The sequence below is a fragment of the Gopherus flavomarginatus genome, chromosome 10 (assembly GCF_025201925.1).
Source record: "Gopherus flavomarginatus isolate rGopFla2 chromosome 10, rGopFla2.mat.asm, whole genome shotgun sequence".
NCBI lineage: Eukaryota > Metazoa > Chordata > Testudines > Testudinidae > Gopherus > Gopherus flavomarginatus.
The window spans coordinates 69,795,650-69,939,828 of NC_066626.1; the positions used below are offsets into that span (position 1 = coordinate 69,795,650).

General features: G+C 42.8%; 1 protein-coding gene across 8 annotated transcripts; it reads left to right on the plus strand.

The window, feature by feature from the left end:
- The first annotated feature begins 3,543 nt into the window (after positions 1-3,543).
- On the plus strand, positions 3,544-98,053 carry HEG1 (heart development protein with EGF like domains 1). 8 transcript variants are annotated; one of them, XM_050916894.1, is made up of 24 exons: positions 3,544-4,069; positions 34,108-34,452; positions 35,348-35,674; positions 39,061-39,393; positions 40,932-41,273; positions 43,023-43,364; positions 44,035-44,224; positions 46,214-46,365; positions 50,429-50,770; positions 53,091-53,432; positions 55,092-55,436; positions 55,958-56,299; positions 57,446-58,864; positions 62,109-62,225; positions 62,729-62,848; positions 65,913-66,007; positions 70,314-70,372; positions 71,014-71,174; positions 74,386-74,520; positions 89,039-89,081; positions 89,206-89,243; positions 89,789-89,876; positions 91,923-92,097; positions 93,700-98,053. In XM_050916894.1, exons 1-24 carry the CDS (start codon positions 3,706-3,708, stop codon positions 93,847-93,849), a joined length of 6,366 nt encoding a protein of 2,121 aa, XP_050772851.1. In that variant the 5' UTR covers positions 3,544-3,705; the 3' UTR covers positions 93,850-98,053. The 8 variants fall into 8 exon arrangements, with proteins under 8 accessions (XP_050772851.1, XP_050772853.1, XP_050772850.1 ...); XM_050916896.1 differs by lacking the exon at positions 46,214-46,365 and adding an exon at positions 48,204-48,355; XM_050916893.1 differs by lacking the exon at positions 46,214-46,365 and having other exon boundaries at positions 44,035-44,376.
- The last annotated feature ends 46,126 nt before the right edge of the window (positions 98,054-144,179 follow it).

Sequence of the window (144,179 nt, forward strand, 5' to 3'; positions counted from 1 at the left end):
GGTTGTCAAGGCTAGGACCATAACAGCGTTTAAAAGAGAACTGGATAAATTCATGGAGGTTAAGTCCATTAATAGCTATTAGCCAGTATGGGTAACAAAGGTTTCCCTAGCCTCTGTTTGTCAGAGAGTGGAGATGGATGGCAGGAGAGAGATCACTTGATCATTACCTGTTAGGTTCATTCCCTCTGGGGCACCTGGCATTGGCCACTGTCGGTAGACAGGATACTGGGCTAGATGGACCTTTGGTCTGACCCAGTATGGCCATTCTTATGTTCTTAAATTCTCTATATATTTCTCTCTCTCTATATATATGGCTTTGATCACTTCTCTTGTATACCTATGTTCCTGGAAACTTTTGAGTAGGGATTTATCCAACCTGACTCCAGAATTCTGGAAAGGTTCAGATCCTCATTTGAAGTTTGAGCTCAGCTCTGGTTTTAATTTAATATTTCTTTTTAGCTCTCATTTGTCTGATTTTAAAGTTATTTCAGTGTCAAATAACGGTGGTCCAGCTAAGCAATATGTATAGTAGAAGACTGAAATACTTAGTACTGACACAGTATAATTCAGTTGTTCTCCCAGAATGAGTATTTTGTGTTCATCTGTTTCTGATCTTGTTCTCAACGCGCCTGTTGAGCAAAACAGTCAGAATAATGTATTGAGATTTTTAGGCAAGCGTTTGATATTGTGCCTCCTGCCTGTTGGATTTACAATTTCAGAGAGTGCAATTATGGCAGGGAACAATGAACTAGATTAGAAATTAGGGGAGTGTTTTCTGGTGTGGTAGAGCAGTCGACTCAGTGTAATGACACTAGGGCCAAGTTCAGCTCTAGAGTAAGTTTTGTGGTCACTTTATGTCTGGGCTATATTCTACTCCAGCTATCTGCCCATGGGCATATCAAACTGCATCTCCGTGCCTCGCTTTCCCCATCTCTAAAATAGGAGTTGGCTACCTCACAGGATGTAGTGAGACCTAATGTTTGTTCTTTATAGAGACTTTCATTCAGCAACTAAAAGCAGTTTACCAAGAATCATAATTATTAGGGGCAGGAAACAAAGTGGCAGTTAAGTAAGCATTTCATGCAAAACCAGAAAATTCAGTGTGTATAAATAGGATGGGTACTTGAAAGGCTAATATTAATACTTTCACAGTCCATCCAAAAAATCTTAAAGTATTTTACAAATGTTAACTAAGCCTTAGTATAGCCCTGTCAGGTACCTTAGCTAAGTATGAATAGCCTCCTTTTACCTCACTTTGATTGTTTAAACAATACAGAATGAATGGGAAAACTGTTGAGAAATAGCTGAGAAATAAATTGATGTCCCATTTCAGCTCGTGCATTAGTAATTACCCTCCTGCTTCGTAATCATTTCATTTAGTTGCCTGGTGCCTAGTTCACTCAGGTCAAATTTGTCATGGATTAGGGTCTTTTAGGTACAATGTGAGATTTGTAGTTGTGATTGGTTTGCTTTGGTTTCTTAATACTTTAAAAACTGTCTACATTGAATCGGTTCCTGGGTTTTAACAAGAGGAAACCAAAAATTGTTGTGAGCAGAGTGGAGAAAAGGTTAATAGTTGGATGCCTTAGGGTTCTGCATTCTGCACTGGTTTAATTTCAATATATTTATCAGAGAAGTTCAGTGAAGTTATTTCTGATAATGGTGAATTGCGAAGTTGCTTTGGTAAGTCTGTTAAAAGCACAGAGGCATATGAGACAGTCCACATGGGGCGATTATGGAGCACAATGGCGGAGGTAAGGTAATGCATAATTGCAGTGGGGGAAATGTTGAAGATCATGCACCAGTGGGCACCGATCATGCATGATTCTTTGTGCCCAATGATTTGGGAGTGATTGGACTCAATGAAGAGATGTTTGTCCAGCATGCAGTAATAGTTAAAAACAAATGTAACGACAGAGTACACTTTAAAAAAGGATAGAAAACAATATCGACCATACTGTAATGAACTGGCTAGTGTCTATGTGTACCACTGCCCTCTACTGGATGGAACCAGAACTGTTCAACTGTGTGTCAGACTCGCAGGCCCTATACAGCTAACCTGGTTCTACTTTAGCTTGACTGTCCTTCAGGAGCAGGAGAGATGCAGTGGCCATAGTGTGTGCCATAGTGGCGGCTATGGTGTCGAGGTAGTTATGGATTTGTTGTGTTACTCCAGTGACAAAATACTGAACAATGGGGCACCCTGCTTTGGAGCCTTGTGTTCAGTTTTGGTTGCTGCACTTTGCGAAAGTTAAATCTGAGATTGGAAAGTTCCAGAGAAAGGCAGAGAAGAAGGTTAGAGGTCTGTCAAGATTTACATATGAGGAGAAACTACCCAGCCTATATTTGTTTAGACTTGGAAAAAGAAAACTTAGAGGGATGTAAGTGAGATATTTAGGGTTACAAATGGTATAGTAAAAATGAATCTGCTGATTCTTTATATTGGCTCTCACATTACAAGAACAAGGGGTCACTCAATGAAGTTAATGGTAGGTAATTTAAAAAAAATAAAAGGAAATCCTTCACACAGCATGCAGCCAGCCTGTGGAATTCACTACTGCAGGCGGCTGCAGAGTCAAATGCTCTCCTGGAGTTTAAAACAGGGCTGGATAACTTTACAGCCAATAAAAGAATGTGCAATTATGTATGCTAGGGGCCTGAACTTGCAAAAGGCACCTCCTGAGCAGCTTCAGTGAGAATTAAGTTTTGGGTCCTAAGACAGCAACCACATCTGATGCTTCATGGACTCAGATGAACACCATAAGGGTCAGGAGAAAAATTGTTCCTTTTTGTTTACCATTGTGCAACTGGACAGATATTCATCTGCTTCTGAAGCAGTGTTGGTCATTGCAAGGGACAAGAGACAAGATACCAGACTTGATGGACTACTGGTCTGACACTGTGTTCCACATCCTTTACTCCATGGTAACTCGCACACAAACGTTTTAGTTATATATGCATTTCTATTTATGTGCAAGCAGGGGGTAGGGATAAAATCGCCGCTGCAGCGACCAGGACCTTGTTGTTGTTTGAATGCTGCCAATGTGCTCAACAGACCCTCCTCTGGCAACAGTTTGCAATCTCAGACCGAGCTGGAGAAGCCGGGAGCCCAGGGGGAGGAACGTGTGTGTGTCCGTCCATACAGAACATATTGTTATTCTCATACGTAAATAATAACAGAAGAGAAACCGTGTGGTGTCAGATGCTTTCACAAAACCCCATCGATGTCCCTCTCCTGTGCAGCCCGGAGCCTGGTTTGACCGCGGGAGGAGAAGTCCCACGCTTGGCATCGCTGTAGCACGTTGCATTTCTCAGGACGTAGGGCAAAGCTGAGGTGCCTCTGTCCCCGCCCTCCCCGGTCTGCAAAGCCCCCGGCCCCTTCTCCCCGGGATGGGGCTGCGGAGGAGGGCTGGCCAGGGCACCGGCGGAGCCGGGGAAGCGGCTTTGGCTGGTGATGTCAACCTCTAGGAGGAGCCTGTGCCTGTGCCTGTCCTTTTACTTTCAGGCTCCATGTAATTAGCATGAGGCGGTTCGTCACTTACTAGTGTTACCCTCGGGGGCTCGACCATGAAATCCCCCCCTTCAGCCTCCCCATGGACCCGAGGAACTTTTAAGGCAGGGGCTGCTGCTTCCCCTTGATCTTCCTGCTTCCTTCCCTTCCCCCCGCCCCATAATCTAACCCGGGTTCATTAATAATCAGTATTAATGTTACTAGCCGGCCTCTGCGCCGGGCATGTGAAGCCCCCCGGCTGCATCATGCGAGCAACGTGCACTTTGCTGCTGCGCCAACTTAGCCTCCTGCTGCTGCTGCTGCAGCCCTCTGCGGGATCGGGCCCCTTCGCCTCCTCCAGCGACCCCCCTGCTCGGACCCAGCTCAGCGGAGCCACCACGCCGGCCGCGGGGCCGCAGGGTTCTTCCAGCCGGGACGTCTCTGCTGCAGCTGCTGCCGCGGCGGCGGCGGCTGCTTCCCGGCTGCCTCCCTGGGAGAGGGAGAGCTCCGTGCCCTGGGCGCCGCCAGTGTCCGGCAGCACCTGGGAGCCGGCCGCGGCAGGACACACCAGCAGCCCGGGTGAGTGAGGCACAAGAGCTGCTGCGCTGGGGAGGGTGTGGGGGTGCCCTCCCGGTCAGGCACCCACCCAGCTCGCCCCTGTGTGCCCCTGAGCCCTGGCACCCTTCGGGCTCCAGCAAAGGCGCTGCCCTGCCTGGAGAGGGCTCCCCCTTTTCCCAGCCCTTGCTCGCTGCCGTAGGGAGGGTTGGTTTTTTTGGGGGGCTGATCGGATCATCCCGCGTCCCAGCAAGGGCAGGCAGGGCTGGGCAGCACCGAAGCCAGCTGCAGAGACCCGGGGCCAATTGTGTGGCTATTTTGGGAGCAAAATCATTGCAACTCCCCACCCTCTGCAAAAATCTCCTCCAGGCCAATACATTTCCAGGGAGGAGGGGGAGAAGGAGTTGGTTTTGGTTTTTTAAATAAGCATGTCCCTATTTTATCCCACTCACCCACCCAGAAAATCCCTAATGTGTGTGTGGGCCAATGCACCTCCTTGGCCACTTCGTGGTGCTCGCTGGGGTGCAGCGTGGAAGCTTATCCAGGGGGAATGGGCTCTGATTTGTGTTATACCAGAGGGTGGGGAGAGAGGAAGCAGCAGAGGAATTGTGCTAAGAAGTGGCGAACCAGCTGCTTGGGCAGATCACTGGAATTATGTAATTGTAACTGGCTGGGGAGAGCGTGCATGGGGGGCTCGCTGCTGCGATGGGAGCACTGCGAGCAGGCTGGGGGCTTGTCCCAAGTCTGCTTCCTAGCTAGGGTGACCAGACAGCAAATGTGAAAAATCGGGACAAGGGGTGGGTGGTAATAGGAGACTGTATAAGAAAAAGACCCAAAAATTGGGACTGTCCCTATAAAATCGGGATATCTGGTCACTCTATTCCTAGAGGATTTGGGTGCACAGGCATTGGGAAGCTGTTTCTGAGTAATGGGGAGATTGGGCGCTTTTCCAACACAAAGGGCTGCAAAGGAAAGGAAAATTAATGTAGGCACTCCAGCAAAGGGTGTGTGGGCAGCACTTCACAACATCCGTCACCCTTCAGCTGGGTTTAGTCTGACCCAAAGCCTCTTGAAGTTGATGGAAAGACTCTTATTGGCTTCAGAGAGCTTTAAATTGTGCCCTTGGAAAGCTAAGGAGTTTAGCCTCTATTTGCAAAGGCTGCGGGATAACATATACATGATGAAGGTAATATTGGGTGAATCCCTTACAACATACTGGAATTGTACCACTGGAAAGGTTAAGGCCCTGGTCAGTGCAAGCATTTGTGTCATTCTGGTGACCTTAGTAGAGGATCACCTGTGATACAAAAGGAGAGAGAGAAAAGTTTGGACTATTTCTCCTCTTCAGGTTTTTAATTTTTCCAAACTTTAATTTTTCCAAACTTTTCCAAACTTTTAATTTGGTATCCTCATCAGGCTGTTTTTTTGTGGCAACATTTACATTTTATGAAAATGCAAAACAAGTGCTGATGTAAAAAAGAAAATAAATGTGCTCCTGTTAGTTAATACATATGGAATTAAAATTTACATTCCTGGCTGCTATGTAAAATCTCAGATGTAGTTTAGAGTTTCAAAAGTTTAAATACTACCTGTTGGGGGAGAATAGAATATGAAAAAAAATACCTCTGGGTTTAAGAGACGATTAAGTTAAACGGAGTATGATGCCTTTATACTTCTAAGTACAGACTACAGAAGCCTGTAACAAAATATCAAACTGAACTCTAAAGAAATATTACAAGCACAGATTCGTTTGCTTTGGTAATTATAAATTATTAGATCCCCTGAAATCACTTGAACACTGCACAGCTGTATACTAGTGTAGTAAAGGAGGGTTTGAGCAGATGAAGGCTTGTGCAAAGAATACAATCAGATTGTAATTTTCCACTATACTGACTGAATCAACTTTAAAAGATTCTACCTCTACTTTTTAAAAACAACATGGAAATGAAAATGACAAAGCTAGTAGAACCTCAGTAGGAAGTGGATAAGCTGCAGGATGGTCCTTATTCAGTAGCTGACTGTTAGAATGGCAGTTGGTTGTTGCTGCATTCCAAAGGTGCATATTTTAGCAGGTGTGACGCAATGCTTCCAGGGCAGGAAATCAGCAGGTGCAGTGAGAATTCTTCTGTATACCACCCAGATATGTTTTCTTTATTCAGATTTCCCCGTATCCTGCTTCACAATGATTACTGGCCTATCAGATCCAGATGTAGGGATTTTTCAGAATTGCAATAATTTTAAATTTTTCTTTCTTTCTTTCTTTTCTTTGCTGCACTTCTGCTATGAAGAATGGGAAGCTAGTCAAAATAGATTGTAAAATCCTCTTCTTATTAGTCATCTATCAGGTACACACTATACAGAGGTATCCACTGATCATGGTCAGTGCCTAGATTGGTGATTACACAGGCTAGTACACAGGCAAATTTTTTATAGGGAAAGTGGATATAATTTTAAACAGCATGTTTTCCCTATTTTTCAACTTGAACACATAACTCTAAGGATGATTAATATGTTTGAAAAGTTGGCATTGGATTTCTGTGTATAGTGTAAAGAACTCTAGCATGTGATAAATATAGCTTCAGTGGTTTAAAGCCAGAAGGGACCACCACTATGATTATTGACCTCGTGGTCACACAGGCCATAGAATTTCACCCAGTAATTTCTGCTGTGGAGAGAACTCCCCAATGTCACATTATGCTATTTAGAGATGTACTTTATTTATAGCGCTACAATTTCAGAACATATGGTTAAAACTACTTTGAAAAAATATTTTGATTTTCTTAACATATTCAGAAGGTGCCTTTTATCAGATGTACACATATAAAATAAAGTTTATACCTGGGTGGATCAAATAAAGCCCTATAAAGAACTATGTACAATAATGCTTGCATAACAAGAGAGGAAGACTAGCCCAACAGATAGGGCACTGGCCTCGATTTAAGAGGCCTCTCAGTTCTGTTGCATTTTCAACCACAGAGGTCTCTATGTTTCCTTAGGATAGGCATGTAACCTACTCTGTGCATCAGTTCCCTATCTGTAAAATAGAGACAATACTTCCCTACCTGACAGAGATAAAATCCATTAATGATCATCATGTGCTCAGATTTAAATGATGAGGATCATGTAAATTCCTAGAAGAAATATATTTAATTTAAGCTCAGATAGCAATCCAGCATCTTTTCATGACTGCCGACTCCTGAGTTGAGAGAGGAATGCATTTCAATCATTAAGGTTTGAAAAACTAAAACTGTCTGCCCAAGAGCTCTAAAATAAATGTGGCTTATTGTGAGCGACTGCTCAGGCATTTCACGGAGAGCCATTCTCCACAGAATTTATCATGCTGTAGTAGGCCGTGAATGATGTCGATCTTAACCTAGGAGAAATTAGGAAGACTGAGAGCAGGGTGGCTGGTGGAAACCATGGTAAACTACATAATAAATTACATTATGTCCTGACAACTGCAATCCACTAGATGTTAGGTAAGGTTCTGTGCCTGTCAGTCAAAATAATGATTCTGTATTATAGCTGTAGTCTGATGTGGCCTACTGAATCATTTGGGGTTTGAGCTACAGACACTTGAAAAGTTAGTTAGCTTTTGTCTATCCTGCCTACCTTCCACAAGCATTTCTTGTAAACTCATCACTCTGTCGCTACACAGAAACAAAGATTGCATCTTGGCAGCTTGTGGTCTGACTCTCTTTGAAGTCAGAATGCAAAGGTTCTTTCTCAGCAGAGTTAGATAAGTAGATGGTATCAGCAGAGAGGAGCTCTGCAGTGAAACTTAATCTTAAAAATTAGTGCCTGTGAAAGTGAGCAGCTGGTGGAGATAGTTCAAACTATGCATAACAGAGGCAGGCCCTATCTAAGCTGCTCTCTGCACCTCGGCCAAGGCACCTCAGTCTTGACTTTCAACTTCACCTCCATTCCCTTCAGTAGGCTGTTTGTGCCAAAACCATGCAATCATTTTGTGATGTGAATAAATTAGGACTAGGACAAATCCTTTTTGCTTGTTGTGCAATATAGAAATTGAATCTGGGTGGGCACAGATGTAGTCAGAAAAAGTAAAAAGCAACAGAGTCCCATGGCACCTTCTAGCCTAACAAATGCGTTGGACTATAAGCTTTCATGGGTGAATACCTATTTTGTCAGACTAACATTTGTTAGTCTATAAGGTGCCACAGGACGCTTTGTTGCTTTTTACAGATCCAGACTAACACGGCTACCCCTTTGATATCAGAAAAAGTAGTCGTGCTGAGAAACAGGACAAATGGTTCAAGCAATAGCTGGAGTTGTGGGACCACCTAAACTCTCTGCTATGCATTTTCTATTGGCAGTTGTTTTATCTTAATATCATACCAGGAGGGGGTGTACCTGAGAGCAAGTGGCTAGTCTGTGGGTAGAACATTGAACTGGAACTTGGGAGATTGGAGTTCAGTTCCTGACTATGCCACAGACTGCTTTACGTCCACTGGCAAGTCATTTTATTTCTCTGTTCCACTTCCCCATCTGTAAAATGGGGATACTACTACTTCCTTTTTCATATGTGTCTGTCTTGTCTACTTTGATTTGTAATATCTTTACGGCAGGGACTGCCACTTGCTCTTTGTATTTGTACAATAGGTCTTTGATCTGGGCTGTGGCCTCTTGGTGCTACCATAGTACAAATGATGATAAAGGCTAGCACTGCGCCTCTACAAGTTTCCTATCTAGACAAGGGTCCCCAGTCAAGCAAATCTTTCCCCTTATGTCTTTTCCCCTGGTCTTCTCTGCTGTCCCTCTTATGTGGCCATGGTATGTGAGACACTCGGATAGCCTGGTGATGATGGGAGCTGTGCAAATGCCTAAATAAGTAGATTCCTTCTATCCATGTCTGTGTTGTCTTTCCTTCCTTCCTTCCTCCATCACCTTTTTCATACCAGTTGCTGCCTTGCATATCTTTAGTGCTGCACATTATGAGCATTAGAAGTAACTGTGTAATATTGACTCCCTTCCTCTCCCATCTCTGAAGCATTCTGGGAGAGGCGGCAAGCTTAGGAGGGTTGGGGAGCAGGCTTTGGGATGGGGCTTGTGTCCTCAAGCTGGCTTCAAATCTCCCTCCACTCAACAGTTAGTATTGATCACATGATTCCCTCCAGTCTGTGAGCCTGATTCTCTGTTGCCTGCACCTTGTCTAATCATTTACATTGGTGCAAAGTGGACATAAAACACTGCTGTTCTGATTGCACCCACTTTGCACCGGTGTAAATGACTATTCAAGTGCATCAAGCACTGTACCTGGAAGACCTGTGCACTAATATGCTCTGCTGCCTTGCCCCCTTCCCTACTCATCCTTACATGAAATATAACTTAAATGATTTTTTTGTGCTGCAGATTTGTAGTCATAGAATATCAGAGTTGGAAGGGACCTCAGGAGGTCATCTAGTCCAATCCCCTGCTCAAAGCAGGCCTAATCCACAGGCAGATTTTTACCCAGATCCCTAAATGGCTCCCTCAAGGATTGAGCTCACAACCCTGGGTTTAGCAGGCCAATGCTCAAACCACTGAGCTATCCCTCCCCCAAGTTATATGGGTTTAGTTTTGCTTCATCAGGGGAACAAAAGAGAAGGGGAGTGAGAGCTACTTGTTCCCAGATCCTTACAGGCATTAAGGGTCTGATGGAAAGTCCACTGAAGTTAATGGATGTCTTTCCATTGACTTAAGTGGGTTTGGAATCAGTAACCTTTTATTTTAATGGCAGATTAATGAATGATGAAATGCAAATGTTTGTAATCCAGACTCACTGTGAGTATGACACCTACATTAATGTGGAATGAATCTGTCATATGCTGGGTTATTGCAATAAGCATTGCATGAATGTGAGGTGAGATACTTTATTGTAAGTGCTATTACAGAAGCTATTTCTGATGGTTTCAGTCTTGCATTGCAAACTGTTAGAGCCATCACAGGCCTCACACTCGCCTGGCAGTCCAGCACACTCCCTATGATCATTCCAGCCACTCAGTAACCACCACTTAAGTTTAAAACAGGTAATGTAATGAGCTGCAATTTTTCTTGTGGCTGGAAAAACAGTGCTGAAGATTTATTCTCACAGCGCATTAATTGACGCTGGATTAGGAGAAATGCCCATGTGACGTACTCCTGCCATTGTAACGTGCCCTGGATGAGTGCCTCTGTGAATGTGATTTACGTAAGTATCAGAAGAGTTAACAGTACTGATCGGATAAGGATGACGATGGCATTTTTGCCCAACATACTCAGTGTCTGGAACAGTTTGTTTCTTTCCCCCAGCCTCCTGGATCAGTCATTTAAATCTAGAACTCAAACCCACACTCTCCAATGCTGCTTAAGATCTCAGGCAGTTTGCACCCTGGCACTTGCTGGTACCACCCTCTACCTTCCTTGTCTATTGCACTCCTTTTTGTAACAACTGGACTCTTCACAAACGTTAATGGATCTTGATAACACCATCCCTGCTTAACCAGTGAGGAAGTAAGGCACAGAAGGATTAAGTGATTTGTGGAATTCTGTGGCCAAACTGAGCCTAAAATCCAAGTTTCATGAATCCTAGCCTTAAGCAGAGTCAGGGCCTTAACTTTCTAGTCCTCACATTTTCTTGCTGTAACACTTCCACTGTTGTCCCTGATGTGTATTGTGGGGCAGTTACTTGAGTATCTTGTCAAATTAAATTGTACTGTGAGAAGATGGGAGTTCACTTTGTGTGTGATCTTGAAACTGACTTGTTTTTCATGAGGTGCAGCAGAAAATCGCTCTGCGTGAAATGACTTTTGTTTGACTGTGGTTTCAGCATACAACTTGAAAAGGACTTGTTCAGAGGTTGTGGTTCTGGCTTGCTGCTGTCGGGCAGAAGTCTTACATTTTCAGACTGCTTCTTCAGAACTGTGATATTTCAAGTCATTCTTGGAAAGAGATTTCTTCACGCCACTGGAAAACAATGGTAGATAGAGCAGGTCAAGAGTTCTTTGACGGATCGTTTTTTCACCAGAAAACGCCGAATCTTTTAAACTGGGGTTGTTGGTTTTTTTTGGTTGAGACTATACAGGTTTCAATGAAACATTCATCAGGAAAGGGTTTCGCAAGGCCTGGATGGATTTCTGCTTAAAACAAGAGAGAGAGACTCTACCAAGAATAGCCAATAGCCCCAGGTTTAAGTCTCTGGAGACCCACATCCCAGATAAGTGCACTAAGCACCACGCTATTGGCTATTCTTGGGTGGGTCTCCCTCTCTTTCGTTTTTGCAAAAAAATCTTGAAAGGTCTTGGTGTTGTCCCAAAGCGGAGTGCGAATATTTATGAAATCACAAAAACCATTTCCTGCCCAGCTCTATTGCTGGCCCCTAGTTCTGACCCATTGTGAATCACCATGTATTGGAAAGTATAAACACAGTGTCCAGTCAATTGTGTGTGAGCATTAGCTGTTTCCTTGGAAGGCTAGGGTTAGTTGGCAGATTTTACTGGCAAAGTGGTACGATCTTCAGTCTGTGTGACGCAGGAGGTCAAATTGTAAAGGTCCCTTTTGGCCTTAAAGTCTGTGAATAAAACTGGAAGTCATAATGGCGTGAGAGATCTGAAAATTGTGTTCAGGACCATTGATCATATGAGCATGTAAAGGCTGAAGGACTGAGGCTTTAACAGTACTTTACTTGACAATAATAATTTTATTTATTAAACGCTCACAGTCGGGATTTGCGGGGCGGCACTTTCACAGTGTAGTAAAAACGCGCGTGAAATACAATAAAAACACAATTTAAGAACCCCAGACTGCTTTCTTATAAAGGCAAGCAAACAAACAAAAAAACCCACTTGTGCAGCAATAATGTGACTGTACCCTGGAAAAGCTATTCCTGGGCTTTCTATTATTTTCCTTCTAAGAACTTTCAGATTTTCCTTCTTCCCCAACTTCTCTGAAATCCCAGCAAGAGCCCTGCTTAAAGGCCATGCTACCAGAATTGCAAACATTCTCGCCAAGTTAAGTATATAGATTTCAAAAATGAGGATAAATAAAAGTTTGCGGGGGTGTATAAGACAGAGTGTCGGATGGCAAAGCAGCCTCCATCCTTTCTGCCCCAGAGCCTTTCAGCTTTCTCCACTTTTCCTTTTCACAACTTTGACATAAAAGTGGAGCTTGCCAAATGAGCACTCACTCCGGGATTTTCAAAAAGGCACAGCGCTGATCTAACTCTGTTCCCAGCACACAGTGCTAAGTCCTTTTGAAAAGCCCAGGCTTGCTGTATTTTCATCTGAGTGGGCAGCAGAAAGTTCTAAAACGCTCAGGGATTTCTGTTTTGTTTTCTTAGAGTAAGGGTAATGATGTTATATAGATTCCCAGGCCAGAAGGCCCATTGTGGCCTCCTAGTCTGACCTCCTGTGTAACGCAGGCCATAGAACTTCCCCAAAATATTCCTGTGTTTTCTTGGGAGGGTGTGTGTGTTAAGGTGGCATTTTGGAAGCTCACAAGGTCTTTTCCCCCGCTCCCGTTTGAAGTAAGGTATCTTTCTACCTGGAAACCCCCCCCACAGACCTATTGTCACACACACACACACACACACACACACACACACACACACACACACACACACACACACACACACACACACACACTAGCACCTTGTTAATTCAAACTGTATTAATCCTCTCACTCCATAGCCCACACTGAGTTTCTGTAAAAAGGCAGGGGACTGGTTCCTGCTAAGGCTGAATTGTTACTCTTTGGTGGAGCAAAGCAGCCTTAAAGGCAACTTAGCCAGCTACCCGAGGATTCTCCAGACCAATGTCTTTATTCAGAACTACTCACCAGATGAGAGTAATTCTTAGCCCGCAGATTGTGTGCAAGCAGCTTGTTGTTGTAAGCATTTGATATCCCAAATGAGGGCTCTGTTGTTTACATTTGATTTGACTTGTAGGTCCTATGGTATGTTTTCTCTTTCCTGATTGGCTGATTGACAGTTTCTTGTGGGAATACTCACAATTACTAACCTCCTTGGTTAGGTGCTTTGAGATCTACTGATGAAGAGTGCTATATAGGAGCTAGGTATTTTTTTAATTACCTGTTCAAAAGTCTCTCTTTGTGGACATTTTGCAATTGTTACTTCAAATGCGCTATTTCCATGAATGTTAGTAAACTCGTTGGCAAGAATATTCATGGGGAGCAGATGTAAGAGGGGCACAAACCCAGTCTAAGTGAACATATTGACAGTTCAAGTGCATATTTGTGGGAAATTGTTCTGTAACAGCCAGAGGGGTTACAGAACAGAGGTTTCCCTCTCTTTGCGTAGATGTAATAGGTGTGTGTACAGATGTATGTCTATATTTTAAGGCATCACAGCCCATACATATCATAATATCCTGCTGCTGCTACATGAGACACTGCTTTCTTATTGTACTTTGCTTATGCAGAGTTTACATTTATCCTTTCAGACTGAAATCATAATTAGAGTCAGAGGATGAGGAGAGAACTTTTCCACCCAAAAGGGAAATGATGCTGAGTTGCTGAGTGGCCAGCCCAAGTAATAATATAATCTTAGAAAAATGCAGCTCCCTCGAGGAAAGGAAGCTTTGCAAACTTCAGTTTCTCCGAGCTGTTAACATAGCAGTTGCCTGCATTTCTGTAACATTGCTGTCAAACCTAATCTACTGAAGTGCCAAGGAAATCACAGAATATTGGGGAGCAAAGAGAAAAACAGTGTAATGGTCTATCCCTATGTAAAGTAAAAATTCTTTTAAGACAGGTGCATTGTTTGGTTTTTAATGCAGATTCCTAGGATATAAGGTCAATTTCCCCCCTCATTATTATCATTGACAATTAGGTTGTTTTATGTTTCTCCTGTTTGCACTGAACTATGATGTCAGAGATTTTAAAGGCAGAAGGGACCATTAAAACAATCATCTGTTTGACCTCTTGCACAACATGGGCTATAGATAATTTTCACTTCTGCTATGAGGGCTTTGAAGCCAGGGCCTTTGGCATTATAGTCAAGAGTCATACACCTAGGCCTCTATATCAGCTGATTTATTAGTGCCTGTTTCCCTTTTATAGATGGTAACAAAGATGTCCCCTCTCTTATAGAATCATAGACTTTAAGGTCAGAAGGGACCATTATGATCATCTAGTCTGACCTCCTGCACAATGCAGGCCACAGAATCTCACTCACCCACTCCTGTATCAAACCTGTGTCTGAGCCACTGAGGTCCTCAAATCATGGTTTAAAGACTTAAAGGAGCAGAGAACCTTCCAGCAAGTGACCCGTGCCCCATGCTGCAGAGGAAGGCGAAACCAGCCCAGGGCTTCTGCCAATCTGCCCTGGAGGAAAATTCCTTCCCGACCCCAAATATGGTGATCAGCTAAACCCTGAGTGGATGATATGCATATTTGTTTATATATTCTTCCGAATTTTTTGCCTCCAGTATCAGAAGTAACAATTATTACACACAAAGCTTGAATATGTTTATCTATGTAGGGTGAATACATGATGTCTGGTAGAAAAGTTTTACTGGCATGAATATGAGGTGACCACGCTGCTTGAAAGGTCCTCTTAAATTTAGTACATGCAATAAGCTAAGAAGAAAAATATTCCAAATATACCAGAAGATTTTATACGTCTTGTTTCTTTCTTTACATATTTTGGTTTGTTTTAATTTTCTCAGTTAGTTTTAACAACTGTTCCCATAACCTTGGTTACATCATTAGTGATCCAAGCACTTTATTATATAATGTATGAATTGTTCCAAGTACCATCTTTCCTGTTGTCTGTAACCATGAATGTTTCATAAAACATAACATTTGTTACATAGATACCCTGCATTCCTTATAGTCATCAATGTCGGGTGAGCATGTGGGACTCTCTCTATCAGCAATTCTGTCTCATTCAAGATGGACTAAATCAGATCAGATTAGATTTATGGGATGCCTTTCAACGTAAGGGATCCCAAACAACCTGAGTCTTTGCTCACCCTGCCACTGACGTGCAGCCAGTTCTGGGGTGGAGAGTGGCAGCCATTCTGTATTTGCCACATGCCAGCATAGTTGTTTGACGAGAAAGTTAAAGGAATTTCTCCAGCTGAAATCAGAAGAGGGATTTGGCTCTACAGAATACCGTTCGCCACAGCACAGTTTGTAAGGATACTGGCGTTCACACACTTACTGTTGTGGAAAATCTTTTAAAGACTCAGGGCTGGATCCTCAGTGGGTGGACAGTGTTAGAGCTGCGTTGTCTTCAGTTGAGCTATGACAATTCACACAAGGTCAGATCTGGCCCCAGGATCTCAGTGCTATGCAAAAGAGCCCCATATTGGGCATCAATACTGCCTTGGAGAGAAGGGCAGCACCTACTGACACAACTTTCTGGTGTATCCGAATGATTTTTTGGAGATCTCCAAAAACATTGACGAGGTCGGACCCTGCTTAGATTGTGAGATCTGATAAGCTCACAGGTCAAGGTAATATGGCTGCTAAAATCACATGAAATTATGCTTAAATGAGGCAAACAGCATTGTCATATTAAAGTCATTTCCAACGGCTATGTTGTAAACGTATTTGCATGAAAGGTATATCAACAAACCATCAAACTGCACATTACCTGCTTTGCTCATAAATTCAAATGAGTGACCTTGATCATGAGGCATAATACGGCTCTAGTAATTTATCACTTATCTTCTTTTTTGGGAGCTGGGCATAATTGCATCCGTGTCTAGAAGGACAAAGAGGAGTGTTTCAGCGGCTGTAATTCACAAAGACATCTTCAAAAAGCTTCTTACCTTTGGCACAAGTTTTAAAAGACCTTATAAAAATGCCTCTGAATAGCTTTAGGCATCTGAACATTCATCGTTGTTTGATTCGGATTTGGTTACAGGGCTAAGCACTACATTTCAATTCTCTTTAGAATATTATTGGCTCGTTTATCAAATGCAAGCTGGTGGTGTAGTATTAGACTGGCAGACAACCCAGGAAATAAAGGCTCTTTGAAAATCAGTTTCTTAGAGCGGTAACATGATCAGAGCTCAGAATAATCATGAAGACAGTCATACGTGGGGGCGCAGAAAAAGCAAATGTGGACACATGAAAGGATCAACATAAAGAAGTAGGAAAATTCTGTACTGGAATGAAAGAACTGGAATGGCTATAATTGCACGCTTGTTGACTTGTATTTAGATACATTTCATAGAATACCGTCTGCCAGAATGTCCTGTTTTTTAATATTAAAGATCTTCAGAATTCAGCCCCAAGGATTAGTAACAAGGGCAGCGTTCATATCTCCACAAGAAACCACAATGGAGGAGTTCAGATCACATGCTGGATTAAAGCCTGAACTTGTCTGTCACTTGATTCTGAGAGAATACCAGAGCTATCGCTATGAGCTGGTGCTTGTCTGTGCACTGTGGGTGGACGTCCAGGGCTGTGGCGTGAACAGATTTCAAGCAGATACTGTGCCTGATTCTCCCATTGTTCCTGATGCAGCCATTCAGACCTATGCAGAGTGGGTGTAAACCCTGCCAAGGATCTCTCCATCCTTCTGATCTGACCCTCTCTCTGTGTTCACCCTGACTGACAGCAATGAGATTTACAGTGCGGTCCTGCCGTTCTCCATTGTCCTAGGCTTGTCTGCATTGATGGCATGATGCAGATGTGAAGCTGAACTCTAAGGTGCTGGGAACCGTAGTTCATCAGGGCGAATCTCGTCTGAGTATCCTCTTTGCTGCAGAATTAGTCCCTAGGGAGAAACGATCAGGGAGCCTGGAGAAGGCATGCAGTCTTGAGCCTTCCTGAGGCATTTAAAAAGCCAGTGAAAATTGTAGACACAAATACCTATCCCCTGTCCCCATCCCTAATGCTCACAAAGGAGGTGTGTGTACTTATCTGTGTATTTATTTGTGTACATGGTAATCACACAGATGGCCTAGTGTTAGCCGCACGTTGAAAGCTGCTCATTACATCAAGTGATTATTAGTCAGTGTTTCTTCCCCTGCATGGTAGGAGGAGAGAGGAACTAACTCAACCTTTGGAAGGGATACACCCTCCAGTGTCCCCCTCAGCACTGCCATCACTACTTCCTGCGGCAGATGGTTATAGCTTCATCTAGGAAGTGCAGTTTAGATCATCATCCTTTTCCAGGAGCAGGGGGGATGGGGGCCTTATCTGTCCTAGGGATTAATTTCTCCTTAAGCGGCTTGTCTACTCATTTGCATTTTTCTCCGATCTCCTCCCAAATCCCATCTTCTGTTGCTGGGAAGTTGGATAGCTCAGCTGTGGGAGGGTCAGTGAGGCATCGCTGGTGCTATAATAGCATGCCATTCATGAATAGTTCATTTCAGAGGCAGGGCTTGTGGGGTAAGGCTTAGCTAGTTGCTATCAGTCTCACTCTGTGTGCGATTGGTTTCCACCAGCCCCGTGGCTGGCCAGTGAGCAAGAATCCTCCAGGGCTGAATATCATAGCCCACCACGGAAATGTAGCCACTGCTGGGGTGAAATATGGCAGTTGTTAAACAGCGCACAGGACAGTGAGGGAATACTAAATCAGAGCAAGGGAAAATTGTTCAAACTAAACTTTTCTCAGCCCAAACCGTTATTTTTATTTTATTTTATTTTATTTTTGCGTTGTTTAAAAAATGTTTCAACCCAGCATGCAGCCTAAACAAAGCATTTCGTTTTGGGCTGAACAGGTGTAGTAGCTCTGGCACTATCGCTTGCTGCAGTTTTGACCAAGAGGAGTAATGTCAGGGCCGACAGCTGTGATGCAGCACCTAGATGCTGTCCTGGGGAGAGATACCGCTAATGAGAAGGCAGCTCGAGCTGGGAGGGGGCTCAGAGGCAGTTAGAAGATGATTAGAGGAGAAGGAGGTGAAAGAGGCAGCGCTGGGGTAAAAAGGAGATTTGCTGGGGAGAGGTGGGTGGACTTTGAAGGGCAGTGTGCAAGGAGCCAGCCATGAGGGACATAGATCATATGACCTGTGAGCAGTGATGAGCTCCCAAAATCCTAATAACTGGTTTCCTACCGGGTCCTCGGCGGCACTTCGGCAGTGGGGGGTCCTGGTTTTCAGCGGCATTTTGGTGGCGGGTCCTTCACTTGGAGCGAGTGAAGACATCCCCCTCCCCCCCGGTCGCCGAAGACCTGATAGGGAACTGCGCAGTGAGTACAAGCCCCACGTGCCTGTCTTCCCCACCCCCACGTCCTCCCCCGACTGCCCTCCTCAGAACCTGCAACCCCTCAACCCCCCTGCTTCTTGTCCCCTGACCACCTCCTCCTGAGACCCCCCACTCTAATTGCCCCCCAGGACCCCACCCCCTACCAAACTCACCCTGCTCCCTGTCCCCTGACTGCCCCGACCCCATCCACCACCACCCCGACAGACCCCCGGAACTCCAACACCCCTGCAACCCCCTGTTCCCCATCCCCTGCCTGCCCCCCCAGAACCTCCTCCCTCTCCAACCGCTCCCTGCCTGGCCCCTGCCTTATCCAACCCCTCCTCCCAGCCCCAGCCCAGCCCCCTTACCATGCCGCTCAAAGCAGCAGGAGCTGCAGAGCTGCCCAGAGCGCTGGCACCAGCAGCTTGGCGCTCTGGGGCTCTGCGAGGGGGGGGAGGAAGTGGGGCAGGGGCCAGGGGAGCCTCCCCAGCTGGGAACTCAGGCAGGCTGGACAGGAAAGTGGTTTGCCCACCTGCTGGCCCCTTTAATAACCGGTTCTACACCGGCTTCTAAATTTAACAACCGGTTCTTGTGAACTGGTACGAACCGGCTCCAGCTCACCACTGCCCGTGAGGCTAACGGGACACAGACAAAGGGAATAAGTTTAGGCACCTGTGGGACTGGTGTGGCCCTCGAGGTGAGGAGCTGTCATTTATGGGTGGACCTGCTGGAAAGAGTGCGATCCCTGTAGTGTTGAAGCAAAGGAGCTTCGCAATCCCGAGAGAGACGAAGGTGGGACAGCTGGGGTGAAAATGGGGAGAGGAGGCGTTGATTCCCTCATAGGGTGACACAACCTCTCATTGAAAAACGTCAGTTATTGTGATGGGAATTTACAGTATATTATTTTCCTAAGCAAGTGTTTGCTGGCACTTTCTATTATTTATATTATGTTATCATTCCTGCCAAATGCCTGGGTTTCCTTCTTAAAGTTTAACATTTGCTCAGCTCTATACTAAGCCCGATCCAAAGAGTGGGTGGATTTTCAGAAGCAGAATGTATTTATCTAGGTTGGAATCTGACCAGAACCCTGGCTTTGAAACCCTTCGTCTTTTGGAAAGTGTCACTGTAACTTTCACCGCAATGGCTGTTGACCTGAGTTTTACCTTTCATCCATAAGGCACCACAGGGCTGCAGAATCATGAAAATAAGAGAATGAGATGGGTATAGTGTAGGACAGGCACTGTGCAAGCATCCATTGCACAATTCCTCTCCCAATTTTAGCATCATTGCAACTCTAAGCCAGTTTCCCCCCATGCCAAGCCAGCAGTTCCTGTCCAATAGTGGCATGTTTGTGTCATGTACAAAAATTATACTGTTGCAGCTTCCAACCTGATAGACACTTTCTCACTCTGACCTGAATTCCCACTTCTGTGCATAGAGCAGGAAGTGATGAACCCAGTTGAAGTGGAAGCAGAGTTTTGAATGTGCTAGTTTAATTTCTATTACACAGCCTACAAACAATGTGGATGCTATGTAAAATCAGAATCATCCCGGCTGTTCTCATGGGATAGAGTAAGTTTTTTGTGGCACTAAGATGGGATTTTGAACATTCTAAAAAGTTGAAAATTTGGAAAGGGTTCCAAAAAGAGAGACAAGAATGTTAAGTCAGGGATGTAAGAAGTTCAATCAATGTAGCTTATCTTAGAGAAAATAAGATGATTTGCTCACAGTCTACAAGTAACCACCCTGGGGAATAGATTTCTGATGGTATATTGCTCTTTAATCTGGCAGAAAAATGCGTAAGAGCTAATGATAGAAGATGAAGCTAGAAAAATTGACAGAAAATAAAGTGCACATTTTTAACTGTGACAGTATTAACCGAAAAACATACCCAGAGAGGTGGTGGATTCTCTGTCACTTGACGTGTTTAAATCAAGGCTGGATGTCTTTCTAAAAGATCTGTGATAGCTCAAACAGAAGTTATGGGCTTGACGCAGAAATTATTGGGTGAGGTTCTTTGGCCTGTATTACACAGGAAGTCACATTAGATGGTCATAATGGTCGCTTCTGGCCTTAATAACTATTAATTTTCTTTACAGTTAATAAATATGCATAAGAATATGTGTTATAATGTGTCTGTGTGTCATAATATGTAGTAAGATTTGTTTTTCTTGGCTGCTGTGTGTATCACTTTGTAGATCTAACAGTGAACAGCCATATGAGCGAAGTCATCTGATTCTAGACATGGGACTGTATCCCTCCGTAGTGACTCTAAGAAAAGACAAAGCTGTATTTGTGTTAGAACCTGAAAACGAAATTCCTCTTCTGCAGAGCTTACGTTCTAAATGAGACTTTACACAACAAGGGGCTGATGATAAACACTAGGAGAACAAGGGTTGCAACACTGAAAGATGTAATGAGGTAAAAAAAATTTTTGTTTGACTTTGGATTTAAAAAGATAGCTTGGGCATTTATAGATACTCTTCATAATGGAGACCTGGGTAAAGGTTGGCACTGGAAGATCCTGACTGAGGCCTTGATCCGGCAAAGCACTTAAGAACATGAGTAATTCCATTGGGGTTATTCACATGCTTAAAGTTGAGCACATGCTTAAGTTCTTTGCTGGGGCCATGGTCTGTCAGTGGGAGGCATTTGAAGGAGAGGAGTCAGATTCCATGACACACGGGATCAGCAAGGAGATTCCAGGCACTGAACAGCTTTGTTGTAGAAGGAGCCTGGTAGAGCACAGATCTGCTTGAGTCCAATAGTCTGATTTGCAGTACACTGACTGCTGTCCTCCAGCCAAACTGATTTGTGGCTTTTGTGGGGATGAATGCTGCAGATGTTAGAACCCACAGGATCTTTAGTATGCTGTAATCCACCTCCCCTATCCTGAATCTTTGTGTTCAATTGAAACAAGGCTTTGTTGTGCTTTGATTAGCGATGGAAAAGCTGTTCCAACATCTAGGCTTTGCATGCACCAGATGGCAGGATGGCTCATTAGGGGGAAGCAAATGATAGGGTGTTCGGATCAAGTACAGTTCAAACCAAAGCAGTATACCATTCCCAGACCATGTATTGGAAGAATGTGACTGGAAAGAACTCAGGGTAGCAGCATTGCTGCAGTCCTGCTTCCCAAAGAGCGCTGAGATGTGCAATGGGAACTCAGCCACTGTCTGGAAGCAATGTGGAGAGATGCACAGAAGAATCAGTTGAGCTGTCCTTTGCTGGAGATGCATTATTAGCTCTCAGCAAACAGCTCAATCAGTGGGATAATGCTTGCTGTGTTGCTGCATGCAAAGTGATAAACACTTTTGTGAGGCTGATTAAAAGCCATTGCAAATCAGCAGTGTCTGATCACCAAAGAAGCTTTTTACTGCAGACGTGCGTCATGTTAATGTGATCCCTGTTACACAATGGGATTAAAAAGCAATGAGACACCGGTAAATAAGTGTTTAAAAATTCACTCCCAAGGGAGCATTTGCAAGTGCTGTGCTGCCCTTTTTCAGGTTTTGAAGACGAATCAGCTTCGGAGTGGGCCAGAATAAGGTGCTGAGTAGGAATGGGTTTAAAGAGCAAAGAACTGTTGGAGGACAGGTCTTGAAGTGGAATAACATTTTTGAGGGAGGAGGAGTGATGGGATGGGAGGCACATGACGTAGGGCCTGGTCCTGTACTCCTAACACAAACAAAACTCCCATGGGTGTTTTGTCTGCTCAAGGAGTACAACATTGAGTTAAGAAGAGAAAACATGGTTTTGTGGTTGGAAGTTGGGCTTGAAGTTGTGCTCTTAGCTCTGTCAGTGACTTCCTGGGTGACCTTGTGCAGACCATGTTCGTGAGTTCTAATTCTGGCTCTGGCACTTACTTCCCCTGTGGCTTTGGTCAAGTCATTTGATCTCTTTGTGCGTTCTTTTTTTGTAAAAATGAGGAAAACAGTGCTTTTCTACTGGGTGCGTGGAGGCAGGTGGGAAGTATGTGGCTAAATCATTCATTTTGTAAAGCACTGTGACATCCTTGGATGGAAGGTGTTCCAGAAGTGTCAAGTATTAATTATTTGAAGGGCTTGGGTTGTTTTTGCAGTCTAAATATGGCTGAATATTTTTAACAAAAGTTTATCTACACAAAAAGTTGTGCCACTTTAACTCTACTGGTGTAGTAAAAGCTGGAGATGCTGTTAGCCCAGTAAAAAAGTGCTTAACCAGGTATAGTTTATTCCCCCAGGTGGAAAAAAAAATCACGCCTCTAACTGAAATAGTTATACTGGTACAAAATCTCTATGTGGACCAGGCCGCAAGCAGCAAAGTTTTGGGGTTCTCATTCAAGGTATGCTTTAATCAAACACAAGTTATTGGGCTCAAAGCAGGGGACCTGTGATATATGGGAGGTCAGATGTGATGGTCTAATGATCCCTTCTGGCCTTAGGGTTCACTATCCTAGAGTTTCAATTTGAAACTTTTGAGTTCTGCACGCCTTTTCCAATTTAAGAGCCTGAATCTGTGAGTTGCAGATCAATCAAAGCTTCCTGGGATCAGTCCCTGTGTTATTATTGAAATCTGTTCCTATTGAAGGAGAGTTTTCCTATGCCTTACCATTTAAATAAGTGTGTCCAGCTGCTGGGAACTGTCTAATGGAGCAACAAGCTCTGTGATACTGTGTTTAACATTCAAAGAGTAATTAATCTTTACATACAAGCAGCAGGCTAGCTTCCTCAGAAATATTGTTCCATCAAGCCCCGTGTAAGTTTTCTAATGATTAGAAACTTTCCAGACACATTGGGTTTTATTTCTCTTTGCTTACACTTACTAGCACTGCAGAAGAGTCTGTGCTATAAGTTAACTCGTATGCTTCTAAAAGTCAGCAGTGACATTGTCCTGATGTTTTAGGGCTTAGTTCACTCCATTCAACCTGTACTGTACACACCCAGGGAACTGCTATGGGCTTTGCTCTTTTTTTCTTTTTTGCAGCCAGGATGTTTTTTCTTGCTTTTTTATTGTTCCAATGACCTAGCAGCTCCACTTCGGTGGAGTTTTGCCAGTCAACTTCCTCTTCCAGCAGTCTGACAGACTCCAGCAGCACTGCCCTCAGAAGGGAGCAAAAATTAAAATGACAACAAAACAGCTCTCTGAAGGGCTTTTCTCTTTCCTCAGCTGCTTAGGGCCTGAAGCATTGATGCTGCCTTCCAGCTAATGAAAATGTCAAGGGATCTTTTTAAAAAAAAAAAAAAAGGAGGGGGAGGAAATTGGGTGTTCGACTTCTTTGTTGTGTTTCATTATAAAAGAAAGGCCTGAAAGATTTTGAAAATAAATTGAAATCTTGCTAGTATTTATCGTTAGAAATTGAGGTCTTTTGCATGCTGTGGGTGGCTGAGGAATTATTAGGCTCACGTAGCAGAAAGTGAAACTTGATTAACGGAGAAGGGAAGGGAATTTTTGTTATTATTATTTATAGTATTTGGAAGATTTTTTTGTTTCTTTTTATTAACACTTATTTAACTAAACCACTGAGAGAGAAGCTCCCTTTCAGTAAGGAATTGGCACCCCTGTGATTTCAGTGAACGGCTGAGAAAAGTCCCCAGTAAACATCTCTGATTCCTCCAAGAAGTTCTCCAACAACAACAGTAGGGAAGGCCAGACTTGGCATTCTTAGGATTTCTAAGGTGAAAAACCAGAAAACAAAACTCCTTTAGGCTTTTTTTCAGTCTATCACAGACAAATATAAAGGACAAACCCCCTTCCTCCCCTATTTTTTTCAAGTTTCAGTGATTCAATTACAGTCTCCTTCAGGCTGTTTTTTTTGTTTGTTTGTTTTTTTCCCATGTAAAACTTGATTGCTGCACGGTGATTGCCACAGAGAAAAGATTCCCTTGCCGTTTTTGTTTGGCATGTTACGTTTTCCTGAGCAGAGGCAATGAGCGCAGTGTTTGAGTGACACCTCATGCTGTGTTTGTGTCTGACGTCATCATATTACTGGTACCATCATTAAAATGGCTCCACTGCCTATCTGACTAGTGTGTTTTCAATTTCCTAATATCCGTGGGAGGGAAAGATGGAAGGGGTTCTCAGTACATTTGTGTATTGCAGCGATAGGATAAGTGCTTATTTATTTATTTATTTATTGGTATTGTGGTAGCACCTAGGAGCTCAAATCACAGCCCAGGAGTCCGTTGTGGTAGGTGCTGTGGGTGGGCATTGCTGGCTAATTGTCCTAGTATTAGTCTCGAACAGTTATAATTATCTTCTTTGGAGGGGCCTATGCAAGATACGGGCCAAATTTCCCACTTAAGAGACTGGGAACTTCTTGAGTTTGCACCTGGTTGGTCTTTTTAGAAGTGAGAAAAGTTTCACTGCCCTCGAGGCCAGGGAAAGATTCAACCTCCAAACCCAAATTCGCTGGAGGTCTGGGCCATCCTGAAGAGGACATGCGTCTCTGTGACGCTTCCAAGCTCCAACATGTGCCAGTGACACTCCATATGCAGTGGTGCTGATGGTGGGAGTGGGGCTTAGAGTGTTTATGCTGAGCCACCTAGGGTGAGCTCACACAGGGGGTGCCCTGCAAGGTTAAGTTGGGGGATCTATACCATAAAGAGCGATTGTACACTCCTACCACTTCCAAGGGAGACTTCTGTTCGAAGACAGAGGGATTGGATAGTGTTCTGTGGAGCCATTGCTAGGTAACAGTCTGGATTTGCTGTTTTGTTTTCTCCTCTGCTTCTGAAGGCAGAGAGGGGTGGGTGGGTGAAATCGGTGCAATGGGAGAACGTTGTCTGTTGTCAGTGCATCTGTTCCTTGTCCCATAACTTGCTGGAGACACACAATAGCTCTCTTGGGGATAGAATATAGAGAGAGGTGTAGTGCGAATGCTGAACAGAAACTAAACCATGTTGGGGATATTGGACACTGAGTGATATTTAATGTGTTTCCTTGAAGATGCTGAATTTTAAAAAATAGCTGTGTATGGATAGAAAAAGGATGGCCTGCTGGAACCTGGATTTGCTGGCCTCCAGGACCCAATGCAAGCCCCAGCTGTTTTCTCATGCAGTTGCTTGATATTGGATGGGATACTAGGGATGTTCTCATGAAGGGGGGTGTCTGGAGATGATGTTTTTTGATGCTGCCTTCAAATAGCTTAATACAGGGATTATACAAAGTAGCTTAATATAGGGATTTATTTACAGTTGTGAGAGACTGGGGGACTTGCCTATTGATTCAGGCTAGTGTTAGTGGGATATTTCCTAGAGATTATATTCTTCGGTCCCTTGTCCATTTATAAATATCGATAGAAATAATGAGGAGATGAAATGTATGTTGCAGTGCCCCCCCCTTAAACTCTTCTGGTGGCTAGTGCGCACAAAGGCCCTTTTTGAAGGAATAATATCAACATGTTTATACTGAACTGACCAGTTAAAAGCATGAAAAGTTTTTTTTTATGCTTCAGATTTTTTCTCAGTGCTGTTTCAGGGCAAGGACAAGGAAGGAAACTGAAAATCCCACAGAGCCCTGGACAGTCCAGATTTAGGGCTGTAGCTTTTGTTCATACAAACTCGCTTGGCTCCCAAATGGCCTCCACCCATAATCATTACATCCGCAGCAGTATTTCAAAACATGACACAGAGCCATTTTCCTGGTGGCTGAGAAAGACACAAGCAGAAGTATGTGCCACCTAGTGAGGCTGGACAGATTCAGCAAGTAGATGGCTTGATCTGATCTTTATTGATCCTTCATGGCTTAATCTGAGTCCTAAAGTTTTCCTGCAGCCGGCAAAGAGCTTTCTGTGTTTAGATTTTTTTTTTCTCTGTCTCTCAGTCTGATGCTGAGATTATGTAGTTGAACAGATGGGAGCTTTACAATTACAGCTTCTCTTTCTCATGAGAGATCTACTTCAGTATGCTTCATCCCAGAAGGGCACAAAACATCACCTTATTCTTCACATACAATAACTTAACACAGCTGCACCGTACAATGAGCCTGTCCTTCCACTGCTAAATGTTACCTTCTCTTCTCAAATGAGCTGTGAAGGGAAGATTAAAGTCAGGCATGTGGGGGAAAGTGAGTGAACTACATGATGGAAACTGAGTTAAGGGTGGTTGTTTTGTAGAATTGGGTGACCTAGTGTATTATCTTTTATTAATTTTTGCTGGTTAATGATTAACTCCCATTTAATTTTGCTCCCTGGTTAGAGGGGATCATTTCTTCAGTTCTAGAGGCTAAATTAGGAAATCCCTTCTAGAGAAGAGCGGAGAATAGTTCTCAGTTCAGTGAACAAAACATAAATGGCTAGATCAATTTATGTTGCATGGTTTGTAGTGGTGTTAGCCCTGGCATTGTGGTCAAATTTCAGCTCAGGTGATCCCATTCTGTTTACCTTTTAATCCCAGTACCCCCTGCAATTTTAAAGGGTTACAATATTCTTCTTCACTTCCTGCCCTAAAATGTATGTCATGCAGCTGGTTAACAGCAGCTGCCTTCCACCCCAAGTTGCCTGCATTTCAGTGAATGGACTCTTGTTTTAGGGCTTGCTCCTTTTGAAAGCAGTTTGGGACTTGCTGCTGACTTCCCTGGGAACACGGTTGGGCTCTTTATAGCCTCTATAAACTAAACAAGGATAGATAGACCTATGTGGTACTGGGCTGGGTGACCTCGAGGAATAATGCTTGGGTGCTCAAGGGACTGCTGTTGGTGATTCAGTGTCTGTCTGAATCAGTATTGTACTAATGTCCTAGGGGATGAGGTGCCGTATTTCAGTTCAGATATAAAACCAAGGAGCTGATGGAAGATCTCATGCAAGGGTAAAGGTGTGATCCCTCAACATCCTGGCCAAATTCCAGTGTGGATAGTTACATTTGGCCTACCTGAATTCCCCTTGTAGTTCAGATTGGTATTGCCTGCTTCATTTCCTGTCCTAAAACTGTTCTTTAGTGTTCCACACCAGAGGTGACAGCATTTCACTGGTGAGCCAAGCAGCATGGCACAGGGGAGCAGGTGCAAGGCTGGGTCTTGGGAGACCTGCTTTTTAGTTTTGGTTCTGTCACGGATCTGACCTTAGGCAAGTCACTTGCCCCTCCCCATGTGTCTCTCAGGCCTGGCCATCTGGCTTGTAAAAGTTGTACCAATAGCACATGCTATATGGTTCTGCTCTGCCCACTCCAGCTAATGAGGCATGGCAAAGGTGAAGCCAAGCAAATTACCTGCAGTGATAGAGAGAGTCTGAGTAAAAGAGATTAGTCCACCTCTGTCAATACTGGGTGTGAATAATAGTAAAGAAGGGGGGAAGTCAAACTGTGCCGAAGTTAGGGATGATGCACAGGCAAAAGTTTCATCCCTGCCCACCTCCAGCCCACCACAGGGAGCATCGGCCATGCTGTCTAGAGTGTAGTATGGTAGACCTGATGCAACGGGAGGTGGAAATCCTATTCTCTCTACTCCCCCTTCGAGGCCTTTAAGTCACAACCTTGCCCACCATTAGTAACCATGTGCTTTGTGACAATCGGCTTGACTGATGTCCGTTGAAAACGTGATTAGCTTTTAGATTAACAACCACTTCCACAGTGGCACAGCTTACATGTGATACGAGCCTCAAGGATGAAGAGAACTTTGGGTACGTAAGCAGGGAGAGACAGGAGTTGTGATGCTGACACAAAGTAGGGCCTTGCTGGCACGGGGGAGGGAATAAAGTCCAGCTATATTATATAGAAATACTTTTAACGTGTCTGCATATGTTTGAAGACTTTCACAAGCTGGTTACAGAGCCAGGCTGAAAACAACAGACATCGGGGCTGAAAAATCTGCTGGAACGTGATCTGTTTATACTGGACATGTTATAACTGCACTGTGAATAAATAGCATACTTTTTGTGCTTACAAAGAAAAAGTAGCACTTACGATTAGATGTGTCTGGTGAGCATCATTGCTAGTGTTATAGTTCTAACTGGAAACAAAAACGCTGATGGTGCAGGTGGTGCGACAATTTAATGTTATAATTAAAATTTTTGTCTTGACAGCTGTGGCAGTGTAGAAGGAGTTTATTTTTTAAATCAAAGGCAACAGCTTAGCATGTGACAAAATCTTTAGTGACAAAACTGTACCTGAGCTATGGGACTGCTTATAGTCTAAATCTGTAAGGGATCTGAAGAGACCAGAAGGTCCTGTGTTTATTTCATTTTGCAAGACCTTTTGGTCTGGGCTGTTCTGCACAAGCTGAGGGTCATGTTTCTGCAAGGGAGTCAACAGCAGTCTAATTGTGATTGCCTTGAGCCCAGATCATACATTTCTTGCTAGGGACTGAGCAGTTATTAGAGATTTTTGTCATGTTTGATTTTTTCATTCTGGCTTCCACAGTGTGGGCCAGATTTTCAAAGGTAACTGAGTGAACTGTGCTCTCAAAACCAGGTATCTGAGCCTGCATTGGCATGCTTTCTTCCTCCTTTGTTCATGCAGCTGCACATACTTTGAGGGCAATTGAAAGTGCGATTCTCCTCTGAAAATGGCACCTTCTTACTCAATCGAGCTGCTCCCTGGCTGTATTCAGAGTTAGATCTACTGACTTGAGTGACTAAGACAAGTTTTTTACTCCTTTTTTATTCCTGTTTACCCTGCAGAGCTAAACCAGTGTAAGGAAAACAAACTGAATTATATCCTGGGAGAATGAATTGGATTCTGGTCTGACTTGCACGGCATCAACAGAGCTGTTGAGTTCCAAGAATAGTATTGGATTCTGCCCTCTCTGAAGGTGGTGGCATTGCACAGGTGTTAGTGAGGGCATAATTTGAAGACAGTGGAGCTTCACAGGTGTAGCAGGCCATTTATCACTGGTGATGTTGCAAGCAGGAAAGAACCCAGATTCCAGGGTTTGCTGGGCAAGCAGCTAGAAAAGCCACGTCTGTCTTTTTACTTTTAAACTGATGACATTTGATCAGGAGTCACTAAGAGACCATAAGTATGGAACCCCAGGCTGTGCTTTTTTACACAATTAATTTTAACAGCAGAGCTGCACTCTAGGCACCTGAATTTGGCTGGAATTATACTATTGCTCTGTGCAATCTATCTGAATGTATCACAGTATATACGGTAGCTTGCCCTTCTGATGGTTCAGTGACAAGCTAGTCAATAGTCTGGAAAGGTAAATCTTGCGTTGTCAGTATTTAGCCTCGACAGGCTTTCTCAGTGTCTGTTACTTTACATTTATTATATAGAGCAAAAACAGATGAGAGAGCTCCTCTCCGTGTTTCCCAGCAGGGTGATCTGCTGTTTCACATCTGGAAGATTTTGGGGACAGATGGATGCAGAGAAGAATTTGATGCTCCTTCCACAAACACACCCGCATTTTTGAGCCTCAGTCTGGGTATTGACTTGCAAATAAAATGCCAAGCCTGACCCCCTCTGCTTCAGAATCCCTGTATCCAAAAGAGCTGCAGCAACAAGCAGCTTGTTAAATGGGAGTAGGCTTGGCTTGTTGTGACTGTGCTGGAAACAAGAATTCTGTCTGGATATTGGCTGCAAGAATGCAACTGGGACAATTGGTGCTTATTTGCATGGGAGTAACAACTGAATGCATAGTCTGAGCGACTCTGCCAAACTATTGTTGTTGTTTGTGCTCAGCATTATGCAAACATATTATTTTTTCTATATTACCGTATCATCTAGGAGCCCTATTCATAGACCAGGCACCCATTGGGCTAAGACAAAAAGACAGTCTCTGCCTCAAGTGATTTACTATCTGTATTAGAACAAAGTGTCCACTGCAAGGTACTTACTATCTAAATCAAATACTTTCCATCTCTCTCTCTCTTCTTGGCGAGTTAACATTGAAACTGCTGTATTTAAGAGAGATCATATCAGTCAGGAAATGCAGCCATCTCTGGGGTGGCAGGCTCACTGCAATCCTGCATGACATTTCTGGGAAGATGATTAAGAATATGTACAAGAGGAAAATGAGGTTGAATAACCCCCCTGGAACTTAACCAGGTCCTGGCAATAAATGCCCCTTATGAAAAGTGCTTGGCAGGGGAATACAGAAAAGGCGAGCAGGGTTCCTTCTTAGCAGCATGATCTTTGGTGGAGTCTGGACGATCCCACTGCTTTCTCCATCATTGTCAGTTACCTTATTCTGAGGTGCCCAGTAGTCAGTAATTGGGAGTGGGATGATGACACAGGACATGCTATAGCTTTGTGGATCCCCGTGCTGCTGGATGTGGAGGTGGAGAAGCAGATTTTCATCTCCTAGATTTTTCTTCATTTAATAGAAGGCTGCAGACCTACTCCCTCACTGCTACCTACCTGTCTGAAGATGGTGAAACGGGCTAGGCAGTTTGCCACACTCCCCACACAGGAGCCAGAAGGGGTTTGGGACCTTCAGGTTGCTCTCCCAGAAAATTACTTATGGTAATCCGCAAAGAGTGAGTGATGCATTTTGTTTTGTTTTAGTTTACAATGAAGCAGACACACATTTGGTGTTTATATAGATTTGGGGGGTTACTGAAGCCTCAGGGGCTGCAAACTTAGATGAACTGAACTCACATGTTTTGGTTCATGAGATCAACATGAACTGAAATCCTCATGTTTCCTATAGCTTTATATATGTGTTTGGCAGAATTTGATTTTAATTTTGATAGTTACTATTGGATAATATTGATGTTTATTTATAAGCATTTTTTTCAATGTTTATTGGTTTCACAGTTGCAGGAAATGATGTGGAGGTCAGACAATAATTATTTAATGACAGGAGATTATGAGACTCAGAAATAAGTTAAAGCTCTATAATCGTTAAAACACAAATTGTCTACAACAGATGTCAAAATAGACAAAGTAAATATCCTTAAATCAAACTCTAATAAGTTTTCAAGCGGCTTTTTTCTTTCTTGGCCTCTCTGAAATTTTGATTATTACAGATGGAAATGTTTTTCGTCGATTTGTGTCCATGCATTGAAATCAATACTTACCAACATTTACTGATAAAAATCTGATCCTTCCAAGCCCCCACCCTTTCCCTCTCTCTGTCTCTCTCTGTGTTTGTGTGTATAAGCCTGACTTCCACAACTAAACCTCACTTCCACAGACTGCTCACTGCAGTTATCGTTAAGCACTGTGGTCAGAAGGTATTGGGCTATGGAGTAGTACTAGGCTAAAACTATGACGATAGCATATAGTCTTACTGGGGTCAGCAGTATTTGCTAATATTGTAATGTGGTGGTCCCCAAACTGTGGGGCATGTCCCCTACAGGGGCATGGAGGAACATTTTGGGGGGAAACAGGCCCACAATCGGGGCCAGGAGCCAGGGGTGGCCCGAGTCAGCCCCCACAGGGAACAGGGAGGGAGCGCCACCCAGCCCCGCTCTGCCCTGAGCTCCACTCTGACCCCAGCCCCAGGTCATGGTTCCACTCCTGGCCACAGCCCCTGTTGAGGCCCTGACGAGGGTTGCCAATCCTCCAGGTTTGTCCTGAAGTCTCCAGAAATTAAAGATTGTCATGTAACAATATCTCCAGGAATTAATCCAACCAGAGTTGGCATCCTTAGCTATGACTGCCCCAACTGCAGTTCCAGCCCCGACTGCAGCCCCGCTCCCAGCCACACCTCTGCTCCCGGCCTCGACCACAGCTCCCAGCCTCGACCGTGGGCCCAGCCATGGCCCCTGGCTCCTGGCTGAGCTGTGGGCCCACTCCCGGCTCCAGTCTCTAATTCCCGGCCGCAGCCCTCAGCTGCAGGCTCGACTGTGGGCCTGCTCCTGGCTAAGGCCCCAGCTGCAGGACCAGCCCCGCCCTTGACCGTGGCCCTGTTTCGGGGGGAGGGAGAGGGTGCAGACCAGGTAAGGGGAGTATGGACAAAAATATTTGGGGACCAGCGCTGTAATGGAACCAAGAAGCTAACTAATGAACAGCCACTTCAGTCCTTTTTTAGGGGTAGATTTGTAAAGGTATTTAGGGGCCCACAGATGCAGCTAGGTGCTTAGGTTCTTTTGCAAATCCCACGGGGTACCTAACTCCCATTGGTTTCCTGCGGGCTGTGGAGTCTCTGGGTGCAGGAGGCACAGTGCAGAGCTGGCTCAGCTTTCTCACACTGGAGTCTGGTGCAGAGAGGAGGAGTGAAAAGCGAAGATGCTCAGAACTCTTTTTGCTTCCCTATGGATGTCCCCTCCCAACCTAGTGCTGCTTGGGAACACAGCTTTTGCAGCCTGTCAGAAGTGGCCAGCAAGGAGTGGTCTGAGTCCAATCTGAATGGAATCCATACCCAGATGGGACCTATTTTCCAGTTTGGACACAGTTCTCATTAGATCACAAGCCAGTTCTCTTGAGATTTCCATTTTCCACAATGGCTGAAATCTGTTTTGGGAGATTTCTTCTACTTTGGGACAAAGTCTCTCCAGAACAACTTGTTAGGTTTTGGTGCTGGGCCTCAAACCTGGGCCTGAATGATAGCCCTGAATCAGCCTTGAGTGCCAGAAGAAATCTAATCTAGCTCTGAATGCCACCATCTCTCTGAATACAACAATACATGTTCAAAGTGACACACCAGCAATATAATGCTTGTACTAAGTTGAAAATGTTTTCAGTTATAAACTTCAAAAAGTAAGTCTGGTCAAAAAGTAAAATAGGGCAGGGTGAATGTTTTTGATATTTTCCAATAGATGACTTTTTTTTAATTGATCCTGTGATCGAAGAACAGGTTAGAATTTTCAACAAAATCTTGTCTCATTTTTTGACCTCATACAGAGTGGATGAAATTTTTGACATTTGAAAATATGACTATTTTTAATTGAAATTTCAAATTTTGATGAGGATCAGGGAAGGATGACATATTTGCTGGGAAATTTTAAAGAAAAATTACATCCCATTTTCCCATCAGCCTTACTGAATAGTTTTCACAGACTTATTTCCATTTCCCCTTGATCACTGTCTTTTTCAGACTTTGAATAGAATGCAATTGAAATTGCTGTCCACATCTAGTTGATCACTACATGTTATGTAGATTTAGCTATTGAAGCCACATTCAGAAGTAATCTTCATAAAATGATTCCACTTATCGTCAGAGAACATTAGAGGCACTGTTGTGAAAGCTACGATTCACTTCACGGTAATAACTAATTACACTTTTCCTTGATTGCACACTTTCATCTACAGACCTCAAAGGGAACAACAAAGATAGGTCAGTACTATGATTACCAGATTGTTTCACAGTTGGAAAATAGAGATTAAGGCCCTGCTATACAAGAGTTCCCAGTGTGCTTTGTTTTTGGGGTGCACAATATGGGACATGCAGTGTGACAGTTAGGGGTACTGAGTAGCCACCGCCTCTCTTAACATCAACATTAAAATAATAGCTGTGGTGGAGTGAATTGAGGATAGTGTAGGGAAACCAATGTTTTGTTTCTTATTCTACAAAAGACAGTAGCCAAAATTTTCTAAATCAGCCCTAATATTTTGGTGTCTCCCTCTTTTGTTGGCTAGATTATACCAACCTATGACTTTTCAGCTTATTATCCAGGCCGATAGAAGTTTCTAAACTCCAGTTTTTTAAACCACTGAAATTCATGCTAGATCTTCCATTACTAATAGTTGGCTTCCAAGATTAATAGTCCTGGAGGTACCAGTTCTTTTCGGGATTCCAGATTATAAGTATTCCATCAATAATTTCTTTTTAAGGAATTCATTTTTATTAATTTTAGAGTAATTTCCCAAAACTGTTCCCCAGACGAAGAGAAGAAACCAAATGCAACGTGGCTTACATTGCACGAACTCGTTGATTTCTGAATTTGACATCATGGGCTAGAATCTGCTCTGATTTACACTAGTGTAAACCCAAAGAAAGGCCATGAATTTCAGTTTAATTACTTCAGATTTCCCCCTGTGTAACAGAGATCAGAATCTGACTCTGCACACTTGGTGTTCTGCAGATAAAATTTTTAATTTTTTCACTTACCTTATGCTCCGTTTCAGTCATTGGAAGTGGCTATCAGACACTTAGAAGTTCAGATATTGAAATGAGGACTTCCAGGTCTCCTACGGACAATATGGAGACACTGACTACATTCTCCAGAAGTGGAGAGAGGACGTTGCTGTCTATAACAAACAGTGCCAAGTCTACAACTGCAACAGAAAGCACCACCTCTTATACAGAAATGATCAGTTCTGCAGATTTAACCCAGCACTCCTCTTCTGTAGAGCAGAACAGAAGAAATAGCTCCTCAAGTGACATGTATTTCACTGAGCCTGGAACGGAGACTTTGACTGTACATTCTTCTGAGATACCCACCTATTCATCTTCACAAAGTGATCCTCCAGGTGAGTTTTATCATCCATAAGAGCAGTAATCTTGGTAAACCCCACCCAATACCTTGCACCAAATGTAATAATGATTTATAAAGGAATCGTGCCCCGTTGTTGGTAACTATATTCTAGGACATTCTTGATTTCAGGGGGTGATTTTGTTTTTAAAGAAAGGTGATCTGTTTTCTTCTTGAGCTTCTTAGAAGCTGCATTTGTCATACTTGACCAACCAGTGACATGGAGAGGGAGTCCAGTATTGGTAATTTATATTAACCATACATATGTCTCTAAGTTATTGAGCTCAGCCATCCACCCTGCTGAATTTCATTACAAACATTAAGGCAACTAAAACCTTTCATGGCATTTCAGGAGTGAGTCTCATTTCACTAAGGCCCCTTTACACAGCTCTGGCAATGTAACAGGGTCATAGGGTAAATAAAAATCATTTTCTTATTTATAGGCAAAGAGCGTCTGTGTGTAACATTTTCAGTCAGTGATTTTTTTCTTAGACCCTTATCCTGAAAACACTTAACTTTCTTCATGCACATGTCCCATTGGCTGTGACCAGGAGTACAGCTGTGTACATGCTTGTGTTTTTGCAAAAGCAGCAGGGCTATGGGGTCTTTTTTTTCTACTGATTGAAAAATTCTCACATGTGCTGTATGTGTGTGATTACAGCATTCACACTTAAAAACATGCTTAATTCCATTGGATAATTAGACAATGTCACACCAGTATTTGCAGTATTCTCTGTGTGAAGTATAGGGAAGTTTAGGTAATAGTGCAAATACTGTGGCAACTTTAGCTACTTGTATAAGCCAAAATTGGCATGTTTTTAAGAGCTGCCACTGTAAGTGCTGTTAGCACAACAACAGTACAAATATTTTAATATCTCTTTATTGTATTTCAGCCATTGGAAGCAGCCAGGAGACAGCTAGCATCTGGGATATGGAAAAAAAGACTCCTAGTTTTCATACTGATAGTATGTACATTTCACCTACATTCAGAAGAGGTGGGGAGAGGACAATAGAGTTGCTAACAAACAGCATTGCTTCAACTGATTCACTGAAAAGCACCACTTCTCATACCGAAATTGCCATATCTTCAGATCTATCCCACTCCTCAGCTTCTATATCATGGACTGGAGGAAGTAATAGATCATCAACTATCGCTGCTCTCCCTGAGTCTTCAACAGGGCCTTTACTTACATATTCCCCTGTAAAGAGTGGTCTCCCAGGTGAGTTTTACAGTCCATAGGCTTTTCATTTCACAGTAAAAATATTATAAAATATTACCAAATGTCATTTTTTGAAAATATAGGATTAATAGTACTAAGCACTTAGCAATTTTTAATGAAAAGTTAGAGAGGGTTGAAGAATTCTTTGATAGCTGTAGAATATGCCTTGCAGTAAGAGATTTGCAGTAAGAGATTTAAAGAACTCAATCTACTTAGCAAAGAGAAGGTTAAGAGGTGACTTGAGCATAATTAGGTGTCTGATAGTAGACTCCTCTTTTATTTAGCAAAGGCGTAATAAGACCTACTCACTGGAAATCGAAGCCAGACAAATTCAAACTGGACATAAGTTGCAAATTTTTACCAGTCAGGGTAATTGAGCAGTAGAACAGTTTTCTGAGGGACATGAGGGATTCTCCATCACGTGAAATCTTTAAATCAAGATTGGATGTCTTACTGAAAAGATACATGCTCTAGTTCAGTCACAGGTCATTAAGCTTGATACAGGAATTAGTGGATGACATTCTATGGCTGTTGTTAGTCAGGCGGTCAGACTAAATCACCATAGTCTTCTCTGGTCTTAAAATCTGTATAGTGCTTTTCAGCCATAAATTTCATAAAGTTGCAAAAGGGTGGGTAAGTATCATTATTTAATTTTACAAATAGGAAAACAGAGATAGAGAGAGGTTAAATGATTTGACTGAGGCCACAAAGCAAGTCTAACAGAGCCAGCATTCAAACCTAGGCCTCTTGAGTCTCTCTTATTTGCTACCTGTTGGAACAAATGGCTTCCTCTGAATTGTGTCCTTTTGTCAGCAGTTCCGATTAAGGGCCACTCTAGATCTCATGAGTCAATAATATTTTTGTAACGGTCCAGTTATTCTTGGAGTTTCTGAATTGTTCCTTTGTAAGACGTTGTGGGACCTACTAATGAAAAGTGCTATAGAAGAGCCAGACCTGATTCGTAGTAGTACTTCTTGAACAACTCACTGTGATGGAGAGGGAGTTCATTACTGGTAATTTGCACTTTGTGCATTTGGGCCATATATTTAAGAAACATTCTTTGTACTCAGCCTCCCAGATTTGCTGAACTTAATTGCAAACACGCTATGTTATTTTTATTATTTATTTATGACGACTTTTAAAAAATAATTTTTACTCTATTTTATATTTTTTTGTGATTTGCTGTATTCTTCTTTTAGTGCTAGCAGTGTGATAGGCCCTCTCCAACAGATGTGGATCATGCAGTCTCAGGCCCTGATCCTGCAAGCTCATCTGTCCCCACATGACTCAGTGACTTCACTGGGGAAAAGGTCCACGTGCATGGGTCTGTTTGCAGGGGCAGGGTCTACATGGACAACATACAGACAGGGGAGGGACAAAGGAGAAAATGCAAAAGCAATGCAGTTTGAATGGTGAAGTTCAGTATGCATCTCTGTTAGTTCATTGATTGTTTTTTTTTTCCCCTTAACTGATCCTTTAATATATTTTAGCCATTATTTTATCAATGGTTCTTTGTCCAACTGGGAGAACATAGCAAGTGGGATCCCCTAAGGCAGTGATTCCCAAACTTGTTCGGCCGTTTGTGGAGGGAAAGCCCCTGGCAGGTTGGGCTGGTTTGTTTATCTGCCATGTCTGCAGGTTTGGTCGATCACAGCTCTCAGTGGCCACATTCGCTGCTCCACGCCAATGGGAGCTACTGGAAACGGTGCGGGCCGAGGGACATACTGGCCGCCACTTCCAGCAGCTCTCATTGGCCTGGAGCGACGAAGCGCGGCCACTGGGAGCCACGATCGGCCAAACCTGCAGACGCGGCAGGTAAACAAACCGGCCTGGCCCTCCAGGGGCTTTCCCTGCACAAGCGGCGGAATAAGTTGGGGAACCACTGCCCTAAGGGTCTGTCTTGGGTCCAATACAATTCAATATTTTCATTAACAACATAGATGATGGAGAGGAGAGTGTGCTTATAAAATTTGCAGATGACACCAAGCAGGGAGGGGTTGCTAGCACTTTGGAGGACAGGATTAGAATTCAGAATTATCTTGATAAACTGGAGACTTGGTCTGAAATTGACAAGATGAAATTCAATAAAGACAAGTGCAAAGTACTGCCCTTAAATTAAAACTCAAATGCACAAATACAAAATGAGGAATAACCGGCTAGGCAGAAAAGGGTCTGGGGATTAGAGTGGATCACAAATTGAATATAAGTCAGCCGTGTGATGCTGCAGCAAAAAAGACAAATGTCATTCTGGGATGAATTAACAGGCGTGTCGTATGTAAGACATGGGAGGTAAATGTTCCATTCTACTCAGCACTGATGAAGCCTCAGATGGAGAGCACCGTGTCCAGTTTTGGGCACCACACTTTAAGAAAAATGTGAACAAGTTGGTGAGAATCCAGTGGAGAGCAACAAAAATGGTAAGAGAGTTAGAAAACGTGACCTCAGAGGAATGGTTGAAAGAATTGGGCATATTTAGTCTAGAGAAGAGAAAAGGGGAGGCGGGGGGGAACCTGATAAGTCTAAAAATAGTAAAAAGTTGTTATTAAGAGGATGGTGTTCAATTGTTCTCCATGTTCACTGAGGGTAGGATAAGAAATAGTTGGCTTAGTTTGCAGCAAGGGACATTTAAGTTAGATATTAGGAAAAACTTTCTAACTATAAGGCTGATTAAGCGCAGGAACAGGTTCCCAGAGGAGGTTGTAGAATCCCCGTCATTGGATGTTTTTAAGAACAGGTTAGACGAACACCAACAGGGATAGTCTAGGTCAGGGGTAGGCAACCTATGGCACGCGTGCCAAAGGCGGCATGTGAGCTGATTTTCAGTGGCACTCGCACTGCCCAGGTCCTGGCCAACGGTCCGGGGGGCTCTGTATTTTAATTTAATTTTAAATGAAGCTTCTTAAACATTTTAAAAACCTTATGTACTTTACATACAACAATAGTTTATTTATATATATTAGACTTATAGAAAGAGATCTTCTAAAAACGTTAAAATGTATTACCGGCATGCAAAACCTTAAAGTAGAGTGAATACACAAAGACTCAGCACAGCACTTCTGAAAGGTTGCTGACCCCTGGTCTAGGTATAGTTAATACTACCTCAGCACAGGGGGAAGTACTAGATGACCTTCTTGAGGTCCATTCCAACCCTACTACATTTCTATGACTCTATGAATAGACATCTGTCAGTACTTGCAGGGTTTCCTCAATATAAAGGTTTCAGTCAGTGATTTCTTTCCATGGTATCATTTATTTTCACCAAACTGAAACATTTTTATTTTCCCCGCTACACAAAAACTGTAAATCTGAACATTATTGGAAGAAAAATTGTCGAAGTGTTTTGACTTATGAGAATGGAATTTTAATATTTCTTTACCCTGTTTCAGCCATTGGAAGTAGCCATCAGCCAATTAGCGGCTCAGAGAAAAATATTGCCAATTCTCACATTGCCAGTACGTACATTTCAACTACATCCACCAGAGCTGGAGCGGGGATATTACAAGATCTAATAAACAGCAGCAGATCTTCTAATGCAACAGGAAACTCTACTTCTGGTACTGAAATGTCCAGCTCTTCGTATTTAACTCAGTCGTCATCTATATCTTCTATACCACTGACCAGTAGAATTCGTATCTCATTGGCTGCCACAGATTTCACAGAGCCTTCAACAGACCCTTTGCTTACACAGTCTCATTCTGCTTCAGAAACTGCTTCCAAAGGTGAGCATTATTAGTCCAGTAGCTTGCTGTTTTAAAGTTCTTTTAATTTATTTAAAAAACCCTTTGTGAACAAAATGCCTAATTATTCTTTTACTAGAGGAGGAATAATATTATATTTTGCACTATATAGCTTTTTCCCATAGATCTCAAAAAAGTTCACAACTAGGTAGCCATGGGTAGGCATCATTACTAGAGCTTGTGGGAAACTGGAGGGGTGGTTTGGATTTTTGGTGGAAAATTTCAACTTTTTGTAGAAAAACAAGAGTTTTTGGTTTTCAAGGTTTTGACTTTTTGACACTTAGTCAAAATTTTTACACAGAAAACTGACACTTTTCATGAAAATTTTCATTTAGTCAAAATCCAATTTTCTATCAAAAATAGTTTTGACTATCTCTAATCATTACCTCTGGTTGTGCTGCAAAACTCGGATTTGAACCCAGATCTTCTGAGTACCTGTCCTTTGCTGTATCTGTTGGACCATACTGCTGCCTGTGAACTCAGTCCAGTTATCAGTAATTCAAACTAAAGGCCGTGCTGACTTTGTTGTATCCACTAAGATTTGTGGTTCTTGGCCAGCTATCCTGGAGGAGTCTAATATCTACTTATTCCACTCCTTTGCATCACATGTGTTTTTGAATATCTAGGGTTTGTCTACACTGGGGCACTATTACACAGCAAGCCACTAGTTTGCCACGCAGCAAATATCCTGTGTGGACAATGCTACGGTGCACAAAGGGTATGTCTACACTGCAGTTAAACACCCCACAGCTGGCCCATGTCAGCTGGCTTAGGCTGCTGTGCTGTTTAATTGCAGTGTAGATATTCAGGCTCAGGCTGGAGTCCAGACTCTGGGAACCCGCTAGGGAGGAGCGTCCCAGAGCCCAGGTTCCAGACTGAGCCTAAACAGCCTGGTAGTTCCAGCCCCACAAGCCCAAGTCAGCTGAGACAGGCCAGCCGCAGGTGTTTAGTTGCAGTATACCCTAAAAGTTCCAGGAGCTGTGGCCATGTCTGCTTGTAAAGTATATTAAGTCAAAGAATGCTCCAGGACTTCTACTGCACCACAGCAGTGTCCACACTGGATGTTAGCGTGCAGCAAGCTAGTGCCCTGTAGTGTCCCACTTTGTCTTGCTACTGGTATCACCTTATATAGACAAGCCCTTAGTTATTCAGTGTTCTAAGCCTACTGAATTTAATTCCAAATATTTCGTTGTTTTATAATTTTGTATGTGCTAGCAGCATGGAATGCAATATGCAAAGCAGTATCACTGAATGATGAAGTTAAGCGTGCTGCTTGTTATTGCCACAGTTTTTTTTAGTTTCACTTTTCATGGTTTATGCTAATTTTTTGCGAGTATTAATTTCACATGGTGTTCTTCACCGTAAAGGGTTCAGATCTCTCTAAGCTGGCAATTTCTCGAGAATGAATAGTACCCATATTTAATATTCGTCCATGCATTATTTGCATCTGGGTGATATGAGAAGAAAACTTATCTGTTTGGATTTATGTATATGGAATTATAATCTTTATCATCTTTTAGCCATTGGAAGTAGCCACCAGCCAATTAACATCTCAGCTACAGAGAAAAGGACTTCCAATTTGTATACCACCAGTACAGACATTTCAACATCATTCACGAGAGGTGGAGAGAGGACGTTAAGGTCTCTAATGAACAACAGCACATTAACTGATGTAGCAGACAGCTCCACTTCTGACTTAGAAAATACCAAGTCTTCAGATTTACCCCAGCCCTCATCTCCTGTAGCACAGGTTGGAGGAAGTAATATCTCATCAAGTGACTTGACTGAGCCTTCCACAGAGTCTTTGCTTTCACATTCTTCCAAGATCCCAAGTTATTCGTCTTCCTCGAATGATCTTGCAGGTGGGTTTTGTGATTCCCAACTGTTGAATGCACTGTTTACAAACTTAAAATAAAAAGAACCTCTCCACCCCCCAAAACTGAGTCAACCCTTTTTTAAAAGAATCAGTTGCTTTTTAACTCAGAGACTTACCTATCTAACGTCCTTATATACTCCCCCGCCCCGTCACCATAGTATCTGAGCAGCACATAGTTTTTAATGTATTTCTCCTCACAACACCCCTGTGAGGAAAGGAAAGGCTGTTATTTCAATTTTGCAGATGGGGAGCTGAGTCACAGAGAAACTGACTGGTCCAACGTCACCATGCACCATGAAACCATTTTTTCTCTGCCAGATTTTGCCACTGTTCCCCATGTCCACCCAGTGTCAGATCCTGCAAGTACTCTCATTATGATGTGTGGGACTACATGCATTGTAAGATATTGGAGATTGAGGCACGTAGTGATTCTGTACCAACTAGCAGGATTGACAAAGGCATGCAGCTCTGGATTGCTTACCTTGAAACTGTACCTGTGGGTGGTACTTTGAAATATTTCTATAGGTGTTGAATTTCAATTCCCAACTTCACTGAATTTCATTACCAACTTTGCTTTAATAACACATTTTTTGGGTTTTTGAGCCTACTTTTTATAAAAGAGCGAAAGTTTCTAAAGATTCCTGGATATAAAGGCTCCGATTCTCTCCTGTGCTGAGGTCAGTGCAGGAGAATGGGAACTAGCACAAAGCAATTTACACCTCCCTGATTCACATGGTGTGTTGGCCATGGCACATAAGCATAAATTAGAGCATTTTAGGGACTGCTCTAACTTACATTACCTGACTATCACCTTACTGGATAATAAACCTATCAAGAATTATGTCCTGTCATACCCCCTGGCCATTCCCAACATGACTCCAATACTCCACCTTCCAGGATGTGTGTGAGGGGCAGTTGGCGTAGAAGCCAGCTATGCCACCTGAGGACTCCTCTATGCCTAGGGAATTTTCTGCTGGCCATTAAGGGGCAGGTTCCATCACTCTCTGTTACCTTTCTGCTTTAGGTCAGCCACAGGAAGCAATCTAAGTGACAGATTTCACTGATCAGAGGGGTAGCCGTGTTAGTCTGGATCTGTAAAAGCAGCAAAGAGTCCTGTGGCACCTTATAGACTAACAGACGTATTGGAGCATGAGCTTTTGTGGGTGAATACCCACTTCGTCGGCATGCAATATGTCTGTTAGTCTATAAGGTGCCACAGGACTCTGCTGATTTGCAGATTTCACTGAATAATTTTCTTTTAAGAAATTATCATTTTCTAAAGACTGAAAAGGTTCCAGGTATAATTTCACTTGCCATTTGTATATATCAATGAATGTGGTCTTAAGCTAACAGTGTAAGAAAGTGGACCCCATTTTATTAGTGTACAAAAGTCCCAGGTATTTGACTAGCTTGGTTCATAATCTATAATAATTCTAATGCATTATTCCTACTGTTAGGTTCTTAGTGTGTCAGCATCTTTGGAGAGACCTGCTTATAGAAATTGCAATCAGTAGAAAAGATTTGGTGTTTTTAAATACACAATGGTTAATACCCTTCTGATTTTATTCTTGACCTAATCTTTATAAGCCATATTCATTGCATAGCTTAATTTAAGTTAGACTTAAACTTTGGATTTATTTGGTTCTGTATTTCAGGGCAAAATCATTATAGCACTTGCAAATCGATTTTCATTTGGCCACCTTGAATTTAATTTTTTCTTTTAATCCCATTTTAGCTATAGTAAGTAGCAACCAACCAATTAGCATCTCAGCTACAGAAAAAAGAACTTCTGATTTACATACCACCGCTACATATCTTTCAACAACATTCATCAAAGGTGGCGAGAGGACCTTAAGATCACTAACAAATGGCAACGTATCACCTGATGCAGCAGAAAGCTCCACTTCTAATTTAGATAATACGAAGTCTTCTGATTTAACCCAGGCCTCAACCGCTGTAACACCAGGGCGAGGGAGTAATATCTCCTCAACTGACTTCACTGACTCTTCAATAGAGGCTTTGCTTACGCAGTCTTCCAATAGCTCAAGTTATTCGTCTTCACCAAATGATCTTGCAGGTGAGTTGTGTGATTTCACAGTTGGTTAGTGCACCATTGTCTTTTCAACGGCAAATGTGGGTGGTTTTATTTTTTTCGGCGGGGGAGGGGGGTGGAAGTCTGTTTTTCATAGAGCTCTCTGTGCAACCTTTCTCCTCTGGAACAAGTACAGGAATTTACTCAGTAATTTTCTTTTAAGTAATATTCATTTTCTAAGGACTGAATAATTCCCAGGTTTGTTTACCCACACAATATTTATATGTTTCAACAAATAAGTGCTATTAAACTATCAGTGTACGAAAGTGGATCACATGTTCTTAACAGCAGAGTGCCCACCACCTGGCTAATTTGGGCCATGCTTTATGTATAATCATTTCAATGCATCATTCCAAGTCTAATGAAATTCCTTCTGGTCCGTACCTTTCGCCCTTGGAGAGCCCTTCTTATGAAAGTTTCAATCAGTAGAAAATATATTGTTTTTTAAGTACCCTGTGATTTATACACAACTTGTTGTTCTTGATATAGTTTTTATAAGCCAAATTCATCCCATGTTTAGCTCCCTTTAAATTGATGGAATTATGTGTAGGACATAATTGGTCCTGTATTTCAGGGCAAAATTATTGTAGACCTCAAAAATCCAGTCAGATATGGGAATATCAAATGTAATTTCCATTTTTAATCCCCTTTCTAGCTATTGGAAGTAGCTACCAACCGATTAACATCTCAACTACAGAAACAAGGACTTCTGATGTGCATACTTCCAGTTCCTATATTTCAATGACATTCACCGGAGCTTCAGAGAGGACCTTAACGTCTCTAACAAACAGCAGCACATCGCCTGATGCAGCAGAAAGCTCCACTTCTAACTTAGGAAATATCAGGTCTTCAGATTTACCTCAGCCCTCGTCTGCTGTAACACAGGCTGGAGGAAATAATATCTCATCTAGTGACTTCACTGAGCCTTCCACGGAGCCTTTGCTTACGCATTCTTCCAAGATCCCAAGTTATTCGTCTTCCCCAAATGAACTTGCAGGTGGGTTTTGTGATTCCTCAGTTGGTTAGTGCACAATTCAAAAAAATGGTAAAAGAGCCTCCTCCTCACCAAATATTGAGTCAAACTCTTTTTTAAAGGAATCGATTGTTTTTTTAACTCAGAATTATACCAATCAGAATTACTTATATGACCCTCTGTTACCATAGAATCTGAGTGGTCCATCAACATAAGTTACAGAAGTTGAGGGGTTACTCTAACTTACACCAGCTGGTTATCTCCCTACTGAACCATAAGCTTATCGAGAATTATAATGCAGGCATGCTCTGTCCTGCCCCTCACCAGCCCCAATGTGCTTCCACTACTTCATTTTCCAGGTTGGGTGTGATGAGCTGTTGAAGTAGAAGCTTTCTGTGCCAGCTGAGAGAGCTCCTACACCAGAAGGATTTTCTTCTGGCCAGTTAGGCCAAGAATCCATCACTCTTTGCCTGATTTCGGTGAAATTCTTCTGTCCAGAAGTTTTTTGCTGTGAAAAACGAAGATTTGGTGACACTGAAATGTGTGATGATTTCATGTCACTTTTATCAAATTGTTCAGGTAAAAAACCCCAACAAAAGTACAAAAAAAAAAGGTCAAAACATTCTTTTCAACATTTTGGGAATGAATTATTTTAATTTTTCAGTTTGATATGACTTCATTTAGAAATATCCTTCAATTTTATTTTAAAAAGCAAAAATATTTTAAAGATACACCTCTATCCCGATATAACGCTGTCCTTGGGAGCCAAAAAATCTTACTGTGTTATAGGTGAAGCCGCGTTATATTGAACTTGGTCTGATCCATCGGAGTTCGCAGCCCTGCCCTCCTCCCCCCCCAGAGCACTGCTTTACCGCATTATATGCAAATTCATGTTATATCAGGTTGCGTTATATTGGGGTAAAGTTGTACTTGAAATCAAAATGAATCTTTTCTGTTTGATGTAAATAAAGTTTTTTTACTTTTCGTTTCACCAAAAATTTGTTGTCTTTTCAACACCAAATGTGATTATCTGGGGTTTTTTTGTTGGTTTTGGAGGGTTTTTTTGGAATTGCCAGAGACCTAAAAAGTCTGTTTTTCATAGAGCTCTCTGTGCAACCTTTCTGCTCTGGAACAAATACAGGAATTTAAGCCACCGTTTCACTCAGTAATATTCTTTTAAGTAATACTCATTTTCAAAGGACTGAATAATTCCCAGATTTGTTTTCCCATGCGGTGTCTATATGTATCAACAAATAAGTGCTATTAAACTAACTGTGTACGAAAGTGGATCACATCTTAACAGCAGAGTGCCCACCACCTGACTAGTTTGAACCATGCTTTTATTTATAATCATTTCAATGCATCATTCCAAGTCTAAGGAAATTCCTTCTGGTCCATACCTTTTGCCCTTGGAGAGTCCTTCTTATGAAAGTTTCAATCAATAGAAAATATACTGCTTTTTAAATACCCTGTGATTTATACACGACTTGTTGTTCTTGATATAGTTTTTATAAGCCAAATTCATCCCATATTTAGCTCCCTTTAAATTGATGGAATTATGTGTAGGACATAATTGGTCCTGTATTTCAGAGCAAAATTATTGTAGACCTCAAAAATCCAGTCAGATATGGGAATATCAAATGTAATTTCAATTTTTAATCCCCTTTTTAGCTATTGGAAGTAGCTACCAACCGATTAACATCTCAACTACAGAAACAAGGACTTCTGATGTGCATACTTCCAGTTCCTATATTTCAGTGACATTCACCGGAGCGTCAGAGAGGACCTTAACGTCTCTAACAAACAGCAGCACATCGCCTGATGCAGCAGAAAGCTCCATTTCTAACTTAGGAAATATCAGGTCTTCAGATTTACCTCAGCCCTCGTCTGCTGTAGCACAGGCTGGAGGAAATAATATCTCATCTAGTGACTTCACTGAGCCTTCCACGGAGCTTTTGCTTACGCATTCTTCCAAGATCCCAAGTTATTCGTCTTCCCCAAATGATCTTGCAGGTGAGTTTTGTGATTCCTCAGTTGGCTAGTGCACAATTCAAAAAAATGGTAAAAGAGCCTCCTCCTCACCAAATATTGAGTCAAACTCTTTTTTAAAGGAATCGATTGTTTTTTTAACTCAGAATTATACCAATCAGAATTACTTATATGACCCTCTGTTACCATAGTATCTGAGTGGTCCATCAACATATGTTACAGAAGTTGAGGGGTTACTCTAACTTACACCAGCTGGTTATCTCCCTACTGAACCATAAGCTTATCGAGAATTATAATGCAGGCATGCTCTGTCCTGCCCCTCACCAGCCCCAATGTGCTTCCACTACTTCATTTTCCAGGTTGGGTGTGATGAGCTGTTGAAGTAGAAGCTTTCTGTGCCAGCTGAGAGAGCTCCTACACCAGAAGGATTTTCTTCTGGCCAGTTAGGCCAAGAATCCATCACTCTTTGCCTGATTTCGGTGAAATTCTTCTGTCCAAAAGTTTTTTGCTGTGAAAAACGAAGATTTGGTGACACTGAAATGTGTGATGATTTCATGTCACTTTTATCAAATTGTTCAGGTAAAAAACCCCAACAGAAGTACAAAAAAAAAAAGGTCAAAACATTCCTTTCAACCTTTTGGGAATGAATTATTTTAATTTTTCAGTTTGATATGACTTCATTTAGAAATATCCTTCAATTTTATTTTAAAAAGCAAAAATATTTTAAAGATACAGATCTACCCCGATATAACGCTGTCCTCGGGAGCCAAAAAATCTTACTGTGTTATAGGTGAAGCCGCGTTATATTGAACTTGGTCTGATCCACCGGAATTCGCAGCCCTGCCCCCCTCCTCCCCAGAGAGCTGCTTTACCGCGTTATATGCAAATTCATGTTATATCAGGTTGCGTTATATTGGGGTAAAGTTGTACTTGAAATCAAAATGAAACTTTTCTGTTTGATGTAAATAAAGTTTTTTTACTTTTCGTTTCACCAAAAATTTGTTGTCTTTTCAACACCAAATGTGATTATCTGGGTTTCTTTTGTTGGTTTTGGAGGGTTTTTCTGGAATTGCCAGAGACCTAAAAAGTCTGTTTTTCATAGAGCTCTCTGTGCAACCTTTCTGCTCTGGAACAAGTACAGGAATTTAAGCCACCGTTTTCACTCAGTAATATTCTTTTAAGTAATACTCATTTTCAAAGGACTGAATAATTCCCAGATTTGTTATCCCACAAGGTTTCTATATGTATCAACAAATGAGTGCTATTAAACTAACTGTGTACGAAAGTGGATCACATCTTAACAGCAGAGTGCCCACCACCTGACTAGTTTGAGCCATGCTTTTATTTATAATCATTTCAATGCATCATTCCAAGTCTAAGGAAATTCCTTCTGGTCCATACCTTTTGCCCTTGGAGAGTCCTTCTTATGAAAGTTTCAATCAATAGAAAATATACTGCTTTTTAAATACCCTGTGATTTATACACGACTTGTTGTTCTTGATATAGTTTTTATAAGCCAAATTCATCCCAAAATAAGCTCCCTTTAAATTGATGGAATTATGTGTAGGACATAATTGGTCCTGTATTTCAGAGCAAAATTATTGTAGACCTCAGAAATCCAGTCAGATATGGGAATATCAAATGTAATTTCCATTTTCAATCCCCTTTCTAGCTATTGGAAGTAGCTACCAACCGATTAACATCTCAACTACAGAAACAAGGACTTCTGATGTGCATACTTCCAGTTCCTATATTTCAGTGACATTCACCGGAGCGTCAGAGAGGACCTTAACGTCTCTAACAAACAGCAGCACATCGCCTGATGCAGCAGAAAGCTCCACTTCTAACTTAGGAAATATCAGGTCTTCAGATTTACCTCAGCCCTCGTCTGCTGTAGCACAGGCTGGAGGAAATAATATCTCATCTAGTGACTTCACTGAGCCTTCCACGGAGCCTTTGCTTACGCATTCTTCCAAGATCCCAAGTTATTCGTCTTCTCCAAATGATCTTGCAGGTGGGTTTTGTGATTCCCCAGTTGGTTAGTGCACCGTTTACAAACATAAAACAATAATCAGAACCTCCCGCCCCCCCCAAAGAACTGTGATTCTATTTTTTTTAAAATAGAATCACTTGCTCTTAAATTCAGACTCATACCCACCAAAGGTCCTTTTATTTCCCCCCTGTTACCATAGTATCTGAGTGCTTAACAATCTTTAATGTGTATCTTCTCACAACACCCCTGCAAGGTAGGGATTATTATCCCCATTGTACAGATGGGAAACTGAGGCACAGAGCTGCTAAGTGACTTACCCATAGATCATACGGGAGGTCTGTGGTAGAGGAGGAAACTGAAGCCAGGTCTCTCAAGTCCCTGCCTTTGCACCGTAGTCCCCAGACTATACTACCCATCTACACTGCTCTGATCATTTTACTCACTGTTGTTAAAAAAGGGTAGCAATCCGTTTATTTGTCTACAATCTCACTATTTTTTCTCTGCCAGATCCTGCCACCACTGCTCATGTCGAGCAGTACCATGCCTTGCAAGTACTCCCTTTACGCTGAATGAGACTACTTGCAGAGGAGGGTATTACTCAGTGTGAGTAAGAGGGGAAATCAGGCCCTTAGGGATTCTTTACCCACTAGCTGGATTAGAAAGGCATACAATCTTGCTAATTTATACTTACACTGTACCTGTGGGCTGTACCTCTAAATATTTCTAGAGTTGTTGAGTTCCAGTTCAAAAGTCATTGACTGAAACCTTCAATAACTTCACTGCATTTCATTACAAACTTTTGGTTTGATGGCTTAAGCCCATTTTTTACATACAGATGGCAACGTTTCTTAAGATTTCTGAATATGAAGGCTCAGATTCCTGTGCTGAGTTCTGTGTGGTACAGGAGGCGGGCAGTTGCCAGGAAGCAAGTTATACCTCCCTGATTTTCATGGTGCTTTTGTACTGGGCCTGGCCTATTGGCATAAGTTAGAGCACCTTTGAGTCACTCTAATTTACACAAGCTGGCTATCTCCCTGTGGGACCATAAGCCTATCTAGAATTGGTGTAGAATTGACGTAATGCCCTGTCCCGCCCCTTGCCATTCCTAGTGTGCCTCCAAAACTCTACCTTCCAGATTGTGTGCGATGGGCAGTTGACATAGAAGCCAGCTATGGCAGCTGAGCGCTCCCCTATGGCCATGTAGGGTCAACTTCCATCGCTCTGCCTGAATTGGGCAAAATTAGAAAAAAGTCAAAACATTTCATTTTGTTATTTTTTAATTTTGATTGTTTACATTTTTTGGTTTAATTGACTTTTCATTTAGAAATCTCCTTCAATTTTATTTTTTTAATGCAAAAATATTTTTAAAGTACTTGATATCAAAATAAAACACTTTTGTTCAACTGAAATTAATATTTTTTTTACTTTTCAAATCACCAAAAATGTCAAATCATTTTGTTGTTTGGTCAACCCAAAATTTTGGTTTTGGTTTTTATTTTATTTTATTTTATTTTATTTTAATCGCTAGAGAGCTAAAAAGTCTGTTTTTCACAGAGCGCTAATCTCTACAGCCTTTTCCCACTGGAACAACTAGAGGAATCTAAGCCACAGGTTTCACTCAGTAATTTTCTTTCAAGTAATTATTATTTTCTAAAGACTGAATAATTTCTGGATTTATTTTCCCATGCAGTATATATATGTATCAATAAGTGTTGTTAAACTAAAAATGTAGGAAAATGGATCACATCTTCTTAATGGGAAAGTATCTATCACCTGACTAGATTGGGTCAAGGTTTATTATAATAATTCATTGTGGTCTGTACCTTTCATCCTTGGAGAATCCTTCATATGAAGATTTGACTCAATAGAAAATATATTGTTTTTTAAATACCCAGTGATTTATACACAGCTTGTTTTTCTTTATCTAGTTTTTATAATCCACATTTATCCCATCTTTCGCTCCATTTAAATTGATGAAATGATAAGTGGAACATAACTGGTCTTGTATTTCAGGGCAAAATTATTATAGAACTCACAAATCCGATCAGATTTGGGCATATCAAATTTAATTTCCATCTTTTCATCCCACTTTAGGTATTGGAAGTAGCCACCAACCAATTAGCATCTCAGCTACAGAAACAAGCACTTCTGATTTCCATACTTCCAGTACCTATATTTCAATGACATCCCTCAGAGGTGAAAAGAGGACATTAAGGTCTCTAACCTACAGCAGCACCTTGCCTGATATGACAGACAGCTCCACTTCTTACTTAGAAAATACCAAGTCTTCAGATTTACCCCAGCCCACGTTTCCGGTAGGACAGGCTGGAAGAAGTAATATCTCATCAAGTGACTTCACTGAGCCTTCCACAGAGTCTTTGTTTACACATTCTTCCAAGATACCAAGTTCTTCATCTTCTCCAAATGATCTTGCAGGTGGGTTTTGTGATTCCCAACTGGTTATTGCACAGTACTAAAAAAAAATGATAAAAAGAGCCCTTCACTACTCCCAGAAAACTCAGTTGACCCGTTTTTAAGGAATCAGATGTTTTTTTAGTAATTCAAGCCCAGGAAAGGCCATAAAGTCAGAGTTTAAGGCCACAGGAACCACTAGATCATTAAGTCTGACTTCCTGTATATCACAAGCCACCAACAGCACCAAGCATCCGCCCACTTAACCTGATGACAGAAATGAGACCACAGTATTACAGCCCACAAGATACTAGACTGTTACGTGCCACAGGCAGAGGATTGGAGGAACTGAGGTGCACAGGTCCTTATATTGCCTCTGTTACCTTAGTATGTGAGCACCTAACAATCTTTAATGTATTTTTCATCACAATAGCCTGTGAGTCAGGGAAGTACTGTTATCCCCATTTTACAGATGGGAAATGGAGGCACAAAGAGCTTTGTTAAAGGTCACACAGGGAAGTTTGTAGCAGTGCTGGGACTTGACCTCATGCTTCCCAAGTCCCAAGCTAGCACTCTACCAGCTGGACCAGCCTTCCCTTCTAGCACACATCTTAATATTTTAATCGCTTTAAAAAAAAGCCATTTTTTCTCTAGAATGACACCATTTTTTCTCTGCCAGATTTTGCCACCATAGCTCACATCCATAGTGCCAGGCTCTGCAAGTAGTCCCATTATGCTGAACGGGACTGCTTGCAGAGGAAAGTTTTACTCAGTTTAAGTAAGGGGGAAGGTTCAGGCCCTTAGTGACTTCTGACCAACCAGTGGGATTGGAGCAGGCAGGCAATCTTGATAGTTTACATTTAAACTGCACTTGTATACTGTACTTTTAAATATTTCTGTAAGCGTTGAATTTCAATCAACTTCAGTGCTCCAGCTTTGCTTTAGTAACACCCTTTATGGCTTTTTGAGCCCACTTTTTACAGAGATGTTAACATGTCTAACGGTTCCTGATTATAAAGATATAATAAAATTCCTGTGCCAAGATCTGCTCAGCATATGAGGCGGGGAAATTTCCATGGAGCAAAGTTTCATTTCCCTCATTCTCCTGTGCATGTGCACTGGCCCAGGCCCAGCAGCATAACTTAGAGCAGTTTGGGGGTTGCTCTAGTATACACCATCTGGCTAGCTTCTTATGGAATCATAACTCTACTGAGAATTGGTGTAGTGAGGGTATGCCCTGCCCCCTTGCTAGCCCCAGACTGCATCCAATACTCCACCTTCCAGGTTGTTTGTGAGAGGCAGTTGGTGCAGAAACAAGCTGAGACCTTCTCTTCAGCAAGGGAATTTTCTGCTGGCCATTTAGGTCAAGTTCCATTATTCTCTATCACTTTTCTCCTCTGCATCAGCCACTGGAATCTAAGTCACAAGTTTCACTCAATGGTTTTCTTTTAAGTTACCATTTTCCAAAGACTGAACAATTTCCTGATTTGTTTTTATATCTATCTATCTATCATCAGTTTGTAAGTGTTGTTAAGGTAACAACATGGAAAAGTGGACCACATCTTCTTGGTGTAGGAGATTGCGCACTACCTGACTAATTTGGGTCACACTTTGATGATAATGATTTGTAAACATTATTCAAAAGCTCTAATGGTACTTATTTTGTCTGTACCCCTCATCCTCTGAGAGTTCTGTTTATAAAAGTTTCTACCAATAGGAAAGATTTTATTTTAAATACACAATGATCTATACACAACTATTTTTCTTGATCTATTCTTTATAAACCAAATTCATCCCATGTGTAGCTCCATTTTAGTTAATGGAGTTACACACTGGATTTATTAGGTTCTGAATTTCAAGGAAAATTATTATAGAATTCACAAATCCATTCTGAGTTAATATAATTTCCACCTTTGGCTATCATAGCTGCCATTGGACATAATTATCAGTACCTTAGCAGCTCAAATACAGGAAAAAGAATGTCCAGTCCTTGTACTGACATTATTTCTATAGTTTTAAAATGTTTGTAAGTGCTAGTAGCATGCAATGCGGAGCAGTGTAACTGGAGGGAGAAGTTAAGCATGCAGCTTGTTAGTCCTACAGTTATTTTTTTGGTGGCACTATTCATGGCTCTAATATTCTTTTTTGCAAATAATAAATTCAGGTGTTACTGAATATGAAGTGTACTTGTCTTTCCAAAGCAGCATTTTCTCCAGACTGAAACTTAACCCTGTTTCAATATTCATACATGCACTGTGTTCATTTGTGTTCTGCTCGAAGAAAACTCATTCATGTGTTCGAATTTATTCCTATGAAATTATAATTTTTCTTTATCATATTATAGATATGGAAAGTAGCCACCAAACAATTAACATCTCAGCTACAGAGAAAAGGACTTCTGATTTGCATACCACCAGTACTTACATTTCAACAGCATTCACCAGAAGTGGAGAGAAGACGTTCAGGTCCCTAACAAACAGCAACACATCACCTGATGCAACAGAAAGCTCTACTTTTAACTTAGGAAATACCGAGTCTTCAGATTTACGCAGGCCCTCATCTCCTGTAGCAGAGACTGGAGGAAGTAATATCTCATCAAGTGACTTCACTAAGCCTTCGACTGAGCCTTTGCTTACATATTCTCCCAAGATCCCATCTCCTTCGTCTTCATCAAATGATCTCGCTGGTGAGTTTTGCAATTCCCAGCTGGTTATTGCAGCGTTTTAAAAACAGTAAGAGAGAACCTCTCACCCCACAAAACTAAGTCCACCCTTTTCATTAAAGAATCAGTTGCTCTTTAACTCAGACTCATACCTATGAAAGGTCCTTATATGGCCTCTAGTAATATTGTGTCTGAGTGCCTAACAATCTGTAATGTATTTATCCTCCCAACACCCTGGTGAGGTAGGTGAGTGCTGTTATCCCCATTTGACTGATCGGGAATTGAGGCAGAGAAAAACCAAGTGACATGTCCAAGGTCAGATAGAAAGATCAGGGAATTAAATATGGGGCTCCCAAGTCCCAAGCTAGCACCCTAACCCTGGACCAACCTTCTCTTCTAGCACTGCTCTGAATATTTTAATAGTCATCCATTTTTTCCCTCCACAATAGTACAGTTAATTTCAGCTGGATTCTGGCACAATTGCTCATGTTCAGCAGTGCCATATCCTGCAAGTACTCCCTTTATACTGAATGGGAGTATATGTATTGTAAGATATTAGTGTGAATATAATGGCAATGTAGCCGTTAGGGAATGGCTACATTGCCATTAAAAACCTGCGGCTGGCCTGTGCTGGCTGACTCAGGCTTGCAGGATTTGGGCTAAGGAGCTATTTAATTGCAGTGTAAACATTCGGGCTTGGGCTGGAGCCCAGGCTCGCAGGCTCTGCAAGGTGGGAGGGTCCCAGACCTTTGCTGCATCCTGAGCCCAAACATCTACACTGCAATTAAACAGCTGCTTACACTAACTCCTGTGAGCCTGAGTCAGCTGGTATGGGCCAGCCGCAGGTGTCTAATTGCAGTGTACACATACCTTTAGTGATTCTTTACCAACTAGCTGGACTGTAGAGGCATACCATCTGGACTGCTTAGATTTAAACTGTACCTGTAAACTGTACCTCTATTCCTATAGGTGTTGAATTCGAATGCCTATCTTCACTGAATTTAATTTGTTTTAGTAACCCCTTTTATGGCTTTCAGAGCCTGCATTTTACAAAGAGATGCCCAAACTTCTGAAGATTTCTGAATATAAAGGCTCAGATTCCTGTGCTGAGGTCTGCTTAGTTCAACAGGAAGGGAACTACCAGGGATCAAGTTACACCTTCCTGATTCTCAAGGTGCATTTGCACTGGCCCTGGCCCATAAGCATAAGTTAGATGAGCTTAGGGGCTGCTCTAACTTGCACCAGCTGGCTATATCCCTATGAGATCACAAGTCTACAAAGAATTGGTATAGTGCAGGCATGCTCTGTCCTTTTCCCTCATATGTCCCAGCATGCCTCCAGTATTCCACCTTTCAGGCTGGTGTGATGGGCAGTTGGTGTAGAAGCCAGTTATGCCACCTAATAGCTCCCTGCACAAACAGAATTTTCTGCTGGCCATTGTGGGCCAGGATCCATCACTCTGTGCTACCCTTCTCTGGAACAGCTAGAGGAATCTAAACGGTAGGTTTTAATGATTCTCTTTTAAATAATTGTAACATTCTAAAGATTGAATAATTTCCAGATTTGTTTTCAGATGCCTCTGTGTGTGTGTGTGTGTGTATGTGTGTGTGTAAAGAACTATTATTGTTCTGCTCAAGATGTGCATATAAAAACTTTAATTTTCAGATTTTAATTCCTTTTCAGGAGTCGGAAGTAGCCATCAATCGGTTACAATTTCAGACAGAGAAAAAGAGATTTCCAGTTCTCCTACTCATAGTACGTACGTGTCAACAACATTCACCAGAGGTGGGGAGAGGACATCCCAATCTCAAACTCGCAGCAACACATCAACTGCGGCAACAGAAATCTCCACTCATAATATAGACGCGGCCGAATCTTCAGATTCAACCCAGTTCTTATCTTCTGTATCACAGGCTGGAGGTTTCAATATCTCATCAAGTGATGCCGATTTCACGGAGCCTTCCACTAAGCCTTTGCTTACTGATTCTTCCAAGAGCTCAGCGTTGTCTTTACCAAATGATACACCGTGTGAGTTTTCCGAACTCAAAAATCTCATTTTGATAAGAAAAACATTCTCTCCCACTCCTCTCCAATGTGGGTTATGCATACTGTTATCGCTAACAAATTCAGAGCCACTGCAGTTGCCAGACACAATATTTGTAAGCAGTAATGATTCTCTTCAATGAGATCACCTACACAGCATTTGGTATTTAACAGTGACCTAACGGCGTAGGAAAGTGGACCACATCTTCTTAGTGTAGGAGATGTTCACTTCCTGACTCGTCCAGGTCATACAAGTAATTCTAATGCATCATTCCAACTCTACTGACACACATTGTGTCATCAATAGAAATTATATTGTTTTTTTAAATACTCAGTGACTTATTTGTAAAAAGTGTTCATAAACCAAATTAATCCCATGCATACCTCCATTTAAGTTGCTGGAGTTATTTGGCCCTGTATTTCAGGGTAAAATTATTATAGCACTCACAATTTCATTCTGATTTGTGCATATAAAATTTAATTTCCACCTTTTAATCCCATTACAGCTGTTGGAAGTAACCATCAGTCTCTTAGCAGCTCAAAAACAGAAAAAAGAATTTCCAGTCCTTATACGGACAGTATGTACAGTTCAGCTACGTTAACCGGAGGTGGAGAAAGGACCTCACAATCTCTGACAAATAGCACATCTACCCATACAACAGAAAGCTCCACTTCATATACAGAAATTGCCAATTCCTCAGGATTAATTTACTCACCTTCAATGGCACAGACTAGAGGGACGAGTATCTCAGCAAATGATATGGGTTTCACTGGGTCTTCAACTGAGACTTTCTTTATACGTTCTTCCAAGATACCAACTTACTCTTCTTTCCAAAATGATCGTTCAAGTAAGTGTTTTGTGTGTATGTTACCTTGAGAATGCCAGTCTTGTATACAAAATCTCACCAGTGCATTAAATACTTTCCATGTGGGCAGACAGATGATGGTCCCATATACCCATGTGCTATCTAAAGTAACCGAATCAAAGCCAAGCTCACACGTTTTGGGGAATCTTTCCAAAGGGGTATACATCCAGCTAACTAGGATTATTAACATTGAAACTGTGATTCTTGATTGGCTAGTATTAGTAGAAATCTGATAGATATGCTATTCTTTCGCATTCTACCTTATTTTTTATGGGTGGAGTTTTCAGAACTGCTTACTCAGTTCCCAGTGAAACCAATGGGAGCTTTCAGCAAGAGCAGAATTAGGCCAATTCAGAAGGACTTTTGAAAATTCCATCCTATATTTCTAAGGACATTGCCAAATTCACTGTAAACACTGAAATTCACTACACACACACACTCTTCCAACAATTAACTGTAAAATAAATGTTAATATTCTGTGTCATCCACAGCTAACTTTTCAAAGAGACGTGTTGTACTTTTGAGGATTCCCGATTATAAAGTCTTTGATTAATGAATTTTTATAGGACATTATATTGTTTTATACACACTAACATAGAACATGTCCTTGAAAGTAATTTCTTCTTATGGAGGCATGAGAATTCTTCTGTGCAAAAACAGATTAAAAAAAGACTGGTTTTTCTTAATTTGGAATGGAGGAAGAGAGTTAGAGGATAAGGTCATTCTGAATGATATAGAGGACAAATGGACTTTGCTATTTACCCTTTCACAAACTACAAGAGGAGGACATAGTACTCAATCACGTGAAAAGGCAACACATTGAAAAGAGATAAAAATACTTATTAGTGAACATACATTTCCTGTGTGGGACTCAATGCTGCAAGAGTTTGAGGTTAACATTTCAGAATGTGTTAAAAATTCCATTATAGTCTTAAGTACATAGTTACATTTGCAAAAACATTGCACTCAAGCTACTTTTCACTGGCAAATAACCTCCTTACAAACTGATAGACTGGATGGACCAATACACAGACTAGTCAATTTTATGTATCAGACATATAATTTCAGTAAAATGCAAAAATATTTTGATATATATTACTGTTATGTACTTTTTTTCTTCTATTCCAGGCATTGCAAGTAGCCATCAACCAATTAGCAGCATCGACACCGAGAAAAGGACCTCTGTTTCTCGCACTGACAGCATGTACATTCAAACCACATTCAGTAGAGGTGGCGACAGGACATTACTGTCTATATCAAATAACAGCACCTCTGCCGAATCATCAGAAAGTTCCACTTTTTATGCAGAAATTTCCAACTCTTCAGATTTAGCACAATCCTCATCTTTTATGGCTCAGAGCGGAGGAAATAACATATCGTCAGCTGACGGGGATTTAATTGCTCCATCTACGAAGCCTTTGCTTGTACATTCTTCCAAAATGCCAACTTACTCTTCTACAGTCAATCTACAAAATGCAGCTCCGTTTTCCACTGGCACTGAATCGTCACCAATTGATAGCTCATCATTATCTTCATCAGTATTTCCATCCTCTTCCTCGATGTCATCATTACATCACTTGCTTTCATCAACGCCATCGCCACCTCATTCATTTGCATCCTCAGAGTCATCTCTCCCATCCTCTTCATCAGTGATACCATCATTGTCACTCCCACCACCATCTTTGTCATCATCTTTATCCACCTCCTCATCAGTTGCATCATTTCCTTTATTAACATCCATATTACCTTCATTTTCTTTAGCATCTTCACCATCACAGGCTGGTGACAGTTTTCAAACCGGCAGGTCCAGCGTTACATCAGGAGGGACAGACAGAATGGAGCCATCGACTGTTGTGTTCTCTGAGAGTACACCCAGACAGTACAGCAATCACAGCAGACCACACCAATTGAAAGAGAGCACTAGTTTCGAAACCATAGGACCACTTCCTCTTCAGACTGAATCTATGGAACAGCTCAGCGGTCACTCTTCATCCACATCAGCTTCCACACTTGTAACAGAGAGCTCCACAGGAGGCACCTTCACTTCCAGTGGGGACCATTTTGAAAAGACCTCTTTGCTTCTGACAACAGCTGCTCCAAGTGTGAGCAAGGATACCCAACACACTGAGATGGCAAAAGCATCAACCAGTATCTTGCCAAATATGACAGGTCAAAGGGATGTGTTTCCTGCAGCGGAATTAACAACAGAGAAAACAGTTACACTGTCAACAGACATGATTTTGGGGCCACAGCATTCTGTGCCAACTACAGATCATTCTATTACTATGAAAACTCGCAGAGTTCAAACTGCTGCCACCACGACACTGGCCTACATAACTGGAGTAACTACAAAATCAATGGAAACTAGCACTGCAACTAGCATTAAAATCACCGAAGAAAATATCCCAGCTACACATCCTTCCAAAACGTCTTCCCTGAGCAAAACCACTGCAGGGTTTTCCACCACTTCGGCAGCAGCTACCAAACCAACTACTGTTGCTCTGTTCAGTCGCACAAGGGCATTAGTAACTACTTCTCATACAACAGGTAAAACAGCTAAAAGGTTGCCCAGAAACACTAGGTATGTAGAATGAAGAGAACATCAGACATAGTTTATGTAACAACCTTTGAGGATATGCGTTAGTCTTAATTCTAGGTGTTTTTAAGCATTTGAAACAAAAGGAGAGAGTTTAATAGATTCCCCAGTTGAAAAATGCAGAAAATTCTGTTGGAAATTTTACCAAAAGCTAATTAAAATTCAAAAACTATTGACCAGCTCTCCTTGTACATTTTGAATTAACAATTTCTTTATTTCTCATTAAAAATAGATACATATAAATATGTCTTGTTCATGAGGAAAGACAGTTGGCCAGCATTAGTATTTGCGTTGGAGCTTGTCCTGTTATTACAACCTATGATCATTTTCTTTCTCTCTCTCTGTATATATAATCTCCCTCAAAAGGGCCTGTCATAAGAACAAAAGAATGGCTGTCCTGGGTTAGACCAATGATCTGTCTAGCCCAACATCCTCTCTTCTGACAGTTGCTGGTGCCAGATGCTTCAGAGGGAATGAACAGAACAGGGCAATTATTGAGTGATCCATCTACTGTCATCCAGTCCCAGCTTCTGACAGTCAGAAGCTTAGAGACAACCTGAGCACATGGTTGTGTCCCTGACCATCTTGGCTAATATCCATTAATGGACCTATCCCACGAGTTCTTTTTTGAACCCAGTTATACTTTTCGCCTTCACAACATCCCCTGGCGCTGAGTTCCACAAATTAACTATGTGTTGTGTGAACAAGGACTTACTTATTTTAGTTTTAACTTCGGTGTTTATTAATTTCTTCGGCTGAGCCTTGGTTCTTGTGTCATGTGAAGGAATAAATAACACTTCCTTATTCACTTCCTACACACCATTCATGATTTTATAAACCTCTATCATATCCCCACCTCAGTTGTCTCTTTTCTAAGATGGACACTCCCAGTCTTTGTAATCTCTCCTCAAATGGAAGTTGTTCCATACTCCTAATCATTTTTGTTGCCCTTCTCTACTTTTTCCAGTTCTAATATATCTTTTTTGAGAGGGGGCAACCAGAACTTCACACAGTATTCAAGGTGTGGGTGTACCCTGGATCTATATAGTGACATTACCATCTTCTTATCTATCCCTTTTCTAATGGTTCCTAACATTCTGTTAGTTTTTTTGGCTGTTGCTGCATGCTGCACAGATGTTTTCAGAGAACTATACACAATGACTCCAAAATCTCTTTCTTGAGTGGTAACAGCTCCTTTAGACCCCATCGTTTTGTGTGTATAATTAATATTATGTTTTCTAATGTGCATTATTTTGCTTTTGTCACTTCTCTTGTTAGCGAAAGTCTAGGCCACATTCTGTATCCTTGCTGCATCTGTTGCCACAGTCTTCGTCATATTTTATATTTTGAAGAAAAGTAGGGAAAAGCGTTAAGCACGAGTTCCAGTTTTGCCTTTTATCGTCGCCAGTTATGTGTTAAGAACATGGAACTATATTGATATTAGAAGCAGAAACTTTGGCAGAAACTCCACTTCATAAAACAAAAATACATAATTTGGCAGAAGCAGGCATCTTCACACTTGGCTAAGGGAAAACTCTTTCTAGGAGTGAACTGGAATGGTGACTCATGTACTTATCCTTAAGGGACTAAGGGGGTTGAGGAAAGGTAGCTGTGGCTAGGTCATCAGCATGCTGGGAGGAGTGTGTGAAGAACTTTATATAACAAAAACCCAAGGGCGTCAGTTAGTCTAGTCTCCTTATCTTCTCAATTAAATATATTCAGTAAAGTTTTTATCAGAATGGAAATGTAATCCATAGTTAAAGCCCCTGGGGCTGAAAACACTTGCTACACAGGGTAGTGTTTACTGACTTTGGTCATCCTTTTGACATCAGTAGGACTACATAAAGTAGAAAGTATTACAGCCAGTAATAAGTGTTTACAGGACTGGACTCTATGGCTGAATATTTTTATTACAGATTGTATTTAAGTATATAAGCATTATATTGGGAATAGTGACATGGGTTAATGCATTTTACTTGAGAATGTCATTTAATGTAGCCATCTTTTTATTGAGTGATTCATGTTTTGTTACTTGATTCCTTTTTTAAAAGTCAGGTTTTGACATTTACTGTAAAGAGGAAATCCTTTCAGTGACCTGGACTTAACACTTTGTACTATGGATTTAATAATGCTCTGTATTTTGTAATGCCTGAGAAATGTTAAGGAATTAATAGCCCAGTTCTGCTTGCCTTTCTCATGCAAGCAATCCCATTGATTTCAGTGAGAATGCACACAGGAATATGGGTTGCGGGGTGGAGTCCCATGTGTATCTCATCCCTGTTAGAGCTGGTCGAAAATTTTTGAATTTCAAGATTTTAACAATATTCCAAATCTTGACATTAAAAAAAAAAGAGAAAATTTCCATGTTTTCACAATTTCTTCCCCTCATGTTTCAAAATTTTGGCAAATTCATATTTTAAAAAATAAGGTATAAAGACTTAAGTATCCATGCAATTCCACACTCCCTTCCTTCCTCTCCCCTTCCTTCCTTTTTGGTAATCAGTTTCCTCCCCATATTACAACAGGAAAACTGAAATCAGAGAAGTACCTTTTGGCTACTTACTTTCTGGGTGCCCTACTTGAGACTCCTTAGCCCTGCTTTTCAGAGGTGCCGAACACCCATAACTCTGGTCAGGTGAAGTCATCAGGGTGACCACTCAGCAACTCTGAAAAATCAGTTTGCCTCAGGCTGGACACCGAAAATCAGTGGCCATTTTTGAAATGTTTGGCCTCTGTGACCTGTCTGAGGCCACACAGTAAGTTTGCAGCAGAGCCAGCAAGAGCACACGGGAGTTCCTGAATCCTGTGTTTTAACCATAAAACCATCCTTCCAGCCTTTATGAATTACACTGTTCAGTAATAACCACAAAACAAATCTGAGTGACATGTGCCACCTAGCTTGTCTTGTAATCCGGTGTAATCAACAAACAAGCCAACCCTTCTGGCTACGTTCTGCACTTGGACATGTGCATAATTTATATTCCTATTAATGAGGAAAACACATGTGTCATGAAGAGCATTTCCAGACATGGCAGAAAAGGGGCTGTTCTTTTTAAAAGGGGTGAGAATCCAATGCTTTTTCCCATAAGAATTTGGATGCTCAGTTGTACGGCATGCCAAGCACCTGAAAATAGACAAAACTACAGTCATGCTAGTCAAGCCAGGAATTAATCCCCCAAATGTCTTATTTCACAGTCAATGTCTGCTCCACAAACCCTTGTCTGCATGATGGAAAATGCGTTATTAATGGTGTTATGGGCAATTATCAGTGCAAGTGTTCACCAGCCTGGCAAGGAGAAGACTGCAGTGAAGGTAAAGGACAGTATTGCAGCCAGTGGCTCCTCCGTCTTATACTGGTGACAATTCAAGCAACATCAAATAAATCAGTCTGCATTGCCTGAATGATAGCTGTTTGTAGAAATAGGCCACGACCCCAGGGGCTAGATTACCAGTGTGGAACTCAGAAGACCTGGGTTGTGTGTCTGGTTCTGCCACTAGCCTGTTGAGTGACCCTGGGCAAGTTCCTTCACCTTCACTTTGAGATCTACTGATAAAAAAGTGATTGATAAGAGCTAAGCATTATTATTCACAAGGGCTGAAGCAAAGCCAGTAAAACTACTGAATGAGCATGGGAAAGCTGTTTGCATTTATTCACTCAACTCCAGCACGATATTCAAGAACAGGATAAATAATACTAAGTGGTAACAATGCAGTGAGTCATACAGCAATACATAGAGGGTCTTTTAGTTCTACTGCCAAGGATTTCTTGTAATTCTGTGATTCTACCAGCTGTTGTGTTTTCTCCCTTGTTTCAGATGTGGATGAATGTCTTTCTAGTCCATGCCCAGATTTGGCCACATGTAATAATACTCAGGGCTCCTATGTCTGCAAATGTCCTGTTGGATACCGACTAGAAAAAGGAAAATGCAATTTAGGTAAGAGAATTACTCTGCAAAAAAAAAAAAAAAAGAAAAAGAAAGAAAGAGAGAAATACACAGTTAAAAATAAAAATCTAAGACAGAAATAAAACCAGGGATCAGACAAATCCTTTCCTTTAAAATTCAGCTACCAGTGGTTGGTTTCCATTAGCATAATTGCCTTTTATTGTCTCTATATATGTAGTCTTCTGTATTTTGTGGTGAAATGTCCTTGGGATTTAGTAATATTTAAAGATTTCCTCCACTTTCGTAAAACTATAGAAACAGCATGTTTCAAATAATGGTTACAGGTTTATTTGTATTTTAAGGACAGAAAATCCAGGGTGTTTTAATGAATTCTAACAATCCAAAAGATTTCCACAAAATACTTAGATCCCACTCCGACAAAGACTTAGGTGTATGTTAGTAGGGCCATTGTGTAACTTGACTTCAGTAGGACAAATCATGTGCATAAAGTTAAGCAACTGTGTAAGTCTTTGTAGGAACAAGGCCTTATTTTGTAGCTTTCGTTTAGCATATAGCACAATTATTCAATACCCAAGTTCATCACCTCTATATGCAAGATGACTGAATTTCAGGCTTTTCTCATGGACCATTGTAGAAGTGACTTTGTTTTACAAGACTTTCCTGTAAGCCACAATCTGAAAGAATTACAAATGTGAAAATAGTGCTATTGAATCATGTCTGAGGTATTCATGATGGGCATTTTTAAGATGGACTGCTAGGATAGCAAATGATTTGATTTTATTTTGGACTAAGAAAAAGGCAGATTATATAAACACTAGGAATCTAATTCTCCTTTTATCATGCCAGTGTAAATCAGGAGTCAGAGAAGTCAAAGAGGTTTCTCTGGTACAAAACTTGCCGTGAGAGGAGCACCTGGCCTCTGTGTGTATCTGAAGGCATGGGAGAGGATTGGAGACTTTCTAATGTTATCAGCAACTGTATTTGTCTTTTGGATGAGATAGAAAGCTGAAACTGTGATTCCCCATTTTCACTGACAATCTCATGACATTTAATAGAAGATTTAGGGATAGAATCCCTGCTATTCTGACCAAATTCCAACTTGAGTTATTAGCTTCCGCCCCGAGGCTTGTATAAATCTAGGTAGGCAACAATGCTTTTAACTCTAAAGTGTACCTCATCTCAAAGGCATCACGCATTTCAGTTCCAAAGTTCCCTAAATCCCACACAAATTTGACATCTCTTCTCTCGTATTATTGAAAATTAAATATTGCCAACCGCAAGCCTTCAAAACTCATGAGTCAGGCATCCCCAAAATCAATACATTAGCTTAAAAATCACAGGATTTTAAAAAAATAGAATTTGAATGATTTTTATTTGCCTTCTAGTTTTTGAGTCTTGAGGTTTGTAGTGGGATGATCGGAGGACCAGCTGTCCTAGTGGTCGGGTCTTGGTCTTATGGTTTCTGCCAGCCTAGTCAACCCAGAGGGGCCCTGGCTGCAGCCTCAATCACTTGTGTGTGTTCAGATTGCTTTCACGGAGGCTCTGTCACTACGGAGGAGTGGGGGAGTGGACAAAGTAGGGGGATCTGGGCCCACCCGTTCCAGTGGTCCTGACCCAGTACCCTAGGGGTTTATCAAAGCATTTGGCCCAGCTATTGAGCTACCCAAATTACATTTTCCCCTGGGTCACTTCCTACCAGTCTGGAGCTATTCCAGTTGGAGCATGGTTGCTGGCTTCAGAGACACTCTTTAGTCTCTTAGTGTCCTGTTGAAGCAAATCTCTTTTAGGGCTTTCAGCTCCCCAAAAGTGGGGGGGAGACCAAAGTCCCTGCTTCTAGAACAGCCTTCACAAAGCTGTGGCCACTCCTGACACAGCTCTCAGCTTCATTTTTGCTTCCTGGGGGAGCTTGCAGCTCCCTCCCCACTTCACTGAGCTACCAGTGTATGTGCCTTGGGAACATGCCGTGCCCGTAGGCAGGGCCCACCCCTTAGCTCAAGATTGCTCCACTCCCAGCCCAGCTTCAATGTGGGGCCTGTAGACCCCATCACAAATTTAAACCTAGGTCACATTTTCAAGCTTTTCTCTACACTGACGAGGGCTAAAAAATTACAAAAAAAAAAAAAAAGGCGGCAGCTCAGGTTCTCATCTAATCTCATGCCTCCAGTAGCTGAGGCTTTAAGAAAACCGCCAAATATGGCGAAACATACCAGAAAATCATGAGAGTTGGCCACGCTGAAGTTATTCAAATCAGAAATAAAGACTCTTGTAACGGGGGTTACAGAAAGTTATTTACACCGGAAGAATGAATCCCACAATATTTAAAGTTTCCCGCATTAACAGTGTTTTTGTGTCCGTCCTTTGGAGTCTCTGTCACCCGTTGCACTCCGTATTTGGGCCATGGCAGGTTGTGTGGTGTGCTGCTCTCTCTGAGCCTACAGCAACTTCATCTCAACAGCTGTATGCAATTTTGGGCACCACAACGTAGGAAGGATTTGGAAAAATTAAAAAAAAACCCAGCAAGATCAAGATGCGTGATGCAAAGAATGGAAGATTAGAAATGGAATGAGCAAAATATATGCAGTATAAAAAAGAGACTTGGTGGAGGGGGGAAAGGCAGATGATCTTGGTCTACCAAGACCTTCAGAACAGCCATATAAATATCCCTATAGAGACAGAGAGATTATACTGTATATAGTACAAGAATTATTTCACCCAGCACTGAAAAATAGTTACCTCTCTGGCGGAATGCAGACTGATTAACAGCAAGTAGTACCACTGCGCATCAGGTTAGGACAGGAAATGAAAAAGAACTACTCTCTCTTCAATTTAAGCTACAGGAGTATTCAGTTAGATTACATATAACTATCTGAGCTGGAATTTAGGTAGGACACTGGGGCTGACGCACAATCTCTTGTGAAGAATCCCATGGGATCAATGCTTTATTAGTGGTAAACTCATAGGTTTCCCATTGCTATAGCACTTGCAGTTTTCAAGCAGGCTAACCCCTGTCTAGCTCATGGGACATGATAAGATCGCAGCGTGGGGTATCAACGCTGCATGCCTTGTAGCTAACAGGCTTTGTTTTTAATTTTAGTTAGAACATTTGTTGATCAAGTTGTACTAAAACTGAACACTACTCATGGGAAGTATTCTGAACTCCATCGAATTGAAGATGAAATAACAACAATGGTAAGTGTCTTCTCTAGAACATTAACAAATGCTGCTACGTGTAGATTTCATCCAGCGTCATCATGATCTGTGCAACAAAACACAAGATACAGCAACTCTAAATCATGGGTTTATCTTTGTACCAATGAAATTTTCTGATTCAGGCATTTGTCATTTACTATGTCATGACCATGCCAGCTGCTGAGGACTTCTCCTCAAAGACTGTAAAATATGTTGTAAGCAAGACATAAGAAGTAATTCTTCTGCTCTACTTAGCACAGACTAGGCCTCAGCTGGACTATTGTGTCCAGTTCTGTGTGCCATGTTTCAGGAAGGATATGGACAAATTGGAGAAAGTCCAGAGAAGAGCAACAAAAATGATGAATGGTCTAGAAAACATGACTTATGAGGGAAGATTGAAAAAATTGGGTTTGTTTAGTCTGGAGAAGAGAAGACTGAGAGGGAATATGATAACAGTCTTCAAGTAAATCTTCCTAACTGTGAGGGTGGTTAAGCACTGGAATTAATTGCCCAGGGAGATTGTGGAATCTCCATCACTGGAAATTTTTAAGAACAGATTAGACAAACACCTGTCAGGGGTGGTCTAGATAACCCTTATTCCTGACAAGAGTGCAGGGGACTGGACTAGATGACCTCTTGAGGTCCCTTCCAGTTCTATGAGTCTGAGTCTGTTATTCCAGTGCCTCGTAACAGAATTTTTGTTTGTGTGGGAATTAAAACATGAATCAGCTCTGTGGGCCAAGACTTGTCTTTTTGTTCTGTTTATACAGCACCTAGTTCAGTGGGTCCTGGTGTACAACTGGAGCTCCTGGTTGCTCCCACAATACAAATAAATCATAGGAATGCTGCATTTGCAGAAGAGTACACATTAGACAAACTGCATATAGCCGAATAATACTGGCTGGTGTTCATGCTATTCCAGTCTAAGTTGCCCATCTCTGGGAAGGCCAAAACCGCTGTTGATTGGCCCCCGGGAGAGCCAGGCTTCACCAGTGAGATGTGGGACACCTCACCTCAGCTCTTCCTTCATGCCAGTGGATGGGCTTCATTAGATGTGGGACTTGGATCGTTAGCTCCTTTTTTCCCCCCTTGGCTGAGGGATGGTTTGACCAGGCAGGAAATAAGGGTGGATGATTAGGCTGATAATTATATTAAAAGATCTGCACATTTTTTAAATATTATTTCATCCCCCATCCCATCAATACCTCAATGGAGAGACCCTGCTTCAAGGAGGCTGACTGAGTTAGACTAAGGCAAAGCTCATTCTGACTAGGCTGGGGCTGCCTATTGGCTTGTATTGAGTACCCTCCCCCTAGTGATTTGTTGTTGTACTGCAGTTTCCAATGTTGGGCCTGGTCTACACTACGCGTTTAAACTGATTTTAGCAGCGTTAAACCGATTTAACGCTGCACCCGTCCACACAAACAGTGTGGCCGCAAATCGACAGTATTGGCCTCCGGGCGGTATCCCACAGTGCTCCACTGTGACCGCTCTGGACAGCAATCTGAACTCGGATGCACTGGCCAGGTAGACAGGAAAAGCCCTGTGAACTTTTGAATTTCATTTCCTGTTTGTCCAGCTTGGAGCTCTGATCAGCACGGGTGGCAATGCAGTCCTAAATCCAAAAAGAGCTCCAGCATGGTCTGTACGGGAGATACTGGATCTGATCGCTGTATGGGGAGACAAATCTGTTCTATCAGAGCTCCGTTACAGAAGACGAAATGCCAAAGCATTTGAAAAAAACTCTCCAGGCTATGATACAGAGTCCACAGCACAGTGCTGCGTGACAAGTGTAACGGAAAGCCAAAGAATCAAATGGATGCTCATGGAGGGAGGGAGGGGTACTGAGGACTCCAGCTATCCCACAGTCCCCGAAAAGCATTTGCATTCTTGGCTGAGCTCCCAATGCCTGTAGGGTCAAACATATTGTCCGGGGTGGTTCAGGGTCTATCTCGTCAATTTACCACCCCTCCCCCTCCGTGATAGAAAAGGAGGAAAAATCATTTCTTGACTTTTTTATATGTTACCCTGTGTATACTGCATGCTGCTGGTAGACACGGTGCTGCAGCAGTAAACAGTAGCATCCTCTCTTCTCCCCTCCCCGGTGGCAGATGGTACAGTGCAGTAGGACTGATAGCCATCCTGGTCATGAGCCCGTGAGTGCTCCTGGTTGGCCTCAGGTGAGGCCGGCCAGGGGCGCCTGGGTAAAAATAGGAATGATTCCCAGTAGATGGTACAGAACGGCTGGTAACCGTCCTCATCATAGCAACTGGGGGCTGAGCTCCATCAGCCCCTTCCCTTTCATGTGTAAAGAAAAGATTCTGTACTGCCTGGCCTAGCATAGCTGCAGGATGCTGGGCTCCTCTCCCCCACACCACTTAATGTCCTGCCTGGACTATCATAGCAGCTGGAGGCTGCCTCCCCCTCATTTTATCTCACTAACAAGTCAGTGTTTCTTGTGCCTGCATTCTTTATTACTTCATCACACAAATGAGGGGGACACTGCCACAGTAGCCCAGGAAGGTTGGGGGAGGAGGGAAGCAACGGGTGAGGTTGTTGCAGAGGCACCCCCCGTGAATGGCATGCAGCTCATCATTTCTGCAGGATCTGACACGGAGCGGCTGTGCTCTCTGATACACTGGTTCTCTAGTATGCTTGCCCCATATTCTAGGCAGGACTGACTCTATTTTTAGATACCATAAGGAGGGATTGACTCGAGGAGTCATTCCCATTTTTGTCTTTGCGCCCCCGGCCGACCTCAGCCAGGGGCACCCATGACAGCAGCAGACGGTACAGAACGACTAATAACCGTCTCTGCTGTCGTGCAAAGGCAAATGAATGCTGCTGTGTAGCGCTGCAGTATCGCCTCTGTCAGCGGCGTCCAGTACACATAAGGTGACAGTAAAAAAAAAAACGCTGAACGGGCTCCATGGTTGCTGTGCTATGGTGTCTGCCAGGGCAATCCAGGGAAAAAGGGCGCGAAATGATTGTCTGCTGTTGCTTTCCTGGAGGAAGGAGTGACTGACGACATTTACCCAGAACCATCCATGACAACGATTTTTGCCCCATCAGGCACTGGGATCTCAACCCAGAATTCCAAGGGGCGGGGGAGACTGCGGGAACTATGGGATAGCTACGGAATAGCTACCCACAGTGCAACGCTCCAGAAATCGACGCTAGCCTCGGACCATGGACGCACACCACCGAATTAATGTGCTTAATGTGGTCACGTGCACTCGACTTTATACAATCTGTTTTACAAAACCGGTTTATGTAAAATCGGAATAATCCCGTAGTGTAGACGTACCCTCGGGGATATAAAGCTCTTTATTGCAGGTTCGGAGGCAAACTCAGGGCCAGTGATCCTGGACTCCCCTAGTTTCAGCAACAAGTCTCATAAATACCAGCATGGTGCTGGAACGATGACTGTGGCTCTGAGTACACTATGAGCTAGGGTTGGGGTTCCCCTGCTCGCATACACGTACTCCACTACTCTCAGTGAGCTAGCACGAGTATCAATAGCAGTGTAGCCGTGGTAGCACTGGCAGCGGCAGCACGGTGTAGCTGTGCCATGTACTTACCCACCAGTTTCAGGCGGGTTTGTACTCGGCACAACTAAGCCGTGCTTCTGCGGCTGCTACCGTAGCTACACAGCTATTGAAACTCGCATAGCTTAATACAAGCGAGTGCAAGTTTGTGTAGACAAGCAGGAAACTCAAACTCTTAGCTCATAGTGGAGAGGTAGCCCCATGTATCATTCATACCAGGGACAGTTCTCTTGCTTACCATGTCTTCATTCTTACCTTCTCACAAGTTAGATCAGCTTTTTAGCAGACCTTGGTCACAGCAGTTCGCAGTGCCTGTTTACCAAGCAAGGCGACTTTTTTCTGGTGACATAGGTAAAGCAGCAGGAAGATGGACTTACAGCAGGAAGATACTGACTAAACAGACTTAGGAGAAATCAAAATAAATGACTTGAGTGTGGGATTCAGGGGGAGGTATCTTTGATGATGTGCAGCGTCCAAGTGTGTCTTTCTGAATACTGCCTTATGCAGGCCTCTTTCCTCACTGCTTTGCTGGCTGGTCCTCACCCTTTGTGCTCACTGCACAGCAGGCCCAGGACAGATTCCCATTTTTATAAACCATAGGACTTGCTAATGTCCAAAGCTGCACAATAGCGACTTCATCCTTCCCTTGTTGACAATACAAAGGCCTCTCTGTCTCATTGTAATAAGAGGCTGTTGCGAAGGTCAGAGATCCTTGTTTAATTCCCAAACAGTAATAGAATATTCATTCTTTCCTTCAGCTGAACATGTCTCTTTCAACATTACCTGGCTATTACAACTCAGTAGTTAAAGCTGCAAGGTAAGGAATGTAATATAATGTATGTGTTAAGGATGTATGTGTTGGGGAGGACCAACCTCCTTGATCTGAACAGACGAAAACTCTGGGGAAGTTCAGCTCTGGATCCAAAATTTGCAGTTGATAATAAGATAGACACAGTGTGGCATAAAAGAGGACTCGCTATGGAGCTGAGAGCAAGCAACATTTTAGTACTCTGCCACTGACTTGCTTTGTGGTCATAGGCAAGTCACTTATGGCCTGATTTTCAGAAGTGCTGACCAACCCTAGTTCCCAGTGAAGTCAATGATACCTGTTTTCAAAATCAGGTCATTAATATCCCTAGGCCTAATTTTGCCCCTGAAAAATATGAGAATCTCCTCTCACTAGCTTCATTGTGAATTACTTGTATCTCAGTGCGGACGGGTGGACGGAATTGGGTCTTAAATGTATGTTTGCCCTGTCTGTAAAGTGGGGGTAATACAAGACAGGGTTGTTATGGGGACTTAGCTAATGTTTGGACAGTTTTTTCAATTTTTCATTTTCAAGTATTTTATGCATGCTATGTGTTACTGGTATTAATAATAACAATCTGCCGAGGACATATTAACAATGAAATAAAATGCAAAACAGTGATGCATAGGTTTGTTTTTTTTTTTTGGCAGGGAGTCCAATTCTGTCCGAGTTTCAGTCCAAACCACCTTTTCTTTAGCATCCAATGTGACACTCGTTGACATTGTTAGCAGTGTACGAAGCTACATTAGCGCTTGCAAAACTCCTACTGAAACCTGCCAGTTCATCTCCAGCTTTATGCTGCTCCACAGAGGTAAATAACATCCACATAATGAAAGTGGAAAGCAATCAGCCTTTTATTTGTTTGTGTGTTCTTAAAGTGACTGTGACCCTCTGAAAAGTCCCTTTCAAATATTTATTTCATTTAAATGGAAGTCATCTTAAAGTCCCTGCAGCGTAAAAAGAGACTGCAGATTTCAAGTTTTATCTTACCCGCATATATGAGAAATCTGCCTCTTTGTGAAAACATTACATGGGTGAAAGACATTACACAGCACAGAATTCCAGTCATTGTGAATGGTCCTTTCATCTCTGGGTACGGCATTGAATCCCATCCAGATCAAAAAAATACGAGACTTATTCTAACCACATGGTTTGAACCTATCAAAATGATTTGAGTGCAGAGCTTAGTGCTGCTAAAAAAGGGGAGGGTGACTCCAAATGATGTTTATGGTGAGACAAGCCCTTCCAGTCAATTTGATTATAGCGTTTCTTGGCTGCTCTAGTTAATCTGTACATGCTGGGGGTGGGTTTTTCTTGGTGCCAGATTCCATTGGTGAAAATGAATGGTATTAAAATGGTTCAAGGCAGAGTAACATTTCTATACAGACCCCTCCACCTGCCAAGGACCAAATATGGGATGCAGTGTGTGACTAAGAACCGAAACATGATTCATGAAAGAAACTTTAAAACGCTGTTGGATTCCTTCCTTCCATGGACATAGGTTTCTGTAGCCTCCATTTCATGAGACTGTATTCCTGATGTTATAGTCCAAGTGAGAGAACCCCAAATTTGTGTGCAACACAGGTAGCCTTCAGACGAAAATGAGTGTTATCCCATGAAACGAGGGACATTTGAGAGACAAGTTTCCATTAAAAAGATCTACATCCAGAGTTTTGTGACATAACTGTAGATGTTTTGCTGAGAGGATGAAAGTTGGCAACATTTAGCCTTGGCCCTGAGTCTGAAAGAAAAAGAACATTTAAAACAATTTAAAGAAAAAATGGTCTGGCCATTGAAAGTTGGGAATTTTTAACTCCTTTTCTCTGGGGCTATTTTGCTTATCTAGTCTGACCTCCTGCATAACAGATGCCAAAGCTCTTCAGCTGCTAATTCCTGCCGCCAGCCCAATTAAAGTGGTGGCATTTGATTTGATAGGCCAGCTGAGACCAAGTCCAGCGGGTAGCCTCTTCTGCACTTTTATTTTGGGAGGGTTAGTGTCTAATTTCCTATTAAAGATAAACAGAATTGTTGACAACACAAATTCGTCTGTTACAGGAGTATTAAAAATCAGACTGACAAATTCAGAAGGGAAGGGAATCGAGAAGAGCTGGGACAGTAAAGAGTCATGAGCTCCAATTGGGAGACATAATGTCACAGAAGTTGTAGCAATGATTTATTGTTATCCAAGTTCACCCAACTTGACCCAGCTCTCCTCAGTCAGGCCTGAATCAAAGCCCAGCAAAGCCAATGGAAGTCTTTCTGCGGACTGCAGAGGGCGCTGGATCAGGCCTGTAGTTCAGTTATAAATCTTTACAGGCAGTAAATAACTCCATTTCCCTTAATTCTTTTATTCTGGCCAATCACATTTCTGTGACTCAGCATTAAGATGACGGGATCCATTTTCATGCTGCTTAAGATGGGTACTGGGGTTTCCTTGTTCTGCAATCAAATATGTTGCACAGCCTGGTTCAGAATCCTTACAGGCTCAGAGACCTGGTCTTGGGGAGCGCATTCCTATGCTGCAGAATTCACTCCCTAATACCTTGTACTTATATAGCCCTTCTCGTCTTCAAAGTACTTCACAAACATTAATTGCTCATTTTCCCGTGTTGCTGTATTAAAGAGAATGGAAATGAGGCAAGGGTAAGTAGTTTACCCAAGGCCACACAGAGTATGTCTACACTGCAGTTAGACAACCATGGCTGACCTGTGCCAGCTGACTCAGGCTCCTGGGGCTCAGGCTATGGGTCTGTTTAATTGTGGTGTTTGTTGTTTGGGCTCCGTTCTGCAGCCCAAGCTCTGGGACCATCCAGTCTCGCAGGGTCCTAGAGCCCAGGCTTCAGCCCGAGCCCTAACGTCTACACTGCAACTAACCAGCTCCAGGAGCCCGAGTCATCTGGCACAGGCCAGCCACGGGTTTTTAATTGCACTGTAGACATACCCATAGAGGATTAGAAGTCATGAGTTTCTAGCTCCTGGTTCTATGCTAAGAGCAGTGGGCCATACCCCTCTCTTTCTCTATTCTCCTAGTTTGGTTTGTTTGTACCAGAAGTGTGGGGAAATTACATCTTGGCTGAAATTATAACAGTGTTTGTGGAGTATGCTGCTGTGGTTCTCCTTACTGTATACTACATCTTTACATGTCAGAGGTCTGTCTGTCTGCTAGAAGGCAGAGATGTGAGAGCATTTACGCTGGAAGAGCTTTACAGAGTGAAGGATACTCTGTTTCTCTCTAACAGGGATTTAATGTTTGTGTCCCTTAATCTGAAAGAAATCATCTAGACTGGAAGCACAAGTTGTGTATGGCAAAAAGAACAGCACATATAAGTTATTTTTTTTTAACTGAAGATTTCATACACATTTAGACTGAATATGGCGAGATCTGTGAGACTGCTGAATTCTGTCAAGGGATTACTAGGTTGGACAAAGCACTCAAAAATATATTGCAAGGAACAATGCTGTGTTGGTTGGTAGGAGATAGACCTGATGACTCAGTAGGTCTTTTCCATCTCTAGTATCTGTTCAAATATTGATCCTCATAATAAATAAATTATGTATTTACTGCAGAAATAGGCAAAAATCTCATCCAGGTTATAAGCCCTCCAAAGCCAGGGAGTGTTCAGATGCAAGATTTCAATTCATGCCTATTATATTATATTATTATTTGCACTGTGATAGTGGCTAGGGACCACAACCAGAGACGAGAACCCCATTGTACTAGGTACACTACAATCACATAACAAAAAGGATACAGATATATATCTCCCAGAGCTAAGGACAGCTGTAGAATTCAAATCCATGTTCTGGTTACCACCCTTCCCTACATGTTTGGACCAATCTCTGTTGTAGGGACTGCCATATCCGGTCCTGTGGCTTTATCTCAAAAGGGAGCAAATATTAATAAAGAAACAGGGGAAAACATTACCAACCTCAGTGTGATACAGCAGGAAAGCTGATGATCAATGTGCATAACAGTGTATTTACAAGGACATGTGCTGATACTGGTAATGTCGTTATGATAGTTGGCGGTTTGTGCAAACAGAAGGACCCTGAATGCGACAAAGAAACTTCGGAATGCACCGACAGAGATGGCATTGCAGTCTGTCAATGCAAGAGTGGATACTTTAAATACAAGAAGATAGATCATTCCTGCAGAGGTATTGTTCATTTCACAGCCGGGTTTGCTTTGGTTTTTGCTTAATATTTTGTTTCCAGTTGAAATGATTTTCACAAGGGTTCTTTGTATTTCTTTGCATGCTAAGCAGCTCAGTATTGTGAATAAACATTAACAGTTTAGATTTCTTCCATTTGGATATGGTGCTTTACAGTAGAAATTGAAGATATTCTCGCTCACTAGAGTAATCATAATATTATCACTTTTGGGAGCCTGCTGTGCAAGTCAGAAAGGTCCAGTGAAAAGAGACAAGGGGTTGGAATGCCAGAGGCAGCCGTTCAGTGGCATAGTGCACAGATGACATAGCGCACTTTTTTGTGTTGTTCTTTTGTTTGAACTCCAGGGGAAGTAAAAAGATAAATGTTTTAAATTCACAAGCTGTATTTGTGTATCCTTAGTATTTTGAAATGACCAAGTAGCTGAGAAGGAGTGTGAATTTATTTTGTCTTCAAAAGGATCATAATAGATATTTAAATACAAGAGCCAGTATCTCCGAATGACTGCCTTAGCAGCCACAGAGCTATTTCACTACATTTGAAATAAATTACGGTCAATTTTGCTCCTGCAGTGATCAAAATAAATGTACATAGGTACAATGGAGCCCATTGCCTGCCTAGACTAATTTCTCCTGTGGTGTGTCATAAGAAGTCCAGCTTCCTGATCATTAATACACTTATGACTTCAATGGTTATTGGGTACTTTTTGTTTCTAGCCATGACTGCAACATGCTGGATACTGTATAAATGTGTGGGAAGAGTGTCCCTGCTCCAAAGAACTCACAATCTACAAAAGATGACACCATCTTCCCCGCTGTGTCTTATGAAGCAGCCAGTTGGTGATTAGTCATGTTTTGACAATATCACAATTTGTAAGAGACCAGATGGACATTGGATTGGGACCTAGGAGTCCTGACTTCCAACCCTGGCTCAGCTATTCTCTGTGACCTTGGGCAGGACACTTCACCTGATTGTGCCTCTGTTTCCCCACCCAACCTTTATGTGTGAGCTCTTTGGAACAAGGTATATGTCTTGCTATATTTATGTACAGCGCTTTGCACGGTGAGGCCCCAATCTCAGTTGGGGTCTGTACATGCTATTGTAAAACAAATGACTCCTTTGTGAGTGTATACATGGGAGAGAGGGGGAGTGCATGTGTGTAGGGCGGTATTTTTGTAAAGATATGTTGACTATCCCCAATTAGTCCTTAACCTTGCCATGCTTAGTTGGCTAGGTTCTTGTTGACAGCACAATGAAAGAACCTTGTCAAATAGCACTAAGCAATTCTAGTCAGGTCTGCAGCGTCTTTGAAGCCAGATAAAAATCATCTAATCTGCCTGCTTTAAAAAATATGTGGTAATGTTTCCCTGCTTTGACCTCATACATGTAATGGGATCATCAGCATCACTGGCATCTAACAGCAACAAAGAGGAGGAGACAGGATGTGTGAAACCCACATAAAATAACATCTAGTTTTTATTTCAATAGGCTCCAGTCTGAGAAAGTAGCATTCCTTTTTTTCCCCTCTAAGAATGGAGGAAGGTGGGTGTCAAATGATGAAGAGATTGCTGCAGTGTAACTTGCAGGGGCTGGGGCTGAGAAGAAGGATGGTCCAGTGGTTAGGGTGCTAGCCTGGGCCTTGAGAGATCCAGCTTTAGTTTCTTGCTCTGGCACAGGCTTCCTGTATGACCTTGGGCAAGTCACTTCATCTCTGTGTGCCTTCGCTTCCCACCTGTAAAATGAGGGTAATAGTATTTATCCATCCCTGGGGGAATGCTGTGCGAAGAATAAAGCTTGTGAGATGCTCCAATACTATGGTAATAGGGGCTTTGTAAGTATCTCAGATGGGATGGGATCATTCTGTTCTCACTCCATCTATAAAATAAATAGGATAGTTTATTGGTCAAGGGGCTTGCAGCAGAACGATAAAAGACACCCCATCACCTCTGTTATGATAAAACAAGCAGGACAATCAGGACATTTTAGAGAGGATGACACCTCCATGAGCTTGCAAATGGCATAGGTAAAAATTACTCTGCGGCAGATGGCCTTTTACACACCTCTGTGCTGTGGAGAATTTTACCTTCATGTTGTCAAGAGCTGGGGACAGAGCAGGAAGCCATCTTCTTTAATGACCCACAGTATGTGGGAGTGGGGCAAGACCTTCAAAAGAGCTCATGGCTAGATTTTTCAGGTGCTCAGCATGTGCAGTTAGGGCCCGATTTTTGACAGAGCTGTGCCTCCGTTGTGTGATCCAGATTTTCAAAAGGACTTAGCATCCAGCAGCTCCCAATTTGACATTTACAGAGATTTTTTTTTCAAAAGAGTGCCAGACCCAACGTGCTGAGCTCTTTTGAAAAACTGCCCTGTATACAGGTGCCTAAAAAGGGACAGAGGTGTCTAGAAAAACTGGCCCTGATTGTGAGTGCTGAAAATGTAGCCCATAGCAAGTTAAATGTTTGCAAGTGGTCATTCTAATTATAGTGTTCCTTCCTGTGGGAAATGCCAATTGTACTAGGCTACCAGGAATCCTTTACAGGAAGTTGGGTGTGATTTGGAGAGGACAAAAGGCATGGTGATTGGTCAGCAGCAAACCTCCAGGTGTGTCTCTTTCCTGACTAAAAGCTAAAGATCACTTGTGGGAAATCTGCCACCTGGAGCACACTGGTAATTCTGGCTCCACAAATATCTAATATTAATGAGGTTTAAGGGAGGAGTTCTCAAAGGAGCCGGAAGGAGCTTGAAAATCTCAGCCTAAATACCATTCCTCATGCGTTCCATTCATCTCCAGGTAGCTGACATTTCCATCCTTTCCAGGACATGTCACCAAGCCTGCAGGGTTGATGAAGAAAAGGTCACCACAGGCTTGCTGTGTCGGCTTTGCGGGGTGCATTTTTCTCAATAAAACCATGTGCCCTTGTGTGAGCTGAGAGAGGCTCTGATCACTTCCTCTCATCCAAAAGTTTCCAAGAGTCCCCTCAAGCATTCACTGGGAGAGGGAGGTCAAGCTGGACAAAAAGAAATCCTGAGTGAAAAGTCGAAAGAGGATTGGAGTTGAACGTTCTGCCTGGCTGCAGGCCTCTCCAGTCCTTAATATCCCCCATCCCGCCCCCTCCACCTCCCAGTTTAGATTCATAGGCATAGTTTGACTTCTGTATTTGGGGGGCAGCTCCAATCAGGCTAATGGGGACATGTGTGGGTGTCCAGTTCTGCGCCTTGTGGGGGCAACACACCCCCTGCCTCCCCCAAACTACAGCGATGTTTAGATTTCAGATTAGCTGGTAATAGTTAAAAGCTTGGAGAGTGGGAGTGGCACAGTGAGCTCTCTTTGATGCAGAGTCAAAGGAACTGGAAGCCAGCAGCATGACAGTAGGGGGAGAGCAGGCGGGGTAGTGAAAGGGAAATAGGAGCAGAGTTCTGCAGCTCTGCATTACATTTAAAGAACCCTCAGATGCACAGAAATGGTGAATCCAGGATCCGCCCCCGCCCTCTATGCAATAGCTTTCCTGTCTGTGGGACTGGAAAATTTTGGTTCCCGTAAGTGGGGGGGTGCACTGACTGCACAGCTGTGCAGCTGCATCCCTGCGGGTGAGAGATTGGGGTCAGGTTAGACCACAAAATCGGCCAGTCCTTCCCCACTTCCCAAGCAGCAGAAGAGTGCTAAGGCTATGGAGACTATACTAATCGTTAGGCTGCAGTCACCTTTGTGGAGCACAGCCTGAGAGATAGGATTGCTCCCAATGCAAGGTTCTGTAATGCCCAATCTAGTTACTCAGGCTGGAGGAAGATTTCCCCAAGTCCCTCTCATGGATCTTGTAACATGAACAAACCACTCTAGCTCTGCTCTTTTGCTGACACCTCACTACTATGTACAGGTTGGGTGTATATAATTTTGTATTTATTTGCATGTCCTGGTTTCTGGTTGACTGAGACACTCATCACGTGTCCTTCTACTTATGGACTCTTCTTTGTAGGGTGACCAGATGTCCCGATTTTGTAGGGACAGTCCCGATTTTACTAGGTTTTTCGTATATAGGCGCCTATTACCCCTCACCCCCGTCCTGATTTTTTACACTTGCTGTCTGGTCACCTTACTTCCTTGATTTTATAAAAATCAAAAGAGAAAGTTCATAATAAATCTAATACAATTAATATGATGGACAGACTTAAATATGAATGATGATTGGCAACTAAATAGCCAAAAAAACTACAATCGCGAGATATTGAAAAAAATTATTGTGTTTTTTTTTTAAAAAAGCCAGACTGGTTTAAAAGGGAAATGAAAGCAGCAATAAAAAATAATATAAATAATAAATGGAAAAAAGGGAAAGTTGATAGCAATGAAAATATTTGGTTAGGGAAGGAAAAGGATACAAGGAGAAATCTATGTCCAGAAGTGTTAAGTACAATAGGAAGGAGTTTTTTAAGTAATTCAGGAACTGAAGAAGTCCTAATAATGGTATTGGCCCATTATTAGATGGAAATGGTAGAACTGTCGAGCAGAAAAGGCAGAAGTGTCAAGTAAATATTTCTATTCTTGGAAAAATCAGATAATGTATTTATATCATATGATGAAATATTTTTCATTCCAACAATAACTAAGAAAGATGTTAAATAGCAGCTGCTAACGCCAGACAGTTTTAAATCAGCATGTTTAGAAAACTTGCACTCGAGAGTTTTAAAAGAATTGACTGAGGAGCTCACTAGACCATTAATGTTGATTTTTAATAAGTCTTAGAACACTGGAAAAGTTCCAGAAGACTAGAAAAGAGCTAATGTTGTGCCAATATTTTAACAGGGTAAATGAGATGATTGAGCAATTATAGGCCAGTCAGCCTGACATAATTCCTGGACAAAACAATAGAATGGCTAATATGAGACTCAATTAATAAAGAATTGAAGGAGGGTAATGTAATTAATGCCAGTCAACATGGGCTGAGGGAAGAAAGAGCCTATCAACGTAACCTGATTTTTTTTAATGAGATTACAAGTTTGATTGCTATAGGTAACAAAGTTGATATCATATACTTAGATTTTTGTAAGGCATTTGACTTGGTACCACACAGCATTTTGATTAAGAAACTGGAAGAAAACAAAATCACCAGTGGCACATATTCAATGGATTAAAAACTGGCTAATTGATAGGTAACGTTGCAAATGGGGAATCAGCTTGGAGGTTTCTAGTGGGTTCCCTCAGGGATCAATTCTTGGCCCTCTGCTGTTTTTATCAATGACCTGAAATAAAATTTAAAATCATCACTGATAAAGTTTGCAGCTGACCCAACATCGAGGATGGACAGGTCACTCATACAGAGCGATTTGGACCCTATAGTAATCTGGGAGCAAGCAGTACTGCCAAATGTAATGCCACACATCTAGGAACAAAGAATGTAGGCTGTACTTACATGATGGGGGACTGGGAAGCAGTGCTTCTGAAAAAGACTTGGGGATCCTGGTGGATAATGAGCTGATATAAAGTCTCTGTGCAACACTGGCTAACGAGATCTTTGGATGTATAAATGGGACTGTCAAGTATGGGGATTATATTGCCTCTGCATTTGGCAGTGGTGCAATTCTTCTGGAATACTGTGTCCATTTCTGGTGTCCACAGTTCAAGAAGGATGTTGAAACACTGGAGAGTGTTCTGAGAAGAACCATGAGAATGAATAAGGATTGGAAAACCGATCTTACAATGGTAGATTCAAGGAGCTTAATCCATGTAGTTTATCAAAGAAAAGATTAAGGAGTTATTTGAACATATACATAAGTATCTACATGGGGAACAGAAATATTACAATAGAGGGTTCTTCCTTCTAGCAGACAAAGTATAATAAGATCCAATGGCTGAAAGTTGCAGCTAGACAAATTTAGACTAAAAATAAACTAGACAAATTTTAGACTAAAGTTACCTTTAATCATTAATAAAATTTTGAACAGTCGGGGTAGTGGATTCTCCATCACTGGAAAATTTAAAATCAAGTTTGGAGTTTTTCCAAAAAGATATGCTCTAGTAAAACCACAGCTATTGGATCTGAAATAGAAATTAATTCAGGGATATGCTATAGCCTATGGTATGCAGGAGATGATCACAGTGGTCTCTTGGCCTTAAAATTGATGAGTCTGTCAATTACTATTGATGTTATGAGATCCCCCTACTACAGAATTCTCCTCATCTACTATGATGATGTTGCCATCTTAATTGTGTACAGATTAATGTCACACAGTTTCTTTTCTTTTCCTTGCCAAATATCTGAACACAGAGATACAGTCTTATGACTAGATATGTATTCATCCAGTTGTACAAGAACTTTAAAGGCATTTCATATGTTATAAACTGCACACTACAGTCATAGAGCTAGGAGACAAAGATCTTGTCAGGTGTATTGCTGTGGGTTAACAGTGACCTTCACTGATCAGCTGTGATTATCACTGGTAGGCTCTTCTTGAAGTATAGCTTTGGGGTCTTATTACAATCCCATATGCTTTATATTCTGCTTTAAGGTGGAAGTACGAATTACAAAGTGGCCCAGAGGCTTAACATCTGCACAAGAAGCCAAGGCTGTGTGGTTAGGTCGATCACATCACAGTGGGCTGGTGCAGTTTAAGAACATAAAAAAATGATGCATTTGGACTCTGAAAAGTAATCGGGCTAGAGAATGGTGGCTAACTGCATACCTTGTCAAATCATCGTCACTAGTTTTGGCCTGGGAGAGAGAGATGCAGTTTGACCTCCTAACTGAAGAAGGAGTTCCATGCTACTGAATTGGAATTAAAAAAGAAAAAACAAAAAGTAGAAACAATTTTTTTTTCAAAACCAATCTGTTTTGGATGACTTGAAATGCTCTGTTTCGATTAAATCAAAACATTGTTCCAATTCTAACATCTAAAAATATATATACATTTCAAAACGAAAAATCAGAATGCTTCATTTCCAATATTTTTAGAACAAAATGTCATTGAAATGGCCATATTCCCACAGAAAGTTTTGATTCTGATGAGATTCCATTTTCCTATGGAAACATGTTCCATAAAAAAAAAATGGGACCAGCTCTAATTATTATCTGAGGTGCCAATCCAGCAAGGCACTTAAGCACTTGAGTAGTCCCGTTGAAGGCAGTTGGTGGGTTTCACAGTGTGGCTCAGCTCCATAAATGAAATAAGTTCAGCTCCCTTATACCAGATAGGTGCTCCCTTTTGGCCAGTTAAGAGGGTGGGACAGCACCTGGGGGGCTCATAGACTCATAGACTCTAGGACTGGAAGGGACCTCGAGAGGTCATCGAGTCCAGTCCCCTGCCATCATGGCAGGACCAAATACTGTCTAGACCATCCCTAATAGACATTTATCTAACCTACTCTTAAATATCTCCAGAGATAGAGATTCCACAACTTCCCTAGGCAATCTATTCCAGTGTTTAACTACCCTGACAGTTAGGAATTTTTTCCTAATGTCCAACCTAAATCTCCCTTGCTGCAGTTTAAGCCCATTGCTTCTTGTTCTATCATTGGAGGCTAAGGTGAACAAGTTTTCTCCCTCCTCCTGATGACACCCTTTTAGATACCTGAAAACTGCTATCATGTCCCCTCTCAGTCTTCTCTTTTCCAAACTAAACAAACCCAATTCCTTCAGCCTTCCTTCATAGGTCATGTTCTCAAGACCTTTAATCATTCTCGTTGCTCTTCTCTGGACCCTCTCCAGTTTCTCCACATCTTTCTTGAAATGCGGTGCCCAGAACTGGACACAATACTCCAGTTGAGGCCTAACCAGCGCAGAGTAAAGCGGAAGAATGACTTCTCGTGTCTTGTTTACAACGCACCTGTTAATGCATCCCAGAATCACGTTTGCTTTTTTTGCAACAGTATCACACTGTTGACTCATATTAAGCTTGTGGTCCACTATGACCCCTAGATCTCTTTCTGCCATACTCCTTCCTAGACAGTCTCCTCCCATTCTATATGTGTGAAATTGATTGTTCCTTCCTAAGTGAAGCACTTTGCATTTATCTTTAATGAACTTCATCCTGTTTACCTCAGACCATTTCTCCAATTTGTCCAGATCATTTTGAATTTTGACCCTGTCCTCCAAAGCAGTTGCAATCCCTCCCAGTTTGGTATCGTCCGCAAACTTAATAAGCGTACTTTCTATGCCAACATCTAAATCGTTGATGAAGATATTGAACAGAGCCAGTCCCAAAACAGACTCCTGCGGAACCCCACTTGTTATACCTTTCCAGCAGGATTGGGAGCCTTTAACAACGACTCTCTGAGTACGGTTATCCAGCCAGTTATGCACCCACCTTATAGTAGCCCCATCTAAATTGTACTTTCCTAGTTTGTCTATAAGAATATCATGCGAGACCGTATCAAATGCCTTACTAAAGTCTAGGTATATCACATCCACCGCTTCTCCCTTATCCACAAGGCTCGTTATCCTATCAAAGAATGCTATCAGATTAGTTTGACACGATTTGTTCTTTACAAATCCATGCTGGCTATTCCCTATCACCTTACCACCTTCCAAGTGTTTGCAGATGATTTCTTTAATTATCTGCTCCATTATCTTCCCTGGCACAGAAGTTAAACTAACTGGTCTGTAGTTTCCTGGGTTGTTTTTATTTCCCTTTTTATAGATGGGCACTATATTTGCCCCCTTCCAGTCTTCTGGAATCTCCCCAGTCTCCCATGATTTCCCAAAGATGATAGTTAGAGGCTCAGATACCTCCTCTATTAACTCCTTGAGTATTCTAGGATGCATTTCATCAGGCCCTGGTGACTTGCAGGCATCTAACTTTTCTAAGTGATTTTTTACTTGTTCTTTTTTTATTTTATCTTCTAAACCTACCCTCTTCCCGTAAGCATTCCCTTTATTAGACATTCCTTCAGACTTCTCAGTGAAGACCGAAACGAAGAAGTCATTAAGCATCTCTGCCATTTCCAAGTCTCCCGTTACTGTTTCCCCCTCCTCACTGAGCAGTGGACCTACCCTGTCCTTGGTCTTCCTCTTGCTTCTAATGTATTGATAAAAAGTCTTCTTGTTTCCCTTTATTCCCATAGCTAGTTTGATCTCATTTTGTGCCTTTGCCTTTCTAATCTTGCCTCTGCATTCCTGTGTTATTTGCCTATATTCGTCCTTTGTAATCTGACCTAGTTTCCATTTTTTATATGATGCCTTTTTATTTTGTAGGTCACGCAAGATCTCGTGGTTAAGCCAAGGTGGTCTTTTGCCACATTTTCTATCTTTCCTAACCATCGGAATAGCTTGCTTTTGGGCCCTTAATAGCGTCCCTTTGAAAAACTGCCAACTCTCCTCAGTTGTTTTTCCCCTCAGTCTTGATTCCCATGGGACCTTACCTATCAGCTCTCTGAGCTTACCAAAATCCGCCTTCCTGAAATCCATTGTCTCTATTTTGCTGTGCTCCCTTCTACCCTTCCTTAGAATTGTAAACTCTATTATTTCATGATCACTTTCACCCAAGCTTCCTTCTACTTTCAAATTCTCAACGAGTTCTTCCCTATTTGTTAAAATCAAGTCTAGAACAGCTTCCCCCCTAGTAGCTTTTTCAACTTTCTGAAATAAAAAGTTGTCTGCAATGCAGTCCAGGAACTTATTGGCTAAAGGATTAGAGAAAGAGAGGAGGTCGTCTCTGGAGAAAGCAACAGAGAGCTGTCTGCAGGCCTTCATTGGAAAGGAGGAGGATTTATCAGGAAGCCAGTGGAGGAGTTAACCTGCTGACTTTTCAAGAGCCAGTGCCAGCAGGCTGAAAAGAGCTGAGGGCTAGGAAGCCAATGGAGGGGCTAGCCAGCCATCCTTCCTGAGCCAGAAAATCATGGCTGGAGAGGGCTGAAGGCTCAGAGCAACAGAGGGAGATGTGTGCTGGAGAGCTGAAACCAGAGGTCCAGAAAGCTGGGAGTGAGGTGTCATGAGGAGGAGGGAGAAAACTTGTTCACCTTAGCCTCCAATGATAGAACAAGAAGCAATGGGCTTAAACTGCAGCAAGGGAGATTTAGGTTGGACATTAGGAAAAAGTTCCTAACTGTCAGGGTAGTTAAACACTGGAATAGATTGCCTAGGGAAGTTGTGGAGTCTCCATCTCTGGAGATATTTAAGAGTAGGTTAGATAAATGTCTATTAGGGATTGTCTAGACAGTATTTGGTCCTGCCATGAGGGCAGGGGACTGGACTCGATGACCTCTCGAGGTCCCTTCCAGTCCTTGAGTCTATGAGGGATCCTGGAGCTGTACAGAAGGGCTGAGGAATGGTGGTGGTGTTCTGGAGATCTGGGGCATGGCAAAATAACGCTGGGGCTCTGTTGGATGTTCTCTCTCTGGACTTGGGTTGTGGGACTTGGTTGGGACTTGTTTCGTTATGGTTTAGATGCATGGGACTTTTTAAATAAATGAACCCCACAAGGGCCATTCGTACTCAGAAGGACTGCTTGGGGAGTCTGAAGGAGGGAAACGGAGGCAGGTGTGCTTGTCATGCCTCAGCCTGCCACCAGAGAGTGCTCTAGACGTGCACTGCCCTATGACAGAGGACTACTCTTGTGCATAAAGTTAAGCATAAGCCAAAATTGATAGCAATTGCACAGTATGATCTGATAGCTGAGTTCCTATTATTATTAGTATTTATTTTTGTAGCACCTATGAGCCTCATTCATATACCAGGACCCCGTTGTACTCGGCTCTCTTGATAGGAGGCCTTTAAAGGACCAGGAATGCCGGAAATAATGCCCAGCTTCTTGTTAATAAGAGTTTGTGCTTCTATTCTGCTCTCCATGGCAGTGAATATTGACCTCTTCTTTGTCATATGTTGCATTCCCCACCTCACACTAAGAGCAGTGGATCCTGCATTCCTCTACCTCCAACACTGTCTCAGATTATGTATTAACAGGCCCAAATGCTTGACATTTAAGCTTTGTTGTGGTTGCAGCTTGTGTGCATGTGTTTGGAAAAGAGCTGAGATGCTGCTTGTCTTCTTTTTTCAAGCTCTGAAGATTTCAAGGGTGTATCTACACTGCAACATAAGCCCATCCTTGATCCTGGGCTCCAAGCTACTCCCCCTTGTGTCTACACTGCAGTTGCACTAACACAGGGCTCAGAAGCAAGGTCCCAGGACTTTGCAGGGCTGGAGGATCCAAGCTCAAGTTAAGCCGGGACCCAGGATCTGAGCCTTATTGCTTTGCAGTGTAGATGCAGCCCCCCAGAGAGGGTCCAGGGAGTCAACCGAATGTAAGAACATAAGAACGGCCATACAGGGTCAGACCAAAGGTCCATCTAGCCAAGTATCCTGTCTTCTGACAATGGACAATGCCAGGTGCTTCAGAGAAAATGAACAGAACAGGTAATCGTCAAGTGATTCAGCCCCTGTTGCCTATTCCCAGCTTCCAGCAAACAGGCTAGGGACACCAACCCTGTCCATCTTGGCTAATAGCCATCAATGGATCTATCCTCCAGAAATTATCTAGTTCTTTTTTGAACCCTGTTAGAATTCTTGTGTTATGAGGAGTAAACAACACTTCCTTACTTTCTTTCTCCACACCAGTCATAATTTTATAGACCTCTATCATATCCTCTCTTAGTCCTCTCTTTTCCAAGCTGAAAAGTCCCAGTCTCTCCTCATATGAAAGCTATTCTATACCCCTAATCATTTTTGTTGCCCTTTTCTGTACCTTTTCCAATTCCAATGTATCTTTTTTGTGTCTTTTTTGAGATGGGGTGACCACATCTGCACACAGTATTCAAAATGGCGGTGTGCCATGGATTTATATAGAGGCAATATGATATTTTTATTATATGTGTGATACCTTATTATCTACCCCTTTCCTAATGATTCCCAACATTCTTTTGACTGCTGCTGCACATGGAGTGGATGTTTCCAGAGAACTATCCACAATGATTCCAAGATCTGTTTCCTGAGTGGTATCAACTAATTTAGATAATTTTATATGTATAGTTGGGATTATGTTTTCCAATGTGCATTTATCAACATTGAATTTCATCAGCCATTTTGTTGCCTAGTCCTGCACACCACATTTCAGGAAAGATGTGGACAAATGGGAGAAAGTCCAGAGAAGAGCAACAAAAATGATTAAAGGTCTAGAAATTATGACCTATGAGGAAAGATTTAAAAAATTGGGTTTATTTAATCTGGAGAAGAGAAGACTGAGAGGGGACATGATAATGGTTTTCAAGTACATAAAAGGTTGTTACAAGGAGGAGAGTGAAAAATTGTTCTCCTTAACCTCTGAGGATAGGACAAGAAGCAGTGGGTTTAAATTGCAGCAAGAGCAGTTTAGGTTGGACATTAGGAAAAACTTCCTGTCAGGGTGGTTAAGCACTGGAACAAATTCCCTACAGGGGTTGTGGAATCGCTATTATTGGAGGTTTTTAAGATCAGATTAGACAAACACCTGTCATGAATGGTCTAGTTATTACTTGGGTCTGGTCTCCACCACAAACCTATATTGGTATAACTGCGTCGCTTGGAGGTGTGAAAAATCCATAGCCCTGAGCCACATAGTTATACCAACCTAACCCCCGGTGTAGACAGCGCTATGTCGGCAAAAGAGTTTTCTCTCACTGACATTGCTACCGCTTCTAAGGGAGGTGGATTGACTAAGCCATCAGGCTTAGACAATTTTCATTAAAGCGCTACAGCTGCATCGGTAGATCTGTGCCAATGAAGCATTTTAAGTGTAGACATGCCCCAGGTCCTGCACTGAGTGGAAGGGCTGGCTTGGATTTGCTATTGAGGTCCCTTCCAGTTCTAACACTTCTATGACTCTATGCCTACAGCTTCTATCTACAGCAGGGGTCGGAAACCTATGGCATGCTTGCCACCTTTGGCACACTAGCCGATTTTGCTAGGCATGCAGTTGCCAGCCGGAGTCCCGGCCATTGGCCCCACTCAGCACACGGCTGGCTGAGTGAACAGAACCCCAGGCCGGCAGAGGCTGAGTGGAGCCGGCAGCCAGAACCCCAGACCGGCAGCGGGCATGCCCCACAGCTCTCCCCTCACCATGCTCGGGTTCTGTGGCTCCCGGGAGTGTGAGCCGCCAGGGCGTGGGGCCCTGGGCGTGCTGTGGGAGGGATGGCAGCAACGGCTCACACTCCCGGGAGCTGCAGAGCCTGAGCGCGGCGAGGGGGGAGCCGGGGGCACACGGGGACCACCGCCCGCATGCATCTGCAGCAGGAGCCCTCCCGGGGGGGGAGCACCAGGCCACAGCCTGGGCAGGCACACCCCCCGCTGCCCCGTCACTGCGCTTGGGTTCTGAGGTGCCCGGGAGTGTGAGCTGCTGTCTCCACTGCCCCTCTCACAGCTCCCCCCCACCCCACTGCCTCAGCACTCCATGTGGAATTTTGGTTGGGGCAGTCAGGGGACAGATAGGGGGTAGGGTTCTAGGGGGTAGTTAGGGTGGGGGAGTCTCAGGAGGGGGCAGTCAGGGGACAAGAAGCAGGGAGGCTTAGGTAGGGGGTGGGGTTCTGGGGGGCAGTTCGGGGCAGGGGTCCCAGGAGGGGCAGTCAGGGGACAAGGAGCTGGGGCAGGGGGTTGGATGTTCTGACTGGGGCAACCGGGGTGGGAAGTAGGAGGGAGTGGATGGGTCGGAGCGAGGGCAGGGCTCTCCCCTCTTTTTTGATTGTTGAAATATGGTAACCCCAGGCGAGAGGGTAGCCGGGGGACACGTGGGGACTGGTGCCCGCATACATCCACTGCAGCCTGCAGGAACCCCTGGGGAGGCACCAGGACTGCAGCCTGGGCAGGAGGGGGAGGGGCACAGCTGCTCTCCGCTAGCTGCGCTGCTGCCTTTGCTGGGTTGCTGCCCTCCTTGCACCGTGCCAGCTCCTCCATGGCTGGGGCTCGCTGCCGCCACAAGCGGGATGCTCTGGCTCTCCGGTGCCTCTGGAAGGCAGCTCCTCCCTGCTGAGCTGTTGCAGCCACCCAAGCCCGGCAAAGCCAGTAAGTGGACTCGGAGCAGGGGGCTGTGCATCGTCCAGGGGAGTTCAGGGGGCGGGGAGGGGGGAACCTGGTCTGGGGAGCAACCCCTGGGCATGGCTGGCCCCTGGGGTCTATAAAGGCTCACTGGGATTTGCCTCTCAATGGACCGATGTAAAGTGGGGGGCAAGGTGGAAGTTTCGCTTAAGGCAGAAAATATCCTTGCACTGGCCCTGCTCCGGGATGCGTGCACCCCAGGTTAAGAACCACTGCACTAAACTGATAAGATCTGCATTTTAATTGAATTTTAAATGAAGCTTCCTAAACATTTTTAAAAACTTGTTTACCTTACATATGACAATAGTTTATAGACTTATAGAGAGAGACCTTCTGAAAACGTTAAAATGTATTACCGGCACGCGAAACCTTAAATTAGAGTGAATACATGAAGACTCAGCACACCACTTCTGAAAGGTTGCCGACCCCTGGTCTACAGCAATACAAATAATAAATACACACCTACTTACAGTTCACCACTGAGGGATGCTCATCACCTTTCTCTTTAATTTTCTAGCTTGCGAAGATGGATATAGGCTTGAAAATGAGACCTGTGTGAGGTATAGTAATCTCTGTTTCTTAACCTAACTCCCTTTTCCCCACCCTCTCCCAAAATTGCTTTGGTAACATGTTGTCACAACTAAGGCTCAGATGTTTAAAGCTCATAGTTCTTTCCTGTTACAGGTGCCCGTTCGGCTTGGGGGGATTGAACTGTAGAAACCGTAAGTATGGAACTTCTTGTCCTTTCACATTATTCTTTGTTAGGGTCATGAGGGCACAAATGGTTCTTCTGTTTCTGATATGTTTTCAGCCTGAACTGCAATCAGAGTGCTTTGTTCTTCTAATTACTGGGGCAGAATTTCCCTTGGATCACCATTACCAGTCAGCACTAATGAGAAATTCTTATCCTTTTTTATAAAATTGAGTTTTATGCTGCAGAGGACGATGAAAAAGTACAGTCTGTCATGAGTTGATTACTGCTGCTTAAAGATGATCTGACTTTCCGTTGCGCACCTCTCGTATGTTCATAAGTACAAACTGTTCCAAAGAGGGGACCTGTTTTTGAATGTCTCACAGTTCCCATTTTTCTACCTGGTCCTCCAAAACTCCCCAACTCCAGGTAAATCTTCCTGACAAGAGAAGATAATTCCTAATCCTTTTGCCTGATGGATAGATATGGAGCTATATACCTGTATACCCACTTAAATATTTATAAGCATGTTATTGTTTCTAAGTCAGTGAGGTCGCCTGTGTCTCTTGTGTTTAGCGTATCAGCTAATCACCGTGGTGATTGCAGCTGCAGGAGGGGGACTTCTGCTTATCCTGGTGATAGCACTGATCATCACTTGCTGCCGGTAGGTATCATAAACCAGATGCCAAATCCTGTGTTAGTGATGTTAATGGATTATACAGGATTTAGTGCCTCACATCTAGACCTGAAAGGCCAAACATGCAGAGGACAAAACTTAGTGTAAACAATAGATTTAGTGGAGATACCAAAGGATATATTGTACTTACACTTCAGGGAAAATCTTTTTTTTCCCAGGAGCCAGCCCAAGTAACTGAACTGAGTGCTGGGAATCATGTCCATTGGGAAGGGAAGATAAAGGAAACCCACCTGCTCCGAGCCATGGAGCAGCAAAGGAGCTGCCTTGCAAAGGCAGCTCCAGCTGAGATGAAAGAAACAATTTATGCATTAGGAAAGACTAGAGGATTTAGGCTAGTGGGTAATGCTCTGGTGTTCCCCCCCCAAGCCTCAGCCCCACTGCTCAGACACCCTGTTCGTGGCCATGTAGTATGGCTCTGCAGAGCTAGATTCCATATCACCCATGAAGTGCAGGCTTCTACACCTTCGTACAAGTGCTGCCTCTCTTTGGCACTACAAAATTACTCTGGGCAGGATGCCTTCTGTACCTATGAACTGGGAGCAACACGTAATTTGTGCCCCAGCACCTCTGGGCTTGGCAGTTCACAGCCCCGGCACCTCTGGGCTTGGCAGTTCACAGCCCCAGCCTCTCTGGGCTTGTCACGTCAGTTATGAAAGTAAAAAAATTGCTTGAAGTCTGGCACCTAAAGGCTTGAGCCCCAGCACCTCTTTCATTGCAAATTAAGCACCAAATGTGAGGCAGGATTTACCCCATAAACAGAATTATACTCAGTATATTTAATATAGCACTTTACAATATTAATTAACCTGTACCACACTTTTGTGAAGTAGACAAGTATTATGATACCAGTTCTGTAGATGGGTAACATGATTGTGTCAGGGTTGCCTAGCAAGTCAGTGGTATAGCAAAGAACAGAACCAAGGAGTTTTGACTCCTAGTTTTCATATCTAGGTACAAGATCACCTCCCTTCCTTAAGTAAACTAACCACTCAATAGCATAAATGTGCAGCATTGGGATATCCCCCTCTTTGGGGACACAGTTTTGAATCTAAATCTCCTCCAGAGGAGATTCTCATAAGATACAGTAGATAGGTGGGTTGTTTGCGGGGGTGGGGTTGAGATTCTGGGAGTTCAAACAGGCCCTCTGACAGGCCCCCCAGGACTCCCACTCCCAACCCTCCCTGTTCCCCATGCCCAGATTGCCCTCCCAGAACCTCCGCCTCATCCAACTTCCTCCTCCTCCCTGACTGTCCCCCAGGACCCCCTCGCTCCCTTACCCAACTTCCCCACTCCCCGCCCCCTTACCAGCAGCAGGAGCTCGCAGACGCGACACCCGGCCAGAGCCAGCAGCACTCCCCACGCTGCCCAGCGAGAGCGGCGGGCCAGAGCGCGGCCTGCACAGCGGCGTGGCTGCAGGGGAGGGGAGACAGCGAGGGAGAGGCCGGGGACTAGGCTCCCCGGCCAGGAGCTCAGGGGCCGGGAAGGATGGTCCCGCAGGCCGGATGTGGCCCAGAGGCCATAGTTTGCCCACGTCTGATCGAATCTGACCTCCTGTGTAAAACAGACCATAGACTCTCACCCAGTGATCCCTGCATCAAGCCCATAACTTCTGTTTGAGCTAAAGCGCGTCTCTTTTAGAAAGACAGGCAGTCCTTATGTACAGACTTGAAGTGATGGAGAATCCACCACATCACTAGGTAAGTTGTTCCAGTGGTTAATTACCCTCACTGTTGAGTCATTCCAACCTTAGTCACAAGGTTTAAGCTTGTCTGCACTGGAGATTCCAGCAAAGCGTGCACCAGTGCAAACTCTGATTATGAACAAGAAAAACTGCAATTTTTACACTAGTGCAGCTCACCGCAGGGATAAGCTGCATTGGTGAAAACTGGAGTTTTCTTCACCTACAGTCCAGCTTCATACCACTGCCTGCAATCAAGGCAAATCTCCTTAAATCATGTCACCGAAACAAGACAGCAAGATCAGTTTTGCCTTTTAACTTTTTTTTTTAAATAGGAAGAATAAAAATGACATAAGTAAACTCATCTTCAAGAGTGGGGATTTCCAAATGTCACCGTATGCCGAGTACCCCAAGAATCCTCGAGCACAGGAGTGGGGCAGAGAGACCATAGAAATGCAAGAAAATGGAAGCACTAAAAACCTGCTGCAGATGACGGATGTATATTATTCGGTATCTATTCCCGGGTTCCATCTATACTTTTTCTTTTGTCTAATGGTCCAGAGATATTTTATCCTTTGCTACCTAAGATGTGGACACATGGCATGTAAGACGAAAGCAAATAGCTGAGGCTTGAGAGTCTTGTGGGCACAGTTTCTGAGCCTGCAAACCATTGCTCCTGTGAGTAAATCTAATGCATTTACTCATGTGAGTAAATGCTAAAGGATCAGGTCCATATTTTGCAATCTTGTTATCCAGCGATATAAGAGGACCATGAGCATTACTTTGTTTTGATTTGCATTTTATTTGCAAGGTTAATTTGTTTTTCTAGAGCACATTTATTGGGATATACTGTAGCAATGGAATTGACCCTTGTTCCTGCTCTCAGATAGCAAAAGAGCCTTGGAAATTGAGTGGTTTCCCATACTTTTCTGAAGACATTTATTATAACCAATAAACAGGAATGTGAGTTTTTGCAGGTGGTTGGTACAGAACCACCATTGTACAGCAATGACGAGTCTCACAACAGGAGCCAACAGCGGTTTAGTGCTACTCAAGGGCACTACTCACTGTGAGTAAGGATGCCACAGTCTAGGCATTATGAAGCAAAGATCCTGTTGGCATCCAGATGTCCCCGATAATTTACCATGGTGACTCAGCAAAGTTGTCTCTAAATGGAATTTTTTTCAGAGGTTTCCTTCCATGTGGCATTAGCTTCTCTTTGGAAGTGGAGCTGCTAACATCCTTCTGGGCTCCCTAAGAAGAGTATTCCCGTAGCACACTATGCTGATGTATTAGTGTCCTTCATGTGCATAGCACCTCCCTTTATGGTCACAGTGACTGATTAAGTGTTTGCTAAACCCCGGTAGTTTCCAGATCCTCTCCCCTCTTAATTACCAGGTGCAAAGGCTAACAGCTGTTTGGGCCTGTATCACTTTCTCGATTGAGAGTTAGCCAAATGGTTGTACTTGCACACATGTGGTGGTAGAGATAAATGTTCATAATGTATTAATGAGCCTCGCAGAATCCTCCTATTCCACTGCTCTGAGAGTGCACATCATGGAATCAGAGGTGAAGTCTAGGCACGTCCCTGTTGCTTGAGATATTTAAAATTAGACTGAACAAAAAAATAGAAGCTCTAGAAAATAGCTAGGAACAATCCTTTAATAGCAGGTGGGATGGATCTGAGAGCTCATCTCAAACCATGACATTTCTTTGTAGCCACTGAAATAACTGTCTTCAATCATTGCTTAAAGTTATGGTCCTGATCCTCAGCTGGTGTAAATCAACATTTCATTCCCTTTGAAGCACCTGGCATTGGCCACTGTCAGAAGACAGGATACTGGGCTAGATGGACCTTTGGTCTCACCCAGTATGGCCTTTCTTATGTAATATAGCTCCAATGACTTCACTGAAGAAGCTATGCTAATTTACATCAGCCAAATAAATGCCTGAAATAAAAGGGAACTCAGACAAGAACAATAAAAACAAACAAATTCAAGTGTGTTTCCATTTAATCATGTGAGTCTGGGAAAGAAAAGATTTTAAGGCTACATTTGAAATAGGACTCAGGCCTCAGAATAAGAGCCTTTTCTTTTCTTTTTTATACTATAGCCGACTGGACTAAGAAACGCTGAACTGGAAAGAAATGGACTTTATCCTCCCTACACTGGTTTACCTGGATCCAGACATTCATGCATCTACCCTGGACAATATAACCTATCCTTTATTAGTGATGAAACTAGAAGAAGAGACTATTTTTAACATAATTGTGTGGGAGTGGAAGATCAACATAGATAGGTGTCCTTGTTTACCAGGTACACTCTGTCACATGACAGTTCAGCTGATACCAGTCTTAATCTTCACATACAGGAAGGACTTTGAACTCAAAAGAACACAGAGCAGTGCTGCCTTGAAAACCCATTTGTAGCTGTTGAGTAGTGAAGATGGAGGGGAAGAATGAGCCAATATGCAGATCTGTAAAAGACCCGGGTGGAAGTTTGTGGAAGTGAACTTGTGCACTCCACTTTTATCTTCGCCACTGACATCACATAACATGAATTTGTTAATAGATCAGTACAGACAGACTAATTGTTGCCTGCATTCTAAAATTAATACCACTAGGGAGTGTTTTGTTTACAGATATTGTAAAATTACAGATATTGGTCTGACTGCTGTGTGTTTCCTCTTGGCCAGCTTTTATGCAAAGATACACTGTGTACTCTTTTTGAGTAGGAAGTGTATGTTCATTTCAGACCCTTCTCTGCCTTTCCATGTTAAGATCTGATTCCTGTGCAACAAGGGAGCAAGATTGCCCACTAAATATTATTTTTTTTATTGGTATGTGTCATTCTGTCAAATGTCTCAGCGCTTAACTAAGCACTCCATCTGGCAATGATGGCTGAGTTCACAGGTTGACATTGATATTTTCAAAGGAGTATGGGGGATTTAGCCACGCCTCCTTACTTTTAATGGGAAAAGGTATAACTGATGCCTTGCACTGCTTTGAAAATCTCCTTTGTGTTTGGAAATGTCTGAATGTGACAGTGTATTGCCCACTGATCTGCAATGTTGTTCAAAACTTCTGTTATTATATTGTGGTAAGTCACCACAGCAACCTCCAGCAGGGATTTAAATGTGTTCTAAAAGCAGCAAGATCAGATAAAGTATTCATTAATGGAGCAATAAATTACAAGATAAAATTGTTGAGGTAGATCGCATTGCTTTGCAGAAAATGTGTATAGCCACAGTGAACTTCAGGGAGAAAGCGGCCAAGAACAGAAGTATTATAGCCCTGGTTGGACTGATGTACCATGAATTTTAGACTTTGCATTGGATCCAGACAGCCACAGCTCCCCTGATTTCAATGGGCACTGCAGAGCTACTCAGCACATCAGAAAATCAGGCCTGTTGTGGCCAGATGCATTTGACTGTGGGAGAAGCACAAGGCTTTAGATCACAAAAAAAACTGTTAAGGACTTCCAGCTGTCTTCACTGTCAGTCCTTTTAGCTGGCAATTTGCACTGGATTGACAGTTAGTCACTGCAAATGGAGCTGGTCGGGAATTTGTGACATTTTGACCCCCAAAAATTCAACATTTTTTGCACAAAAAAGCATTTTTTACGAGCTTATCATGTAGTCTGTGATTCTAGAAAATTTGCATGAAAAACTACAAAATATTTGTTGTGAAGGTCTTTCTGCATTTTTCAATAGGGTCTAACTTCACAGTTGTTTCATTCTTGAAGAACTCTTTAACTTACTTCACCAATCCTATTTGATTCCCTGAACACATGTATTTTTGAAGATATCACAGTTGGCTGTTGTAAAAATGTCTGTTGATCACTGGGGAAGAAGCTCCAAATAGATAATTTATTACATTCCTAACTTAGGGTCTGATCCAAAGCTCTCTGACTTCACTCTGCAGGGTTGAGTGCTTGGTGAAGATCACATTAATCAAATACACTTAGAGTTTGTCTTCACTGCAAAGTGAACTCTAATTATAACTCAAGTTGCCCCTAGCTCAGCTCCCTTCCACACACAAAAATCCTTCACTCAAGTTAGCTGGTCTGAGATGGGGGATAAACTAAACTCAAATCAGCTGTTAACATAATCTCTTTGCAGTGTGGCTGCAGGCTAGCTCCACTCTAATGCCACTAATCTTACAGTGCCTTCCCACAATTCTCCCTGAGTGCTCAGAAAAGGCTTACAAGTTCTCCCACAATACATGGGAAAGAATTTATAGAGTGACTTCGCTTACTGCAGTGTCAACAGTAGAACGTGCCCTTAGAGTTCCTAGTAGCACATCTGAGTGAGTACAGCGTCAGTGTGGATAAAGGAACTTGAGTGCTATGTCCCAGAGTGGCTGCTCTCACTCTGGCTAAGATAACTCTAGAGCAGTAACTTTGCAGTGAAGGTCACACGAGTTAACTCTATAGTGAAGACAGACCCGCAATTAACTGACACTTAACAGTGTTTGTTTGCCATAGAGCCTGTGATCCTAAAGTGTCTTGCCCAGCACTCAGAAAGTTGTTGTGCCCCATCTCAAGTGTGAACAGATGCACAAGTAAGATTCACTACTAGGCATTCGTTCTTCTTTGAGTGTAGTGTTCCTGTTGGTGCTCCGCTTTAGGTGAGCCTGAGCCTTTGGTTGGAGATTTTTGGTAGCAGCATTAGCTTGGACCGCATGTGTACCGCATACCCCTCCTTCCCCACATCGAGACTATATGAGGCCGTGTGGATGAACCATCTCAGTTCCTTCTCAACCACCTGCGGCCTGAGACAGAGTCTACAACAGTGCCTGTTCTCTACTAGTATTCAGAATTCAGTTTGTTGGTTAATATGTACTGTTTGTAGTTGTTGGAACAACTAACTTTCTTTCTTTCTACAAAAAAGTTTAAAATATTATTTAAAAATATTTTTGTTCATAGATATAGTTAGTGTTGAGTTTTTTTCCCCCTTCAATAGGGGTCGATTTGTTGTTAATTTGCTTGGGATTGCTAGGCTTCCTGGGATTTAAAAAGTGCTTCTCTTGTCATGAGGCTATTCTAGTCATCAAGTGGATTATCTGTTGGAATTGAAAACATTGGGTCTTTCTATGAACTCCATTACACTATTACTTACAGCCTTTCACATATCCATAAGGAGCTTTTTGCTCTGTGCTCATCCAGTCATGGTAAGATTCCTAAGAGGTTTGTCAAATCTCTACCCACAAATCAGAGACTCTACTCCTAGTGGGGACCTGAACCTAGTCCTGCATTGCCTTATGAACTACCCCTTTGAACCACTAGGTATTTGTTCTTCGTTAGAGTGATCAATGAAGACAGTCTTCTTGGTAGTTATAACCTCTGCCCAAAGGGTCAGAGAATTGGGAACTTTAATGGTGGAACACCCCCCTCCATTTATGGTATTAATTACAGAGAAAGTATCTCTGTGGGCCCAACCCAGAGTTTTACCTAAGGTGTCCTCAGAATTTATTTAATCAAACCCATTCATTGCTTGGTTTGTTTGTTTTCCCCGAGAACCACATTGGACTAGTCAAGAAGCCATGTTGCATACTCTAGATGCATTAGCTTTTTATTTAGACAGGACCAAACCTTTTAGACAGTCTCCTAGATTATTTGTATCCATTATGGACAGAAAGAAGGGTTCGGTTATTTCAAAACAGAAGTTATCAAAGTGAATCTCTGACATATTACAGTCTGTTATGACAAAACTCAGATTCAGCTCCCTTCAAGAAGGATAGTACATTCCACTAGCGTATTTTCTTCTTCTACAGCCTAGCTTAAGGATGTGTCAATTGGAGACATCTGAAGAGTGCAACATGGTCCTCAGCCACCTACCTTTTCTATTCATTGTGCCTTGGTGTCTGCTGCAAGATCAGATGCGGCTGTAGGCGATGCAGTTCTCTCTTCGGTATTGGACCCTGGTCCAAACCTCTCACCTTCTTAGGGATGTACTGCCCTGAAGTAGTGCACCCACAGGGACACTGCTTGAGGAAGAAGGAGAGATTACTCACCTTGTGCAGTAACTGTAGTTCTTCGATGTGTGTGTTCCTATGGGTGCTCCACTACCCACCCTCCTTCCCCTCTGCTTTGGAGTCTCCTTTGTGGGAATTGCGGTGGAGAAGGAACTGAGGGCGGGTCATCCAGTGGCCTCATATAGGCTTGGTGCAGGGTACAAGGATGTGTGAGGCATGTACATGGGCCAAATGGGTGCTGCTACCAAAACTGCTGATCAAAGGCGCAGGTGCAATGGAAGTGGAGCACCCGCAGGAACATACATCTCAAAGAATTCCAGCTGCTGCACAGGGTGAGTAACCATCTCCTTCTCTGCACTTCAGTAGGTTTCAGACCCCTGTTCATGCCTTGCCCCTTCCTCTTGAGATTGCAAGAGAAGAGAGGTGCAACAGAGGAATGTATCTGAGGAGACATTTGCTTAAGTGTGATCCGTAGTGTGCAAATGCAGCACTTAACTGTTACTGCTGCAGGCAATAGGCAGAAGTTACAATGTGATTGTGCACCAACCTTCTCAGTGATGCAGGGTCAGGGTCCCCTGTTCTTCTCACCCTGTTTATGGCTTTTGATCTTGCCCTGAACTTCATACCTGCCTTGTTCAGGCTCAGGCCCACAGAGGGTAATATTTAACACATCTCAACTCTGAACAAGCTGGCCGTGTGATTCTTGTGTAATCTACCCCTGTCTAGGAGCTCTACTTAAAGGAAAACTCTAGTGATTAGTTATAATACACAAAACAGCTTAATAGATAAACATTACTGGCTAGACAGTATTACTGCAGAAAAGGAGCTGATGGTTGTAGTGGATTAAATTAAATATGAGCCAACAATGTGATGCAGTTGTAAAAAAGGACAAATAACATTCTGGTATATTAACCATTCTACTGTGCACTGATGAGACCTCAGCTGGAGTACTGTGTCCAGTTCTGGGTGCCACAATTTAGGAAACGTGGACAAATGGAGGAGAGTCCAGAGAAGAGCAACAAAAATGATAAACGGTTTAGAAAACCAGACCTATAAGGAAAGGTTAAAAAACTGGGTATGTTTAGGGTTGAGAAAAGAAGACTGAGGAGGGACCTGATAACAGGAGTAAGATGGGGCTGTTTATAAAGAAGATAGTGATCAATTGTTCTCCTTGTCCACTGAAGGTAGAACAACAAGTAATGGGCTTAAAATGCAGCAAGGGAGATTTAGGTTACATGTTAGGAAAAACTGTCTAACTACAAGGATATTAAAGAGACAAGGTGGGTGAGGTAATATCTTTTGTTGGACCAACTTCTGCTGGTGAGAGAGACAAGCTTTCAAACCGCACTGAGTTATTTGGGTCTGGGAAAAGGTACTCCCAGCATCACAGCAAAGTGCAAGTGGAACAGATTATTTAGTATAAGTAGTTAGCATATACAGTATTGTAAGGAACCATTCAGTGTAGAGTAGCCTGTTAACAAAAAGAGGGGTTAGTGGGTTACAGATTATTGTAAGAAACAATAAATCCAGTGTCTCTCTTCAATCCGTGTTTTTTAGGGCCTAGCGGAGTAATGAATCTAAGCTCCCCGGCTCATCTTTTGAAAGTGTTGTGCAGTTTCCTTTGAGGATGAGGACTGGAAGGTCATATTGCTTTGTGAAAGGTGTTCACCCACAGATGACAGGGTGTTTTTGTCTTTTATCATTTTCCTGTGTGAGTTCATTTGAGAGCGTAGTGATTGCCTGGTTTCACCCGCATAGTTGTTGTTGGGGCAGTTAGTGCACTGGATGAGGTACAGACTCATGTTGGGATAGGCATGTGTAGGATATGTGGATTTTAAAAGGTGTATTGTGGGAGGTGTTGATCAGTGTAACAGTGGATGAATAGTTAAGCACTGGAATAGATTACCAGGGGAGGCTGTGGAATCCCTGCCACTGGAAGTGTTTAAGAACAGGTTAGACAAACACCTGTCAGGAATGGTCTAGGTTTAGTTGGTTCTGCTCATTGGAGGGAATGGACTAGAGGACCTCTCAAGGTCCCTTCCAGCCCTACATGTCTATGACTATGATAAAAGGATCTAAAATTTCAAAGTAGCTGTTGGAAACCCTTGGCACTTTAATCATTATTTCCATTCAGTGAATGGTGCTTTTGCCCCCCTCACTGGAAGCTGCTGTCTTAGTGCTACATCCCATCAGGGGCCCATCTGATGATACAAATGAGGGGCTTGATCCTGCAGCCCTCACACAAGTAGCTCTTAGGCGTCTGATCCTGCAAAGTGCTCAGTTTCTAATGATTCTCTAAGAGTTAAGGAAGCCCAGTCGCTCACAGGAGTTGAGCTCTACATGAGCTGTCCCATTGAAGTTAGTGGGACTACCTGTGTGAGTCAGGGCTGCAGGACCAGTACCTACAGCTGAAAGGATCACTCCAACTTTGGATCATTAAACAGTCTAATTGTTAACTGTTCGTTTTAATGTCTTTGTTTCTAAACACTCCTTTGGGTGCATACCTGCATCCTGTAATCACATGTGCAGTCCCATTAAAATCAGCGGGATTACCCAAATCATAGAAATATAGGACTGCGAGAGACCTCAAGAGTGTTTCTCAATGACCAGTCCATGGACCAGCACTTGTCCCCAAGATCTCTCTGACACATTATAGGAAGGTAGCAAGCTGATTCCTGGTATCAAAAAGGTTGAGAAACTTTGATTCTAGTTCATGAGTAATGGCTGCAGGATTTTTCCAGGAAGATCTCTTATCTTTATTTTATTGAACCTTTGTACATAGCACAGCAGGTAGAGATAAGAAAATATTTTTTTATACTAGTGTTTATCCTTTAAAGACTCCACATGCTTTCAGACTGGTACCTAAATGAACTCTTGAGCTCATAGAGCTACTGCACATCCTGTCTATAAAATCTTGGTTGCAAAGTTTCTCGCAGCATACATTGCAACAACATTTAGGAAGATTTGTAGTGATTATCTGCAGCAAGGATGAAATCTACCCTGTGTAAACAGTCAGCACACAGCCTATGCCTCATACAATTCCGACTTAAACTCTACTTAGAGGATTTAAGTGGAACTTAGCACATAGGGCTGGTAGTGGCTCTCTGCACTAGGGTGAATTTCACTTTTTGTCTGAAATTCTTCAGAATACAAGTGCTACCAAAAATGTGCCCTGTGATTCAGTCCACTTCGAAGCCAGATCTCTTGCAAACACAGAATGCAGAGAATATAATTTTCCAATTTTTGACAAATACCGACACAATCCTAACTCTGCTAATGCAGAGAATGTTAGTTGGGTGTAGTGCACCTTAGTCTTGAGTGCTATGAACGCAACAGCTAAAGTCCGTCCTGATCATCACTACTTGTGACGTGGATATGATACATTTTTTTCATTGATTGCTTCAATTAAAAACAAAACACTAATCCTGTCTATTTCTATCTACCACATCTATTTCTATCTAGCTATCACCTTGGTATCTAACAGGGTTGCCCAGATGGGGGGGCAATTTGCCTCAGGCCCCGGGCCCCACAGGGGCCCCCACGAGAATAAAGTATTCTATAGTATTGCAACTTTTTTTTATGGAAGGGGCCCCCAAAATTGCTTTGTCCCAGGCCCCGTGAATCCTTTGGGCAGCCCTGGTATCTAAGCCCCATACACTAATGGTACATGGTTTGTTACTCCTATCTGGAGATCTGGAAGGTGTTCCAGATGATAAACCATTCCTCCGCTTTCCCTCTGCCCCAGGACAATATTTTCAAGCTTTATCACCTTATGTTAAGCTAAATCCATAGACACACACCTAAATCAGAGTACCCTGGTCTTTCCAATGGTTATGTTTCCTAATTTTAGGTACCCAAAATTGAACATTTAGGCCACTCTTAATACTGCTCCCATGTGTCATGGCTGTCATTCTCCTGAGCAAGGAGGGAGGGACAGAACTCTGTTCAGAGTATTTCAGTATTGCTGATTAATAGGCTACAAGTGGTTCAGCAAGTTGAGGTGTATCCCATCTCTACTTACGCATCCACTATAAATTTAACATGTTGCATCTGCAGGTCTCCTAGCCCCTGCTGGCATGCACAGCAAGAGACCAGGAGCAGGCATCAAAGCTAGGTTAGCTTGCTTGGCAGATCATAGCAGAACCAGGCCAACAGGCAGCCATGTAGGTGGGGTGTTGATTCACTTTGGGAAAAGTACCAACTTCGTTACTTGATGGGGAAAGCTGTCTATGTGCTTGGGGGGGGGGGGTTATGGTGACTTATCAATTGTTTTGACACTGCTGTGCCTAAGGGGCTTTTATGGGCTGAATGCGCCCAATAGCCAGGCTCAGAGAGGCAGCCAACGTAAGATGACTAGAACAGCAAAATTTGGCCTGGCTATTGGGGGCATTCAAGACCCACTGCTAAAATTGAGGGGGGAACTTCATTGCCATGGTGGTGTGATCTGCTGTTCCCCTCTGGTCTGCAGTAGGATGTAGCAACGTGGCAACAGAACTTCAAAGCTTTAAACGGCCGTAACCAGAACAAAGAGCAGAACCATCAATGCAGTTGCCCTGTGCCCCCTAATACATTAAGCAACTCTGAGACAATTCAGCCTTGTTCTGTTACCACATTTCCTGTAAAGTTCTGACTTTCCTGTCTAATTCCATGGCACTCCACCCCTCCCAACACTAACAAGGCTCAGCACTCCAGGTGCATTTGCCTGAGGTATCAGGAGCAAAATATATTTTAAAATCCTATATAGCTGCATCTACATAGGAACTTGTTCCGTTATAATACATATTTCCCCTGCAATGTTCCACCAGACTTTCCCCAAGCACTGCAGGAGCCCTGGGATTAGACATAGTGGGTTCGGCCATTACTGTATATTCCTTCCCAGCGTTTGTCAGTTCTAGTCTCTGTTCCCAATTCATCTGGATTCCTCATTCCCTCTAGTCAATATTTAATCTTCAGATTTCTTCCTTAAAATCAAAAGAAACAGATTTTACTTTAATGTTCTTCTTTCAGTGCTATTATTTGTGCTTCTTAGAAGACCCAGGACCTAATCCAATTTCCATTAAAGTCAATGGGAAAACACTCCCACTGATTTTAATGAGTGTTTGATTCAGTCCTCGGTTCACACCAAGTTGAAGATGAATTGTGCTTCACTGCATGTATTACTTCAACTCTGGCCATTTGTGTGACTATTTTCCACCTTGAATATTGTGTTGAATTTTAAAACGTGTACTTAACAGTGTAGCAAACCCTGTCGTATGTGAGCTTGTACATATGTTATTTTTCAAGAGCTGGAGCACCTTCTTAAAGAGAGAATGAATGCTAATTTCATACATTGTTTCAGGTGGGAAAACCTTTAATAATTGAGCAACATTTCTCCTATACGAAGGCCTTCTAGGGCTAAAGGTGATGTGTCCTGTGCTCATAGCTGAGAAACCACTGGCCAATTTACTCTCAAATGGCCTGTTGGAAATACGAACAGAGCATGCCACTTTTCATGGGGTGTGTCTAGTATACTGTATGTGTCTTGTAAGTGTCACAAAGCTAAGTAAATCATATTTATTTTTTCATTGCCCTGAAGCCACAAAGGCTCCAATGCAGGACAAAGACACATAATGATGCAAGAAAAAGAGTTGAACAATAAGCCAAAAAGAAGAAATAAATGGCTCTGGCAGTTTAATTATTTGACTTTTTTGTTGTAAAAATCTTGCTCCGTGTAGGGCAATCATTATTTCATGTGTGATGCGTGGAATTTGGGTTCAACCTGAGGGATATCCCTAATGATGAGGGAGACCTGAGGAGTATTGGCCTTTATGTTCTTTTGAAGCAGTAATTAAATGGTGAGGTCCCGGAGTGCCTGTTCTGGCAAACTCTAATCGAAATCAAGGGGAGCTTTGTCAAAGAAATAAGTGAAGGGTGTGGCCCTCAGATCGGCAAATTACGACAGTGAGCTGTGGGAAAGTCCTATGGAATGGAACAGAAAAGAATAACTTTTCTTGAACAATCCTACAGAATTTGATAGAGAATTGTATCCCTGCTATACAATCATGTAGAATGGTTAAAAAAGAACTTATCAGGAAGGATATCCTCCCTTCTTAAATGGTTTAGGTTTTTAGAGGAAATTCTATAAAGCCCTATTGGTTTCATCCCTGTTAAATTCTCTAGGACTTTTTCTTAAGACAAAGCAAACACGATACACAAATCATTACTGCTGCTGGAGCAGTCTTCAGAATTGCATCAGTAAAATTCACCGTCAGCAAGGTCTGTTGCAAAAGGCAAAGATGTGACATTGGTTTATGTTTCTATTATTAAAATGCATGTACAGTCAGTAGACCTGCTTTATGTCTTTTACATTGTTCTGGATTTCCCTTCCCGTATCTCTGAATGTTAGCTTCTGAGTAGTTTTTAAATTAATTTTCCAAACCAGTGTTATTTAAAGTTGTATCAGATTTGCAACCTCCACTAATTCTACAGCACTGTAGTAGCAAAGTATAATTTTTCAGGATTGGATTATTTTTATACCTGCATCCAGTACAATTAAGTCTGGCGTTCTAGTCAGCATCATAAAAGAATACAATAAAACTATTAATATTATGACTCTGGTCTTGTATTGTTGAATAACATTTAATGGGCATGTTGAAGGCTTTCTGGGTAGGGAAAAAGCATCTAATGATAGAAGATGATCCTGAGAGCAATTTTCACTGGGGACTGTGGTAGGTCTGAGTGGCAATACTTCCGTGGATTGCTGAGTCCATTCCAGGGCTACGTCTTTTTTCCAAAGTTGGTATAAAGGCCATGCAATAGAGGCCTAGTTAGGAATAAAATCCCAGTGATACCCTGTTAATGCCTAAAAGCCCCGCAAGGCTGCAGCCTCTCTCGGCAGAGGCAATACTCAGACAGCGACTGCCTTTTTCTGTGCAAGGGTCCTTCCTTGTCTTGTCAAGGTGATTCCTAAGAAAGAAAGTAGTTGTGCTTCGGTAGGGTTACACTTTAACCTGGCAGCTTCAAGGAGCTGTGAGAGCTCATCCAGTCTCTCTAGATGGTCTTTCATTCGAGTTGCAAGACAGATGTCATCTAGATACTGAAACACAACAGAAGGTTGGGGAAATCGTGATAACACCTGCTCCAGCTCGGCATGGAGTATGGTGGGAGTGTTATAATATCCCTGGGGTAATCTTTCCCAAGTGAACTTGACTGCCTGGAAGGTAAATGCAAACCTGTACAGTGACACTCAGATTAGCAGTAAAGCCCCAAACCTGTTGCCTATATCCAGGACTGTAGACCACACAACCGGGGGGTAAATGATTTAGTTAAATCTGGTATCTTAGCTATTGTGGTTGTATAAGAAGGTGTGGCGTGACTGAGGTGCCTGTAATCAATGGAAAGGCATGAGGAGCCATCCGGCTTCTGGATGAGCCAAAAAGGTAAATAGGCAGTTGATGTACATTTGTGAAGAACTCCTTGCTCTAAAAGGGATGCTTCAGGGACATGTACAGGGGGTTAGCTTTATCCAGGAAGGGGTGCTTTGTGCAGGCACATCTCCACCATCCACAAAAACAGTAACTACTTGTGTTTGGCACAGACATTTGCATGTTTCAGACTCAATGCCTGTAACACCTTCTGTCCTGCCTGTTTCTCTACCACTTTATCCAGGTCATAGCCCGCTGGCTTTTCCACTGGTGTCACCAAACCACACTCAGGTATGATCACTCATCGACAGTGTAATTCCCTTGCTGCTGTAACACACAAAAGCTGGTTAATCAGATCAGCAATAACTCCAAGCTAACTGAGAAAAATATGATCCCAACAAATTACTGTAAAGGTTAGGTAATTTGATATTGGGAAATTCAAACACTCTCCTCACGTTTCCCACTTGAATTACAAGTGGTCGTGAAAGTCTCACTGTTACACAGGTGTTTGTAAATGTGGCTAGCACTTTGGTTGTCCCTGAGGACCAGGGAGAATGTTGTGGATCCCCGTCCCAAATTATGCTGATGGCTGCCCCAGTATCGATAACAAAAATAAGATGGCAGCCCCTCGCCATCGCTGATGGGTCTTCTGGTTATGTCAGTGCCTAAAGAGGCCCTAATAATACAGGGGGCTTGTTGGAGTCATGCCTGTGGTTCCCCTCCATCATACCCAGCTGATCCCTGAAGCAGGGAGAAGAGGCAATGAATAAGAGGAAGGCTCCTGTGACATAGCTCATGGGATGGGATGGGTGGGGCTGACAGGCTAGGATCATATCTTTCATTTATTGCTGAAGGCCTTTGACGTCTCTGTGTTGTGCTGCCACTGCTCATTGCAGTTTGAGCAAAGCGGGTCCAAATTCTCCTTTCTGGGAACGTATCAATGCTGCTTGCTGTGTGCTGTGTGCTGAGCTTGTGTTTGTTAGTCTGTTTGTTTGTTTGTTTGGTGGTTTGAAGGACCGTGTGCTGTGGCTGGCAGTTGGAGGCCGTGAGCTTCAAAGGAAGGTTTGAAAGCTCGAGGCCTCTGGTAATTGGCTGAGCCTTAATCAGTAGGCGGGGCATTCACTCAGGCCAGGGCTTTATAAAGCCACGCACAAGCGACCAGGGGCTGCTAACAGGGAGTTTTGCAAGGGAGTTCTCCAGGTGAAGGAGGAGCAAATACACATCTGTGGGGTAAGTGACTGTCTGTAGTGTGTGTGTGTGTTTGTGGGTTACTTGCTGTGTGATGTGTGCTGAGCTTGTGTTTGTCAGTCTGTTTGTTTGTTTGGTGGTTTGAAGGATCATGTGCTGTGGCTGGCAGTTGGAGGCCGTGAACTTCAAAGGAAGGTTTGAAAGCTCGAGGCCTCTGGTAATTGGCTGAGCCTTAATCAGTAGGCAGGGCATTCACTCAGGTCAGGGCTTTATAAAGCCGTGCACAAGCGACCAGGGGCTGCTAACAGGGAGTTTTGCAAGGGAGTTTGGAAGGGGAGTGGGGGGGGGTCCCCTGTTGGTCCTACCTGTTCCTCTGTAGTCCCCTTAAAACGTATAATCCAAACCATATTCCAAAACCCCTTTCTTTAACTAGGAGACGATGCAGGCAGAGCCCAGCAGCAGAGGGGGGTCTATCCAGTTTATTGCACTGAGTGTAGCATGTATGATTACCTGCCCTGTGGGCGGGTGGCGTATGTGTGCAGTCAGTGAAAGGAGCTCCTGGCCCTCAGAGACCATGTACAGACTTTGGAGGCCAGAGTGGCGGAACTGGAGGAGCTAAGGGAGGCAGAGAGGTATGTTGATGAGGCTTTCCGGGACACTGTAGAATTGTCCCACCTCTGCTCAGACAGCCTCTGCACTGTTGAGGAGGAAGAAAGGCCCAGGGAAGCAGAGCAGTCAATGGGAGCAGAGGGAAACCTTCCCATAGTTGGGACCCTCCTTCCAGATGGTGCTGGGGTTGCCTCTCACACGGAGGTTACCTCTCTGGGGGAGAGGTTGCTGGGGAAAGGCAGGTGTTAGTAATGGGAGATTTGATCATTAGAAACATAGATAGCTGGGTTTGTGATGACCGGGAGAACCGTATGGTGACTTGCCTGCCTGGTGCGAAGGTTGCGGATCTCTCGAGGCATCTACACAGACTTATGTGTAGTGCTGGGTAGGAACCGGTGGTCGTGGTACATGTAGGTACCAATGACATAGGGAAGGGTAGGAGAGATGTCCTGGAAGCCAAATTTGGGCTGCTAGGGAAGAGACTGAAATCCAGGACCTCTATGGTGGCATTCTCAGAAATGCTCCAGTTCCACGCGCAGGGCCAGGAAGGCAGGCAGAGCTTCAGAGTCTCAATGCATGGATGAGACGATGGTATAGAGAGGAGGGGTTTACGTTCATTAGGAACTGGGGAAACTTTTGGGATGGGGGGAGCCTATACAGGAGAGATGGGCTCCACCTAAACCAAAGTGGAACCAGACTGCTGGCACTAAACATTAAAAAGGTTGTAGAGCAGTTTTAAATTAGCAGATGGGGGAAAGCCGACTGCTGCAGAGGAGCATGTGGATCGGACACAGACTTCTCTTAGGGGAGAGTCTGATGATAGGGAATCTCCAGGTTATAGTCAGGAACAGAGGATGGAAAAGGATAATGTAAGGGCTGGATCAGATGATACACAGTCACATAAAAAAGAATCTGGCACATCAGAAAAGGGCAGACAAATAAACAGGGACAAGTTTTTAAAGTGCTTGTACACAAATGCTAGAAGTCTAAATAATAAGATGGGTGAACTAGAGTGCCTTGTGATAAAGGACGATATTGATATAATAGGCATCACAGAAACCTGGTGGACTGAGAGCAATCAATGGGACACAATCATTCCGGGGTACAAAATATATCGGAAGGACAGAACAGGTCATGCAGGGGGAGGAGTGGCACTATATGTGAATGAAAATGTAGATTCAAATGAAGTAAAAATCTTAAGCGAATCCACATGTTCCATAGAATCGCTATGGATAGAAATTTCATGCTCTAATAAAAATATAACATTAGGGATCTATTATCGACCACCTGACCAGGACAGTAATAGTGATGATGAAATGCTAAGGGAAATTAGAGAAGCTATCAAAATTAAGAACCCAATAATAGTGCGGGATTTCAATTATCCCCATATTTCACTTCAGGACAAAATGCAGAGATAAAATTTCTCGATACTTTAAATGACTGCTTCATGGAGCAGCTGGTACGGGAACCCACAAGAGGAGAGACAACTCTAGATTTAATCCTGAGTGGAGCGCAGGAGCTGGTCCAAGAGGTAACTATAGCAGGACCGCTTGGAAATAGTGACCATAATACAATAGCATTCAACATCCCTGTGGGGGGAAGAACACCTCAACAGCCCAACACTGTGGCATTTAATTTCAAAAGAGGGAACTATACAAAAACGAGGGGGTTAGTTAAACAAAAGTTAAAAGGTACAGTGACTAAAGTGAAATCCCTGCAAGTTGCATGGGCCCTTTTTAAAGACACCATAATAGAGGCCCAACTTCAATGTATACCCCAAATTAAGAAACACAGTAAAAGAACTAAAAAAGAGCCACCGTGGCTTAAAAACCATGTAAAAGAAGCAGTGAGAGAGAAAAATACTTCCTTTAAAAAGTGGAAGTCAAATCCTAGTGAGGCAAATAGAAAGGAGCACAAACACTGCCAGCTTAAGTGCAAGAGCATAATAAGAAAAGCCAAAGAGGAGTTTGAAGAACGGCTAGCCAAAACTCCAAAGGTGGTGGTAAAATGTTTTTTAAGTACATCAGAAGCAGGAAGCCTCTAAACAACCAGTGGGGCCCCTTGACGATCGAAATACAAAAGGAGCGCTTAAAGACAATAAAGTCATTGCGGAGAAACTAAATGGATTCTTTGGTTCAGTCTTTGTGGCTGAGGATATTAGGGAGATTCCCAAACCTGAGCTGGCTTTTGTAGATGACAAATCTGAGGAACTGTCACAGACTGAATTGTCACTAGAGGAGGTTTTGGAATTAATTGATAAACTCAACATTAACAAGTCACCGGGACCCGATGGCATTCACCCAAGAGTTCTGAAAGAACTCAAATGTGAAGTTGCGGAACTATTAACCAAGGTTTGTAATCTGTCCTTTAAATTGGCTTCGGTACCCAATGACTGGAAGTTAGCTAAGGTAACGCCGATATTTAAAAAGAGCTCTAGAGGTGATCCCGGCAATTACAGACCAGTAAGTCTAACGTTGGTACCGGGCAAATTAGTCAAAACAATAGTTAAGAATAAAATTGTCAGACACATAGAAAAACATAAACTGTTGAGCAATAGTCAACATGATTTCTGTAAAGGGAAATCGTATCTTACTAATCTATTAGAGTTCTTTGAAGGGGTCAACAAACGTGGACAAGGGGGCTCCAGTGGACATAGTGTACTAAGATTTCCAGAAAGCCTTTGACAAGGTCCCTCACCAAAGGCTCTTACGTAAATTAAGCTGTCATGGGATAAAAGGGAAGGTCCTTTCATGGATTAAGAACTGGTTAAAAGACAGGGAACAAAGGATAGGAATTAATGGTAAATTCTCAGAATGGAGACGGGTAACTAGTGGTGTTCCCCAAGGGTCAGTCCTAGGACCAATTCTATTCAATTTATTCATAAATGATCTGGAGAAAGGGGTAAACAGTGAGGTGGCAAAGTTTGCAGATGATACTAAACTACTCAAGATAGTTAAGACCAAAGCAGATTGTGAAGAACTTCAAAAAGATCTCACAAAACTAAGTGACTGGGCAACAAAATGGCAAATGAAGATAAATGTAAAGTAATGCACATTGGAAAAAATAACCCCAACTATACATACAATATGATGGGGGCTAATTTAGCTACAATGAGTCAGGAAAAAGATCTTGGCGTCATCGTGGATAGTTCTCTGAAGATGTCCACGCAGTGCACAGAGGAGGTCAAAAAAGCAAACAGGATGTTAGGAATCATTAAAAAGGAGATAGAGAATAAGACTGAGAATATATTATTGCCCTTATATAAATCCATGGTACACTCACATCTCGAATACTGTGTACAGATGTAGTTTCCTCACCTCAAAAGATATTCTAGCACTAGAAAAGGTTCAGAAAAGGGCAATAAAAACGATTAGGGGTTTGGAGATGGTCCCATATGAGGAAAGATTAAAGAGGCTAGGCCTCTTCAGCTTGGAAAAGAAGAGACTGGGGGGGATATGATAGAGGTATATAAAATCATGAGTGATGTTGAGAAAGTGGATAAGGAAAAGTTATTTACTTATTCCCATAATACAAGAACTAGGGGTCACCAAATGAAATTAATAGGTAGCAGGTTTAAAACAAATAAAAGGAAGTTCTTCTTCACACAGCGCATAGTGGAGTGGAACTCCTTACCTGAGGAGGTTGTGAAGGCTGGGACTATAACAATGTTTAAAAGGGAACTGGATAAATTCATGGTGGCTAAGTGCATAAATGGCTATTAGCCAGGAACGGTAAAGAATGGTGTCCCTAGCCTCTGTTCATCAGAGGATGGAGATGGATGGCAGGAGAGAGATCACTTGATCATTGCCTGTTAGCTTCACTCCCTCTGGGGCACCTGGCATTGGCCACTGTCAGTAGACAGATACTGGGCTAGATGGACCTTTGGTCTGACCCGATACGGCCGTTCTTATGTTCTTATGCTAAGCTGCAGGCAGGGTTGATCATCATTCCTCCAGTAACTGGTTGGGCCTGGGTGTGTCACCTGAAACAGAGGACATGCCTCCCCCCGCGCCTGTTAAGGGTGGACCCTGACAGCTAGCAGAAGGCAAAGCCTCACCCCATGAGGTGGATGGGCGTGGCTTTGCTTCCTGCTGAATCTTAGGGAGTAGAAGGAATGCCCATGTGTTCCACCCCCTGGGGTCTGGGGGGCTCCTTCCATCATAACTGCAGGTTGTGTTTGTGACCCTTATACTGGTGCTACTGGAGTGTTAGGTCTTTTAGTTTCTGCAGCATAGAGGCTCTGGCTTCCAGATGCTGGGCATTCACAGCCACAGCCTCCTTTTTTCATAGGACCCGCAGACTTGGCTACAAAATCTAATGTTTTTACATCAGTGACCACAGCTTTGGCAAAAGGAGAGGTTTCACATCTGGCCTCCTCATCACTAGACCATTCATAGCAGAGTCAACCTTAGAATCCCTGAGGCACAATTGGTGATAACGATAATCTCAACTGGGAGTCTCTCCGGCTCTTCATCACCCAGATGAGAGCCAGGGCCGAGGGAGTGAGCAATGGGACCAGCCTGACTGTTCGGCTTCCTTCCCTAGGCTGGGGTAGTGATCTAGGCAGAATGGGCAGCAAGCCAGCCTTGTCTGCATGTGCTGGGGAGGAACCAGTTGTCTGATAGCATAGAACTAACAGATGTAAGGGCAAGTGGTTCCACAGCCCTCACTGGATTTCTTTTAAAATAAAATCACCTGCAGCCAATGCTCATTTCATTCTGCTGTAACTCTTTCCAGCCCTACAACAGGACTAGTAAACAAAGGCTGGCTTGCCACTGCTTTCCTGGGAAAGTACGGGCTACACCCCCTGTCCACAGCCACCACCACTTCTGAGCCAGTCTTAACTTCTACATCTTCCTGATCTGATCCTTCTGAAGCACTAAATATCTCTTCCACTGCTGCTTCTAATTGCCTCTGTCTCTCTCACTCTCTGAGCTGCCTGTCATTTCCCTCTTGTCTCCCTTTCAGCCTGCACACCACTCACTGTGCCGAAACTGCCAACTTCCTTATGGTCCCTGCCAGATGGGCTGTGTTGCCATCCCCTACTGTAACCAATGCAAATTCCTCCAGCTCTGCCATCTGTTTAGCTCTGCTTCTTTTTTTTCGCTTGGAGTGGCAAAAAAGTTAGAGCTGGCCCTGGCTTCTAGTGACAAGTCCCAGAGGTACTGATGTGTCCAGGTCCGGAGCCACCTACTAATAGGAACAGCTGGTTGACTACCTTCCTTGCTCGCATCCTCCATCTTGGTAACCTTCAAAGGAATCACTTGCTCTTGACACCCAGCTCTTCTACAGCCTGTGAGTTCCCAGCAGAGCAGGGGTGGCTCTAGCCATTTCGCTACCCTAAGCACGGCGGCATGCCGCGGAGGGCGCTCTGCTGGTCGCTGGTCCTGCAGCTCCGGTGGACCTCCCGCAGGCATGCCTGCGGAGGGTCCGCTGGTCCCGCGGCTCCACCAAAGCCGCTGGACCAACAGACCCTCCGCAGGCATACTGCCGAAGGCTGCCTGCCTGCCGCCCTCCCGACGACCGGCAGAGCGCCCACCGCAGTTTGCAACCCCAAGCACGCGTTTGGCGTGCTGGGGCCTGGAGCCTCCCCTGCAGCAGAGGCTCCTGCTGTGAGTGTCACCATTTGCTGATTCACCCTATCCATTGCTGTCTCCAGCTCATGACAAGAAATTTGCATTCCGTTAACGTGCTCTAGCAACTGCCTCCTTTCTACCCTACGCTCTGCAAAAGACCTCAAGCTCCCAATCACCTTCAGATGCCTCACACATGCCCCTTCCCAAGTTCCCCCGTTTTACATTTACTTCCTTCAGATGTATCCTCCAACTCTTGCTGCTTATGAATAAGGGTGAGGTGTGTCTGTCTCAATGACCCCAGTTTCTTGTTTAACCCCAAGAAAACCTCTTCTCCTCTAATTCCTGTTGCACCTGGCCAAGTTGCTTTACCTTTCTCCTTAATTTTTGCCCTAACACATTGCCACAAACTGACACTCTACAGCTATGCCTTTTATCTCTTTGCCCTTTTCCTTAATCGCCTTTGCGTCAAACAGATGACATAGAAAGCTGGTTGGGTTACTCAAAAACTTCTTGCTCCTGTTCATGACCAGAGCTGCCTCAATGTATTTCAACACATATAACTACAGTTGCAAGGCCAAAGGGATTGTAGCCACTGCTGAACTCTGTGTACTCCTGAGACACTTATTTCCCCCCCAAATATATTCCAATTGCTTCAACAACAAAAACACTTATAAGCTGGTGTAGCGGAGTCAATCCCCATCCACCCATACCTAGCTTTTCTCATTCCCCTTATTGACCAGTCTGCGTGTATTCCTTTCTTATCCCTTACAATCCCCAAAGCATTAAGTCAGTAGAGGGTCAGGGTAGTTCCCTCTTTTGTTATTACCACAAACTTTCCACCAAAGTTGCTGTGGGTAAGTCCGCATAGTCATACCTTACCATCATTAAGGGGCATGGTCCGAAGGAGCTCTGGGACCTTTCAACTGTTGTAGACACCATCACAGTTATGCTCTGTATTATATTGTTCCTTACAGAAGAAAATCAGCTCCCTCCGCCACCGCTAAGTATGGGTTACAGGGTTCTGTATAACCCCTTATTTCTTATTCAGGAACCTTGTCCTTATTCTGTTTCTATTCCTTTGGCTGGTGTCGCTAATGCTTACTCCCTCAACAACAACACAAGACTCCTCTGTAACACATGTATCTAGCAAATAAAACAACTCTCCTTCCTTACCAATTATTACTCAAACCAGTGATCACCTAATCGCCTCCTCTCCCTCCCCCGGCCAAGAATGCGCTCCAACTCTGCCTCTACTTATATAAGCTTAGCAAGAAAAATGAAGAAATTCCACATAAGGAACATCAGAAACAGCACAACAAAACCAAGCAGAAACCAAAGAGAAAGTACCATGCTACTGCAGCAAGCAGGCATTTAAATCTTACCCACAGACTGAATGTTATTTTTAACTCTAAATCTTCCAGAGGTGAGATCTCCTGACCCCAGTCTAGGAGGTGTTTCCATGTGCCGCTCAGGGCTTACCCAGGGACACCTGTTGCCTGATCTATTGATTGTTTAGTGATTATGGTAGTGATTTTGTTTGCCCAATTAGCACTCTAAGTTGGTAGGTTCTGGTCCCAAGATCAGGTCTGATATTATCATAATTACTGGTTTGGCAGCCCCATAGGGCCTGGCAAGGACAACACTCATGGAAGACCTTCCGTAACTGTAGAAGTTTTATGATTACAATGATTAGTCCAATAAGTAAAACAATCCAAACAAGTGAGGTGATGAAATATAACATTGTCAGCGTGACTGGCAGCATCACAGGTATATACTCACTGTGTCCTTGGGGGATGCTCTAAAGGGTTGAGACAGATCCAGATCCAGTACAACTCCAGCATGCTGATGAAGAACTTCCATGGCTGTACCTGAGACCACATGTTGTATAGGCCTCACTGTCCTTCATGCATGTGTATGCATAGCTCTTCCCTCCTTTACCATATCTTAACTTCCTCACTCTAATAATATTGGGGTGCCAATATCATATAGAGTAGTATGTAGGAAATGTATGTATGTGTAATACATCGGTTTGATGACGACCTTTTCATGCTCTCTGTTTTTTGTGGATTCTGGAATGACTCTGAAGTCCAAAGTGAGACGTGCATGCTCGTGAGCAGATCGGGCAGACAGTCATTGGTGAGCTTCTTGGTAGCTATAGCAGTAGTATGACACTTTTCCCTTGCCACTGACAATCAATTATTTCTGTCCTCTTCAAAGGCTCGGAAAGTTCTGAGTGTTGTGGGTTGTCATGCTGATCTATTTAATGCAGCCTTTTCAAGATCATCCAGTTTTATTGCACCAGAGTCTCTGCTGTTCTTGATGCTGTCCTTGTAGTGCTTGCTGGGGTGGCCTTGATTCTGATGTTTCTGTGCCAATTCTCCATAGAAAATTTGCTGGGGAGTCGATGTTCAGGCATCCTAATGATGTGTCCAATCCAGTGTAGTTGGGCTTTTATCAGCATGGCCTCGATGCTTATGGCATTTGACTTTTGGAGAACCTCCAGGTTGCTAATTTTGTCCTGCCAGCAGATTCCCACAATGGCGCGCAGAGACTGGATATGGAAGGCCGCTAGCTGTTTGATATGCCATTTGTATGGTGTCCAGGTCTCACAGCCGTAGAGGAGAGATGTGAGCACAAAAACATGATCACATTTTATTTATGTTGAGCGGGTTATGTTGTGGGATTTCGGGACTTTGTTACATAGCTTTCCTAATGACTGAGAAGCTTTCTGTATCCTGTTCTTGATCTCTTTGTCAAGAGATCCATCATTGGAGATGTTGCTGCCGAGATAGGTAAAACTGGCAACTTGCTTTAGCTGGATTCCTCTAATGGATATGCTAGGGGATATGGCACAGAGCGGTGAAGATAATTGATGCAACACCACAGTTTTCTCCAGGCTGATTGTGGGGCCAAACAATTTTGATGCTTGCGGTCTACAATGCATTGGAATCTACAATTGCGATCTCCAATGCATTGGAGATCTGTGTGTGTGTGTGTGTGTGTGTGTGTGTGTGTGTGTGTGTGTGTGTGTGTGTGTGTGTGTGTGTGTGTGTGTGTGTGTGTGTGTGCGTGTGCGCTAGGAGGGCACAATCATCCACTAAGAGTGCTTCTCTTAGTGATAGTTCTGTTACTTTTGTTTTTTCTTTAAGCCTTATAAGATTGACTCCTCAGCCAGCGTGTCTATATCTGATGTATATGCATCTGTTGAGCCTGTTTGTAGCATGAGAACTTGGGTGAAGAAGAGATTGAACAGTCCAGGGGCAAGGACATAACCTTGTTTGACTCCATTTGAAATTGGAAAGGAGTCAGTGAGATCTCCATTAAAAAGTACCTGACCTTTCATCTCTTCATGAAATAAACGAATGATCTTTACCAGTTTTGGTGGGCAACCAAGTTTGCTGAGGATCATCCATAATCCTTTTCTATTGACTATATCAAATGCTTTTGTCAGCTCAATGAAGACACTGAACAGATCCATGTTTTTTTGGATACATTTTTATTGTATTTGCCTGGTACTGAAAATCATGTCTCTGGTGCTATGACCAGGTCTGAATCCACACTGAGTCTCAGATAGCCTGGCTTCTGAGACAGATGAAATCGGTCGGTTCAGGAAGACATGAGCAAAGATTTTTCCAGCAACAAATAGGAGAGAGAGTCCACAGTATTATCACAGACCATTTTGCTTCCTTTATTTTTAAATAAAGGAATAATTGTGGCATCTCTGAAGTCTTGTGGCATTTCGTCATTGTCCTAGATGCCAGTAAGGATCTTCTGGAGTGATGTTACCACAGATTTATATATTTGGACCTACAGATTTATATATTTCTGCCAGTATTCCATCTCTGCCTGAGGACTTTCCTGAGCTCATCATGCTGATTGCTTTTTCTATTTCTTCAAGTGAGGATGGAGAACCAAGATGGTGTTGTATATTAGTATACTAATTAGGCAAAGCTCAGTGACGTATACATCAATTGGATTACTATGGTTACCTGTGGTTGAGTATCTGCTAATGTACCCCTCCAAAAATACTATGACTGGTACACACGGCCTTCATGCAGTTACCAATGAGCAGTTTGCAACACTTGTGGTTATTACAAAACAATAAACAAAACCTTGTGCCATCTTGTGATTTAAGGTCACTGTTAGTTTACTTATGCTATTTTATTGAGCAGCTACTCCTACTTAGGCTATAAGGCCTTATACATATGCTAACTGCTAAAGCTATTCTTATAGGTTTAAGCCTACAGGTCTCTTGCATTCCTGCTAATTCCTTACCCCTTTATCTTCTGATCATGGCTATAATTGTTGTATGGCCTACAAGAGGAGAGCTGAAATTTTGGACTACAAGAAAGCTATGAAAAATTTTGGACTACAAGAAAGCTATGAAAAATCTTCGTTGACTCTTCAGGAGCAATAGAGGTTTGGATGCCAAAAGCGATAAAATCCAGCTATGATTCTAACTTGCAAAGCCTATAAGAAATCACTGCGTGAATCCAGATGCAACACTTGGACCTTTACATTTGTTCCCTGAAAATGGACACCCATACTGCCATGGAATCAAAGTGACATAAAAGAGCTTTCTGAATAATGACGTGCAAGTGAATACACAAGATGCTTCGCTAAAACTTGCCAATGAGCTCTAACCACGGGCAGGGCCCCAGGAATTTAGGGGGACCCCACAGGATCACCAGAACACCGGCCCCGCTCCTCCTCTTCCTTCCCTCTGGCGCCATGTCGCCCGGCTCCTCCTCTTCCTCCTGAGGCCCCACCCGCAGCAAGGCCAGATGCTGAAGCTGTGTGGGTGAGCATGTTCCCCCTTTCCTCCCCTGCGGAACTGCCCCCTCAGCCCCTCTCCTCCCCCACATTTTACGCATGGGTATAGTGAAACACACAGAGGTTAAAGGAATTGCCTACACTCAAGCACAACGTGAATCAACTATCACTGCTAGTTAGAGAACTCGAGAGTCCTGACTGCCAGTCTCCAACATTTACCAAGAGCCAACACTGTTTTAATAAAAACCCTCATGTTTCAGCTATTACAATATTTGGCACTTAGGCAGAGTTCTCTGGCATAATGCTGTATTATGCGTTCAGACAACTGCAGCTGTCCACACTCACTCATCTGAAACTACAGGCTCCAAAACTACTATCACACATATCAGCAGGGTTATTAATTCAAAACCAAACAATTTATGGACAAGATCACAACTTTAAGGTATATCTCTGCTGCCTATATTATATTATTGTTAGATTCTTTGACATGGAAAGAGACACGGCTCCCAGCCTGAGCAGCTTACAATCTAGTATTTTCCCGATAAATATGTAGCTTATAGTTAGTGTTTTTAAACGTCAAGCTGCTTTATAAAAGCTAAATAATTAATTCTTACTTCCTGCTGGGAGGTAAGTGAGTAAAAATAGTTTATGATGTGGAAACTCAGACAATGCAAAGTTATGCAATAAGCAAAGTTCACCTAGCGAGGAAGAGAACTCATGTTTCTGGCTCCACTGCCTATATTCAGATGCTCTGACTACATCAGCTTCTTAAACCACTTAAAAAGGAAAATGTACATATCATATCTAAGTTAAAAAGGAATAATTGATGTATTTAAAATCATTGCGTGTTTCTCTTTATTAAACCAGTTACAATAAGATAGGTGGTTCTAACTCATTTAAAACAATCAAGGCACTAAAATAAAGTGCAGCTGCTGTTTCCCCCCATAGCTGTTTTTTTAAAAAGACTTCTCCAGCCGGCCCAGTACATTATATATAAGCTATCTAGGCTTGTCTCTGCTCCCTTCTCACCCTCACTCAGATTCATTCCTTCTCTATTTGAATGGGTCTTTTAGACAGCCAAAATTTCCCCTCTTTTAAATATATACACACAATGTTCCTTTGCTCCCTGTGTTTGTACAGACCTTCCCTTCTAGGCCCTCCCCCAACCCATTCCCTCCTCCTCCCTACACACACACATGGAGCTGCCCCTGCCCCAAGTTCGTTTTTGGCCAAACTGGGTATTTGTCCTGCTTGCTCTTGCCAACTGATGATGGACAATGGCCCAGTTCTGCCAAAAAAATTTGTGATGTCTGGGGCAGAGCTTAAAAAGGGGACTTTCCTAGCCAAAACAGGATGTATGGTCACCCTATACTGTAGTAACAGCCCCCCAGGGAGCCCAGGCAGCTGTGGGGAGCCCCGGACCCTCCACCTGCCCAGGCGAGGAGCTGGGGTGCCTGAGACCAGCTCCTGGCCCATGCCTCTCCCTCTCAGGGTGCGCCATCCAGGACATGTGGAGGGTCCAGGACTCCCCACAGCAGCCCAGCTTCCCTGGGCAGGTTGTACCACAGCCTGACTTCCAGTCAGGCCAGGAGGCAGGGCCATGGGGGGAAGGAGAGTATCGGGGGAGGGGCCCCATGTTGGGGGGGATGGGCCCCCCCCCAATGTTCTTTGTGCCCAGGACCCCAATCAAGCTTAATCCACCAACAGGTTAAAATATATCTGTGGTGGTTGCATACTAGGTGTTCAGTTCCTACTGTGGTGAGGGCCATGTAAATACCTAGAGAGAGATTGTCCTTATGGACCTTACTGGCTATGCAATTCTTGCAGCAGTTCTGAATTCTTAGCCACAGAAGGCTGCTTGATACAGTCATTTATATGTTGATACCTTAGAGAGAGCCATTTTATAGCACTGCTGATGTCCTAGTGACATTCTGGCAAAAAATTGAAAAGAACAAAGTGGTTCTGCAAAATGACTTGTTTAACTGAAATAAAGGGTCTATTTCATTGTATCAGTTATTTCATTAACCTCCATCATTGAATTTTTAATTTTTCTCAAGTTAATTTAATCTCTTTTAATTCTCCTGGAAATGTAAAAGGCTGCAGAAAGCCAAGTAAGTTGCTGAGCAGGCTTGCCCATGTAACTAGGACAGACACTATTGTGCTTAAGGGTGAATGTACAATAGATTACTACAGCGAATCTCAGTTTTGTACAGTAGCTCATCTGGGACCATCAAATACAATTACATTGTATGTCCTAAAGCAGCTTTGAACCCAGGTCTCCAGAAGGGTGAAAGAGGAAACCACTGATACACAGGACCAAAATCAGAGATGAGTCTAAGTGAACCGGCATCTTCTGAGAGTCAAAGTTGATGTAACTCGCACCTTCTTCTGCCCCATTCACTATGTATGTTACATCTACTAGCCTGCCCCTTTCTTGCTCAACCATCCGTTAAATTTACTTACTTAGATTCACACATACACTCATGACACTTAACCACAAAATATTTACTTAATGTATAAATGAAAGAAGGCCCCTGCCCTTACTTTAATTTACAGCTTCCTCAACACATAAGATATTTCAGGATTGAAAGCTTGATTAGTATTGTGGCCAGGCACCTTATCATGAATGATTAAGTAAAGCCATTTACTTGGGACCTGTTGTAAGCTGTGATAAGTACAAATGAATAATGTCTACGCTCGATACAAAAAATAGTAACTGTTTCATAATAAACTACGATCGTTCTTGCCCACCCTATCTTATCTTTGACACACAAATTGGATTTGACTTTCAGGAAGTAATGTAAATTAATAAGGAGCATGAATTTTCTACCGCTCAAGTGAGTGGTAGTTTCTAGCATGTTACCACGTTCCTTTGAAATGCAGTGCAGCAGCTTGACACATGCCCTAGCTGTGTTGATTGATTTGACTAATAGGTATTTCTTTCATAAATATCAAGGTACTGCTGCATTAACCATACTTAATAACTGATTTAGAGCTATTGCTGATTCAGTGGCCTTCTATACACCAGACCCACAGCTATAAACCAGTAGTAGGTTTGTAATGCATTGTGCACATTTGCTATTAATGATGTACATATATTTACACCACTTGTACTTTCTCTGAGGAAGTCTTACCATTGTGTTGCCCACCATAATGTCAAGCTACATCAGTGTAGTGCTAGTGTGGTCACAAAAGAAAGTAAATAAGTGAGAGAGAGAGAGAGAGTGTGTGTGTGTGTGCGCGCACCTTCAATCCATTATTTCACAGAAGCACTTGTACCCTCTTGTGATGGGGAGGCTGCCCCACACTGGCCAGTAAGGGGTTAATAGAGCCCTAGGGAGGTGCCACAAAAAGTAGTCAATAGGAGCAGGGCTGTGAAAAGTGGCCAATCAGGGCTCAGCAGGCCCAATTAAAAAGAGCCTCAGGGCAGAGCAAGGTCAGTAGCTGCTTGGAGTTTGAAGAGGAAAAACTGTTCTTGGAGTAGGAGACAGAGGAGTACAGGCCTATATGGCCTAGCTAGCTGAGCAGGAGCTGAATATATTCAGGGTCCTGCGGGAAGAGGTCACTAGAGGCTACATAGAGCGAGAGGGGAAGCACAGCACCAGGACCAGGAGGAGTGGGCGACAAGGACCCTGGAAGGGAGAATGCCTCTACTAGGATGGGGGACAGAAGCCTCAACCACAGATCAGGGAGAAGATAGAGCCGGGAGAATTCCATCTGTGAAGAGAACATAGAGGAAATGGGCATGTTGGGCCTGGGGGCAACAGGGACACCTACAGAGGGAATGCCCATACATGAGCTGTTTGGTGAAGGCTAGCCCAGGGATAGGGATAAGCAAGGAAAGGACAATGGTAGGCTCATGGCCAAGGGGAGGCAAAGGGCTTGCTTTTGATGCCATGAGGAGGGCCATATAAAAAGACATTGCCCCCTTAGCAGAAGGTGAGATAAAAAAGGGGTGCCCAGGAACCAGGCTAGGTCGGAGGCTGTGAAGAGAGATGTGGTGGTGAGCACCATGCATCTGGCAGGGAACCATCTCCCACATCTGACAGGGGGTGGTAGGGAGGCAGTGTATAAGATGATCAGGACAGAGAGGACACAGACAGACAGACGGGAACCCGCACTGGAGCAGAACAGGCTGCGGTAGGAGCTAAGACCCTGGAGGAGAGAGGTAGATTGTGCCTTCTAGTGGGTGACCTGAAACAGGAGAGGCAGGTCCTGTGGACACAGCTGCATGGGAAGCATGGAAAATAATAACCCCGTCCCAGGGTGGCTGGTATTGAGGGGGAGGGTGTGTGATGGGATGTCTGCCCTATGCTGGCCAGTCAGGGGTTAATAAAGCCCTAGGGAAGTGGCAGGAAAAGCAGCCAATAGGTGAGGGGCTGTGAGGAGCTGCAGGCCCTTCTTAAAAGAACCTCAGGGCAGAAGAGAGTCAGTAGAGGCCTGGAGCTTGAGGAGGAAACACTGTGCCTGGAGTAGGCTGCATTGCTGTAGAACCTTGGACAGAGCAGTGCAGGCACAAACCTGGGGAGAAGAGAGAGCTCTGGATGGGCTGCTGAGACTGAGGAGGGTGCTGTGGCTGTAGGGAAGTGGCCTCAGGGAAATGTACCAATAGTAGAGACAAAGGGGCACAGAAGGAGGCTGCAGTCCACCGGGCCCCTGGGCTGGGACTCAGAATAGTGGGCGGATCTGGGTCCTCCCACTCACCACTGGGGAAGTGGCTGGACTAGAAGCTAAACTCCCCTGGAAGTAGAGGAACATGGACAGTGATATGGCCTGAGGGTTTCTGATGCTGTGAAAGGGGCTGCAGGTGGACTGTGGAGAAGGAGTGATGGGGTGCAGACTGCAGATGGGGGTGTTATCCTCGAGCTAATCCCCAGAATGACCAGGAGGAGGCGCCAGTCCAGCAGTGAGTGACGTGCTCCATGACACTACCGTATAGCAAAAGTCAGTGTTTCAGAGACAAATGGGCTTCCTCAAGATGTGACTGCATTAACAGAAAATGACAAGACAAAAATAAAAATTGAGTTAAGTTTAAAATAATGTGCTAAAGGCCCCTCACTATCCAGGCCTTGAAGTGCATTCCTCCTAGAAATATTTTTTTTAATTTGCCTTATAAAAATAGTCAGGGACAGATACTCAATTGATATACATTTGCATAGCCATCAAACCTATGCCAATTTATACCACTAAGGATCTGCCCACACTTTTTCATAATCTTCCCTCTGATTCTAAGAGGATTGCACGTAGGACTAGATGGGACCTTGAGAGTTCATCTAGTTCAGGCCCCTGCACTCATGGTGGGACTAAGTATCTAGACCATTCCTGACATGGGTTTGTCTAACCTGCTCTTAAAAATCTCTAATGATGGAGATTCCACAACCTCCCTAGGCAATTTATTCCAGTGCTTAACCACCCTGACAGGAAGTTTTTCCTAATGTCCAACCTAAGCCTCCCTTGCTACAATTTAAACCCATCGCTTCTTGTCCTATCCTCAGCAGTTAAGAACAACAATTTTTCTCCCTCCGCCTTTTAACAATCTTTTATGTTCTTGAAAACGGTTACCATGTCCCCTCTTAGGGGACAAACCCAATTTTTTCAATCTTCTATCATAGGTCAAGTTTTCTAGATCTTTAATCATTTTTGTTGCTCTTCTCTAGACTTTCTTCAGTTTGTCCAAATATTTCCTGAAATGTGGTGCCCAGAACTGGATACAATACTCCAGTTGAGGCCTAATCAGCGAAGAGTAGAGAAGAAGAATTCCTTCTTGTGTCTTATTTACAACACTCCTGCTAATACATCCCAGAATTATATTTTGTTTGTTTGTTTTTGCAAGTGTTACACTGTTGACTCATATTTAGCTTATGGTCCATGATGACCCTCAGACCCCTTTCGACAGTACTCCTTCCTAGGCAGTCATTTTCCATTTTGCATGTGTGCAACTGATTGTTCCTTCTTAAGTGGAATACTTTGCATTTGTCCTTATTGAATTTCATCCTATTTACTTCAGATCATTTCTCTAGTTTTTCCAGATCATTTTGAATTATAATCCTATCTTCCAAAGAACTTCCAACCCCTCTCAGCTTGGTATCATCAGCAAACTTTATAAGTGCACTCTGTGGCATTATCTAAATAATTGATGAAGATATTGAACAGAACCAGACCCAGAACTGATCTCAGCGGGCCCTCACTTGATATGCACTTCCAGCATGACTGTGAACCACTCATAACTGCTCGCTGGGAACAGTTTTCCAACCAGTTATGCACCCACCTTATAGTAGCTCCATCTAGGTTGCATTTTTCTAGTTTGTTTATGAGAAGGTCATGTGAGACAGTATCAAAAGCTTTACTAAAGTCAAGATATGTCATGGCTACCGCTTCCCCCCATCCACAAGGCTTGTTACCCCAGCAAAGAAAGCTATCAGGTTGGATTGACATGATCTGTTCTTGACAAATCCATGCTGACTGTTACCTATCACCTTATCTTCTAGATGTTTGCAAATTGATTGCTTGATTATTTGCTCCATTATCTTTCCGGGTACAGAGATCAAGCTGACTGGTCTGTTAGTAATTCCCTGGGTTTTTCTTATTTCCCTTTTTATAGATTGGCACTATATTTGCCAATATATTTGGTGTTGTACTTCCTGCTTCACACAGGTAGCATTATGTCAAATACCATTGTATTTTTGGTAATGAATTCTGAGATCTTTTCCATGAACCAGGAAGTGCCAGAAGGATCTCACATGGGGTGGAGGCTGGGGGTGCGGGGGGAGAAACAGTGATAAAACAATCATTTAAGATTAACTCCTCTTCTGAATGCCCTCCAGAGCCTGGTTAGTAAAGGTTTTTCATATCCATTTCCAGGATCAAATGGACACTGAGTGGTTAGAAGTCATATATTTAAAAGGCAAATGGCCTGACTTTCAGAGGTGTTGAGCAGCACTGGGCTATGGCTGAGGGGCACAGCTGCTGAGGAAGTGTGTGTAGGGAGGTGAGGGAAACATGCAATTAAACTTCACCCTCTAAACTGGGCCTCCAAAGAGCCAGCTTCCCCCCCTCCACACACACACACCTTCCCTGTGGAGTCCTCAGCTTCAGTCACACCAGCATAGATGTGTAGGTGGAGAAAAAGCTATTAGGATCATGGTACAAAGTGATCCCCTGCAGGAGGATGCTTCCTGGGATGGTTGGGGTGGCCTTTCTATCAGGCATCCCTCCTACTGTCTGGGGGAGGGGGGAGGTGAGAGGTTTTCACTCTGATAACGGCTCTGTTTTGGATCTGATCTCCATGGCTGACTATCAGTAAGCCACAGAGACTTGCTCTGGGCTCTGCAGATTCAGGCTCTCTGCTTTCTCAGAGCCTCCTTGACAACATTCCCCCAAAGCATGTGAGAGATGGTCCAGCTCCAATCACTCTACAGGAGAGGGAAAGTCTCCTTAGGATTCTAGCTGTGCTCATGGCACCAGACTTAGAAGGCTGGAGCTTCCTTATGGCTCAGTATCACAGGACACAAGAAAGAGAATGATTCCTCATTTGCTATACCAGCACTGAGACTCCCTAAAAGATTTAAGAAAATCTATCAGAATAGAGCTGGCTGGTAAATTCCATCTCCCCCTGGAGAGAGGAATGAACTCTCCACCTACCCATAAATACTGCAAACACTTGTGTTTCTCCACTTTTGGATCCGGCTAGACACCAGGAGGCTGTGTGAGGGGGAAACCATCTAATATTCGTAATTTTGAAACACTCACTCCTTCCCTTCCCATGATCATGCGTGATTCCTGAATACAGATGTTTCATAGTTTGGTGGCAATTAAAACATAGATACAACCCCAAGATAAACAGTGAATCAAGCTGTATTTGTCTGCTCCTTCCCAGCATCACCCAAGAAGGCTGTGCTGTGATCCCAGGCCACAAAAACATTATCTTGTGTGTGTGTGTTAAGAGTGTTGCTACTATGCACATCACATACCTAACACAAAACCACAGCAATGAAAGGGGAAGGCATCTAACTCAATACATGCCTGTTACTGCTCCCATTAGAGAGACACATCTGACTGCTAGAACAATCACGCTATATCATACCACAGCCATAACTCTGTCCCAATTGTGAGGCCAGCCTTTCACAGCACTCCCGTCCCCAGACTCCCCACTACCATAAACAGCCAGCTTACACACACTCTCACTCTCTCTCTCTCACATACACAAACACACACACACACACATACGTACGTTTGGGGCAGAAGGTGCTGGATGGCAATTTCTATGTTCTTATCATGGCAGTAGACGGGCCTCATGTACTTTGCCCCTCTCGGCAGAGAGCTAGTCTTCAGCTCTATACACCTGCCAGGCCAGAAGATTTAGTTGGATGAAACTCTGCTCACCAGTCTAGGGGAGAAGAGGAAAGCCCAGCTCTGGTCAGCTTCATTTAAATGAATTATAATATTGCTTACCCATAATTCCATCTACTGTGTTTGGTTGGAATACCTTTATGCTTTGACTGTATGAGTGAGAATAGATTCTTCTTATTACTGTGCTCTTGGAAGGGCATAACATGCAGGTGAGGACCTGGAGAGAGTGAGCCACCTTAACTTCATGGGAAGTGAACTAAGGTTTGGTAATGAAACTCAGGCTTATCAGGGAGGAGGGCTTTGTCCTAAAGGTCGAGAGCCAGAGTCCTGGTTTTCTCTGAGTCCCCCACTGGGAGACTGCATCCTGTAGATCATGAATCTGCAGGAGTTGGCCAAACTGGCCTGTGGTGGCAGCAGCAGGACAAAGCTGACTTTGCAGTGAGGCTCAGCCAGACAAATGTCAATGATGCAGAACTGACTTTGCAGCAAGTCCTGACCGGAGCAGTAACAACAGTGATGCAGAGATGTACATGCAGCAACCTGACAGAAAGCAGCAATGCTGAGCTGCCTTCACAGAGCCCCAGCCCAGCAGGCTGATGAAAGCAGGGCTGATATTACAGAACTGGACATATAGATGCCCACTGGAACAGAACCTGGCAGAGTGGTTCTCTGGACTGGAACAGAAGTGGACTTGAGTCGCTCCTTGGTGCCCCTTGACTATCACTAACGGGACTCAGGAGTGGGGTTTTTGGCAGCTGGGGTTGGGGCGGGATTAAAAGTTGTGGACCTCCGTATGTCAGACAATTATTATTAGAATGGGGTGGGGGTGGGGGGAGCAAACTCCTGATGCTCTGATTTGGGTGGCTCTGTTTCATTTATGTAAATATTTAGAGGAGTTTCATGAATCTAGTGATTGCTTGATCCCTTTTCCCCCCAAATAAACAGACCCTTGTGGTTTCATGTTCCCAAAGAAATCTGAGAGCTTATGCATATGGAAGAGGCACCTGCAAAGGAGACCAGGGACGTTACATTTTAATTGCCCAGAGCAAGTAATAGAGCTACGACTGTGACTCAGCCCTCGAGCCTTAGCTTTATTTATTCTTAGGAAAGGCCTTCTACACAGATCGAACCCAGCCCTGACAGAAGGGTTACAGGCCTAGCAGAGCAAATTTCAACAGCAGCAAAGAGATTTATAATTGACCCCACAGTCATTTATGTCAACAGTTGCTTACGCTGACACTTGCCTTGCCAGGAGTTGAGGATAAAGAGTGTTTTTTTTGCAAATCTGCTTTGTTCAGGCTCAGTTCAACGCCCATTTCTATGGCTTCCAAACTCCAGCTGTTTTCTGTTACCTTTTACTTTTCTGAACTGAAATGTACGTCTTGGCCTAGAATTTGTATCCCACTGAGCATATGGAAAGAATCATTTGCTTATATGACTAATGCAATTATGAGCTGAGGCTTAAAGTGCCGTCATTTTACAGCAAGTTAATTGTTGGTATTAAGCAAGCTAGCATCATTCTGTCTCAAAGTCTAAAGAGGAAGCTGAAACAAATTAACAATATCCATTTGCTGCCATTTGCAATTCTGACGTCAGTTAGAGGTTGAACTCTGTACCTGTTAGAACAATCTTAAATGAGCAGACATTAGGAGAGAAACCACTTCCTCGTAGGATTACCTAAGAGCAGCCTCAAAAATGAAGGGCTACGTATCTCTCACCCTTCTGCTTAGCTTTGCTTTCTGTGCCGAGAAAGGTAAGAAACGCTATTTTCTATTCTGGGACTTTTAAACAACAACCCAATACATCTACACAGGGAATGGGTAACATTTTCCTAGTGGTGCATCTACTAAGGTGGTTCCTAAAAGAATGAAATATTCAGCAGAAGAATGGTTACATTTCAATGCTTCTAGTTTCTGATTAATGAAGGGGTGGAAAAATTTAACCGACACCAAGTTTTACCTAGTCGCAGACCCAGACAAAAACATTGTTGTTTTGTGATTAAATTGATTTTGTGCATAAAGTTGAGATCTGTTTGCATGACCTATGTACTGGAGCACGGTGATTAAGCCTTCATTAGAAAAGATAAGAAGCAGGGCTATTTTCATCAGTAAATGAGTAACTATTCCACTTCAGCTTCAGGAGAACTGGGTGCTGTAGGTGTCCTTTATTTCAGCAAAGCACTTAATCCCCGAAAGAATAATCTTCACAAAAACCAGCTCCACACCAGCTGATTCACACAGGATTTGATCCTGTCCCGTTGAAGTCAATGGGAGTTTTGTTGTTGAGTTTGAAGGCATGAGATTGGGTACACAATAAATGATAAGGGGCTGGGGATAGGTATCTGATAGCCAGGGTTAAATCTAGTAAGTATCAAATCAGCAAAAGCCAGGAATATGCCAAGTGAAAGCTGAGTCAATTGTTAACTTACTTGATTTGACTCAAGCATTGCCACTGATATAATAACAAGACAGAGCAACAGCCTTAATTCCTTCCTTCCTGATTTTTTTGTAATGTAGGACTACATTCAGAAATGGGGGAGGGGTGGGAAAGAGCAGACGCTTGGATGGCAGCTGTCTGAAGGTCTTCACAGCTTTAGAGCAACGTGAGGGGAGTTCACAAGCTCAGTAACTATAGTGATACACACACAATACATTAGATAAACCAGTCATTGTGACACATTCATTTCTCCCAATGCCATCGAAAATTGCTTTGAGATCTGCTGATGCAAAGTGCTGCATAAGAGCTAGGTGGTATTATTATTATTTCCAGTTGCACTCACAACGAATTAGGCACTGTATGAACATGACTAGCATACAGTCCAATGACCTATATATATTATAAACATGGAGACATAGGAACTGCTATGCTTGTTCCCAAATCTTTCATTTTTAAATGAAAATCCTTTGGAGTTGTTTGCGGTCAGCAATACCTCATGCATAGGCGTCGTCTTTATGAGTTTCTGGAGGTGCTCGACCCTGGCTCCGCCCCAAGCCCTGCCCCGACTCCACCCCTTCCCCCAAGTCCCCACCCAAGCCCTGTCTCTTTCCACCCTCACTGGCCTCTTGCCCCATTCCAACCCCTCCCCTGAGCACGCCCTTCCCTCACTCCTCCTTCTCCCCCCGAGCACTTCCTGCATGCTGCTGAACAGCTAATCCGCAGCGGATAGGAGGCGTTAGGAGGGAGGGGGAGGATCTGATTGGCAAGCATGCAGGCAAAGCAGCGGGAAGCCATTGTCATTTCTGTAGCTAAATATATGATTTCAGTCTCCATGGCTGTCCATGTGGCATTGTGTTTGAGCCTTAAATTTACCTTTAAATATGTAAAACCTTCTCCACCCTTGTGGGGTATAGAGTAGGTTTATAATGGAAATGCTGCCCCAAACTTTGTCTGCAGTGGCTGGTGCTGATAACACCTGAGTATGACCTTCCTTCAGGTTAAGGTTAATACATAGCAAAGTGAATCTTGTAGAAAATGCAAAATACTTGTTCTTTGGGAATTAAGACAACCAACCTCAAACCTAATCTAATTCTGTTCCTGTTGACCTCAGATGGCTGCTCATTAAAATAAGGGGCTGAAACTGACTAGTGCTGGCTATATTGTTGACAAAACCTATGTTAAGCCCCTGTCATGTTAATCAAGTACATTGACCCGTTCATTCCATGGTCACTTCAAAAGAAAGGCCTGTTCTAACAGAAGTTTAGCTTCAATCTGTCCCTTGCTCAATATATATTTACCAGATTGTTGTAGTGAAGTTTGCATTTTAGGATTTCTTTACTGATTTATAAAACTTCTCTCTACCCACACCTTCCCCAGCTCCAAGAGTTGAGCAGAAGAAATGGAAGGTAATGGTGCCGATAGTGCCACACAATATCTGGTAATTTAGAGAACTCTATTATTTCAACCTACAGTTACATTTACTTTAGATGTTAACACTGACAACAATCTCAGGATTTGTTCCCACAGATGTCCCTTAGTGGTTTCAATAAATATATATTATTGCAACTTGTGATAACATTTAATTTACATGTTAATATTTGGGATATTAACATAACAAATGGACAAGAACATCACATCTCCCATTTTCAAGGAAATTAACTTTCATGGGCTATTTCTCTGAGTTAGGATCAGAAAAGCAGGAGGAATGGAATTAACTGATTAGTAGGCTTGGAAGGATTACATTTTTATTGCTAAATGTTGGTAAACGTCAATTTCACCATAAACAGACAAACCAGAAAAAATATGTCCTTCTATACTCGTTGAAATTTACAGTTAAGCAAAGTTAAAAAAAAAAGCTACTTGAGAGCTTCTTAGAGTTTAATATAAGAATATTTACTTAATATATTTTAATACATGATGTTAACAGTGTGTTTTCATGGTTTATAAAACTTTCACTTATTTAATCTTACCACCTGCTGTCATTAAAAGTTATTTTGATGCCCCCCCCCATTATTTCTCGAAACTGTGAAAACTTAAATTGATCAAAAATGTTAAAAAGCTTAAAAATAAACACCTAATTATACAGCAAAATTATAAAAAAAAATTGAAATCTGCCACCCTTATTGATAAGTATTAAAATCATCCATCGCAAATATATTTCTACTGAAAAATTGTAAACAATACCAGTGATGATTTAATTGTTGTGTAGAACCAACAGACCAGCAGAGGATATTAAACAGATACTGTCCATTTGAAATTTAGTTAATTTATAAAATACATTTAAAGGGAGTTTCAGGTCCCAGAATCCTTCCCTGGAGTCCTCATCCAATCACCTCCCCAGGCCTCTGTCTCTTTGTCCCAGTCTTTTTATCCAGCCAGTCCTATTTTTTATCTCAATCCCTGGCTCCCCTTCACAAGAATTCAGCCTGAGGCAGTTACCCAGCATGGAAAATTTCAAGCCAAACAGTTGAAGTTTGGCAAAGTTTACAAGCAATTGAAAACAAGGTCCTGTGATAGAAGCGTTTAGCAACTTTAATCAGAAGAGGTGCTACCTGCCCTGCCTATAATACGAGGCTTAAAGGAAGGAGGAACAAATATGATGCTGTAGAAAAATAACACTGGTCTACAATTTTTGAGAAGTCGTCTGCTTCAGAGATAAAATGTGATATTTATTATGTATTTTGATGTGCTGAATTCAAATATGACCATTAAAACAACTGATTGGCTACTGTTTCTAAGATATTTAAGTTTTTACATTTTATGTCTATGTATATTGTATAGATATAGTAGAGTTTTAATCATAAATTGTAAACCTAGGTTTTTTCATGTGTTTATGGTTGCTTTACATGATAATATTTCACCTGTCCTGTTTATGTAACACTTGAAAAATCAGCAAAAGAGTTATATAAATAAAATTTATTATGAAACAAAAGGCAAAAAACTATTATGTACATAGTTTAGTCCTATTCAGTGTCTACTCGGCGCTTCTTGGCATGTCTCTTGTATTCATTAAATGGAGCATCTCTTGTCACTGTCCAGCAATAGTCTGCAAGCATTGATGGGCTCCATTTGCCCTGATAGCCTGCCAGGAGATTCCACTGCTGTAGTCTGGAGCCCAACAGCTCTGCCTTACTCTTGGGTAGTTCCAAATCCCTGAAAAGGTCATTCAGTTCACCTTGTGTTATGAGGTGTGCTTCAGAGGAGGAGGATGGGAGAAAGTGTGGATCCTGTGACATTGATGGTTCAGGACAAGAAGTTTCATCCTCTTCCTCGTCTGACTCAAGAGAGAATGATTCTGGTGCATCAGGAACCGGCAGTCCTTCTCCGTGGGGTACTGGGCGTATAGCTGATGGAATGTTTGGATAATGTACAGTCCACTTTTTCTTCTTTGACACACCTTTCCCAACTGGAGGCACCATGCAGAAGTAACAATTGCTGGTATGATCTGTTGGCTCTCTCCAAATCATTGGCACTGCAAAAGGCATAGATTTCCTTTTCTTGTTCAACCACGGGCGAAGATTTGTTGCACAAGTGTTGCAGCATATGTGTGGGGCCCACCTCTTGTCCTGATCTCCAATTTTGCAGCCAAAATAAAGGTGATAGGCTTTCTTAACCATAGCGGTTATGCTGCGCTTTTGTGATGCAAAAGTCACTTCACCACAAACATAGCAGAAGTTATCTGCACTGTTCACACAAGTACAAGGCATCTCTGCTCACTTTGGCTAAACAGAAATGTGCCCCTTTGCAAAATCAAATACTGACAAATAAGAGAGCATGACACTGTATGATTTCTAGAGCTGATATAGGGCAATTTGTTCAGCAGAGTGATGTAAGCTTTGTTATGATTGCATCATCCATGAGGTCTAGGAATAACATGATGCAATTCATATCATGTATGATGCAATACCGGCTTCAGATTGCATCATTCATTGTTTTGCCTAAAAAGCAAGTACTGTCCAAACCCAGTCATAGATTTATTCATAGATCCAGTCAAAGATGTATTTTAGTCATTTCTGGTTTAAATTGAGATCCCTTCCCTTTATAACTCACTTCTCCTCCGCCATTCCCAAGTCAAGGGTTGTATATACTGACCCAATAGCATATCTTGAAAACTAGAGCCAATCAACAATTTTAAGCATCATTTTCGTTCTCAGTGACCCAGAATTAGTAAAGTTGGACTACATTTATTTCAGAAGCATTTTGGCTGTAGAGCAGTGTAATCATTGCTAATAAATAACACTCAGTCTGTGGATAACATTTATTTAGCTAATTATTAGTGTTGTGGGAGACTTTGAAGTCCCAGTCATGGACCACGAGCCTACAATGGTAGGCGCTGTACAGCAACAAAAACACCATCCAAGCCCCAAAAAAACGTACAATCCCAATGGTGATGATCCAGCAAATAGCTGGTGAATTTCACCCTGGATGCTTCATGTTCTAGGTTTTTCTCTTTGGGGCCCAGTGGTGGCTTTGGTAATATTATACCAAAGCATAGATATATTTATGTTAAAAGTTAACTTTAACATAACAAACAGCTAAGGAAATCACATGTTCCATTGCTCAGAAGTTAAAATTCCCATGGGTGATTTTTCCCTGACTAAGGATCAGACCTGAGGTCTATATATAGGTTATGTTTTAATCAGATTGTCACGTTGAGTTTTGAAATTGAGGAGGCACAGTAGAGATTGCTCACTCTGAGGCTTAAAAGCGCCAAGCACAAATATGATGTAGACAAATAGTAATTACTAATAAATAATATATTTATTTGTTGTATTCATAAAACCATGGAGTAGCTGGTGAATTTCACCCTTGGTTCTGAAGGTTCCAGGTGGTGTTCCCATGGATATCCCTTTAGGATTTAGATAAATTTGTTCTAACAATACTTGTTACCTTTTGGAGCCTAAGCATGATAACTGGGCTAGACCATCAAATCTCCCAATTGCTGGAAAGTTAAAACTCCTACGAGCTATTTGCCTGAGTTATGTCCATAGATCTCATACATTTATCATGCTGTTGTAGTGGTGTGGATATTTGTTTTCTTTGGTTCATCAGCTGCAACTCCAAGGAGTATGGCCCTTTGGGGTGTGCCAAGCTGCTGCTAAACACATGGCACTGACAATCTCAGGGTTTGTTCCTTCTGATGCCCCCTAATGGTTTCAATGAATATATCTTATCCTAATATTACTCCTCGGGGAATTCTGTGCCACTGTGCAATGCAGAATTTTGCAGAAATTAACATGTGCAGAGATTTCTCCCCGCCCTCCCCCCACAGAAATGGGCTGTAATGCTGCTAGCCACCACAAGGTGCTACTGAACCCCGCTGGGACAGGTCGCCGCTTGCTAGAACATCACATCTCCCAGCTGGTAGGAAGTTAAAACTCCCATGCGCTGTTTGCCTGAGTTATGATCAGAGCCGATGTCCACAGATGTCAGACATTTACAATGTCTATGAATATTTGTTTTCTATGGTTCATCAGCTGCAGCTCCAAGAAGGCTACAGCCCTTTGGGGTCTGCCAAGCTGCTGCTGAACACATGGAGCTGACAATCCCAGGGTTTGTTCCCTCTGATGCTCCCCTAGTGGTTAAAATAAATATATCTTATCCAAAGGTTCTAGTGATGTGATATTTCTTTTCTTTTGTTGATCAGCTGCAGCTCCTACAGCTGCATCAGGTATATTTCTGTAGTGTTATTCTGACAAATAAATTTTGCAGAATTTTAATATACTGTGCACATAATTTTTAATTTTTGGATGCAGAATTTTTAATTTTAGCACAGAATGCCCCCAGGAGTATAATGTCATAATATTCAATGTATATGTTGATATTTGGGATATTACCATAACAAAAAGACAAGAACAGCACATCTTCCATTTGCAAGAAAGTTAAAACTTTCATGGCAGTTCTCTGAGTTAGGTCAGGTTTGACGTCTATATTTACTAGGATGTCATTGCGTTGCTTGCATTTAAAGATTTGTTTCTTATTTACAGAAAATGCCACTTTCTTGGCACCCACCACTACCCTGTCACTCACAACTGAGCTAGTTAAGCGGGAGGAATGGAACTGACTGATAAATATAAATCTTAAAATCACAATCAAAAATATTTTGCCATAGAAAAGAATTGTAAAATATAACTGATAATGATGATGATTTAATTGTGAAGACTTAACAGAGTAGCTGATGTCAATTTGGAATTTAGTCAGTTTCTAAAAGGTGTTTAAAGGAAGCTTTCAGGTCTTCCATTTTCATCACCCTCTAGCAGTGGAACACCCATACAAAGAATGGGGATGGAACTGATTGTCTGACTCTACAGGGGAACCACTGCTGTAGGCTAACACAAAGTGTTATCAAATGCCCAAAGTACAGAAACTGACTAAAGAGAAAAAATAGTTTTTTCCCTCTAAACTCTCTGTTAAATCCTTTCTGCAAATATATCACAGCTGTGTCAAGTAAACAGAAGGACTAGGAGTGAAGTGAGGAGTAATATATCTGATGTTTCATAGCATCATGCACGGGGGTGCAGAAGAAAAATCATTATTACTGATGGACTAATCATGAGACACTAACATTATTTGCAAGGAGGCTATGGCCCTTTGGAGTCTGCTGTAGCTGCTGCTGAGTACATGGTGCTGACAATGTCAGGGTTTGTTCCCTCTGATGCCTCCTAGTGGTTTAAATAAATATATCTTACCCTAACATGGTAACGTTTAATGTACATGTTAATATTTGGGACATTGTCATAACCAATGGACAAGAACAGCACATCTTCCATTTGAAAGGAACTTAGAAGTTACCTGGCTATTCTCTGAGTTAGGGTCAGGGCTGATGTCAACATATATTTACTAGGATGTCATAGCATGGCTTGCATTAAAAGATTTCTTTCTTCTCTTACAGTAAATGCCACTACTCAGGTACCCACTAATACAACAGGTAAGCATGAGGAATGGAACTGATTGATAAATATGAAGCTTAAAATTACCATCAAAATATTTTGCTATAGAAAATAATTGTAAATAATAAATAAAACTCACAGTGATTTAATTGTGAAGACCCAACAGAGTAGCTGATGATATTAAAGGGTCTTTGTCAATTTGGAATTTTGTCAGTTTATAGAAGTTCTATAAAAGAAGCTTCAGGTCCTCTCTTTTCATCCCCTGTAGCAATGAGACATCCATACAAAGAGTTCCCTGGCTCTACAGGGGAAACACTGACACAGGCTAGTCACAAGGTGTTGTCAAATGAAAAAGGCAACAAACTGACTAAATAGAGGAAAAACAGTTTTTTCCTCCAATCACTCTGTTATTGCCATTTTGCAGGTGCAGCAGCTAACAAGTTTATGATGTGGCCCTCTTGTGCATATGTATTACAATAACAGTCTTTGTTACATGATCACTAATATTTTTTCCACAAGACCCTGGCCTCACATTCCCAGAGCAGGTCCATCACATGCACTTGGTATCAAGACTGTGTAGTGAATGAGGCTGTTATCTGTAGGATAACACATTTGTTTACAGGCCTCTGTGAGCCTCATTAGAAAGGATAGTTTTGTGGTTCAAATGGTTGAATTAGCCTCCTGGAGAATTGAATTCTATCCCTGCCTCTACCACAGAGTTCCAATGTGATGCTGGTCAAATCCCTTAAACCAACATTTTTTTACTGGTGTCTGCTAATTGTGTGTGCCTTATTTTATAGGTCACATTTGCAGAAATGCACTAACCTGCCGGATCCGGGGGACACTCGCCTCAGGCAGCTCCCTGCAAGCGGCGACCTGTCCCAGCTGGGTTCAGTAGCACCTTGTGGTGGCTAGCAGCATTACAGCCCATTTCTGTGGGGGGGCGGGTCGGGGAGAAATCTCTGCACATGTTAATTTCTGCAAAATTCTGCATTGCACAGTGGCACAGAATTCCCCCAGGAGTAATATTAGGATAAGATATATTCATTGAAACCATTAGGGGGCATCAGAAGGAACAAACCCGTCCTCATCATAGCAATTGGGGGCTGAACTCCATCAGACCTCCCCTTTCATGTCTAAAGAAAAGATTCTGTACTGCCTGGACTATCATAGCAGCGGGATGCTGGGCTCCTCTCCTCCCCACCGTTTAATGCCCTGCCTGGACTATCATAGCAGCTGGAGGCTGCCTCCCCCTCATTTTATCTCATTAAAAAGCCAGTGTTTCTTATTCCTGCATTCTTTATTACTTCATCACACAAATGGGTGGACCCTGCAATGGTAGCCCAGAAGGGTTGAGGGAGGAGGGTAGCAACGGGTGGGGTTGTTGCAGGGGTACCCCCTGTGAATGGCATGTAGCTCATCATTTCTGTGGGATCTGACATGGAGCAGTTGTGCTCTCTGGTTCTCTGGTACACTGGTTCTCTAGTACACTTGCCCCATATTCTAGGCAGGACTGACTATTTTTAGATACAACATAAAGGAGGGAATGACCCGGGGGGTCATTCCCATTTTTGTCTTTGCGCTCCCGGACGACCTCAGCGAAGGTCAGCCAAGAGCACCCATGACAGCAGCAGACGGTACAGAACAACTGATAACTGTCATCTCATCGCCAATTTACAATGGCACAGCAGATGGTACAGAACGACTGATAACCATCTCTGCTACCTTGCAAAGGCAAATGAATGCTGTTGTGTAGTGCTGCAGTACCGCTTCTGTCAGCGGCATCCAGTACACATAAGGTGACAGTGACAAAAGGCAAAACAGGCTCCATGGTTGCCGTGCTATGGCGCCTGCCAGGGCAATCCAGGGAAAAAGGGAGCGAAATGATTGTCTGCCGTTGCGTTCACGGAGGAAGGAATGAGTGAGGACATTTACCCTGAATCACCCGCAACACTGTTTTTGCACCATCATGCAGTGAGACCTCAACCCAGAATTCCAATGGGCGAGGGAGACTGCGGGAACTATGGGATAGCTATGGGATAGCTACCTACAGTGCAATGCTCCAGAAATTGACGCTAGCCTCAGTACATGGACGCACACCGCCGAATTAATGTGCTTAGGGTGGCCGCGTGCACTTGACTTTATACAATCTGTTTTACAAAACCAGTTTATGTAAAATTGGAATAATCCTGTAGTGTAGACATACCCTTGATGTCAATATATACTTACTAGGATGTCATAGTGTGGCTTGCATTTAAAGATTTGTTTCTTCTTTTATAGTAAATACCCAGAACACCACAGCTATGCCAGGTAAGCAGGAGGAATGGAACTGATGGATGAGTATGAATCTTAAACTCACTATTAAAAATATTTTGCTATAGAAAATAATTGGAAATAATAAATGATACTGACGATGATTTAATTGTGAAGACTCAACATAGGAGCTGATGTCAATTTGAAATTTAATCAGTTTATATGATATGTTTAAAGGAAGATGTAGGTCTTCTGTGACGAGCCAGCAAATAGCTGGTGGTGCTTCATGTTCTGGTCTTTTTGTCTCTGGTCCCAGTGATAGGTTTGATCAATGTTATACCAATGCATTTATGTTAAAAGTTACATACATTTATGTTAAAAGTTAACTTTAATGTAAAAAAGAGCCAAGAAACTCACGTGTCCCATTGCTCAGAAGTTAAAATTCTCATGGTAACTTTTCCCTGAGTGAGGATCCAACGCACAGATATATATGTACAATATTAACATTCACATAACAAACTAAAAAAATTACATCCCATTGCTCAGAGGTTCAAATTCCCATGGGTGAATTTTTTCCTGAGTAAGGATCAGACCCCTAGTCTATATTTAAATTATATTTTTCTCTGTCACATTGAGGTTTGAATTGTTAGGTCATTTACTCTCTTATTAGAACACCACTACCACATTTTCCCCAGCTCTGAAGTCAGCGGTAGGCATACAAGAGTTTGCTCAGTCTGAGGCTTAAAAGCTCAGGAACAGATATGATGTAGACAAATAGTAATGACTAATAAATAATATATTTCTTTGTTGTATTCATAATATGGTGGAGTAGCTGGTGTACTTCACATTTGGTTTTGAAGGTCCCAGGTGCTGCTGTTCCCACAGATGCCCCCTAAAGATTTAGATAAATTTGTCCTAACAAAACCTTTTACCTTTTGGAGTCTAGGCATAATAATAGCACTAGAACATCACATCTCCCAGCTGGTAGGAAGTTAAAACTCCCATGCGCTGTTTGCCTGAGTTATGATCAGAGCCGATGTCCACAGATGTCAGACATTTACAATGTCTGTGAATATTTGTTTTCTTTGGTTCATCAGCTGCAACTCCAAGGAGTATGGCCCTTTGGGGTGTGCCAAGCTGCTGTTAAACACATGGCACTGACAATCTCAGGGTTTGTTCCTTCTGATGCCCCCTAATGGTTTCAATGAATATATCTCATCCTAATATTACTCCTGGGGGAATTCTGTGCCACTGTGCAATGCAGAATTTTGCAGAAATTAACATGTGCAGAGATTTCTCCCCGTCCTCCCTCCCCAGAAATGGGCTGTAATGCTGCTAGCCACCACAAGGTGCTACTGAACCCAGCAGAGCCCAGCTTGCACATAGAAGACACTGCTGGGGGGAGAGGGAGGGAACTAGAGGGTTTCAGGCAGCTGCAGTTCCCAGCATGCCCTGAGGGAAGGAGGGGCAGTGTACAGGAAACTGTGCAAGCCTGGGACCAAGCATCAGGCTGTTTCTCCCTCTGGATCCCAGGGCTCTGGGGGAAGAAGGGGACAGATGTCTAGGCTGGGCTCAAGGAGGCATGGCTGGGCTCGGGGGTGTTGGTTGTGGTGGGATCAAAGAAACAGGAACTGGGTTGTCATAGGGTTTCTTTAGCTCTCTACTCCTGTGAGAATTTTTGTGTGTGTCTGTATTTTTACAGACATACTGGCTGGCAGGTATTTTGAAATAAATTACCAAAATAATTGACCTGGCATGACTACGTAGCATATACCAAAATATAACTATATAGCATATATATAGCATTTAACATTTGCAGAATTTTAAAATATTGTGCGCAGAATTTTTAATTTTTGGCGAAGAATGACCCCAGGTGTATAACATGGTAACATTCAATGTATATGTTAATAGTTGGGGCAAGAACAGCAAGAACAGCACATTTTCCATTTGCAAGGAAGTTAAAACTTTCATGGCAGTTTTCTGAGTTTGCGCCAGGCCTGGGCCTGGTCTACACTACGCGTTTATACCGATTTTAGCAGCGTTAAACCGATTTAATGCTGCACCCATCCACACAACGAGGCCCTTTATATCAATATAAAGGGCTCTTTAAACCAGTTTCTGTACTCCTCCCCGCCGAGAGGAGTAGTGCTGAAATCGGTATTACCATATCATATTAGGGTTAGTGTGGCCACAAATCGACGGTATTGGCCTTCGGGTGGTATCCCACAGTGCACCACTGTGACCGCTCTGGAAGCCAGTCTGAACTCAGATGCACTGGCCAGGTAGACAGGAAAAGCCCCGCGAACTTTTGAATTGCATTTCTTGTTTGCCCAGCGTGGAGCTCTGATCAGCATGGGTGGTGATGCAGTCCCAAATCCAAAAAGAGCTCCAGCATGGACCATACGGGAGATACTGGATCTGATCACTGTATGGGGAGACAAATCTGTTCTATCAGAGCTCCGTTATAGAAGATAAAATGCCAAAGCATTTGAAAAAAATCTGCAGGCTATGATACAGGGTCCACAGCACAGTGCTGTGTGACAAGTGTAACGGAAAGCCAAAGAATCAAATGGATGCTCATGGAGGAAGGGAGGGGGGACTGAGGACTCCAGCTATCCCACAGTCCCTGCAGTCTCCGAAAAGCATTTGCATTCTTGGCTGAGCTCCCAATGCCTGTAGGGTCAAACACATTGTCTGGGGTGGTTCAGGGTATATCTTGTCAATTTACTCCCCCTTTCCCACCGTGAAAGAAAAGGGAAAAAAATCATTTCTTGACTTTTTTCAATGTCACCATATGTCTACTGCATGCTGCTGGTAGACACGGTGCTCTGGCACTGAATAGCAGCATCCTCTCCTCTCCCTTCCCTGGTGGCAGATGGTATAGTGCAGTAGGACTGGTAGCTGTCCTCGTCATCATCCCGTGAGTGCTCCTGGCTAGCCTCAGGTGAGGTCAGCCGGGGGCGCCTGGGTAAAAATGGGACTGACTCCCGGTTATTCCCAGCAGATGGTACAGAATGGCTGGTAACCGTCCTCATCATAGCAACTGGGGGCTGAACTCCATCAGACCTCCCCTTTCATGTCTAAAGAAAAGATTCTGTACTGCCTGGACTATCATAGCAGCGGGATGCTGGGCTCCTCTCCTCCCCACCATTTAATGCCCTGCCTGGACTATCATAGCAGCTGGAGGCTGCCTCCCCCTCATTTTATCTCATTAAAAAGCCAGTGTTTCTTATTCCTGCATTCTTTATTACTTCATCACACAAATGGGTGGACCCTGCAATGGTAGCCCAGAAGGGTTGGGGGAGGAGGGTAGCAACGGGTGGGGTTGTTGCAGGGGTACCCCCTGTGAATGGCATGTAGCTCATCATTTCTGTGGGATCTGACACGGAGCAGTTGTGCTCTCTGGTTCTCTGGTACACTGGTTCTCTAGTACACTTGCCCCATATTCTAGGCAGGACTGACTCTATTTTTAGATACAACTTAAAGGAGGGAATGCCCCGGGGGGTCATTCCCATTTTTGTCTTTGCGCTCCCGGACGACCTCAGCGAAGGTCAGCCAAGAGCACCCATGACAGCAGCAGACGGTACAGAACAACTGATAACTGTCATCTCATCGCCAATTTACAATGGCACAGCAGATGGTACAGAACGACTGATAACCATCTCTGCTACCTTGCAAAGGCAAATGAATGCTGTTGTGTAGTGCTGCAGTACCGCTTCTGTCAGCGGCATCCAGTACACATAAGGTGACAGTGACAAAAGGCAAAACAGGCTCCATGGTTGCCGTGCTATGGCGCCTGCCAGGGCAATCCAGGGAAAAAGGGAGCGAAATGATTGTCTGCCGTTGCGTTCACGGAGGAAGGAATGAGTGAGGACATTTACCCTGAATCACCCGCAACACTGTTTTTGCACCATCATGCAGTGAGACCTCAACCCAGAATTCCAATGGGCGAGGGAGACTGCGGGAACTATGGGATAGCTACGGGATAGCTACCCACAGTGCAATGCTCCAGAAATTGACGCTAGCCTCGGTACATGGACGCACACCGCCGAATTAATGTGCTTAGGGTGGCCGCGTGCACTTGACTTTATACAATCTGTTTTACAAAACCAGTTTATGTAAAATTGGAATAATCCTGTAGTGTAGACATACCCTTGATGTCAATATATACTTACTAGGATGTCATAGTGTGGCTTGCATTTAAAGATTTGTTTCTTCTTTTATAGTAAATACCCAGAACACCACAGCTACGCCAGGTAAGCAGGAGGAATGGAACTGATGGATGAGTATGAATCTTAAACTCATTATTAAAAATATTTTGCTATAGAAAATAATTGGAAATAATAAATGATACTGACGATGATTTAATTGTGAAGACTCAACATAGGAGCTGATGTCAATTTGAAATTTAATCAGTTTATATGATATGTTTAAAGGAAGATGTAGGTCTTCTGTGACGAGCCAGCAAATAGCTGGTGGTGCTTCACGTTCTGGTCTTTTTGTCTCTGGTCCCAGTGATAGGTTTGATCAATGTTATACCAATGCATATATACATTTATGTTAAAAGTTAACTTTAATGTAAAAAAGAGCCAAGAAACTCACGTGTCCCATTGCTCAGAAGTTAAAATTCTCATGGTAACTTTTCCCTGAGTGAGGATCCAATGCACAGATATAGATGTACAATATTAACATTCACATAACAAACTAAAAAAATTACATCCCATTGCTCAGAGGTTCAAATTCCCATGGGTGAATTTTTTCCTGAGTAAGGATCAGACCCCTAGTCTATATTTAAATTATATTTTTCTCTGTCACATTGAGGTTTGAATTGTTAGGTCATTTACTCTCTTATTAGAACACCACTACCACATTTTCCCCAGCTCTGAAGTCAGCGGTAGGCATACAAGAGTTTGCTCAGTCTGAGGCTTAAAAGCTCAGGAACAGATATGATGTAGACAAATAGTAATGACTAATAAATAATATATTTCTTTGTTGTATTCATAATATGGTGGAGTAGCTGGTGTACTTCACATTTGGTTTTGAAGGTCCCAGGTGCTGCTGTTCCCACAGATGCCCCCTAAGGATTTAGATAAATTTGTCCTAACAAAACCTTTTACCTTTTGGAGTCTAGGCATAATAATAGCACTAGAACATCACATCTCCCAGCTGGTAGGAAGTTAAAACTCCCATGCGCTGTTTGCCTGAGTTATGATCAGAGCCGATGTCCACAGATGTCAGACATTTACAATGTCTATGAATATTTGTTTTCTATGGTTCATCAGCTGCAGCTCCAAGAAGGCTACAGCCCTTTGGGGTCTGCCAAGCTGCTGCTGAACACATGGAGCTGACAATCCCAGGGTTTGTTCCCTCTGATGCTCCCCTAGTGGTTAAAATAAATATATCTTATCCAAAGGTTCTAGTGATGTGATATTTCTTTTCTTTTGTTGATCAGCTGCAGCTCCTACAGCTGCATCAGGTATATTTCTGTAGTGTTATTCTGACAAATAAATTTTGCAGAATTTTAATATACTGTGCACATAATTTTTAATTTTTGGATGCAGAATTTTTAATTTTAGCACAGAATGCCCCCAGGAGTATAATGTCATAATATTCAATGTATATGTTGATATTTGGGATATTACCATAACAAAAAGACAAGAACAGCACATCTTCCATTTGCAAGAAAGTTAAAACTTTCATGGCAGTTCTCTGAGTTAGGTCAGGTTTGACGTCTATATTTACTAGGATGTCATTGCGTTGCTTGCATTTAAAGATTTGTTTCTTATTTACAGAAAATGCCACTTTCTTGGCACCCACCACTACCCTGTCACTCACAACTGAGCTAGTTAAGCAGGAGGAATGGAACTGACTGATAAATATAAATCTTAAAATCACAATCAAAAATATTTTGCCATAGAAAAGAATTGTAAAATATAACTGATAATGATGATGATTTAATTGTGAAGACTTAACAGAGTAGCTGATGTCAATTTGGAATTTAGTCAGTTTCTAAAAGGTGTTTAAAGGAAGCTTTCAGGTCTTCCATTTTCATCACCCTCTAGCAGTGGAACACCCATACAAAGAATGGGGATGGAACTGATTGTCTGACTATACAGGGGAACCACTGCTGTAGGCTAACACAAAGTGTTATCAAATGCCCAAAGTACAGAAACTGACTAAAGAGAAAAAATAGTTTTTTCCCTCTAAACTCTCTGTTAAATCCTTTCTGCAAATATATCACAGCTGTGTCAAGTAAACAGAAGGACTAGGAGTGAAGTGAGGAGTAATATATCTGATGTTTCATAGCATCATGCACGGGGGTGCAGAAGAAAAATCATTATTACTGATGGACTAATCATGAGACACTAACATTATTTGCAAGGAGGCTATGGCCCTTTGGAGTCTGCTGTAGCTGCTGCTGAGTACATGGTGCTGACAATGTCAGGGTTTGTTCCCTCTGATGCCTCCTAGTGGTTTAAATAAATATATCTTACCCTAACATGGTAACGTTTAATGTACATGTTAATATTTGGGACATTGTCATAACCAATGGACAAGAACAGCACATCTTCCATTTGAAAGGAACTTAGAAGTTACCTGGCTATTCTCTGAGTTAGGGTCAGGGCTGATGTCAACATATATTTACTAGGATGTCATAGCATGGCTTGCATTAAAAGATTTCTTTCTTCTCTTACAGTAAATGCCACTACTCAGGTACCCACTAATACAACAGGTAAGCATGAGGAATGGAACTGATTGATAAATATGAAGCTTAAAATTACCATCAAAATATTTTGCTATAGAAAATAATTGTAAATAATAAATAAAACTCACAGTGATTTAATTGTGAAGACCCAACAGAGTAGCTGATGATATTAAAGGGTCTTTGTCAATTTGGAATTTTGTCAGTTTATAGAAGTTCTATAAAAGAAGCTTCAGGTCCTCTCTTTTCATCCCCTGTAGCAATGAGACATCCATACAAAGAGTTCTCTGGCTCTACAGGGGAAACACTGACACAGGCTAGTCACAAGGTGTTGTCAAATGAAAAAGGCAACAAACTGACTAAATAGAGGAAAAACAGTTTTTTCCTCCAATCACTCTGTTACTGCCATTTTGCAGGTGCAGCAGCTAACAAGTTTAT

What these genes read in the sequence shown, in the direction of transcription:
- HEG1 (XM_050916893.1), top strand. Translation starts at nt 3,706, where the DNA reads ATGTTACTAGCCGGCCTCTGCGCCGGGCATGTGAAGCCCCCCGGCTGC. An exon ending in TTCCCCAAATGAACTTGCAG is followed by an intron (nt 44,377 to 50,428) that starts GTGGGTTTTGTG and finishes ATCCCACTTTAG; the next exon opens with GTATTGGAAGTAGCCACCAA. An exon ending in TGACGGATGTATATTATTCG is followed by an intron (nt 92,098 to 93,699) that starts GTATCTATTCCC and finishes TTTATACTATAG; the next exon opens with CCGACTGGACTAAGAAACGC.